At 46.5% G+C, this 139,261-nt stretch overlaps 1 protein-coding gene across 1 annotated transcript; it reads left to right on the top strand.

The window, feature by feature from the left end:
• The first annotated feature begins 65,312 nt into the window (after positions 1 to 65,312).
• On the top strand, positions 65,313 to 122,723 carry LOC143767140 (uncharacterized). The gene is made up of 10 exons (XM_077255169.1): positions 65,313 to 65,500; positions 68,432 to 68,564; positions 68,860 to 69,015; positions 75,676 to 75,799; positions 75,901 to 76,010; positions 80,143 to 80,233; positions 103,314 to 103,438; positions 103,546 to 103,737; positions 104,088 to 104,211; positions 120,543 to 122,723. Exons 2-10 carry the CDS (start codon positions 68,487 to 68,489, stop codon positions 122,024 to 122,026), a joined length of 2,484 nt encoding a protein of 827 aa, XP_077111284.1. The 5' UTR covers positions 65,313 to 65,500; positions 68,432 to 68,486; the 3' UTR covers positions 122,027 to 122,723.
• Positions 122,724 to 139,261: the final 16,538 nt, after the last annotated feature.

Raw genomic sequence — 139,261 nt, 5'->3', positions numbered from 1 at the left:
GCAGAATGCTGGAGACATAGGGGGCATAATGGAGATACGGGGTATGATTGGATCATGGGGCAGGATGGATATGATGGAGACACTGGGGCAGAATGCTGGACACACTGGGGGCAGAATGCTGGATACATTGGGAGCACAATGCTGGACACACTGGGGGCAGAATTCTGGACACACTGGGGGCAGAATTCTGGAGACACTGGGGCAGAATGCTGGAGACACTGGGGGCACAATGCTGGACACACTGGGGGCACAATGCTGGACACACTGTGGGTACAATGCTGTACACACTGGGGGTACAATGCTGGACAGACTGGGGGCACAATACTGGAGACACAGGCAGAATGCTGGACACACTAGGGGCACAATGCTGGAGACACTGGGGGCAGAATGCTGGAGACCCTGGGGGCAGAATGCTGGAGACACTGGGGCACAATACTGGAGACACTGGGGTAGAATGCTGGAGACACTGGGGGCACAATGCTGGACACACTGGGGTCACAATGCTGGAGACACTGGGGCAGAATGCTGGACACACTGGGGGCACAATGCTGGAGACACTGGGGGCAGAATGCTGGAGACACTGGGGCACAATGCTGGAGACACTGGGGCAGAATGCTGGAGACACTGGGGGCAGAATGCTGGACAGACTGGGGCACAATGCTGGAGACACTAGGGGCAGAATGCTGGAGACACTGGGGGCAGAATGCTGGACACACTGAGGGCAGAATGCTGGACACACTGGGGGCAGAATGCTGGAGACACAGGGGGAACAATGCTGGACACATTGGGGGCAGAATGCTGGACACACTAGAGGCACAATGCTGGAGACACTGGGGCAGAATGCTAGACACACTGGGGGCAGAATGCTAGACACACTTGGGGCAGAATGCTGGACACACTGGGGCAGAATGCTGAACACACTGGGGGCAGAATGCTGGATACTTTGGGAGCACAATGCTGGACACACTGGGGGCAGAATTCTGGAGACACTGGGGCAGAATGCTGGACACACTGGGGGCAGAATGCTGGACACACTGGGGCAGAATGCTGGACACACTGGGGGCAGAATGCTGGATACATTGGGAGCACAATGCTGGACACACTGGGGGCAGAATTCTGGACACACTGGGGGCAGAATGCTGGAGACACTGGGGCAGAATGCTGGAGACACTGGGGGCACAATGCTGGACACACTGGGGGCATAATGCTGGACACACTGTGGGTACAATGCTGTACACACTGGGGGCACAATGCTGGACAGACTGGGGGCACAATGCTGGAGACACGGGCAGAATGCTGGACACACTGGGGGGCAGAATGCTGGACACACGGGGGGCACAATGCTGGAGACACTGGGGGCAGAATGCTGGAGACACTGGGGCACAATACTGGAGACACTGGGGGCAGAATGCTGGACAGACTGGGGCACAATGCTGGAGACACTAGGGGCAGAATGCTGGAGACACTTGGGGCAGAATGCTGGACACACTGGGGCAGAATGCTGGACACACTGAGGGCAGAATGCTGGACACACTGGGGGCAGAATGCTGGAGACACTGGGGGAACAATGCTGGACACACTGGGGGTACAATACTGGACACACTGGAGGCACAATGCTGGAGACACTGGGGCAGAATGCTGGACACACTGGGGGCAGAATGCTGAACACACTGGGGGCAGAATGCTGGACACACTGGGGCACTATACTGGAGACACTGGGGGCAGAATGCTGAAGACACTGGGGGCAGAATGCTGGAGACACTGCGGGCAGAATTCTGGACACACTGGGCACAATGCTGGGCACACTGGGGCAGAATGCTGGACACACTGAGGGCAGATTGCTGGACACACTGGGGGCAGAATGCTGGAGACACTGGGGCAGAATGCTGGACAAACTGGGAGCACAATGCTGGACACACTGGGGGTACAATGCTGTACACACCGGGCACAATGCTAGACACACTGGGGGCACAATGCTGGAGACACTGGGGCACAATGCTGGAGACACTGGGGGCAGAATGCTGGAGACACTGGGGGCAGAATGCTGGACACACTGGGGGCACAATGCTGGACACACTGGGGCAGAATGCTGGACACACTGAGGGCAGAATGCTGGACACACTGAGGGCAGAATGCTGGACACACTGGGGGCAGAATGCTGGAGACACTGGGGCAGAATGCTGGAGACACTGGGGGCACAATGCTGGACACACTGGGGGCACAATGCTGGACACACTGGGGGCACAATGCTGGACACACTGGGGGTACAATGCTTTACACACTGGGGGCACAATGCTGGACACACTGGGGTCACAATGCTGGAGACACGGGCAGAATGCTAGACACACTGGGGGCAGAATGCTGGACACACTGGGGGCACAATGCTGGAGACACTGGGGGCAGAATGCTTGAGACACTGGGGCACAATGCTGGAGACACTGGGGGCAGAATACTGGACAGACTGGGGCACAATGCTGGAGACACTAGGGGCAGAATGCTGGAGACACTGGGGGCAGAATGCTGGACACACTGAGGGCAGAATGCTGGACACACTGGGGGCAGAATGCTGGAGTCACTGGGGGAACAATGCTGGACACACTGGGGGCACAATGCTGGACACACTAGAGGCACAATGCTGGAGACACTGGGGCAGAATGCTGGACACAGTGGGGGCAGAATTCTAGACACACTGGGGGCAGAATGCTGGAGAAACTGGGGGCAGAATGCTGGAGACTCTGGGGCAGAATGCTGGACACACTGGGGCAGAATGCTGGACACACTGGGGGCAGAATGCTGGAGACACTGGGGCAGAATGCTGGAGACACATTGGAGACAGAATGCTGCAAACATTGGAGGCAGAATGCTCAACACATTGGGGGCAGAATGCTGGAGACATAGGGGGCATAATGGAGATACGGGGTATGATTGGATCATGGGGCAGGATGGATATGATGGAGACACTGGGGCAGAATGCTGGACACACTGGGGGCAGAATGCTGGATACACTGGGAGCACAATGCTGGACACACTGGGGGCAGAATGCTGAACACACTGGGGGCAGAATGCTGGACACACTGAGGGCAGAATGCTGGACACACTGGGGGCAGAATGCTGGAGACACTGGGGCAGAATGCTGGAGACACTGGGGGCACAATGCTGGACACACTAGAGGCACAATGCTGGAGACACTGGGGCAGAATGCTGGACACACTGGGGGCAGAATGCTAGACACACTGGGGGCAGAATGCTGGAGAAACTGGGGGCAGAATGCTGGAGACACTGGGGCAGAATGCTGGACACACTGGGGGCAGAATGCTGGACACACTGGGGGCAGAATACTGGACACACTGGGGGCAGAATGCTGGACACACTGGGGGCAGAATGCTGGACACACTGGGGGCAGAATGCTGGATACATTGGGAGCACAATGCTGGGCACACTGGGGGCAGAATTCTGGACACACTGGGGGCAGAATGCTGGAGACACTGGGGCAGAATGCTGGAGACACTGGGGGCACAATGCTGGACACACTGGGGGCACAATGCTGGACACTGTGGGTACAATGCTGTACACACTGGGGGCACAATGCTGGACAGACTGGGGGCACAATGCTGGAGACACGGGCAGAATGCTGGACACACTGGGGGCAGAATGCTGGACACACTGGGGGCACAATGCTGGAGACACTGGGTCCAGAATGCTGGAGACACTGGGGCACAATACTGGAGACACTGGGGTAGAATGCTGGAGACACTGGGGGCAGAATGCTGGACAGACTGGGGCACAATGCTGGAGACACTAGGGGCAGAATGCTGGAGACACTGGGGGCAGAATGCTGGAGACACTGGGGCAGAATGCTGGACACACTGAGGGCAGAATGCTGGACACACTGGGGGCAGAATGCTGGAGACACTGGGGGAACAATGCTGGACACACTGGGGGTACAATGCTGGACACACTGGAGGCACAATGCTGGAGACACTGGGGCAGAATGCTGGACACACTGGGGGCAGAATGCTGAACACACTGGGGGCAGAATGCTGGACACACTGGGGCACTATACTGGAGACACTGGGGGCAGAATGCTGAAGACACTGGGGACAGAATGCTGGAGACACTGCGGGCAGAATTCTGGACACACTGGGCACAATGCTGGGCACACTGGGGCAGAATGCTGGACACACTGAGGGCAGATTGCTGGACACACTGGGGGCAGAATGCTGGAGACACTGGGGCAGAATGCTGGACACACTGGGGGCACAATGCTGGACACACTGGGGGTACAATGCTGTACACACCGGGCACAATGCTGGACACACTGGGGGCACAATGCTGCAGACACTGCGTGCAGAATGCTGGACACACTGGGGGCACAATGCTGGACACACTGGGGCAGAAGGCTGGACACACTGAGGGCAGAATGCTGGACACACTGAGGGCAGAATGCTGGACACACTGGGGGCAGAATGCTGGAGACACTGGGGCAGAATGCTGGAGACACTGGTGGCACAATGCTGGACACACTGGGGGCACAATGCTGGACACACTGGGGGCACAATGCTGGACACACTGGGGGTGCAATGCTTTACACACTGGGGGCACAATGCTGGACACACTGGGGTCACAATGCTGGAGACACTGGGGCAGAATGCTGGACACACTGGGGGCAGAATGCTGGACACACTGGGGGCACAATGCTGGAGACACTGGGGGCAGAATGCTGGAGACACTGGGGGCAGAATGCTGGAGACACTGGGGCAGAATGCTGGAGACACTGGGGGCAGAATGCTGGACAGACTGGGGCACAATGCTGGAGACACTAGGGGCAGAATGCTGGAGACACTGGGGGCAGAATGCTGGACACACTGGGGGCAGAATGCTGGAGACACTGGGGGAACAATGCTGGACACACTGGGGGCACAATGCTGGAAACACTAGAGGCACAATGCTGGAGACACTGGGGCAGAATGCTAGACACACTGGGGGCAGAATGCTAGATACACTGGGGGCAGAATGCTTGAGACACTGGGGCACAATGCTGGAGACACTGGGGGCAGAATACTGGACAGACTGGGGCACAATGCTGGAGACACTAGGGGCAGAATGCTGGAGACACTGGGGGCAGAATGCTGGACACACTGAGGGCAGAATGCTGGACACACTGGGGGCAGAATGCTGGAGTCACTGGGGGAACAATGCTGGACACACTGGGGGCACAATGCTGGACACACTAGAGGCACAATGCTGGAGACACTGGGGCAGAATGCTGGACACAGTGGGGGCAGAATTCTAGACACACTGGGGGCAGAATGCTGGAGAAACTGGGGGCAGAATGCTGGAGACTCTGGGGCAGAATGCTGGACACACTGGGGCAGAATGCTGGACACACTGGGGGCAGAATGCTGGAGACACTGGGGCAGAATGCTGGAGACACATTGGAGACAGAATGCTGCAAACATTGGAGGCAGAATGCTCAACACATTGGGGGCAGAATGCTGGAGACATAGGGGGCATAATGGAGATACGGGGTATGATTGGATCATGGGGCAGGATGGATATGATGGAGACACTGGGGCAGAATGCTGGACACACTGGGGGCAGAATGCTGGATACACTGGGAGCACAATGCTGGACACACTGGGGGCAGAATGCTGAACACACTGGGGGCAGAATGCTGGACACACTGAGGGCAGAATGCTGGACACACTGGGGGCAGAATGCTGGAGACACTGGGGCAGAATGCTGGAGACACTGGGGGCACAATGCTGGACACACTAGAGGCACAATGCTGGAGACACTGGGGCAGAATGCTGGACACACTGGGGGCAGAATGCTAGACACACTGGGGGCAGAATGCTGGAGAAACTGGGGGCAGAATGCTGGAGACACTGGGGCAGAATGCTGGACACACTGGGGGCAGAATGCTGGACACACTGGGGGCAGAATACTGGACACATTGGGGGCAGAATGCTGGACACACTGGGGGCAGAATGCTGGACACACTGGGGGCAGAATGCTGGATACATTGGGAGCACAATGCTGGGCACACTGGGGGCAGAATTCTGGACACACTGGGGGCAGAATGCTGGAGACACTGGGGCAGAATGCTGGAGACACTGGGGGCACAATGCTGGACACACTGGGGGCACAATGCTGGACACTGTGGGTACAATGCTGTACACACTGGGGGCACAATGCTGGACAGACTGGGGGCACAATGCTGGAGACACGGGCAGAATGCTGGACACACTGGGGGCAGAATGCTGGACACACTGGGGGCACAATGCTGGAGACACTGGGTCCAGAATGCTGGAGACACTGGGGCACAATACTGGAGACACTGGGGTAGAATGCTGGAGACACTGGGGGCAGAATGCTGGACAGACTGGGGCACAATGCTGGAGACACTAGGGGCAGAATGCTGGAGACACTGGGGGCAGAATGCTGGAGACACTGGGGCAGAATGCTGGACACACTGAGGGCAGAATGCTGGACACACTGGGGGCAGAATGCTGGAGACACTGGGGGAACAATGCTGGACACACTGGGGGTACAATGCTGGACACACTGGAGGCACAATGCTGGAGACACTGGGGCAGAATGCTGGACACACTGGGGGCAGAATGCTGAACACACTGGGGGCAGAATGCTGGACACACTGGGGCACTATACTGGAGACACTGGGGGCAGAATGCTGAAGACACTGGGGACAGAATGCTGGAGACACTGCGGGCAGAATTCTGGACACACTGGGCACAATGCTGGGCACACTGGGGCAGAATGCTGGACACACTGAGGGCAGATTGCTGGACACACTGGGGGCAGAATGCTGGAGACACTGGGGCAGAATGCTGGACACACTGGGGGCACAATGCTGGACACACTGGGGGTACAATGCTGTACACACCGGGCACAATGCTGGACACACTGGGGGCACAATGCTGCAGACACTGCGTGCAGAATGCTGGACACACTGGGGGCACAATGCTGGACACACTGGGGCAGAAGGCTGGACACACTGAGGGCAGAATGCTGGACACACTGAGGGCAGAATGCTGGACACACTGGGGGCAGAATGCTGGAGACACTGGGGCAGAATGCTGGAGACACTGGTGGCACAATGCTGGACACACTGGGGGCACAATGCTGGACACACTGGGGGCACAATGCTGGACACACTGGGGGTGCAATGCTTTACACACTGGGGGCACAATGCTGGACACACTGGGGTCACAATGCTGGAGACACTGGGGCAGAATGCTGGACACACTGGGGGCAGAATGCTGGACACACTGGGGGCACAATGCTGGAGACACTGGGGGCAGAATGCTGGAGACACTGGGGGCAGAATGCTGGAGACACTGGGGCAGAATGCTGGAGACACTGGGGGCAGAATGCTGGACAGACTGGGGCACAATGCTGGAGACACTAGGGGCAGAATGCTGGAGACACTGGGGGCAGAATGCTGGACACACTGGGGGCAGAATGCTGGAGACACTGGGGGAACAATGCTGGACACACTGGGGGCACAATGCTGGAAACACTAGAGGCACAATGCTGGAGACACTGGGGCAGAATGCTAGACACACTGGGGGCAGAATGCTAGATACACTGGGGGCAGAATGCTAGACACACTGGGGGCAGAATGCTAGACACACTGGGGGCAGAATGCTGGAGAAACTGGGGGCAGAATGCTGGAGACACTGGGGCAGAATGCTGGACACACTGGGGGCAGAATGCTGGACACACTGGGGCAGAATGCTGGACACACTGGGGGCAGAATGCTGGAGACACTGGGGCAGAATGCTGGAGACACATTGGAGGCAGAATGCTGCAAACATTGGAGGCAGAATGCTCAACACATTGGGGGCAGAATGCTGGAGACATAGGGGGCATAATGGAGATACGGGGTATGATTGGATCATGGGGCAGGATGGATATGATGGAGACACTGGGGCAGAATGCTGGACACACTGGGGGCAGAATGCTGGATACATTGGGAGCACAATGCTGGACACACTGGGGGCAGAATTCTGGACACACTGGGGGCAGAATGCTGAACACACTGGGGGCAGAATGCTGGACACACTGGGGGCAGAATGCTGGAGACACTGGGGGCAGAATGCTGGACACACTGGGGGCAGAATGCTGGACACACTGGGGGCAGAATGCTGGACACACTGGGGGCAGAATGCTGGAGACACATTGGAGGCAGAATGCTGCACACATTGGAGGCAGAATGCTCGACACATTGGGGGCAGAATGCTGGAGACATAGGGGGCATAATGGAGATACGGTGCATGATTGGATCATGGGGCAGGATGGATACGATGGAGACAGATGGGGCAGGATGGGGAGATCATATGGGGCAGAATGGATACTCATGAGGGCAGGATGGGAGAACATATGGCTGACTGTTGTGAACTATATTTCTTGGCTCCCTCTTGTGGCCACTAGTGGTATTACACTTGGATCATCTTTCTCCAGGTTGGTACCCACCTGGTTCGTTAGGCCTTGGGTGTTCCTATTTAGACTTCCTGGAAACTCAGTCTAGTGCCTGGAATCGATGTAGTCAGTCTATGTCTGTTTGCTCCTGACTCCTGGTCTCCTGTTCTTTGCAAGATAAGCTAAGTCCTGCTTTCTTATTTTTGTTTATTCGTATTGCTTCTATTTTGTTCCAGCTTGTTCATAATGTGATTCCTGATTTTAGCTGGAAGCTCTAGGGGGCTGATATTCTCCCCCCACACCGTTAGTCGGTGCGGGGGTTCTTGGATATTCAGCGTGGATATTTTTGTAGGGTTTTTGCAGACCGTATAAGTCTCCTTCCTATTTTCTGCTATTAATTAGTGGGCCTCTCTTTGCTAAATCTAGTTCATTCTTACGTTTGTCTTTTCTTCTTACCTCACCGTTATTATTTGTTGGGGGCTTGTATTATAACTTTGGGGTCCTTTCTCTTGAGGTAAGTGAGGTCTTATTTTCTCTGAAAGGGTTAGTTAGTTCTCCGGCTGGTGCGAGACGTCTAGAATTAACGTAGGTACGTTCCCCGGCTATTTCTAGTTGTTGTGCTAGGATTAGATATACGGTCAGCCAAGTTACCACCTCCCTATGAGCTGGTTTTTGTGTTTGCGGACTTAGCTGAACTTCTGAGATCCTCTACCACTAGGATCATAACAGCTGACGCCAGGAATGAGACACACGGGGCCAGGATGGCAAATATTATTACCATAGGGGCTAATTAAGGGATATTATTACTGCAGTGATGTATCCTGCAGAGATGAGCCCTGGCTGGAAGAAATGATGGCGATCTGTGCTGGATGAAAAACAAAGATGAAGGACTTCACCTAGAGACGTCACTGGTGAGTCAGTGTGTTACCTATACACTGACACTATACAGGTCCTTCTCAAAAAATTAGCATATAGTGTTAAATTTCATTATTTACCATAATGTAATGATTACAATTAAACTTTCATATATTATAGATTCATTATCCACCAATTGAAATTTGTCAGGTCTTTTATTGTTTTAATACTGATGATTTTGGCATACAACTCCTGATAACCCAAAAAACCTGTCTCAATAAATTAGCATATTTCACCCGACCAATCAAATAAAAGTGTTTTTTAATACCAAACAAAAAAACCATCAAATAATAATGTTCAGTTATGCACTCAATACTTGGTCGGAAATCCTTTGGCAGAAATGACTGCTTCAATGCGGCGTGGCATGGAGGCAATCAGCTTGTGACACTGCTGAGATGTTATGGAGGCCCAGGATGCTTCAATAGCGGCCTTAAGCTCATCCAGAGTGTTGGGTCTTGCGTCTCTCAACTTTCTCTTCACAATATCCCACAGATTCTCTATGGGGTTCAGGTCAGGAGAGTTGGCAGGCCAATTGAGCACAGTAATACCATGGTCAGTAAACCATTTACCAGTGGTTTTGGCACTGTGAGCAGGTGCCAGGTCGTGCTGAAAAATGAAATCTTCATCTCCATAAAGCATTTCAGCCGATGGAAGCATGAAGTGCTCCAAAATCTCCTGATAGCTAGCTGCATTGACCCTGCCCTTGATGAAACACAGTGGACCAACACCAGCAGCTGACATGGCACCCCACACCATCACTGACTGTGGGTACTTGACACTGGACTTCAGGCATTTTGGCATTTCCTTCTCCCCAGTCTTCCTCCAGACTCTGGCACCTTGATTTCCGAATGACATGCAAAATTTGCTTTCATCAGAAAAAAGTACTTGGGACCACTTAGCAACAGTCCAGTGCTGCTTCTCTGTAGCCCAGGTCAGGCGCTTCTGCCGCTGTTTATGGTTCAAAAGTGGCTTTACCTGGGGAATGCGGCACCTGTAGCCCATTTCCTGCACACGCCAGACTCAGTCCACTGCTTCCTCAGGTTCCCCAAGGTCTGGAATCGGTCCTTCTCCACAATCTTCCTCAGGGTCCGGTCACCTCTTCTCGTTGTACAGCGTTTTCTGCCACATTGTTTCCTTCCAACAGACTTACCATTGAGGTGCCATGATACAGCACTCTGGGAACAGCCTATTTGTTGAGAAATTTCTTTCTGGGTCTTACCCTCTTGCTTGAGGGTGTCAATGATGGCCTTCTTGACATCTGTCAGGTCGCTAGTCTTACCCATGATGGGGGTTTTGAGTAATGAACCAGGCAGGGAGTTTTTAAAAGCCTCGGGTATCTTTTGCATGTGTTTAGAGTTAATTAGTTGATTCAGAAGATTAGGGTAATAGGTCATTTAGAGAACCTTTTCTTGATATGCTAATTTATTGAGACAGGTTTTTTGGGTTATCAGGAGTTGTATGCCAAAATCATCAGTATTAAAACAATAAAAGACCTGACAAATTTCAGTTGGTGGATAATGAATCTATAATATATGAAAGTTTAATTGTAATCATTACATTATGGTAAATAATGAAATTTAACACTATATGCTAATTTTTTGAGAAGGACCTGTACACTGTATACTATATACAGAGGTCCTTTGTATAATGTCACCAGTGATCACTGTATTACCTATACATTATATACAGAGCTCCTGTGTATAATACCACCAGTGATCACTATTACCTGTACACAGACACTGCATATTAAGTACAGATCTCCTGTGTATAATGGTACTGATGGTGATAGTATTGTGTTGTTTTTTTTTTTTTACTGATCAGTATTGTAGTATTCAGTCACTATGTGGTGGTAATATGTGGTCTGGACATGGTGTTGCGGTATTTGTCCCTTGTATGTGCTATTTGGTCACTATGTGGTGGTAATATGGTGTCTGGTCATGGTGCGGTGGTATTTGTTCCTTGTATGTGATATTATTCGGCCATTGGTGGTAATATGTGGTCTGGTCATGGTGTTGTGGTATTTGTTCCCTGTATTTGATATTATTCGATCACTGTGGTGGTAATATGTGGTCTGGACATGGTGTAGCGGTATTTGTTCTTTGAATGTGATATTATTGGTTATTTTAAAAATTGAAAAATAAATAAAAATATACCTAAATTGTATTGCATATTTTAACAAATATTTAATAGGTTACAGTAGAGTAGGGCCCGGTCAAAAGTGTCTACCGTGTTATGATGGCGGCTTAAAAAATCTTTTGGCCAAAACAAAAGCTGCCGGCTGTATGTGTGATCTGGTGATGGGAACTGCTATTGTGTGATAGGTGAGAAGTGGAGTTTTTCCAAGAGAGAGCGGTGGGACTGTCGACAGTTTGAGGGGTGTAGCGTGGAGGCGGGGCTGGGGTGGAGCCTGGGCGGAGTCTCAAGGGGGCCACGAAAATTTTGCCAGTATGGGGCCCCAAAATTTCTAGTTGCAGCCCTTCTCATATGTGGTGGAAAACTACTGTTTAGGTACACAGCAGGGCTCTAAAGGGCAGGAGTACCCTTCAACTTTTGGACTACAAATTTGTCTGGAATAGATAATGGATGCCATGTCGCGTTTGCAAGAGCACCTGATATGCCTAAACAATGGAAATCCCCCACAAATGACCCCGTTTTGGAAACTACACCCTCAAAGACCTTATCTACCTTAGGTATGGTGAGCACCTTGAACCTGCAAGGTCTACACAGAATTTTATAATATTGAGCCGTGAAAATAAAAAAAATTCACATTATTCCCACAAAAATGTTGCTTTAGCCCCAAATTATTCACTTTCACAAGAGTAACAGAAGACAATGGACCATACAATTTGTTGAGCAGTTTCTCCTGGTTACACCAATACCCCATATGTGGTGGTAAATTATTGTTTGATCGCTTGACAGGGCTTGGAAGGGAAGGAGCACCATTTGACTTTTGGAGCGCAAAATTGGCTGGAATCAATAGTGGACGTCATGTCGCATTTGCAGAGCCCCAATGTGCGGAAACAATGGAAATCCCACACAAGTGACCTCATTTTGAAAATTACACGCTTCAAGGCACTTATCTATAGGTGTTGTGAGCACCTTGAACCCACAGTTTTTCAATGAATTTTATAACACTGAACCATGAAAATGAAAAATGTTTCACTCAAAAATGTTGCTCCAGCCCCAAATTTTTCATTTTCACAAAAGTAATAGGAGAAAATGACATTTTATTGTGCAATTTCTCCTGAGTACACAGATACCCCATATGTGGTGGAAAAGTACTGTTTGGCTGCAGGGTATGGAATGAAAGGACCACCAATTGACTTTTGGAACACAAAATCGGCTGGAATAGATAGAATGGATGGAATAGATAGCGAACGGCATGTCGCGTTTGCAGAGCCCCTGATATGCCTAAACAGTCGAATCCCCCCACAAATTACCCTATTTTGGAAACTACACCTCTCTGAGCACATTGAACCTGCAAATGCTTCACAGAATTTTAGAATGTTGAGCAGTGAAAATAAAAAAAGGAGTGCCCATACATTGTGCCCAGCTTGTGCTTCTGCAGACATTAAGGGTACGTTCACACAGGACTTTTTTGCTGCGTATTTTTGCTGCATTTTTTTATGCTAATTTTCAGCTGCTTTTTACAGTACCAGCAAAGCCTATGAGATTTCAGAAATCTCATGCACACACATTGGGTTTTTGTTTGATCAGTATTTTCTGCTTTGCTGCGTTTTTTGGACATAGGGCATATCACTTCTTTCAGCGTTTTTGCAGCGTTTTTTCACCCATTGACTTGAATGGGTGATGGAAAAACGCTGCAAAAACGCTTGTAGCATTATTTGCTGCGTTTTTTGTGCAGAAAAATCATGGCCAGCAGGAAGTGATCTCACAGAGAAGAGCTTAGGGGTGTGGTTAGTGAGGTGTGAAGAGCCATTGTGAGCCATTGTGAGGTGTGAAGAGCCATTGTGAGGTGTCCTGATTGTGATCTATTGTGAGGGAGTTCCTGGTAGTGAGGTGTGAAGAGCCATTCTGAGGTGTGAAGAGCCATTGTGAGGTGTCCTGATTGTGATCTACTGTGAGGGAGTTCCTGGTAGTGAGGTGTGAAGAGCCATTGTGAGCCATTGTGAGGTGTGAAGAGCCATTGTGAGGTGTCCTGATTGTGATCTATTGTGAGGGAGTTCCTGGTAGTGAGGTGTGAAGAGCCATTCTGAGGTGTGAAGAGCCATTGTGAGGTGTCCTGATTGTGATCTGTGAGGGAGTTCCTGGTAGTGAGGTGTGAAGAGCCATTGTGAGCCATTGTGAGGTGTGAAGAGCCATTGCGAGGTGTCCTGATTGTGATCTATTGTGAGGGAGTTTCTGGTAGTGAGGTGTTAGCCATGTCTTGGTATACAGGAGGATGAGCATTAATGTTTCCCAACTAATCATGGAGGTAATATTTTTTTTAATTTGTGATACATCTATCTATCCGATTGTTCGCAATGGTACACTTTGCGATGCTCATGTGCTGTTATGTACATGTTCATGTGTTCTGCATGTGTATGTTTGTATCTTCCTTGTCATGAATGTTGGCTTCATTTCATCTTGCATTTGGTAATTACTTTTTCATTTATTTTTCCAAGGTGGAAGCAATGCCTGTAATTTGGAATGTAGCTTGCCCAAACTACAGTGATCGTCAAAAAAAGGCCGATGCATGGCATGTAATTCACCGTAAATTGTTCCCCCGCTGGGATGAAGGCGATGCTAAGCTCCACTGGGGTCACTCAACTTTATTATCATGCACAAATAGACAAAAAAACGCACCAAAACCGCACAAAAAAACGCATCTATAAGCAGCTGAAAATTGGCATAAAAAATGCAGCAAAAATACGCAGCAAAAAAGTCCTGTGTGAACTTACCCAAAAAACGCACCAAATACGCACCAAAAAAACGTACCTAAATTAGCATTAAAAAACGCAGCAAAAATACGCAGCAAAAAAGTCCTGTGTGAACTTACCCAAAAAACGCACCAAATACGCACCAAAAAAACGCACCTAAATTAGCATAAAAAAACGCAGCAAAAATACGCAGCAAAAAAGTCCTGTGTGAACTTACCCTAACTCTGTAAATTAGGCGGGCTCTCACCGCTATAGAAATGCCAAACATGTGAACCCTAAATATGGTTTAGGCACACTGGGGCTCAGTAGAGAGAGGGGCACTTGGATTTGGGAATGCAACATTCACAGGATTTCATATGGGGGGTGCCATAGCACTTTTCCAGAGCCTTTGAACCATGGAAGCCCCTTATATTTAACAGATGATGGACCTGAGTGAGGACTTGCCCTTTTTGTGGACTGAGTTGAAGCTTTTGTTGGGAACATTTTACATAACATTTTGGATCACATATATCCTGCGCTCTACACTAGGCACTTACATCTGGGTTTCCATCAAAAACTCAGAGTGACATGATTCAGATGAAACCTCAAAGGGATCCATTCACTATAATGAGGCAGCAGTTACTCTGGACACCATCTGACTTCTGTTCAGCGGTGTCCTTCTTTCCAGCAGTACTCAAAATTGTGGTTGACCGCATGTTTATGCATGCTGTAGCGGGGTTGGTGCAGTGTGACAAGCAGGGACAACAGGAAAATTCACAGCAAACATGTTTAATGTCCAAACAACTCACACAGTGAACAGCACACGGTATCCTCCAGATCACAGCCAGTGTGTCACAACAGTTCGTATACGAGATTGGCTTCTGAGGGCGACTGCACTTCCATATCACGCTGCGGGGTGCCAGGCGTTCTTGGCTCTGTGTTACCTTACACAGGCTGCAGAGCCATCTACTCTGCCAATTGCAAACAAACAATGACCCACACAAACCCTTTACTGCAGGGTTTTTAACTGGAATCTGTGGCCACAGGCCACTTGTAAGACCTGGCTTGGAGGGAGTGAACTGCCCCACTACCAAACTGTAGTTCACTCCAAAAATAAATCCCTTAATGGATTTTCCTGAACATTGCCTTGGTCAAATAACTTGACCAGGTCACACTTACTTTTATTTTTCACTGCATTGCACTCCAGCAGGTTTAATACTCTTCTATGCGCATCCTGGGAGATACATAGCGACCCTCACATATAATATTTGTCACTGCCTCACAATGCTTAAAATGACAGACACTGCTGGATCATAGGCTAGGTGGCATCCACAGTGTCTCCATCTGCTTCATTATAGGCGATTTTCCGCTGGGGGTTCCATCTGAGTTGCGTATTTCAGAGATTTACAGGGAAACGCCAATGTAGCGCTCAGGATAAATGCACTCCATCTTGACTGAAAAAAAACAGAAATGTAGTAATTTTTGCAAATTTATTAAAAAAGAAAAACTAAAAGGGAATCTGTCACCCCAAAAATCATATATGAGATAAGGCCACCGGCATCAGGGGCTTATGTACAGCATTCTGTAATGCTGTGGATAAGCCCCCGATGTAACCTGAAAGGTAAAAAAAACAGGTTATATTATACCCAACCAGGGGCTGTCCCGCTGCTGTCCAAGTCAGATGGGCGTCGCGGTCCGGCGCCTCCTCTCTTCATACAATGACGTCCTCTTCTTGTCTTCCTGCCGCGGCTCCGGCGCAGGCGTACTTTGTCTGCCCTGTTGAGGGTAGAGCAAAGTACTGCAGTGCGCAGGCGCCGGACCTCTTTGACCTTTCCCGGCGCCTGAACACTGCAGTACTTTGCTATGTTCAGCAACTTGTATCATCTACATCAGCATAGCTCAGTGATTGGCTGCAGTGGTGATGTGCATTGTAGTTGTGATGTCTACGCTGCAGGCAGTAAACAAAGATCAATGCAACACTGGAGAGCCAACACTGGACCAGGGAAGGGCGAGTGACGGTTTGTTATTTTATAACCAGTGTCTTCCCCCTCCCATCAATCCCGTAATGAAACACACACAGTCCTAGGTGTGTTGAACAGGTCGGTCACAGTTTATTAATTACATAAGCAGAGAAAGGCAATTACATTTCGTAACGGGCGGCTCGCACCGAGCTCCTGTCCATGATCGACAGGTGAATTGGCCCAACTAGCGGTTATGACCTATACCCTCCTCCGCTTCTTCCGCTGTGACTTAACCCCTTAACGACCGGCGATACGCCTTTTAATGGCGGCAGTTAAGGGTACTTAAACCACAGCGCCGTTAATTAACGGTGCTGTGGAAAAGTGAATAGCGCCCCCCAGAGTCAGATTTTCTCTGGGGTCTAGGTTGCCGGGGGTAGCCAAACCCCAGAGAACATGATTCGGGTTTTTTTTACTGACCCCTGGGTTGCGATCGCTAGTAATTAACCGTTTACCGGTGGTCGCAAAAAACAAACAAACTGCGATTTCCCATTTAATTTCTCTGCCCTCCGATGTGATAGCACATCAGAGGACAGAGAAATGGGGTACCCGATCGCCCCCGATACTCACCTGTCTCCCCTGCTGCTCCTCGTGGCTCCCGATGGGCGCCGCCATCTTGTTCTGGCCAAAAAATGGCGGGCGCATGTGCAGTGCGCCCGCCGACTGGCACCCGGAAGATCTTTGGGGTCTCGGCTGCCTGGGGTAGCCGAGACCCCAAAGAACATGATCAGGGTCGGTTTTTACCGACCCCTGTTTTGCGATCGCCGGTAATTAACTGTTTACCGGCGGCCGCAAAAAAAAAAAAAAAAAAAAAGATGTGTGATTCCCTGTCCTCTGATCGCACATCAGAGGACAGAGAAATAGGGATATTCAGGGACCCTGTTATACTTACCGGTGTCCCTGGGTCCTCCTGCATCCCCTCCTGCCCACCGGCTTCTTCATCCAGTAAGAAAATGGCGGGCGTCATGATCTGCCGGCCGGCAGCTAGAGGAGTTGGGGCTAAATTTAGGGTTAGGGTTAGGGTTGGGGCTAAATTTAGGGTTAGGGTTAGGCTTCTTTCACACTTGCGTCTGTACGGGGCCAACGCAATGCGTCGGCCCGACGTACCGACGCATGCAGTTTTTCAACGCATCCGCTGCCCACTCTATGTCCTGGGGGGAGGGGGCGGAGTTACGACCATGCATGCGCGGTCGGAAATGGTGGGCGCGACGTACAAAAAACGTTACATTTAACTTTTTTTGTGACGATGGTCCGCCAAAACACAATGGATCCAGTGCACGACGGACGCGACATGTGGCCATCCGTCGCAATCCGTCGGCAATACAAATCTATGGCCAAAAAACGCATCCTGCGGGCACATTTGCAGGATCCGTTTTTTGTCCAAAACGAAAGTAGCCTTAGGGCTAAGGTTAGGTCTAGGGTTAGGGTTGGGGCTAAAGTTAGGGCTAGGGTTAGGGTTGGGCTAGGGTTAGGGTTGGGGCTAAAGTTAGGGCTAGGGTTAGGGCTAGGGTTGGGGCTAAATTTAGGGTTAGGGTTAGGGTTGGGGCTAAAGTTAGGGCTAGGGTTAGGGTTAGGGTTGGGGCTTAATTTAGTGTTAGGGCTAGGGTTAGGGCTAGGGTTAGAGTTGGGGCTAAAGTTAGGGTTAGGGTTGGTATTAGGGTTGGCATTAGGGTTACGTTTGGGATTAGGGTTAGGTTTGGGATTAGGGTTAAGGTTGGGATTAGGGTTAGGGGTGCATTGGGATTAGGGTTAGGTTTGAGGTTAGGGTTGAGATTAAGATTAGGGGTGTGTTGGATTTAGGGTTTTGATTAGGGTTATGGTTAGGGTTGAGATTAGGGTTGTTTTGGGGTTAGGGTTGTGATTATCGTTAGGATTGTGATTAGGATTATGGATAGGGTTGGGATTAGGGTTAGGGGTGTGTTGGGGTTAGGGTTGGAGTTAGAATTGGGGGGTTTCCACTGTTTAGCTACATCAGGGAGTCTCCAAACACGAAAGCCAATTTTGCACTCAAAAAGTCAAATGGTGCTCCCTCCCTTCTGAGATCTGCCGTGCGCCCAAACAGTGGTTTACCCCCACATATGGGGCATCAGCGTACTCAGGATAAATTGGACAACAACTTTTGGTGTCCAATTTCTCCTGTTACCTTTGTGAAAATAAAAACTTGGGGGCTAAAAAATCTTTTTGTGGAAAAAAAATATATTTTTTTATTTTCACGACTCTGCATTATAAACTTCTGTAAAGCACTTGGGCATTCAAAGTTCTCACCACACATCTAGATAAGTTCCATGGGGGGTCTAGTTTCCAAAATGGGGTCACTTGTGGGGGGTTTCTACTGTTTAGGTACATCAGGGGCTCTGCAAACGCAACATAACGCCCGCAGACCATTCTATCAAAGTCTGCATTCCAAAACGGCGCTCCTTCCCTTCCGAGCTCTGCCATGCGCCCAAACAGTGGTCCCCCCCCACATATGGGGTATCAACCAACTCAGCATAAATTGCACAATACATTTTTGGGTCCAATTTCTCCTGTTACCCTTGTGAAAGTAAAAATTTTGGGGTGAAAACATCATTTTTGTGGAAAAAATATGATTTTTATATTTTCATGGCTCTACATTATAAACTTCTGTGAAGCAGTTGGGGGTTCATAGTGCTCACCACACATCTAGATAAGCTCTTTGGGGGGGTCTAGTTTCCAAAATGGGGTCACTTGTGGGGGGTTTCTACTGTTTAGGTACATCAGGAGCTCTGCAAATGCAACATGACGCACGCAGACCATCCCATCAAAGTCTGCATTCCAAGCGGCGCTCCTTCCCTTCCGAGCCCCGATGGGTGCCCAAACAGTGCCCCCCCACATATGGGGTATCAGCATACTCAGAACAAACTGGTCAACAGATTTTGGGGTCCAATGTCTCCTGTTACCCTTGAGAAAATAAAAAATTGCAGGCTAAAAAATCATTTTTGAGGAAAAAAAAAGGATTTTTTATTTTCACGGCTCTACTTTATAAATTTCTGTGAAGCACTTGGGGGTTTAAAGTGCTCAACACACATCTAGATAAGTTCCTTAAGGGGTCTAGTTTCCAAAATGGGGTCACTTGTGGGGGGTTTCTACTGCTTAGGCACATCAGGGGCTCTCCAAACGCGACATGGCGTCCGATCTCAATTCCAGCCAATTGAAAAAGTAAAACGGCACTCCTTCTCTTCCAAGCTCTGCGGTGCGCCCAAACAGTGGTTTACCCCCACATATGGTGGTATCGACGTACTCAAGAGAAATTGCACAACAATTTTGTGGTCTAATTTCTCCTGTTACCCTTGTGAAAATAAAAATTGGGGGGCAAAAAGATCATTTTTGTAGAAAAAATGCGATTTTGTATTTTCACGGCTCTACGTTATAAACGTCCGTGAAGCACCTGGGGATTTAAAGTGCTCACCACACATCTAGATAAGTTCCTTAAGGGGTCTAGTTTCCAAAATGGTGTCAATTGTGGGGGGTTTCCACTGTTTAGGCACATCAGGGACTCTCCAAACGCGACATGGCGTCCGATCTCAATTCCAGCCAATTCTACATTGAAAAAGTAAAAGAGCACTCCTTCTCTTCCAAGCTCTGCGGTGCGCCCAAACAGTGGTTTACCCCCACATATGGGGTATCGACATACTCAGGAGATATTTCACAACAACTTTTGTAGTCTAATTTCTCCTGTTACCCTTGTGAAAATAAGAATTTGAGGGCGAAAAGATCATTTTTGTGTAAACAAATGCGATTTTTTATTTTCACGGCTCTACGTTATAAACTTCTGTGAAGCACTTGGGGGTTCAAAGTGCTCTCCACACATCTAGATAAGTTCCTTAAGGGGTCTAGTTTCCAAAATGGTGTCACTTGTGGAGTGTTTCCACTGTTTAGGCAGATTAGGGGCTCTCTAAACATGACATGGCATCGATCTCAATTCCAGCCAATTCTGCATTGAAAAAGTCAAACGGCGCTCCTTCTCTTCCAAGCTCTGCGGTGCGCCCAAACAGTGGTTTACCCCCACATATGGGGTATCGGCGTATTCAGGAGAATTTGCACAACAAAATGTATGGTTAAATTTCTGTTTTTACACTTGTGAAAATAAAAAAAATGGTTCTGAATTAAAATGTTTGCAAAAAAAAGTTAAATGTTCATTTTTTCCTTCCACATTGTTTCAGTTCCTGTGAAGCACGTAAAGGGTTAATAAACTTCTTGAATGTGGTTTTGAGCACCTTGAGGGGTGCAGTTTTTAGAATGGTGTCACACTTGGTTATTTTCTATCATATAGACCCCTCAAAATGACTTCAAATGTGATGTGGTCCCTAAAAAAAAGTTGTAAAAATTAGAAATTGCTGGTCAACTTTTAACCCTTATAACTCCCTAACAAAAAAAAAAATTGTTTCCAAAATTGTGCTGATGTAAAGTAGACATGTGGGAAATGTTATTTATTAACTATTGTTTGTGACATATCTCTCTGATTTAAGGGCATAAAAATACAAAGGTTGAAAATTGTAAAATTTTAAAAATTTTCGCCATATTTCCATTTTTTTCATAAATAATCGCAAGTAATATCGAAGAAATGTTACCACTAACATGAAGTACAATATGTCACGAAAAACAGTATTTGAATCAGCTAGATCTGTTAAAGCGTTCCAGAGTTATAACCCCATAAAGTGACAGTGGTCAGAATTGTAATAATTGGCTCGGTCATTAAGTACCAAATTGGCTCTGTCACTAAAGGATTAATATAGTTAACTATGGTTAGTTATATTTACACATATACATTAAATATATATACGTTATATATACACATATATACACTCACTGGCCACTTTATTAGGTACACCTGTCCAACTTCTTGTTAACACTTAATTTCTAATCAGCCAATCACATGGCGGCAACTCAGTGCATTTAGGCATGTAGACATGGTCAAGACAATCTCCTGCAGTTCAAACCGAGCATCAGTATGGGGAAGAAAGGTGATTTGAGTGCCTTTGAACGTGGCATGGTTGTTGGTGCCAGAAGGGCTGGTCTGAGTATTTCAGAAACTGCTGATCTACTGGGATTTTCACGCACAACCATCTCTAGGGTTTACAGAGAATGGTCCGAAAAAGAAAAAAAATCCAGTGAGCGGCAGTTCTGTGGGCGGAAATGCCTTGTTGATGCCAGAGGTCAGAGGAGAATGGGCAGACTGGTTCGAGCTGATAGAAAGGCAACAGTGACTCAAATCGCCACCCGTTACAACCAAGGTAGGCCTAAGAGCATCTCTGAATGCACAGTGCGTCGAACTTTGAGGCAGATGGGCTACAGCAGCAGAAGACCACACCGGGTACCACTCCTTTCAGCTAAGAACAGGAAACTGAGGCTACAATTTGTACAAGCTCATCGAAATTGGACAGTAGAAGATTGGAAAAACGTTGCTTGGTCTGATGAGTCTCGATTTCTGCTGCGATATTCGGATGGTAGGGTCAGAATTTGGCGTAAACAACATGAAAGCATGGATCCATCCTGCCTTGTATGGAGCATCTTTGGGATGTGCAGCCGACAAATCTGCAGCAACTGTGTGATGCCATCATGTCAATATGGACCAAAATCTCTGAGGAATGCTCCAGCACCTTGTTGAATCTATGCCACGAAGAATTGAGGCAGTTCTGAAGGCAAAAGGGGGTCCAACCCGTTACTAGCATGGTGTACCTAATAAAGTGGCCGGTGAGTGTATATTTTTAATATTTTTTTTTTTTTTAAGTAATAATACCATATAATTTATAAATTTATATTTTTCGGACGGTTAGTCTGGCCATTAGCCACTATAAGGGAGGGAGGGTGGGACAAAAGCTTTCAGGTGTCCGCCGGGAAAAAGAGGAAGTTACTGGTACGGACACCTGGATTTAACCCCTGTAGGAGTGGCCACAGGACCCTTCCCCTTTAGAGACCATTGGCCGGCTGGGGCATCCTAATTAGTGCATCACCATTGGGAGTGGTGCGAGGGGGGAACTGGGCACTGACCGCATTTTATTGTTGCTTGCTCTGTGTGCTCCCCAGTCAGAGACGCGCACCTTATACAGTACCGTGCCTGCCAGACTGTGGAGACCTGCATGTCGTAACCAGTGCCTTCCCCCTCCCATCAATCCTGTAATGAAACACACACAGTCCTAGGTGGGTTGAACAGGTCGTCACAGTTTATTAATTACATAAGCAGAGAAAGGCAATTACATTTCGTAACAGGCGGCTCACGCCGAGCTCCTGTCCATGATCGACAGGTGAATTGGCCCAACTAGCGGTTATGACCTATACCCTCCTCCGCTTCTTCCGCTGTGACTTAACCCCTTAACGACCGCCGATACGCCTTTTAATGGCGGCAGTTAAGGGTACTTAAACCACAGCGCCGTTAATTAACGGTGCTGTGGAAAAAGTGAATAGCGCCCCCCAGAGTCAGATTTTCTCCGGGGTCTAGGTTGCCGGGGGTAGCCAAACCCCAGAGAACATGATTCGGGTTTTTTTTACTGACCCCTGGGTTGCGATCGCTGGTAATTAACCGTTTACCGGTGGTCGCAAAAAACAAACAAACTGCGATTTCCCATTTAATTTCTCTGCCCTCCGATGTGATAGCGCTTCTTTCACCACGGAGGATCCCGTGCATTACCTACGCGGGACTCCGACCCCCCCCCCCCCCATTAACTTCACGGCCTGTTCAACCCCATCCTGTAATCCAGACAGAAAACTATCGAGGCCAATGTCCGTCAGGTGAACTCCGTCCGGTCTTAGTAGTGCTGTTATCCCCTTGCAGCTGGTGGTGACGAATTACGATACCGCCCTTTCCTCTCACAAATTTTCCTATCTGAGCACTGAATTTCCTCCTTGTGCGCTCGATGGCTCTTTTATCTCTTGCGCCATGCTAGACAGCCCATGGTATCATCTCCGACCACACCAGTATCATTCGTAAATAAACAACCAAACCGTTCCATATCCATTGCCATCCATTTGTACAGATCGGCCACCTTTTGCTTGCCTAGATCATTGCCACCCGCGTGCAGCACCATTATCACAGGGTGTTTAACCCTTTTTGCTATGTCAACCATCTCTCTGAACACCTCATTCCATTGAAGGCCTCTGATACCCCTCCAGTTAACTTCTAGGCCCGGGAGGCCAAGACTTGTTCCTCCCGGCCTCAGTCTGGCCCTTTTTTCGGCCCAGTAGACATAGGAATGTCCTACAACCCAAACTTCTACTCTTGTAAGAGATAACATATGTTAGTTCAGCAAATCAGGTCTTATGTATCTGGCGAAGCATGCGGACTTCCAACGCCCCATTCTCTGCACCTCAGCCTCTGACACTCCTGCCCAAGCTGCTTCTGTGGCTGCCCCGATCCGGAACGAGTGTGTTCCGTACTCCTTAGGATTTGCGCCGTTTTTTTGCAAGCATAGCTTGAACATTGCCTGGAATTTGTACTTGGTCAGAGGGGCCCCGTCTGTATGAGTGAAGAAAAATCTACTTGCATGTCTTATTACGGCGTATCTTTTAACGACTTTTAGCAGGCAAACTGGGCCATCTGTAGAGTTAACCAGGACCCTTGTGCCCCTACCGGTGGGATCGCACTTGGATTTTCTCACCTGAATGCGTAGAGCATCACTGCATATAATTATGCCCTCATTAATTAGGCCTCCTCCTACGCGTTTTTTGACCGTGGTAGTAATTCGCTAATGCGCAGTGCTCCGAAAAAGGCGATCACCAAAGCTGCCAATATGAGGACTGCCTCATATTACAATGTGCAGACTCATGGGGATATCAAAATCATGTCATGCAATAGCCTCAGTGAAATGGGGCGGTGACATTCTAGGCTTGGCTGAAGCCTTTTCCATCCTTTAATGGCTTGCTTAATGAAGAAAAACTTAGTTATGTCTGCCCATACCAGTAGTTGAAAGAAAAAGGCTAACCCCGATAATTTCCGTTGCGCCGACGCCCCCGACGCCCCGCTTTCCCTCAGCCGTACAGAAAGTCGTCCGTCACCGCGCTTCGTGTTCGGTCGCATTTATCAACTGGCCTACCCTGAATTAATGAGCACCACTCCTCCCAAGCCTTACCATAGACCTGCCAGGTAGCCGGCAAAACGGAGGCCCTAATTAAGGGGATCAGTGATTGGCCACTGTGTCCCACAGGGACAGTGGACACTGAATACCCCGCGGTTGAGCGTTGGGATGCTGGATTCTGAAAGCCTGCCAATTGGAAAATAACAGTGAGTTAATGGTATTGTCGTCTACTTCCGCCGACATGGTGGCTCTACACCAAATATTGTTTTCTAGACATGGCAGCGCAAGCCGGCGTAAGAGAGCAAGTATGGGCAAGGATGAGGATGACATGTGGTTCAGACTCCTTGCTGTTTTTGCATTTTTTGTTTGAAAACGAATGTTCATGTTTCTCAACTGATCGGCCCATATCTCGATGGCTGCCACCATTGCAAACATTTCCCATAGTGTTGGGTCTCGCCCCCATTGTGAAGTTGTCCATAACTCCAGCCTATCGGATTTGCACCATTGGCTCTTATAAATTGCTGCAAAACCCTCTTTTTTTCTCCACCCTATTGCCAGCCCTAACTCCTTGCTTGCAGTCTCTCTAGCCATGACACTTGTGTGACCGTTGTACGATTGCAGGAACGTTTGCCATACTAGTAGATCTGCTTTTAAAGCGCGAGTGAGCCTAATTCTATGGCTGGGCTGAGAAGCACCTTTTGTTGCCAAAGATAGTCTGCGTGAGAATGCTCTGCCGACCAGCATTACGTGGCAGGCGAATGTCAGTAGATCCAATAATGCCTGCATTTGCTGGAGGGTTACTTTTTTAACTTCGCGGAAGCCTTCCAACATTTGCAGTGTTTTTTGTATTTTGTCCGTCGGTAATTGGAAAACCATCGAATTGGTGTCTATTTCAATGCCTTAGAAAGGCAATACATTGCATGGACCCTCCGTTTTTTTCAGGTGATAATGGTACACCGAATTGCCGAGAGATAGCTTTGAATTTTTCTAGTAGGACGGAGCAGAGTTTAGAATTTCATGGGCCGACGAACAAAAAATCATCGAGGTAGTGAGTTAGGGATTTGCTGCCTGTTTCGTACCGAACTACCCAATCCAAGAAGGTACAGAATAATTCAAAATAGTGACATGAGATGGAACATCCCATTGGTAAGCACATATCAAAATAATAGTGCTTGTCCACTTTGCAGCCCAGCAGGTGGAAACATTCAGGGTGCACCGGAAGTAAACGGAATGCCGATTCTATGTCGGATTTGGCTAGTAGGGCGCCGGGTCTGGCTGCCTGGACTAGTTCCACTGCCTTATCGAAATACGCATATGTGACAGAAGCTTCTTCTGGGGAGATAGCGTCGTTAACCAATTCGCCCTTTGGGTGTGACAAATGATGGATTAGACGATATTTACCGGGTTCCTTTTTTGGTATAATACCTAATGGCGATATTTTGATGTTTTTGAAGGGGCCTGCTATTCTACCTAGTTCCTCCTCCTTTTGTATTTTCTGTCTAAGTATTTCAGGAAATTCACGAGCATATTTTAGGTTATCAGATAGGGTTGGCGTTCTTGTTAACTTGAAGGGGATAAAAAACCCGTCCGTGATGCCAGCTTGTAGTTGCTGTGCCGCTTTCTTATTGGGGTAGAGATTTAGCAAGGGGGCCATCGCGGTTACGCTCACTGAGGTTCTGCCTTATGGGTGCTTTGTAAGGCTGACGAGTGCACCTTGAAGCTGGGTGCCCCCCCGCACACTGAGCAATCATGTCTGAATATGCATAACGCGTGGAAACATCAGTTTCCCTCGTTGAATAGCCAGCAGGCCCCAGGTTTTCGAACGACCACTGAGTTTTGACCTGCGGCTGCGAAGTAATTAGTGGTCGTAGCCGAAAAGGGGGGCTGCTTCTGCGACAGCATCAGTCGCAACCACACGTCTGTCGCTTTAACTCCCCAGCCTAGATCGGGCTGTAGGGCCAGATGCCTGCGGAACTCCTCGTCATACCTCTTCCAGGCTGAACCGCCATGCGATTTGTATGAACTATATATCATGTCCTGATATATAAATAATTCAGGGCAGCGTTCCGAAAGCTTCTGGCCCATAATACAGCCCAATACTGCGAAGGCCTGGAGCTAATTATTCATAGTTAATGCTATTTTTGATCTGTTCCGATCATATCCCCGTTCGTTAGCTTTATCCACCGTTTGTTGGTCGGCTGATAACAGCGACCATATGACAATATAATCATTGTTCCAGACTTTTTGTCTGGTTTCCTGGTCTATATGAGTGCCTAGCGGGCTGATCCCGCTGAAGAAGGCGTCTTTGTGTAGATTAGCTGACTGTGGTGTTTTATTGTTCACCACTGTACCGTTCGGATGAGATAGGTGTAGAATTAGATCCTTTATCGCTGAGGTTAACTCCATTTCCTTTAAGTTACCCCGTAGCATAATAGTTCCTCGTTACTTTTGGAACACTCACCGCTGTGTGACTCTGGAAGAGTGTACTCCGATCCTGGAGGAGCCCCGGCTCCCCTTGATGCTGACGGGGCGATGTCACAGGATGGGGAAACTCTGGCTCCCGCTACAGCGATGGACTGGCTGATGCATTGACTGGAAACCAGGAAAGGTTGAGAGGTGTATTCCCGGCTGTTAGCCAACGTTGGAGCGCATGTTTGACTGTCGTACACTCGAGCCTGATTACAACCATGTGATGGCGGATTTACGGCTCTGTCTTGTGCGACTGCATGGCAGTTGTCGTGGCTTTAAGCCGTGGGGGATGGTTCTCCCCGGCTGATAGCCCTAGAGGGTGCGTGTGATTTAGGGGGTTTGTCGTGTGCCTGATATCGCCTATCCGGGCTCTGCGACGTTTCGGACCCTTCTGATGTAGCTGATGAAAGCCATCCTTAGTCCCGCGATCTGCGGCAGCTCCTATGCGAGTTGCGTCTGCGTCGATGACGGGAGGGACGTTTGGAGGGGTAACGCAAATGGTGACGGGAGTGACCAGAGGAAGATTGGGAGGACGTGTGGCGTCTATGCCTTCGTCCGCCGCTACTATGCGGTGTAATGGGGGGATTATATCGGTCGCCAGTGGGGGGTTAGTGGCCGCAGTCGGCACCGTCGTGCTGCTTAGAACGGGGGGGTGTTAGGAGGTAACTGTACTCAATCCCATTGCTGGGATATGAGGGGGCAGGGGTTAATTGAAAATCTTTATTAGGTATTTGGGCTGTGGGGAAACGCGTAAATGTGTCCGTGTTTGGTGCCATTACCGATATTTCACAGTGATCCGTATTGTGCAGCTGTGGAGCGCTCTGATCCGTCCGGTTGGACAGAACAGCGCGCTCTTCAGCTGACATGTTGTCTCTACAGCCTGTCCTGCCGGGGGTATCCTGGAGGTCAGGCCTGTACTGGGTTGCAAATCTGTCCGGTTTGACCGATCAGCGCGCTCTGGTGTTTGGACATCGCTCCTGCCAGCCTCCAGGTTACCACAGGCGGCATAGATGTGCCCGCAGGGAAGGTGATGGAGGACAGGCCAGTACATCTGCGGGGACCGGAAGTAAGTGAACGGGGACCGGAAGTGGGTGGGCAGAGCTTGCCTCGAGCGCCGAGAAGAGCTACAGGGAGCAGGAAGCCCCCGGAAGCTGCGAGACCGTCGAGGTGGCGCCGCCGCCCCATCCCCGACCTGGAGCCTCTCTGGGGCACAGGGTAACCGGGCGGACCGCCTACCCCCTTGCACCGCTGGAAAAGTATGCGGGCGCCATGCGTTGCCCACCACCGCTTGCCTCTGCGAGAGGGGAGACTCCGCCATTACTCTGGCGGGTGCGGCGCTCGGCCCTCCCACACCGCCTCCGGGAGATCGCCGCCTGAGGGGGACCTTTCGACCTGCAGCGCCACAGAGAGGGGAATCTGCCCCGAGTTCTGGACGGCGCCGACCTCCGGACCTCTGGGACGCCACGCTGAATGCCCCCCAGCTGGCGTGCTGGTCAGCAGCGGAGGTGAGCTAGCCACAGGGGGACCCGGAAGCGCAGGGGGTAGGACAGCGAACCCGTACTAGCTGGGCCTAATCCAGATGAGGGGAGTGTAGGCAGGGGATCGGGAGAGGGCCCAGGGAGGTGAGCCCTGATGCTAGTAATAAGGGCTTGAAGCCAGTGCTCACCTTCCTGTGACGCTCTTTGCCGCAGGGCCTCAACCAGGGGATCGGACATCACTGCAGGGACAAAAGCTTCCAGGTGTCTGCCGGGGAAAGTGTCGGAAAAGAGGAAGTTACTGGATTAGACACCTGGATTTAACCCCTGTAGGAGTGGCCGCAGGACCCTTGCCCTTTAGGGACCATTGGCTTGCTGGGGCATCCTAATTAGTGCATCACCAAGGGGAGTGGTGCGAGGGGGGAACTGGGCACTGACTGCATTTTATTGTTGCTTGCTCTGTGTGCTCCCCAGTCAAAGGCACGCACCTTATACAGTACCGCGCCTGCCATATACAAGCCTTTGTGGAGATAAGTTTATCCTGGAAAACCTATTTAACATGAATATTGCTAATGCAAATCCATCAGTGCCTGTGCTACCCAGAGTACATCCTTCCTTTGCCATCAGGGGTGGATTAAGGGTAGCCAGGGCCCCGGGCTGTTCAGACACTGTGGGCCCCCCGGTCATGTGACGGGGGTCATGTGACGGGGGTCATGTGACGGGGGGGTCATGTGACCGGGGGGTCATGTGACGGGGGGGGTCATGTAACGGGGGGTCATGTGACGGGGGGTCATGTGACGGTGGTCATGTTATACCCGAATCAGATTATTCCAGAAAAATGGCCGGGCCCTACTCTACTGTAACCTATTAAATATTTGTTAAAATCTGCAATACAATTTAGGTATATTTTGACCAATAATATCACATACAAGGAACAAATACCACCGCGCCATGACCAGACCACAAATTACAACCACAGTGATCGAATAATATCACATACAAGGAACGAATACCACTGCACCATGTCAAGACCACATATTACTACCACTTGGTGACCAAATAGCACATTCAAGGGACAAATACCACAACACCATTTCCAGACCACATATTACCACCACATAGTGACTGAATACTACAATACTGATCAGTAATTAAAAAAAACCAAAACACAATACTATCACCATAAGTGCCAGTATTCACAGGAGATCTGTACTTAGTATGCAGTGTCTGTGTAGAGGTAATACAGAGATCACTGGTGACATTATACACAGGAGCTCTGTATATAATGTATAGGTAATACAGTGATCACTGGTGACATTGTACACAGGACCTCTGTATATGGTATACAGTGTATAGTGGTAGTGTATAGGTAACACTGACTCACCAGTGACGTCTCTAGGTGAAGTCCTTCATCTTTCATCCAGCACAGACCGCCATCATTTCTTCCAGCCAGGACTTATTTCTGCAGGAAATAACACAGTTATCTCGAGCTCTGCTTGCAGAACACATTACTTAATTTTTCACAACTTCTACATTACACCACATGGAGAAAAAAAGGCGATATAGTGTCACTCTGCAGAGTAACAGGACCGCCCCCCCCATTTAACCCCTTCATGACCGTGGGATTTTTCGTTTTTCAGTTTTCGTTTTTCACTCCCCTCCTTCCCAGAGCCATAACTTTTTTATTTTTCCGTCAATTTGGCCATGTGAGGGCTTATTTTTTGCGGGACGAGTTGTACTTTTGAATGACACCATTGGTTTTACCATGGCATGTACTAGAAAACGGGAAAAAAATTCCAAGTGCGGTGAAATTGCAAAAAAAGTGCAATCCCACACTTGTTTTTTGTTTGTTTTTTTTGCTAGGTTCACTAAATGCTAAAACTGACCTGCCATTATGATTCTCCAGGTCAGTACGAGTTCATAGACACCTAACATGACTAGGTTATTTTTCACCTAAGTGGTGAAAAAAAAATCCAAACTTTGCAAAAAAATAAATAAATAAAATTGCGCCATTTTCCGATACTCGTAGCGTCTCCATTTTTCATGATCTGGGGTCGGTTGAGGGCTTATTTTTTGCGTGCCGAGACGGCGTTTTTAATTATACCAATTCGGTGCAGATGCGTTCTTTTGATCGCCCGTTATTGCATTTTAATGCAAATCGTGGCGACCAAAAAAACGTAATTCTGGCGTTTCGATTTTTTTTCTCGTTACGCCGTTTTGCGATCAGGTTAATGCTTTTTTTTATTGATAGATTGGGCGATTCTGGACTCGGCGATACCAAATATGTGTAGGTTTGATTATTTTTTTATTGATTTATTTTGATTGGGGCGAAAGGGGGGTGATTTAAACTTTTATATTTTTTTTATTTTTTTTTTTACTTTTACCATGCTTCTATAGCCTCCATGGGAGGCTAGAAGCAGGCACAGCCCGATCGGCTCTGCTACATAACAGCGATCATCAGATCGCTGTTATGTAGCTAAAATGCAGGTGTGCTGTGAGCGCCGACCACAGGGTGGCGCTCACAGCCACCGGCGATCAGTAACCATAGAGGTCTCAAGGACCTCTATGGTTACAATATACAAGCATCGCCGACCCCCGATCATGTGACGGGGGTCGGCGATGCGCTCATTTCCGGCCGCCCGGCCGGATGCGGTAGTTAAATGCCGCTGTCTGCGTTTGACAGCGGCATTTAACTAGTTAATAGCGGCGGGTGTTCGCGATTTCACCCGCCGCTATTGCGCGCACATGTCAGCTGTAAAAAACAGCTGACATGTCGCGACTTTGATGTGCGCTCACCGCCGGAGCGCACATCAAAGCAGGGGACCCGACATCGGACGGTATAGTACGTCCGATGTCGGGAAGGGGTTAAAACAGTATACTCAAAAAATAAAATAAATACATCACTGCAGTAATAATATCCCTTAATTAGCCCCTATGGTAATAATATTCCCCACCCTGGCCCCGTGTGTCTCATTCCTGGCTCCAGCCATATGTTCTCCCATCCTGCACTCATGAGAATCCATTCTACACCATATGATCTCCCCATCCTGCCCCATCTGTCTCTATCGTATCCATCCTGCCCCATGATCCAATCCTGCCCCATGTCTTTCATTCTGCCCCGTGTCTCCAATCATGCCCCGTGTCTACATTCAGCCCATGCCTCCAGTCCTGCCCCCAGTGTGTCCAGCATATTACCCCCAGTGTGTCCAGCATATTACCCCCAGAGTGTCCAGCATATTACCCCCAGTATGTCCAGCATATTGCCCCAGTGTCCAGCAATCTGCCCCAGTGTGTCCAGCATTGCCCCAGACAGTATCTCCAGCAATCTGCCCCAGTGTCTGACTCCAGCATATTGCCCCCAGTATGTCCAGCATTGCCCCCAGACAGTGTGTCCAGCAATCTGCCCCAGTGTGTCCAGCAATCTGCCCCAGTGTGTCCAGCATATTACCACCAGTGTGTCCAGCAATCTGCCCCAGTGTCTCCAGCATTGCCCCAGTGTGTCCAGCAATCTGCCCCAGTGTCTCCAGCATTGCCCCAGTGTCTCCAGCAATCTGCCCCATTGTGTCCTCCAGCATTGCCCCAGTGTGTCCAGCAATCTGCCCCAGTGTCTCCAGCAATCTGCCCCAGTGTCTCCAGCATTGCCCCAGTGTCACCAGCAATCTACCCCAGTGTCTCCAGCATTGCCCCAGTGTCTCCAGCAATCTGCCCCAGTGTGTCCTCCAGCATTGCCCCAGTGTGTCCAGCAATCTGCCCCAGTGTCTCCAGCATTGCCCCAGTGTCTCCAGCAATCTGCCCCAGGGTCTCCAGCATTGCCCCAGTGTCTCCAGCAATCTGCCCCAGTGTCTCCAGCATTGCCCCAGTGTCTCCAGCAATCTGCCCCAGGGTCTCCAGCAATCTGCCCCAGTGTCTCCAGCATTGCCCCCAGTGTGTCCAGCAATCTGCCCCAGTGTCTCCAGCATTGCCCCAGTGTGTCCTCCAGCATTGCCCCCAGTGTGTCCACCGTTAGCTTATCAAAAAACAAAACAACAAAAAACAAACAGAGTCTCCTCACCTGACCAGCGCTCCAGGCGGCGAGCTCCCTCCAGCAACGCACACTCACCGGTGACTGACAATGACGTCAGATGCCGGCGACGTGTGCGCTGCGGCCGACTTCAGCCGCCAGCCTCCAATTGGCTGGCGGCTGTTGTTAACTATTGACGTGCGGGCGCGCACCTGCACGTCAATAGGAAACCGCCGCAGCGCCGGAAGGGGCCCGGTGAGCAGATGAGAAGGGGCCCGATGCGGGCCCCCTCTCTCTGCCCACCGGGTCCGGTGGCACATAAATGCCGGCGGGCATTCACAGTCACACTCGGGCGGATTATCAGAGGGTCAATCTGTGCGGTAGCCCAGGGCCCCCCCACACCACTGGGCCCTGGGCTACCGCCCACATTGACCCTCTGATAATCCGCCCCTGTTTGCCATGAACAGTGCACTTGAAAGTTTTTGAACCCTTCAGAATTTTCCATATTTCTGCAAAAATTTGCCCTAAAACTGCATCATATTTTCACACAAGTCCTAAAAGTAGATTGAAAAAAAATCAACTTAAACAAGTTACGTCAAAAATGTTAATCTTTGTCATTTATTTTGTAGAGGAAAATAATCCAATATCATGTAATTGACTGTAAAATCTAAATCAACCTTTCATTTTAGTGTCTGTTTTGACTGCCTTGTGCATCTAAACGTTTCTAGTAATTGTGTATTAGTCCTGCAAATTAGTTTTGAGGATTTCTATAGGATTATTGTCATGAGTTTACCACAACAGAGAGGAGCCAGAAGACAGCGCTGTCTGATTTCTCCTTCTCCTGCACTGAGTAACCCCTTTCTACCATCGGACGGAATAGTACGTCCGATGGCAGAACCCCCGCTTTGATGTGGGCTCCGGCGGTGAGCCCACATCAATGTCGGGACATGTCAGCTGTTTGAACAAAAAAAGTAACCATTACTGACTACCACATTTTTAAAAAATATTTAGAATTGAGAGTCCTCAGTGGTTGATACCTTTTAATGGCTAACTGAAAAGATGGTAACAAATTGCAAGCTTTCGAGACTACACAGGTCTCTTCATCAGGCAAAGACTCTCAAAAGCTTGCAATTTGTTACCATCTTTTCAGTTAGCCATTAAAAGGTATCAACCACTGAGGACTCTCAATTCTAAATATTTTTCTATCTACTGGCTAACACGGTACCTAGATATATATCTTTCCTGTACCACATTTTTCTTTTTTGATTTCTTTTAGTGTTTCTTAAAGCCAGAAAGTTGCCATTTGAAATTACTTTAGTTTTGTACCATGTCTGTGATCTGCTTTTTTTCTTCAAAATTAAACAACTGAATGAACATCCTCCAAGGCCGGTGATTCCATAATTTTTGCAGGGGTTGTACACTATATACAGTATATGTACTATATAGTATATAGAGCCATTACAAACAGACTGATCTATTTCAAGTGTTTATTTCTGTTAATGTAGATGATTATGGCTTACAGCCAATGAAAACCCAAAAGTCATTATCTCAGTCAATTAGAATAATTAACAAAAAACACCTGCAAAGACTTTTTAAGTGTTAAAAAGGTCCCTTAGTTTGTTTCAGTAGGCTCCAAAATCATGGGGAAGACTGCTGACTTGACAGATGTCCAGAAGGCAGTCATTGACACACTCCACAAGAAGGGTAAGCAACAAAAGGTCATTGTGAAAGAAGCTGGCTGTTCACAGAGTCCTGTACCCAAGCATATTAAAGAAAAGTTGAGTGGAAGGAAAAAGTGTAGAAAAAGGTGCACAAGCAACCTGGATAACCCCAGCCTTGAAAGGATTGTTAAGAAAAAGCCATTCAACGTTTTGAGGGAGATTCACAAGGAGTGGACTGCTGCTGGAATCATTGCTTCAAGAGCCACTTCACACAGACATATCCAGGACATGGGCTACAAGTGTCGCATTCCTTGTGTGAAGCCACTCATGACCAATAGACAACGCCAGAAGCGTCTTACCTGGGCCAAGGAGAAAAAGAACTGTTCTGCTGCTCAGTGTTCAAGGTGCAGTTTTCAGATGAAAATAAATTTTAAATTTCATTTGGAAATCAAGGTCCCAGAAGTCTGGAGGAAGAGTGGAGAGGCACAAAATCCAATCTGCTTGAGGTCTAGTGTGAAGTTTCCACAATCATTGATGGTTTGGGGAGCCATGTCATCTGCTGGTGTAGGTCCACTGTTTTTTATCAAGACCAAAGTCAGCACAGCCATCTACAAGGAAATTTTAGAGCACTTCATGCTTCCCTCTGCCAACGAGCTTATTGGAGATGGAAATTTCATTCTCCAGCAGGACTTGACACCTGTCCACACTGCCAAAAGTACCAATACCTGGTTTACAAACAGTATAACTATGCTTAATTGGCCAGCAAACAAGCCTGACCTTAGCCCCATAGATTCTTTATGGGGTATTGTCAAGAGGAAGATGAGAGACACCAGACCCAAACAATGCAGACAAGCTGAAGGCTGCTATAAAAGCAACCTGGGCTTCCATAACACCTCAGCAGTGCCACAGGCTGATCGCCTCCACGCCACGCCGCATTGATGCAGTAATTAATGCAAAAGAAGCCTCGACCAAGTATCGAGTGCGTTTACTGGGGACTTGCTTTTTTTTGGATTGAGTTGAAGCTTTTGAGAAAATTTTGCATAGCATTTTGGATCACATTTATCTGGCACTCTACACTGAGCACATATGTTGGGGTTTTCTTTTAAATCTCCAAGTGACACAATTCCGATGAAATCTCCTGAGGGATCCATTCACTACAATGAGGCAGCAGAGTTACTCTGAACTTCATCTGGTCTCTGTTCAGCGGTGTCCTTTTCTTTCAGTGCTGCACAAAACTGTGGCAGACCAAGCTTTTATGCAATCTTTTTTTTTTTATATAAATTATTATTGAAAATTTGCATTAACAACCAATAAAACAACAAACTGTTAGCATCAATCATGGAATGTAGATATTACAGTTGTGGCAGTTACAGTTAAACATAAAACAAAATTATTTATTGAGAATGTCTCCTTTCAAAGGTAACGAAGATAATCTTAGCCATGTTGAATACTTTATATGAGAAAACCAAAACAATTATCAATAATATAAAAAAACGGACAGGAAACAAGAAGAGAAGGGAAGGGGGCTAGGAAGGGGAAAGAAGAAAAAAGGGGGAGCCTTTACCAAGTAGCCTCACATGTTCAAACCAGTGGTTTAGCCTGTCTCCCCTCCAGATAATAAAACACTCGACCCCAATCATATCAAGAGCAATCCTCCGGTAATTGAAGTGGGCCCAAATTTTTCTTCAGTTTTTCCATAAGGTACCATCTAGTGGAGGAGAAGGGAGTTATCATCCTCCATCTTTCATCAGCATAACTAAGTTTTCCAATAAACTGCCTCCATTTTTTGAAAAATTTGCCAGCTTGTGCCTCCTTATTTGTCATGTAACGGTGTAATTGGGCTATCAAATCTGACAACTGTGGGGTAGATGAGTCGAGCCAATGCTTGAGAATTAGCCTTTTACCCAAGATAAGTATAGTGTGTACTAGTATTGGAGGGCCCCGCTCTCCGCAACCCTCACCTCTCAAATTCTCCCAACAATGTGAGATCACCATTGGCATGGAAAGCGAGGTCATATTGCTCCATAAGTTGCCTTGCAATACAGCAACTAAGTGTTAGGGTTTGCGGAACGCACCGAATATATTTATTGATGTGATTGGTGCGTTCGCAACCCGGGATCCACTGTGCAGGAAATATCCTGCCGCTAAGTAAATGGCGGCACAATATGGCGGTATTAACCAGCTCTGTTAGCTTCACAGAGTGGTCGAGAAAGCAAAGCTCTGTGCCCTGTTAACTCTCACAGAGACACAGGCTAACTACCCAGAACAGAGCAGTCAGTGGTCATGCATGCACACAACACTCCTCGCCGGAGGTGCCAGCATTCTAGGGGCTTATTTCAGCCGGGTCCCAGAATACTCTCATACACAATCTCATCGCCCGAGGTGCCAGCATTCTAGGGGCTTATTTCAGCCGGGTCCCTGAACACATTCACGCATATGACCACAGTGGCGCAAAGCATGTAACTTTAGAAGATACTAGCGCATGGCCAATGCGGCCATGCGAGCCTTAAATAGCTGCAGCACGTACAAGACCTTCCTAAAGAGGACCAATGAGAGACTGCTACAGAGCCTGCGTACCTACAGGACCTTCCTAGAAAGACCAATAGATTTGGCTGCAGTACCTGAACATGTGACCCTTGATCTCCACTGAGAGATCTTACCCTGGGCATGCTCAGTGTGTGCAAAGCAGGACTTAGTCCCAGAAAAGCCTGTTCGCCGTAGATCAGTGCAGAGTACAATAGCAGAGGCAGCAATAACCCTTTGCACAGAATCAGACTCAGTGAGACGCTGGGACCGACGTCTCCGCTGAGCAGGCTCCACTGCGGCCGATGGAGAATGGGAGACCACAGCAGACACGGATCGAGATTCCCCCTGTGCAGCAGAGGAAACTCGACTCCTAACACTAAGTCCCAAAATGGCACTATGTTAACGCAGGACCATAGGCCGTGCAACAAGTCAGATCTAGGTTGCTGACATCTAGGGCAGGCCGTAAGTCTGTCAGGTCTAGTATTTGGCTTACGTACGTTAAAAGCGTAGATTGCTCCGTGCATGATTTTAATTTGAGTTTCCCTCCAATTCTCATTAATTATGTGTTTCCGGAAAAGAGACCTACCTTTTCTAATCAAGGAGGAAGTTTCAACATTTTCAAGTTGTTGTCTCCAATACTTATAAAAAGTATCTGGATGAGGGTCTAATAAAAGCGGTTTCATTATGGAGTATATTACAGATATAGAGGCATTCCCAGCTGGGTATTGAAGCAAATCGTCTAACCTATTATGACTCGATTCGAATGTAACATCCTGAAGATTAGACATAACTGAGCGTTTGATCTGCTCGTACTGAAGGGAGTGGGAGGGTGGGAGATGATATTTCTCAAGTACTTCGGGACCTGTTAACCATCTAGCCTCCATCAGATGGAGAAGATGAGAGACATTAATAATCTCTTTTTGTCGCCAGGCAATAAATAGTTTATTTTCTATACCCTGAGGGAATTCAGGATTTGCCCACTTAAGTAAATACTTGGATATTCTGAAGGAGAGACTATATTTTTTCCTCACCGCTTTCCAAGTTGAGATAGTACCTCTAAATAGGGTCGATTGTTTTAAATGTTGGGGCAGAGAGGAAAGGCGTGCATGTAGAATGGCCAATAAATTTAGGGGGTGAGCAAAGTCTGCATCCAGTGAGGTATCTGTACAAGAATGTCTGTTATGCAGCCAATCAATAATGTAATGCATATTACAAGCTAGGTTATAATTTCTGACACTAGGAAAGTTTATTCCTCCATCATCCTTAGAAGCCATCAATTTCGAGATACTAATTCTATGACATTTTTGGTTCCATATAAATTAATTGAATTGGCTATTTAGAAAATTAACGTCAGAATGTTTGAGCAAGAGGGGCAAGGTTTGGAGAGGATATATCAGCTTGGTCATACTAATCATCTTAATGAGATGAGCCCTTCCCATAAACGAAATTGGCAGATTTTGCCTCGCTTTCAGTTGGTTCGATATTTTAGCTAGTAGAGGGGGATAGTTCAGGTCGTATAGAGATGAGGGAGTTCTACCAATTTTAATACCTAAATAGGTAACACAAGAAGAGGTAACATAAATGCCCCCCCAAGGAATTTTCCGTAGCAGGGTTTCTCCCTCCTTAGTCAGCGGCAGGAGTTCGCATTTATCTATATTGACTCTAAAACCCGAATATGCACCGAATTCTTCCAGCAAGGTCAAAACTTTTGGTAAATGAGCTTTGGGATTAGCCATAAACAGGATGATATCATCTGCAAAGAAGGCTGATTGCAGCACCTCTCTATTAATTCATATTCCCTCGAAAATAGGCGGTTTAGATAAAGTACGGACCAGAGGCCCAAGTGCTATATAGAACAAGAGTGGGCAAAGCGGGCATCCTTGTCTGGTGCCCTTTTTTAGAGAAAAGGCACCTGAGAGAAAGCCTGGGGTATAAACCTGTGCAGTAGGGGAGTGATATAAAGCACATATGGAGCGCCCCCACGCAAGGGCAATGGGGTACTCGGTACTGGGTCCTTCGGTTCAGGGGATGTCACGGTGGCCCGACCCGGTCCGTGGCCCTTTGAGGGATGTCCAATAAAAGGGAAAGTTTGTTTAGTGTTCGTGACCCCACCTGTGGTATTCGGTCAGGGTGACCGACGCTGCTTAGGGGTCCGCTGGGGTGATGTTATGGCAGCAAGATGGTATACCTTCCCACAGGTGAAGTGTGTCCCCAGGGCTTCCCAGAGTGTAGGTGGTGATGGTGGTTGATGTAAGGCGCAGTGAATAACGAGGACACAAAAGGTTGCAGTCTCTTTACCTTTACTGAAGGCTTCAGCATCCGCAGTCCAGGGCACCAGACCACAGGGCAGGCAGAGTCCGGCCGGTCCGAAGGCAAATCCAGAGTCTCCTTATCCAGGTGGAAATCAGTAGCCTTCCTCTAGTGCCTGTGTGTTGTAGTACCTCCCTACTGAGCTTCTCGGTAAGGTCCTCACAACTGTTGTAGATGTTCTAGATGTTATGTCTTCCTCTCTGTCCCCCAGATGGTATGGATAGGACAAACCCATATGACTGGTGGCCTGAGGCTTTTTACAGGGACCCTAGAGACGCCCCGACCCCCACAAGTTGCCACCGTGCTTCCTGGGTATATGGTTGGGCAGCCAACGTGGAATTGACTGTCCTGCCAGTCTCTGAAGTAAAGCGTAGAGACTATTACTCCCTCGGTGTTCTGGCTACCGGCTTCTGCACCTCAGAAGGAGGCAGCCTTTTACAGGGCAGAACTCCTTCTGGTTTTATCTCCTTGTGCTATGACTTAGTTTCTCACCCACTACAATACAATTCTCTTTGTGTCCTTTCTTTGGATGCTGCCACACATGGGGCAGGCGCAGCTCCGTGGCCTTCTGTCTAGGCCTCTGACAGGATCCCACCCCTGTCAGGGACCTCTCTGTCTGCAGCTCTGTGATGTTCCTCCTTCCCCTCTGTCTGCCTGACAGGGACTGCCTGGGTGAAGCCCAGTCAGCGTCTGACCCTTTCTCCCTCCAGTCAGCTTCTGTCTAACTCTCTATCCAGCCCACCAGTTTTACGTTCGTTCGTCCGTGAATAATGGCATATTTATGTCATCAAGTAAGGTCTGATGAATCACATTCGGTTTGCGGGTTCACTATAGAGTTCCCCATAGTATGTTCCCAAGATTTTGTTTAGTATGAGGGGATCAGATTGAATTAAGCCTGAGGGGTCCCTGAGTTGTTAAATTCCCTGTAGGGATTGCCAGATTAGCCAGGATTCTGCCAGCCTTATTCCCATATCTATAGAAACAGATTTCCTTCTGCGTCAAAAACAGCTTCTCCCTTCTTTCCGCTTGAAGGTTAAAGTCTGCCTGGTTTCGTAATCAGCAAGCTTTGTTAGTAGGGGAGGAATTTGAAAGGAAGGCAGTGTAGGCTTCTCTAAGTTCCTCTGTTAACCCCCCATATCTCTGTAATGTGCGCTTTTTCAGGGAGAACACATAAGCCAGAATTTTCCCTCTGAGTACAGCTTTCGCTGTCTCCCACATGAGCGAGGGGTCGCTTTGGTGTATTGCGTTATCAGTTAGGAACTCCTGCCACCATAATTTAAGGGAAAAGGCGAAGGAATCGTCTGAAAATAAGAAATTAGGGAATCTCCAAAGGAAGTCAGTGCCTTTCTGATAAGTTTCTCTCAGATCTAGCAGGACAGGAGAATGGTCTGAAATAATCAAGTCCCCAGTTGCGCCTATCAGTTTGGGAATCAGGGGGAGAGAAATTAACATGTAATCGATCCGGGACCATGAATTTTTAGCGTGAGAAAAGAAGGTGTATTCTCTGTCATTCGGATGTAGAAATCTCCAAGCATCCTTTAGGGAACATTGTGTCAAAAGAGGGGCCATAACTCTGTCTCTAGATGGCTCTGAGCTACTAGTTGGAGTCATTTGTTTTCTGTCTCCTAAATTAGATAACACCGAATTAAAGTCGCCCCCGATTATTTTGTTAAGATTCTGGTCATCATTAACTGTAGACTAAGTAGTGTGATGCAGCGATGTCCTTGCTGTGCAGTGAGAAGGCAATGAACCATATAAAGTTCAGAAAAACAAAGTCTTGTTTATTTTGATAGCATACTCACAAACCGGAAAAATAAGCAAACAAGTCCTTCGGTATGCAGCCGGGAAAAATAAACAGTCTATAATCCGTTGCCGTGAACGTAAACACCACCGTGTAAGCTGGGGTGTCTGGCTTTTTAGGCTCTGCCTGGCCCGTGTTGCTCCACACGGAAAGAGCTCTTCATAAGCCTCCTGCTAGATCTGCTTCCCAGACCAATACTGACACACCCAAACTCTCTTGCAGTTTTTTTTTTTCTTTCCTCCAGATTCTATGGCCATGGGCCACTATAAGATCTGGGCTGGAGGAAACGGACCGGCCCCACTACCTTCCTGCAGTCCGTTTCAAAAATAAAAGCCCATACCGGGTTTTCCTGAATAATTTCTGGGTCAAAAAACTTAACCAAGTTCACACTCACTTTTATTTTTCCCTGTGTCTCACAGGCAACCTGCTGTGAGCACCGGGCACTCCAGCGGATCTAATATGCTTCTAAGCACATCCTGGGGGATACATAGCGACCCTCGCATATGACACCGGTCACTGCCTCACAGTAGGTAAAAAAAGACTTGTTGCTATCATTCGGGCCATATACATTATATATCGAGACGTCGCCCATTTGCGTCGACAGAGTCAGTTGTGATAGTCTTCCCTCCTCATCGGACTGGTGGGAGATCAGAAGATGGATAAAGTGTTTATTGATAAGAGTCACCACTCCCGCCTTTTTTGCTCACCGATGGGGACCCATATATAATTCCCACCCATAGCTTACGCATTCTAATGAAGTCAGATTCAGGCAAGTGAGTTTCTTGCAAAAGAGCGATATCAGGTTTAAGCCGCTTCAGATGTCTCAGAACCATCATCCGTTTTTGTGGGGAGAGCAGGCCTTTAACATTCCAACAAATAACTCTCATGAGTCAGGTGGGATATAGAAAGGATCAGAATTGTTGTGGATTCTGTTGGTGGGCTCCCTCTGGTGGTTACTGCTGGTACTGGGTGACTTTGGTGGGTTGCGGCCTTTGGTTTCCACCTGTCCATCAGAGGCTGGGTGTTTCCTATTTTACCTGGCCTTTCTGTCATTTCCCTTGCCGGCTATCAATGTGTTCAGATGTGCTCTGTTTGGTTCCTGCCTACCTGCTCCCAGATCTTTCAGGATAAGCTAAGTGCTGATTTTCAGTTGTTTGGTTTTTGGTCCAGCTTGCTTAGAATGTCTCTATGCTAGCTGGTTGCTATAGTGGACTGAGGTTCTCCCCATGTGCCATGAGTTGGCACATGGGTTCTTGTAATCTCAGGATGGTTTTTTTGATTAGGGTTTTTTGCTGACCGCTCAGTCCCCTTTTGTATCATTCTGCTTTCTAGTTTTCAGCGGGCCTCTATTTGCTAAAGCTATATACATCATCTCTATGTGTGTGCCTTCCTCTCATTTCACCGTCAATACATGTGGGGGGCAACTATACCTTTGGGGTTAATTCCTCTGGAGGCAAGTGAGGTCTTGTTTTCTCTGCAGTACTAGTTAGCTCTTAGGCTGGTGCGTGGCGTCTAGAACCAACGTAGGCACGCTCCCTGGCTATCTCTAGTTGCGTTTGTCAGGCGTAGGGCAGCGGTCAGCCCAGGTTCCATCACCCTAGAGCTCGTCCGATATTTGTTATATTTTGCTTGTCCTGTGCTATCCCTAGCCATTGGGGATTCATGACAGTATAGCCGGCCCACAAAGTGTTAATTGTTTGGGCTGAAGCAGGAGGAAAAGAAGTGTTCAAGGAAAATTTTTTTTTTTTTTTTTTCCTTCAGAGTTTTGCTGCCTAGCCCTTAATTGCTGTCTAGCTGCTTCTTACCTCCTCTTAACCCTTGAATGGCTCTGATCTTAGCTGTTTATCATGGATGTCCAGAGTTTGGCTTCTAGCCTGAGTAATCTCGCGGCAAAGGTTCAAAACATACGGGATTTCGTTGTTCACACTCCCATGTCTGAACCTAGAATTCCTATTCCAGAGTTTTTTTCTGGAGATAGATCTACCTTCCTGAATTTCAGGAACAATTGTAAATTGTTTCTCTCTTTGAAATCTCGCTCCTCTGGAGACCCTGCTCAGCAGGTCAAGATTGTTATATCGTTCCTACGGGGCGACCCTCAGAATTGGGCATTTGCATTGGCACCAGGGGATCCTGCGTTGCTCAGTGTGGATGCGTTTTTTCTGGCATTGGGATTGCTCTATGAGGAACCTAACCTAGAGATTCAGGCTGAAAAGGCTTTATTAGCCCTCTCTCAGGGGCATGATGAAGCGGAAATATATTGTCAGAAATTTCGGAAATGGTCGGTGCTTACTCAGTGGAATGAGTGCGCCCTGGCTGCAAACTTCAGAAATGGTCTTTCTGAGGCCATTAAGGATATTATGGTGGGGTTCCCTGCGCCTACAGGTCTGAATGAGTCTATGGCTATGGCCATTCAGATTGATCGGCGTTTACGGGAGCGCAAACCCGTGCACCAGTTGGCGGTGTCTTCTGAACAGGCACCTGAGACTATGCAATGTGATAGAATTCAGTCCAGAAGTGAACGGCAAAATTATAGGCGGAAAAATGGTTTGTGTTTTTATTGTGGTGATTCAGCTCATGTTATATCAGCATGCTCTAAACGCACAAAAAGGGTTGATAAATCCTTTGCCATTGATACTCTGCAGTCTAAGTTCATTTTGTCTGTGACTCTGATTTTTTCACTGTCTTCCATTTCCGTCGATGCCTATGTGGATTCAGGCGCTGCCCTGAGTCTTATGGATTGGTCATTTGCTAAACGCTGCGGTTTTAGTCTAGAGCCTCTGGAAGTTCCTATTCCTCTGAAGGGAATTGATTCTACACCATTGGCTATGAATAAACCGCAGTATTGGACACAAGTGACCATGCGCATGACTCCCGTTCATCAGGAGGTGATTCGCTTCCTTGTACTGTATAATTTACATGATGTACTAGTGCTTGGTCTGCCATGGTTACAGACTCATAATCCTGTCCTGGACTGGAAAACAATGTCTGTGCTAAGCTGGGGATGTCAGGGGGTTCATGATGATGCACCTCCGATTTCTATCGCTTCATCGACTCCTTCGGAGATCCCTGCGTTTTTGTCAGACTATAAGGATGTTTTTGAGGAGCCTAAGCTCAATTCGCTCCCTCCTCATAGAGAGTGTGACTGTGCTATAGAATTGATTCCTGGCAGTAAGTTCCCTAAGGGTCATTTATTTAATCTGTCACTGCCAGAGCATACTGCTATGCGGAATTATATTAAGGAGTCCTTGGAAAAGGGACATATTCGTCCATCTTCGTCCCCTCTGGGAGCAGGTTTTTTTTTTGTGGCAAAAAAAGATGGTTCCCTGAGGCCTTGTATAGATTATCGCCTTCTGAATAAGATTACAGTCAAATACCAGTATCCATTGCCATTATTTACTGATTTGTTTGCTCGCATTAAGGGGGCTAGGTGGTTCACTAAAATAGATCTTCGTGGTGCGTATAATCTGGTGCGGATAAAACAGGGTGATGAGTGGAAAACCGCATTTAATACGCCTGAGGGCCATTTTGAGTATTTGGTAATGCCTTTTGGACTCTCCAATGCTCCGTCAGTCTTTCAGTCCTTTATGCACAATATTTTCCGTGAATATCTGGATAAGTTTATGATTGTGTATTTGGATGATATTTTGGTGTTTTCTGATGACTGGGAGTCTCATGTTCTACAGGTCAGGAAGGTGTTTCAGGTTTTGCGGGCCAATTCTCTGTTTGTGAAGGGCTCAAAGTGTCTCTTCGGAGTCCAGAAGATTTCTTTTTTGGGGTACATGTTTTCTCCTTCTACTATTGAGATGGATCCCGTTAAGGTTCAGGCTATTTGTGACTGGACACAACCTACATCTGTTAAGAGCCTTCAGAAGTTCTTGGGGTTTGCTAATTTTTATCGTCGGTTCATTGCTAATTTTTCCAGTATTGTTAAACCTTTGACTGATTTGACTAAAAAGGGTGCTGATGTTACTGATTGGTCTCCTGCGGCCGTGGAGGCCTTTCGGGAACTTAAGCGCCGGTTTTCTTCTGCTCCTGTGTTGTGTCAACCAGATGTTTCACTTCCTTTTCAGGTGGAGGTTGATGCTTCCGAGATTGGAGCGGGGGCGGTTTTGTCACAGAGAAGTTCTAATGGCTCGGTGACGAAGCCATGTGCTTTCTTCTCTAGAAAATTCTCGCCCGCCGAGCGCAATTATGATGTGGGTAATCGGGAGCTTTTGGCCATGAAGTGGGCATTTGAGGAGTGGCGTCATTGGCTTGAGGGTGCTAAACATCGCGTGGTGGTCTTGACTGATCACAAGAATCTCATTTACCTTGAGTCTGCCAGGCGTTTGAATCCTAGACAGGCTCGTTGGTCATTATTTTTTTCTCGTTTCAATTTCGTGGTTTCATACCTGCCAGGTTCAAAGAATGTGAAGGCAGATGCTCTTTCCAGGAGTTTTGTGCCTGACTCTCCTGGAGACACTGGGCCTGCTGGTATCCTTAGGGATGGGGTAATATTGTCCGCCGTATCCCCAGACTTGCGACGCGCATTGCAGGAGTTTCAGGTGGATAAACCGGATCGATGTCCACCAGAAAGACTGTTTGTTCCGGATGATTGGACCAGTAGAGTCATCTCCGAGGTCCATTCTTCTGTGTTGGCTGGTCATCCTGGAATATTTGGTACAAGAGATTTGGTGGCCAGGTCTTTTTGGTGGCCTTCCTTGTCTAGGGATGTGCGTACCTTTGTGCAGTCTTGTGAAGTGTGTGCTCGAGCTAAGCCTTGCTGTTCACGGGCTAGTGGGTTGTTGTTATCTTTGCCCATCCCGAAGAGGCCTTGGATGCACATTTCCATGGATTTTATTTCTGATCTCCCGGTATCACAGAAAATGTCCGTTATCTGGGTTGTGTGTGACCGCTTTTCTAAGATGGTTCATTTGGTGCCCTTGCCTAAGTTACCCTCCTCCTCTGAGTTGGTTCCTTTGTTTTTTCAGAACGTGGTTCGTTTGCATGGGATTCCGGAGAATATCGTTTCTGACAGGGGATCCCAGTTTGTGTCTAGATTTTGGCGGACGTTTTGTGCCAAGATGGGCATTGATTTGTCTTTCTCGTCTGCATTCCATCCTCAGACGAATGGCCAGACGGAGCGAACTAATCAGACCTTGGAAACTTATTTGAGGTGTTTTGTTTCTGCTGATCAGGATGACTGGGTTGCTTTTTTGCCACTGGCCGAATTTGCTCTTAATAATCGGGCTAGTTCTGCCACGTTGGTCTCTCCTTTTTTTTGTAATTCGGGGTTTCATCCTCGTTTTCCCTCTGGTCAGGGGGAATCTTCGGATTGTCCTGGAGTGGACGTGGTGGTGGACAGGCTACATCAGATTTGGAATCAGGTGGTGGACAATTTGAAGTTATCTCAGGAGAAGACTCAGCAGTTTGCTAATCGCCGTCGCCGCGTGGGTCCCCGACTTCTTGTTGGGGACTTGGTGTGGTTGTCTTCTCGTTTTGTCCCTATGAAGGTCTCTTCTCCTAAGTTCAAGCCTCGGTTCATCGGTCCTTATAGGATCTCGGAGATTCTTAACCCTGTATCTTTTCGTTTGGATCTTCCAGCATCGTTTGCTATTCATAATGTGTTCCATCGGTCGTTGTTGCGGAGGTATGAGGTGCCCGTTGTTCCTTCGGTCGAGCCTCCTGCTCCGGTGCTGGTGGAGGGAGAATTGGAGTATGTTGTTGAAAAGATCTTGGATTCTCGTGTTTCCAGACGCAAACTCCAGTATTTGGTTAAGTGGAAGGGTTATGGTCAGGAGGATAATTCCTGGGTGGTCGCCTCCGATGTTCACGCGACTGATTTGGTCCGCGCCTTCCATAGAGCTCACCCTGATCGCCCTGGGGGTTCTCGTGAGGGTTCGGTGACCCCTCCTCAAGGGGGGGGTACTGTTGTGGATTCTGTTGGTGGGCTCCCTCTGGTGGTTACTGCTGGTACTGGGTGACTTTGGTGGGTTGCGGCCTTTGGTTTCCACCTGTCCATCAGAGGCTGGGTGTTTCCTATTTTACCTGGCCTTTCTGTCATTTCCCTTGCCGGCTATCAATGTGTTCAGATGTGCTCTGTTTGGTTCCTGCCTACCTGCTCCCAGATCTTTCAGGATAAGCTAAGTGCTGATTTTCAGTTGTTTGGTTTTTGGTCCAGCTTGCTTAGAATGTCTCTATGCTAGCTGGTTGCTCTAGTGGACTGAGGTTCTCCCCATGTGCCATGAGTTGGCACATGGGTTCTTGTAATCTCAGGATGGTTTTTTTGATTAGGGTTTTTTGCTGACCGCTCAGTCCCCTTTTGTATCATTCTGCTTTCTAGTTTTCAGCGGGCCTCTATTTGCTAAAGCTATATACATCATCTCTATGTGTGTGCCTTCCTCTCATTTCACCGTCAATACATGTGGGGGGGCAACTATACCTTTGGGGTTAATTCCTCTGGAGGCAAGTGAGGTCTTGTTTTCTCTGCAGTACTAGTTAGCTCTTAGGCTGGTGCGTGGCGTCTAGAACCAACGTAGGCACGCTCCCTGGCTATCTCTAGTTGCGTTTGTCAGGCGTAGGGCAGCGGTCAGCCCAGGTTCCATCACCCTAGAGCTCGTCCGATATTTGTTATATTTTGCTTGTCCTGTGCTATCCCTAGCCATTGGGGATTCATGACACAGAATGTAAAATAAGTTTGTTACTTAGACAATTTGAGGCTGGTAAAAGTAGAGGCAAGGGAGGGGGGACAAATGGGAAACAAATGAACCACAAAATAAACTTCAATAAACAATAATACCTGAAGCGGTAAAGACTTTGAATAAAGCTTATAACAAACTGACTCTTGAGAAAAGAACATAGTCTCACCACAAGCACTTCATCCAAGTGGCGGGGAAAAAGGTGGCCCTCACCACCTGGAGAAATGAAAAACATTTACCAAATGGACAACACTTCTATCCAACCCTGTGAGACTAGGGTCCCTCAAACCCTCCGCTATATCAAAATAAGCTTATAAGCTTAGATAGTATCAAGAGAACTACACCAATCAAAAATGAGAATTTCATATTCATGGTGCTTCATTCGCTCTATTATCTCCTGAAGATTGTGGTGACTGTTGAGCCTCAGGACCATTTGAGAGATGATTGCTCTCTGGGACATTTTTCGATTTGAGAAGTCCTTTGATAAAAGCTTCTACTTCGGTGGGGGAAGAAAAGGTACGAGATGCTCTTGAGCCCTCTCTGATCAGCAAAATTGCCGGGTACTGAAGTTGAAAGCGGATGCCTTCCTGGAACATTTTTGTACAAATAGGGCTAAAAGCCTTGCGCTTCCTTGTGACTTCAGCTGAAAAGTAATCAAAAATGAGAATCTTGTGACCATGGATCAGGCTAGTTGTGTCTCCGGTATGCTTGTAGAATATCAATCTTCTCTTTATAATCCAAGAAGCGCATAATCGTTTGGCGTGGACCTCTCTGGGCCTCTCCCCCAGATGTAGTTGAGGGTGTCATAGGGCCTACTCTGTGAGCTCTCTCAACCCTTCGACCCATGGAGAGATGGAGGGCCTTGGGAAGATCAAGTTCACAAATTAACTTTAGATCTTTAGCTAAGAAAGATTCAGGAAGGCCCACCAGGCGAAGATTATTATGTCTGGAATGATTTTCAAGGTCATCAATCCTGTCCCAAAGCAGGGAATTTTCCTTAGTGAGTTCCAGAAGCTTATTATGGTCTCTGTAGGAATCATCTTCGAGACTCGACAATCTGTTCTCCATTTCTGTTATACTTTCAGCCTGTTCGTCCTGCCTATCTTGCAATCCCTTTAAGGCTAAATGCAGGGAATTTTCAATAGTAGATTTGATTTCTGGCAAGATTTTCGCCATAATGTTGTCAACTATAGAAGGAATTTTTAATTGTAAGTTAGAGTTATCAGGTAAAACCAGTGGGGTGGAAGCAGACATCGTGACTAGTGTTGAGCATTCCGATGCTGCAAGTATCGGGTATCGGCCGATACTTGCTGTATCGGAATTCCGATACCGGGATTCCGATACTCTTGTGGTATCGGGTATCGGGTATCGCAACAACATTAATGTTAAAATGTGTAAAAGAGAGAATTAAAATAAAAAATATCGCTATACTCACCTGTCCGACGCAGCCGGGACTTCAGCGAGGGAACCGGCAGCGTTGTTTGTTTAAAATTCGCGCTATTACTTGGTTACGTGAATTCCCGGCTTGTGATTGGTCAGGTCGGCCACGTTGCCGGGACGCGGACCAATCACAGCAAGCCGTGACGAAATTACGTCACGGCTTGCTGTGATTGGTCCGCGTCCCGGCAATATGGCCGCCCTGACCAATCACAAGCCGTGACGTCACGGGAGGCTGGACACGCGCCCATTTTAAAATGAGCGCGTCCAGCCTCCCGGCTTGTGATTGGTTGACCGCGGCGCAACCAATCACAAGCCGTGACGTCACGGGAGGCTGGACACGCGCCCATTTTAAAATGAGCGCGTCCAGCCTCCCGGCTTGTGATTGGTTGACCGCGGCGCAACCAATCACAAGCCGTGACGTCACGGGAGGCTGGACACGCGCCCATTTTAAAATGAGCGCGTCCAGCCTCCCGGCTTGTGATTGGTTGACCGCGGCGCAACCAATCACAAGCCGTGACGTCACGGGAGGCTGGACACGCGCCCATTTTAAAATGAGCGCGTCCAGCCTCCTGGCTTGTGATTGGTTGACCGCGGCGCAACCAATCACAAGCCGTGACGTCACGGGAGGCTGGACACGCGCCCATTTTAAAATGAGCGCGTGTCCAGCCTCCCGTGACGTCACGGCTTGTGATTGGTCAGGGCGGCCATATTGCCGGGACGCGGACCAATCACAGCAAGCCGTGACGTAATTTCGTCACGGCTTGCTGTGATTGGTCCGCGTCCCGGCAACATGGCCGTCCTGACCAATCACAAGCCGGGAATTCACGTAACCAAGTAATAGCGCGAATTTTAAACAAACAACGCTGCCGGTTCCCTCGCTGAAGTCCCGGCTGCGTCGGAGAGGTGAGTATAGCGATATTTTTTATTTTAATTCTTTCTTTTACACATTTATATGGTTCCCAGGGCCTGAAGGAGAGTTTCCTCTCCTTCAGACCCTGGGAACCATCAGGAATACCGTCCGATACATGAGTCCCATTGACTTGTATTGGTATCGGGTATCGGTATCGGATTGGATCCGATATTTTGCCGGTATCGGCCGATACTTTCCGATACCGATACTTTCAAGTATCGGACGGTATCGCTCAACACTAATCGTGACGTCTTCAGCTGAGGTCATTTCAGAAGAGAATTTACTGGAGGATTTTCCTGAGGGCTGGCGTTGTTTTACCCACTGCGTAAAAGATAGCGGTCCATATAAAATGTTTTGTAAATGCCAGATATTATACGATTTGCGTTTTAAGCAGGCTACAAGATCGCGCTTTTCAAGTTTGAGCGGGAAGCATATGGATATACGATGTTAGCCATGTTCACTTGGTCGGCGCACGATCCGGAAGCCACATAGTCAGAAAGGTCTGTGTCTGGGTTTATCTGGCAGATACAGAATTTGTGGGGTTGTAGTTGTATTAAATCCTGTTGGCCACTAGAGGGGGCATTTAGCCATAGTAAAGCATCGAGCCATATCGGCTACGTTCACATTTGCGTTGTTGGGCGCAGCGTCGTCGACGGATACCGACGCATGCGTCATGCGCCCCTATCTTTAACATGGGGGGCGCATGGACATGCGCCGGTATGCGTTGTAATGCGTTTTACGACGCCTGCGTCATATTGACGCACAAGACAGGGCACAGAGGACGCTACTTGTAGCATTTTCCCTGTGCCGAAATTCCTGATGTTTACTATCTTATGACAACGTATGCGTCGCAAAACGCTGCGTTGCGTACATGCGTTGTTGGTTGCGTCGCCGACGCTGCGCCCGACAACGCAAATGTGAACGTAGCCATACAATGTTGTGGCAGCAGGGAGACAAGTTTTTTGTTGTAGTGTGCTTGTCTCTATTTCGTGCTGTTATCAATAACCATTTGACCACAGTACTGCCAGGAAGTTAATGTATATAATTGTCTGTCCAGAACCCTGCTGGATCAGTGCTGTCTCGATCCTCTCAGGTCTCACGCCACTTCCCCCACACTTCCAGCTTCACCGAGCTCCTTGGTGACTGGTCGCAACCCGTGGGCCACCGTCTCCTGGTCACTATATGTAAGCTGCTTCGGCGGGACAACCCGCCCTGTCGGGCCTTTCCTCCCACCGTCTGTGGCCCCAGAAACAGCTCACCGTCTCCTGCGCGCCTTCCGTCTGTGGTGGTGATGGATCAGATCTGTTACCGCGGCTGCCACTGCATGAGACTCCTGCTTGGTTGCCGCTTGGAGGGGGGGAGGGTGCTATGCCGCTCACCGGCGAAGATCTTCGCCGCCGTCTCCAGGCCCGGTCCTCATTCGCCTCCACCAATAGCTCCCGACCTGATCTCCATCCCGCTGTAGGTACGGGGGTTACGTGGCAAATCTGAGATGTAGGCCCCATCAGGCTTCTGAACTCGCCGCTAGGCCGCACTCCACGAGGTCCTACGGTCCTCTAAACAAGCCGCCGAGTGTCGATATATATCACCGGCTATGCCTGTCACAGGGTCGGCTGATAAGAACGGTCTCCGGGGTCTTCTTTCCTGACTTGAGGGGCCTGGATGGCTCAAGATCTGCAGAAATTAGCAGGAGCTCCCTGCAATGCATCCTGGTCTGCCGGCGGCCATCTTGGATCTCTCCTCGCTTTTCTGCAATCTTAATAAAAAGATGGACACTGCCGGATTACAGGTCCTATGGCTTCTACAGTGCCTCCATCTGCCTCATTATAGGCAATTTTTCTTTTGGGGTTTGTCTGAATCACATATTTCAGAGATTTACACTCAATCCCAGTGTAAGCGCTCAGTGCAGAGTGCAGGATAAAGGTGCACTGAGCCTTGGTGCGATCTTTGAGAGGCATAGTGAAAAAAAATCCGTTCCTTGTGCAGCATAGTGATTAGTCAACTGTATTCTTCAGGTCGGTGCGATTACAGCAATACCAGATTTATATTGTTTTTTATGTTTGGCAGCTGTCACACACTAAAAGATGCTTTTTTTCCCCAAAACCTAATTTTTGCATCCTCATATTTGAGAGCTATAATTTTTCCATATTTTGTCCGAGTCATGTGAGGGCTTGTTTTTTGTGGGATGAGTTGATGTTTCTATTCTCACCATTCTTGGGCGCATGACTTTTTTTTAGCGCTTTCTACTTGGATTTTTGGGAGGCAAAATAAACAAAAACCAACAATTCGGGAATTATTTTTTTTTATGCTGTTCTATATGTGGTAAAATTGATAAAGCAGCTTTATTCTTAGGGTCAGTACGATTACCGCGATACCCCATTTATATTTATTTATTTATTTATTTTATGTGTACAATATTTTAAAAAATATATTTTTGCCATTTTTTTTTTTTTTTACTTAGTCCCACTATGGGACTTTCACTTTCTGCAGTCTGATCACAGCTATAGGATATAGCAATGCAGGAACATTGCTATACTTTATACCTGTCAGCAATGCAGTTAGATAGGGGGGGGGGGTCTCGGCTCCAAGGCAGAAGGTCTTTCTTCCCTCTGCCTGCTAGCTAAATGCGGCAAGCGCAGCATTTAGGGGGTTAAAGTGCCAGGAGCAGTTACAGCCAGGTGGCAGCTGTCAGAATCATCTGAAACCCTTGGTGATCGCGCAGCCTCTGTGTATGCAAAATTGCCTAGCTGTATGCATACGTCTAAGGTTGGCAAGTTCCAGGCGACCTGGACATATGGATGCGTCTAAGGTCATAAAGGGGTTAAGCCACAATGATGGCGATGAAGCCAGAGCACCACATATATCACCTCCACGCCACAGGCTGCTCCGAAACACTTCTAACACTGATTACACAAGAACCACAAGACGGATTTCTTCACCCAAGGAATAATTTTAACAGTATAACAGCGGCAACCTGACAGTATCTGTAATTTACTGAGCAAAATCCTGATGACAGGTTCCCTTTAAACAACATTTTCACTGACAGAGATTGACTAATTAGTCAATAAAATTATTAAATAGATTAAAATGTCAATGTCTTTCCACCATGCTTTATACAGTCTACATGTAAGGAGGAAGACTGGACCGTGGGTACCTGTACTAAACCCGGTCTAGAACTGTCGAGGCTGCGTCCCATGTTGTCCAGGGAAAGCAAAAAGGCTCTGACAGGTGCCCTGACCCAGAAGCCAGAGGCGCGGTTAAAGTGAAAGCGCGCGGTGTCAGCCAGTTTCCCACCGCAGTAACAGAAAGAGAGCCAAGAGCCCTGTACAGCTGATTGCGACGTGTAAGCCTAAGGGCCAGAGATGGGTGCAGGACTGTACACCGCTGGTCTCGTTGCCGGACATTGCCACATCGCTCGATCGGGACCCTGACAGTACTGCAGCCTTGTTTGCGTTGGCCACATTCAATTATGGACTACGGGCTCAGTAGAAGGTGCCACCAGAAGATGGACTACCGTTGCCTGCAGGACCACATTGGACAATCACCGCGCTGGCCGTTGATGGCGCTACTGACTCCCAAGCATCATCTGCAGCCTGAAGAACATTAGACGCGATAAGTGTTTGAAAGAACTGCCGTTACCACATCCATTGTTCATTAACTCTGCATATCCATTACAATTTAACTGTTTATTTCCTCATTTAACTGTTTGCCTTACCTGCGTGGAGATGTAAGGGTGGGCCAGGGTGATAGTCGTGGCTGAGGTAAAAGTCTATACAATTAGCTATAGTGTGAAATAATCAGATGTGTATCTAGCCTTTCCTGCTCCCGGGGCAAAGGATCAGTTTGGCGCCACCCCCCCAACCTCCCCCATTTGAACCTTAACTCTATTGAAACTGTATGACCAAGCCAAGGTACATTCCTGAATCCCCATAATGTTAAAATAGATACCAATAAAAGTAAAATTAATTGAGACAGCGGTAGGTTAAGAGTTTTTGAATATCCATATTGAATAAGGAGCCCCATATAATGCTGCATAACGGTTAATAATGGCCCGATAAGATGCTTCATAGACACATTTGCCCAATATAATGCTCCACAAACGTTGATTATGGCCCCATAAGATACTCCATAAAGATATTTGCGCCATATAATGTTGCACAAACGTTAATTATGGCCCCATAAGATGCTCCATAGAGATATTTGCACCATATAATGCTGCAGAAATGTTGATTATGGCCCCATAAGAAGCTCCATAGATATATTTGCCCCATATTGTGCTGCAGAAACGTCAGAAACAGTCCTAGGATTGTTACCATGAACACAGACGGCTGTATGGGTACCTAGCCACTGCGGGTCCCTGCATTTAAAAGGACTTATATTGGACCTCTATTGGACTATTGGCCAGATCTTACTGGCATGTCTGCTCCCCTGATGAGTCTCCGCTATTGGATATGAAACGCGTTGGGAGAATTTGCTATTGTCCATGTTTTGGTGGAGTCCATAGTTAGGGATCACTTCGGGCCCGTCCTTGTTAGGACAGGAGTTCAAACGGGTACAACAGGGAAGAAAGATATCACCCCACACCCGGCCCCTATCCCTATACGTGGACTATGGACCTCCAGTTAAGGACACTGGGAGGTATTCTATGGTGACCATACATCTGCTATTATCGGAGAGGCATACCGCTCTGCAATTATTGGTGAGATCCAACCAATTTTTATCCTATCGTTTGAGCACTGGTTCACATGAGCACTTGTTTGGTTTTTGTTAGTTGAGTTGTTTAGATATTATGTGTTCTATTAAAAGTTAAGTTTTATTATAGGGGTATCCTCCAAGCTAGTTTATATGAGTTAAAAGTCTCTTGTACACCCTGACCTCCACGACTCTCAGTCAGCATACCTGCAGCTCCTTTTCTCTCGGGGCTTCCTATAAAGATCTGCTTGTTTTCCTCAGCCGAATAAACAGAGTCACAGTCCCGTTGAACACTTGAACAATGAACTTTACTAGAAACAGGCACATAATGGTTCTCTTCAGCATTAACAGCAGGCTTTACAATACACAATTCCTTCTCTGTTCCAGTCTCCTCTCTGATCTTGTCAGCATTTACCTCAGGCTTTGCATTACACAGCTTCTCCTCTTTCTCTATCTTTCCTTCATCTTTACTGAGCTCGCTTCCGGAACGGACCGTGCCTATTGGTCCTCCAGCGTCCTCTGTGCCTAGTCTTACTTTAAGTAGGAATTCCTCTAAACCATTTCACCCTGGTCCCGAGTACATCCATCCACTTAGCAAGCCGCCACATTCTGAGTTACCTGTCCGTAGTGCTTAGTTCTTTCCTCCCTGTCAGCCACAGACCCACTTATACTGCGCTGTCAGCAACTCTTTCAAATGCCCTTCTCTCTCGGCTGGCCTTCCTGACCCGGATGCTGCCTGACTGGACCTTGGAGTTCTTCAGAGCTGACTGCCCTGACAGGGCGCTCCCGCCCAACTGATTCAAATTTCCAGATGTTTCCCAGATTAACTGCCATTAGATCCTCCAACCCTCTGCCTTCAAACATGCCACCATCACACCCATCCTCAAAAAAACTAACCTTGACCCAACTGCTATGCCCAGCTACCGCCCCATATCACTGCTCCCGTTTGCTTCAAAACTCCTTGAGCAGCATGTCCATGCTCAAATTTCCTCCCACCTCTCATCTAACTCTCTCCTTGACAACCTCCAATCTGGCTTCCGCCCCCACCACTCCACCGAAACTGCCCTGACAAAAATTACTAATGACTTACTCACAGCCAAAGCTAACAGACAGTTCTCCATCCTCCTCCTTCTTGACCGGTCCTCTGCTTTCGACACAGTCGATCACTGCCTACTGCTACAGATTCTTTCTTCACCTTGACCTGTCCTGGATTGCCTCATACCTTTCCGACCGCACATTTAGCGGTTCCCACTCCCACACTACCTCCTCATCCCGCCCTCTCTCTGTTGGGAGTCCCTCAAGGCTCTGTCCTAGGGCCCCTACTTTTTTCCATCTATACCCTTGGTCTAGGGTAACTCAAAGTCCTATGGCTTCCAGTACCACCTGTATGCGGACGACACTCAGATCTACCTCTCTGGCTCAGATGTCGCCTCTCTTCTGTCCAGAATCCCGGAGTGTCTGTCAGCCATATCCTCCTTCACCTCTCGCTTCCTAAAACTCAATGTAGACAAAACCGAACTCATAATCTTTCCCCTATCTCACGTATCCCCCCTACCTGATCTATCTATTATGGTAAACGGCATCACGTTCTCTCCCGCACCTGAAATCCGCTGCCTCGGGGTAACTCTCGACTCTGCCTTGTCCTTCAAACCACACGTTCAAACTCTTGCCACCTCCTGTCGCCTCCAACTCAAAAATATTGCCAGAATCCGTCCCTTCCTCACCCCACAATCTACTAAGACTCTTGTGCATGCCCTTATCATCTCCCGCCTCGACTACTGCAACACCCTCCTCTGTGGCCTCCCCGCTAACTCTCTTGCACCACTCCAGTCTGTCCTCAACTCTGCTGCCCGACTAATCCACCTCTCTCCTCTCTACTCACCTGCTTCTCCCCTTTGCAAATCCCTCCACTGGCTCCCAATTACCCAACGAATCCAGTTCAAACTACTAACACTGATCTACAAAGCCATCCACAACCTATCCCCTCCCTATATCTCTGAACTAATCTCCCAATACCTTCCCTCACGTAATCTCCGATCCTCCCAAGACCTACTCTCCTCCACACTTATTCGTTCCTCACACAACCGCCTCCAAGATTTCTCCCGAATATCCCCCATCCTCTGGAATTCCATGCCTCAACACGTCCGACTATCCACCACCCTCGGATCCTTCAGACGGAACCTGAAAACCCATCTCTTCAAGAAAGCCTACAGCCTGCAATAACCATTCTGCCGCCTCGCCATCGCCAGAGCAGCCGCCTCACCACCGCCAGAGCTGCTGCACCTCTGACCTTCTGTCTCTTCCCCACTATCCCATAGAATCTAAGTCCGCAAGGACAGGGTCCTCTCCCCTCTGTACCAGTCTGTCACTGTAAACTTGATTACTGTAAACGGTATTTATAACCCTGTATGTAACCCCTTTCTCATGTACAGCACCATGGAATTAATGGTGCTATATAAATAAATAATAATAATAAATATTTACAAGCTGAATAACTCTGCACTCCCATCTAGTGGCCAAACTAGGGTACTATGCTTTCCCTACAACTATAACAGTAATTATACATAGCAGGGAAATGCACAACATGGACACTTACAACAACATTACAAGTAATGTTTACGGACAGCTCCTTGTGTCCCTTACAGAGTATCCCACTGTTAAATTGTTAACCCTTATTCTGCCTCTCATGCATCACTGCATCCCGCTCACATATGCACCACAGCCCTTGCTGTATACTTGGGTTATACTGTGGATATTAATAAGACATAAAAATAAACTAGTGACCAAGTTTTCCGTAATTTAGTTTATATAGTGGGTATGGAAAGTATTCAGACACCTTTACATTTTCACTCTTTGTTTCATTGCAGCCATTTGGTAAATTCAAAAAAGTTCATTTTTTTTCTCATTAATGTATACACTGCACCCCATCTTGACTGAAAAAAAAAATAGTAATTTTTGCAAATTTATTAATAAAGAAAAACTGAAATATCACATAGTCATAAGTATTCAGACCCTTTGCTCAGTATTGAGTAGAAGCATCCTTTGAGCTAGTACAGCCATGAGTCTTCTTGGGAATGATGCTACATGTTTTTCACACACAGATCATAATAGCCTCCTGATATGCTCACCAGCAATAAGGAAGGATGAGATACATTGAGGCAAAGAATATGTTATATTAGAGCATAAAGTGGTATAAAATAAATGGGCAAAGTGTCATATCTATTTAATAGCAAATAAGAGGGATCCACCAATATAAGTGAACTGAGCCTTTTGAATAGGGACTAACACACAGCACAACCAACAAATAAAGTTGCACTCTGTAGCGCTATAGCATGAAAACATAAAATATATGAACTATGAACTGATTAACTGCTATAGAAAATAGGAAAAATTGAGAATACTTAGCACATAAATTAGCCAATTCATGTGTACCCAGCAGCCGTGATAAGGCGATTCTCATTGCTAAAAACCTGTCTAATGTGAATCCTGAAGTTATATGGGAAGATAAGATCCTGCTGTAATTAAAAATGCCTGAGGCTGAGAGCCGGAGTGCGCAGTCATCTCAGGCACCTTCCCATATAAATGTAGACATCAGCCTAGGAAAGGATTCACATTAGTTTCCCAGCAACAAGAATTGTCTCATTGCGGCTTTCAGGTACACATGAATTGGCCACTTTATGCGCTAACTATTCTCAATTCTTCCTATTTTCAAGAGCAATGATGTACTTCATATAATTTAAGTTTACATGCTATAGCGCTACAGAGTGCAACTTTATTTTGTTGGTTATATATGGAGACAGTTAGTCTTAGTAAGCACCCGTACACACCTGATTTTTGTTTGGTGTGTGATACTTTTAACACACAGCTCTGGCACTGACACACACGCCTCTGCCATACACAGCATCAGGCACATCACTGACACACACGGCACCCGGCCCGTCACTGCCACACATGCCTCTGCCATACACAGCAGCAGGGTTGTCACTGCAATACACGGCTCTGCCACACACGGCACCAGGCCCGTCACTGCCACACACGTTTCTGCCATCCACAACACCAGGCCCGTCACTACCACACACAGCACCAGGCCCGTCACTGCCACACATGGCTCTGACACTGCCACACACGTTTCTGCCATCCACAACACCAGGCCCGTCACTACCACACACAGCACCAGGCCCGTCACTGCCACACACGGCTCTGCCACATACGGCACCAGGCCCGTCACTGCCACACACGTTTCTGCCATCCACAACACCAGGCCCGTCACTACCACACACAGCACCAGGCCCGTCACTGCCACACACGGCTCTGACACTGCCACACAGCACCAGGCACGTCACTAACATACAGCTCTGCCACACAGCACCAGGCCCGTCACTGACTCACACAGTTCTGCCACACACAGTACGAGGCCTGTCACTGCCACACAGCTCAGCCACACAGGGCACCAGGCCCGTCACTGCCACACAGCTCAGCCACACAGGGCACCAGGCCCGTCACTGCCACACAGCTCAGCCACAAAGGGCACCAGGCCCGTCACTGCCACACACGGCACCAGGCCCGTCACTGCCACACACGGCTCTGACATACAAGGCTGTGCCACACACAGCACCAGGCCCATCACTGCCACATAGCACCAGGCCCGTCACTGCCACACAGCTCAGCCACACACGGCATCAGGCCTGTCGCTGCCACACACATCCTGCCACACAGCACCAGGCCCGTCACTGCCACACACAGCTCTGCCGCACACGGCACCAGCCCGTCACTGCCACACAGCTCAGCCACACACTGCTCTGACACACACAGCACCAGGCCCGTCACTGCCACGCAGCTCTGTCGCACATGGCACCAGGCCCGTCACTGCCACACACACCACCAGGCCCGTCACTGCCACACACACCACCAGGCCCGTCACTGCCACACAGCTCAGCCACACACAGCACCAGGCCCATCACTGCCACACAGGGCTCTGCCACACAGGGCACCAGGCCTGTCACTGCCACACACAGCTCTGCCACACACAGCACCAGGCCCGTCACACAGCACCAGGACCGTCACTGACACACACACACCTCTGCCACACACAGCACCAGGCCCGTCACCGACACACGCAGTTCTGCCACACACAGCACCAGGCCCGTCACTGCCACACAGGGCTCACACACACACACAGCTCTGCCACACACAGTACCAGGTCTGTCACTGCCACACAGCTCTGCCGCACATGGCACCAGGCTCGTCATTGCCACACACACACCACCAGGCCCGTCATTGCCACACACACCACCAGGCCCGTCACTGACACACACAGCTCTGCCACACACACCACCAGGCCCGTCACTGACACACACAGCTCTGCCACACACAGCACCAGGCCCGTCACTGACACACACAGCTCTGCCACACACAGCACCAGGCCCGTCACTGACACACACAGCTCTGCCACACACAGCACCAGGCCCGTCACACACAGCACCAGGACCGTCACTGACACACACACACCTCTGCCACACACAGCACCAGGCCCATCACTGCCACACACGGCTCTGCCACACACAGCACCAGGCCCGTCACTGCCACACAGGGCTCACACACAGCACCAGGCCCGTCACTGCCACACAGGGCTCTCTCACACACACACACACACACACACACACACACACACACACACACACACACACACACACACACAGCACCAGGCCGGTCACTGACACACAGCTCTGCCACACACAGTACCAGGTCTGTCACTGCCACACATGGCTCTGACACTGCCACACACGTTTCTGCCATCCACAACACCAGGCCCGTCACTACCACACACAGCACCAGGCCCGTCACTGCCACACACTGCTCTGACACTGCCACACAGCACCAGGCACGTCACTAACATACAGCTCTGCCACACAGCACCAGGCCCGTCACTGACTCACACAGATCTGCCACACACAGTACGAGGCCTGTCACTGCCACACATGGCTCTGACACTGCCACACACGTTTCTGCCATCCACAACACCAGGCCCGTCACTACCACACACAGCACCAGGCCCGTCACTGCCACACACTGCTCTGACACTGCCACACAGCACCAGGCACGTCACTAACATACAGCTCTGCCACACAGCACCAGGCCCGTCACTGACTCACACAGTTCTGCCACACACAGTACGAGGCCTGTCACTGCCACACAGCTCTGCCGCACATGGCACCAGATCCGTCACTGCCACACACGGCAGCAGGCCTGTCACTGCCACACAGCTCAGCCACACAGGGCACCAGGCCCGTCACTGCCACACAGCTCAGCCACACAGGGCACCAGGCCCGTCACTGCCACACAGCTCAGCCACAAAGGGCACCAGGCCCGTCACTGCCACACACGGCACCAGGCCCGTCACTGCCACACACGGCACCAGGCCCGTCACTGCCACACAGGGCTCTGACACACAAGGCTGTGCCACGCACAGCACCAGGCCCATCAGTGCCACATAGCACCAGGCCCGTCACTGCCACACAGCTCAGCCACACACGGCATCAGGCCTGTCGCTGCCACACACAGTCCTGCCACACAGCACCAGGCCCGTCACTGCCACACACAGCTCTGCCGCACACGGCACCAGCCCGTCACTGCCACACAGCTCAGCCACACACGGCTCTGACACACACAGCACCAGGCCCGTCACTGCCACACAGCTCTGTCGCACATGGCACCAGGCCCGTCACTGCCACACACACCACCAGGCCCGTCACTGCCACACAGCTCAGCCACACACACCACCAGGCCCATCACTGCCACACAGGGCTCTGCCACACACAGCACCAAGCCTGTCACACACAGCACCAGGACCGTCACTGACACACACACACACACCTCTGCCACACACAGCACCAGGCCCATCACTGCCACACACAGCACCAGGCCCGTCACCGACACACGCAGTTCTGCCACACACAGCACCAGGCCCGTCACTGCCACACAGGGCTCACACACACACAGCTCTGCCACACACAGTACCAGGTCTGTCACTGCCACACAGCTCTGCCGCACATGGCACCAGGCTCGTCATTGCCACACACACCACCAGGCCCGTCATTGCCACACACAGCACCAGGCCCGTCACTGACACACACACACACACCACCAGGCGCGTCACTGACACACACAGCTCTGCCACACACAGCACCAGGCCCGTCACTGACACACACACCACCAGGCCCGTCACTGACACACACAGCTCTGCCACACACACCACCAGGCCCGTCATTGCCACACACAGCACCAGGCCCGTCACTGACACACACACCACCAGGCCCGTCACTGACACACACAGCTCTGCCACACACAGCACCAGGCCCATCACACACAGCACCAGGCCCATCACACACAGCACCAGGATCGTCACTGACACACACACACACCTCTGCCACACACAGCACCAGGCCCATCACTGCCACACACGGCTCTGCCACACACAGCACCAGGCCCGTCACTGCCACACAGGGCTCACACACAGCACCAGGCCCGTCACTGCCACACAGGGCTCACACACACACACACACACACCTCTGCCACACAGGGCTCACACACACACACCTCTGCCACACAGGGCTCACACACACACACACACACACACACACACACACACAGCACCAGGCCGGTCACTGACACACACAGTACCAGGTCTGTCACTGCCACACAGCTCTGCCGCACATGGCACCAGGCTCGTCATTGCCACACACACCACCAGGCCCATCACTGCCACACAGGGCTCTGCCACACACAGCACCAGGCCCCTCACTGACACACCTCTGCCACACACAGCGCCAGGCCCGTCAATGCCACACACAGCACCAGGCCCGTCACTGACACACACAGCTCTGCCACACACAGCACCAGGCCCGTCACTGACACACACACAGCACCAGGCCCGTCACTGACAAACACAGCTCTGCCACACACAGCACCAGGCCCGTCACTGCCACACACAGCTCTGCCACACACAGCACCAGGCCCGTCACTGCCACACACAGCACCAGGCCCGTCACTGACAAACACAGCTCTGCCACACACAGCACCAGGCCCGTCACTGACAAACACAGATCTGCCACACACACCACCAGGCCCGTCACTGACACACACAGCTCTGCCACACACACCACCAGGCCCGTCACTGACACACACAGCTCTGCCACACACAGCACCAGGCCCGTCACTGACACACACAGCTCTGCCACACACAGCACCAGGCCCGTCACTGACACACACAGCTCTGCCACACACAGCACCAGGCCCGTCACACACAGCACCAGGACCGTCACTGACACACACACACCTCTGACACACACAGCACCAGGCCCATCACTGCCACACACGGCTCTGCCACACACAGCACCAGGCACGTCACTGCCACACAGGGCTCACACACAGCACCAGGCCCGTCACTGCCACACAGGGCTCACACACACACACACACACACACACACACACACAGCACCAGGCCGGTCACTGACACACACAGCTCTGCCACACACAGTACCAGGTCTGTCACTGCCACACATGGCTCTGACACTGCCACACACGTTTCTGCCATCCACAACACCAGGCCCGTCACTACCACACACAGCACCAGGCCCGTCACTGCCACACACTGCTCTGACACTGCCACACAGCACCAGGCACGTCACTAAAATACAGCTCTGCCACACAGCACCAGGCCCGTCACTGACTCACACAGTTCTGCCACACACAGTACGAGGCCTGTCACTGCCACACAGCTCTGCCGCACATGGCACCAGATCCGTCACTGCCACACACGGCAGCAGGCCTGTCACTGCCACACAGCTCAGCCACACAGGGCACCAGGCCCGTCACTGCCACACAGCTCAGCCACACAGGGCACCAGGCCCGTCACTGCCACACAGCTCAGCCACAAAGGGCACCAGGCCCGTCACTGCCACACACGGCACCAGGCCCGTCACTGCCACACAGGGCTCTGACACACAAGGCTGTGCCACGCACAGCACCAGGCCCATCAGTGCCACATAGCACCAGGCCCGTCACTGCCACACAGCTCAGCCACACACGGCATCAGGCCTGTCGCTGCCACATACAGTCCTGCCACACAGCACCAGGCCCGTCACTGCCACACACAGCTCTGCCGCACACGGCACCAGCCCGTCACTGCCACACAGCTCAGCCACACACGGCTCTGACACACACAGCACCAGGCCCGTCACTGCCACACAGCTCTGTCGCACATGGCACCAGGCCCGTCACTGCCACACACACCACCAGGCCCGTCACTGCCACACAGCTCAGCCACACACACCACCAGGCCCATCACTGCCACACAGGGCTCTGCCACACACAGCACCAAGCCTGTCACACACAGCACCAGGACCGTCACTGACACACACACACACCTCTGCCACACACAGCACCAGGCCCGTCACCGACACACGCAGTTCTGCCACACACAGCACCAGGCCCGTCACTGCCACACAGGGCTCACACACACACAGCTCTGCCACACACAGTACCAGGTCTGTCACTGCCACACAGCTCTGCCGCACATGGCACCAGGCTCGTCATTGCCACACACACCACCAGGCCCGTCATTGCCACACACAGCACCAGGCCCGTCACTGACACACACACACACCACCAGGCGCGTCACTGACACACACAGCTCTGCCACACACAGCACCAGGCCCGTCATTGCCACACACAGCACCAGGCCCGTCACTGACACACACACCACCAGGCCCGTCACTGACACACACAGCTCTGCCACACACAGCACCAGGCCCGTCACTGACACACACAGCTCTGCCACACACAGCACCAGGCCCGTCACTGACACACACACCACCAGGCCCGTCACTGACACACACAGCTCTGCCACACACACCACCAGGCCCGTCATTGCCACACACAGCACCAGGCCCGTCACTGACACACACACCACCAGGCCCGTCACTGACACAAACAGCTCTGCCACACACAGCACCAGGCCCGTCACTGACACACACAGCTCTGCCACACACAGCACCAGGCCCGTCACTGACACACAGCTCTGCCACACACAGCACCAGGCCCATCACACACAGCACCAGGATCGTCACTGACACACACACACCTCTGCCACACACAGCACCAGGCCCATCACTGCCACACACGGCTCTGCCACACACAGCACCAGGCCCGTCACTGCCACACAGGGCTCACACACAGCACCAGGCCCGTCACTGCCACACAGGGCTCACACACACACACACACACACACACACCTCTGCCACACAGGGCTCACACACACACACCTCTGCCACACAGGGCTCACACACACACACCTCTGCCACACAGGGCTCACACACACACACCTCTGCCACACAGGGCTCACACACACACACCTCTGCCACACAGGGCTCACACACACACACACACACACACACACACACACACACACACACAGCACCAGGCCGGTCACTGACACACACAGTACCAGGTCTGTCACTGCCACACAGCTCTGCCGCACATGGCACCAGGCTCGTCATTGCCACACACACCACCAGGCCCATCACTGCCACACAGGGCTCTGCCACACACAGCACCAGGCCCCTCACTGACACACACAGCACCAGGCCCGTCACTGACACACACAGCTCTGCCACACACAGCACCAGGCCCGTCACTGACACACACAGCACTACCACACACAGCACCAGGCGCGTCACTGACACACACAGCACCAGGCGCGTCACTGACACACACAGCACCAGGCCCGTCACTGACAAACACAGCTCTGCCACACACAGCACCAGGCCCGTCACTGACACACACAGCTCTACCACACACAGCACAAGGCCCGTCACTGACACACACAGCTCTACCACACACAGCACCAGGCCCGTCACTGACACACACAGCTCTACCACACACAGCACAAGGCCCGTCACTGACACACACAGCTCTACCACACACAGCACCAGGCCCGTCACTGACACACACAGCTCTGCCACACACAGCACCAGGCCCGTCACTGACACACACGGCACTAAGGCCGGCCCACTGCACACACAGCCACTAGTGCATTACAGTCACAGAATCATCTGACTCCGCCCATGACGATCACATGACCTTGCATCCTCAAAGGCCCTACACTGACAAGGATGGAAAATCTGTTCTGCTTTCTATGGGTACGTGATTGATCACATGACTGTGACATCATCAAAGGTCCTGAAGCAGCTGGGATCCAACGTCTGTAAATGCGGTAAGTTAGTGGAGCGGTATGTGCTGCAGCTGTGTATCATGTACCGGGGTCTGTATACTGCTTGTTCTCTAGAAGAGCCTGTACATAGGTGCACTGATAGGACAGTACGTGTATAATGTGGGGTTCTGTACATATGCTCCATGTTTGTATGCAATGCTGGCAAACTATAATGTGTTCTCTATCTGCAGGTGACTGTGCACTATGTGTGTCCACAGATATGTAATAATAATAGAAGTCTGTGCATCATATCAAGTGTGTAGCATGAGTACATGTCGGCATATGACCTATATTTACTATCAGCCTGTTATATGTACCAGACAGTTTGCTGAAATATGATTTTTTTAATATTATATGTAATTTGTCTCCAGGTTTTGCTTCTTCATCTGAGAGCAGCATAACGTAGGGGCAGAGACACCAATTCTAGTAATGTGTCACTTTCTGAGCTGCTTGCTGTAGTTTTGATACAATTCCTGTTTTAGCTAGCAGTTCTCTGAATGCTGAGCTCTGTATAACCCCACCTACAACACTGACAGCTTCCAGTGTACACTGTGCATAGGCAGAAAGCTGCCAATCAGTGGTGGGGTTATACAAAGCAGAAGGACTGCATCACACTCGACAACTTGTCCTCTGGTGATAATCTCATGCTGATAAAACACTGATTTTATCAGAACTGTAGTAAGTATACAAGTAAATGACACATCGCTGTAATTAGGGCCGCTGTCTCTACATAATGCTGCTCTTTGATTAGGTGACAAAAACCTGGTGACAGAAAAGGAAATTGCAGTTACAGTGCACACAATAAGTAAAGCCTGGTAAGGAATTAAGATTTGTGAGCTCCTATAAGTAGAGTGACAATGTCTGTAAAGCGCTGTGGTATACAATGGCACCATGTAGGCAAGTATAATAATGCAGAGGAATATGACAGACATCTTGTTTTGAAGTTGCCTTTGTATAATCATGAAAACAAAACAATGAAAAACTGTATTTTTCCAAACGATGGAAAAAATAAAAAATGGAGCAATCATGGCCTAAATGAAAAATCTCTGTGTTAAGATACATACGGTGAGACAGAGTAGCCTTCACATAAACTAGTTGAGGCTGCTGTTCCAGCCTGTCGACACGTGGACTCAAACTGTTCCTGGTTTGGACATCTGTAGATAGAGTACAGTCCCAAGTAGACTACATTACTCCAAGTGCTACCATGTGGTCGGTCCAGGGCTACTATATTTTTAGCAGTAACTGTTATGCCTCCATCCTATTCTCCATACTGTATTAGCTGCTGTTACCACTGGGAAAGCTTGCCTTGCTCTAGCTTATACGAGTAAGAATTTACACTGCTCAAAAAAATAAAGGGAACACTTAAACAACAGAATATAACTCCAAGTAAATCAAACTTCTGTGAAATCAAACTGTCCACTTAGGAAGCAACACTGTTTGACAATCAATTTCACATGCTGTTGTGCAAATGGAATAGACAACAGATGGAAATTATTGGCAATTATCAAGACACACTCAATAAAGTAGTGGTTCTGCAGGTGGGGACCACAGACCACATCTCATTACCAATGCTTTCTGGCTGATGTTTTGGTCACTTTTGAATGTTGGTTGTGCTTTCACCCTTGTGGTAGCATGAGACAGACTCTACAACCCACACAAGTGGCTCAGGTAGTGCAGCTCATCCAGGATGGCACATCAATGCAAGCTGTGGCAAGAAGGTTTGCTGTGTCTGTCAGCGTAGTGTTATGTATCCGCTTTTTGGGCTCCCCTGGTGGTTGCTGGTGGTATTGGTGACTTGTTTGCACTTTGCTGCTTCTGTTCACCTGCTTCCATCAGCGTTTGGGAGTTTCCTATTTAGCCTTGCTCTCCAGTCATTTCCTTGCCGGTCATCATTGTAACCAGAGCCTTCGGTTGCATGTTCCTGCTACTAGTCTGCTGATCAGCTAAGTGGACTTTGTCCTTTTGTTTTGGTATCTTTTGTCCAGTTTGCAGTTTTTGTAATTCTCTGTAGCTGGAAGCTCTTGCGGGCTGAAATTGCCACTCCTGTGTCATGAGTTGACACAGGAGTCTTAAAGTAATTTCAGGATGGTTTTTGAAAGGGTTTTCAGTTGACCGTGAAGTCCTCTTTTGTATCCTTCTGCTATCTAGTAAGTGGACCTCTCTTTGCTAAATCTACTTTCATACTGTGTATGTCTTTTCCTCTTAATTCACCGTTATTACATGTGGGGGGCTGCTATCATCTTTTGGGGTATTTCCCTAGAGGTAAGCCAGGTCTGTTTCTTCCTCTGCCAGGCGTAGTTAGTCCTCCGGCTGGCGCGTGGCATTTAGGAAGCCGTAGGTATGCTCCCTGGCTACTATTAGTTGTGTGGTAGATTTAGCTCACGGTCAACTCGAGTTTCCATCACCCGAGAGCTCGTTCGTTATTTATATGTTTCTTACGTTCCCTTGCCATTGGGAACCATGACAGCGTAGTGTCCAGAGGCTGGAGGCGCTACCAGGAGACAGGCCAGTACACCAGGAGACATGGAGGGGGCCGTAGCAGAGCAACAATCCAGCAGCAGTACTGCTACCTCAGCCTTTGTGCAAGGAGGAACAGGAGGAGCACTGCCAGAGCCCTGCAAAATGACCTCCAGCAGGCCACAAATTTTTGTGTTCTGTTCTGCGTATGGGAAAGGCCTGCAGCAACAGATCGGCCTATCAGTGTATTTTTGGATAAGTCATGGCTTCACTTCCATGTTCTCCACACTAATATATTATACCCTCATGTAGCACCCAATAACATGGCTACTGAATCCTAGCCTGACAGCGAGCTTTAGTCTGCGCTTCGCCCCATCTGTCTGCAATGTGTATGTCTTTGTAGTGGCCAATCTGGGACATCCTACGTTGTCTGATCCATGCATTATTTTAGACTCCCTCCTTATTTTTCCCTTGCAGTCTAAAGAAGTTCAAGTCTCCTTTAAAAACATGAGCCGTGCCTGACCCACTGAAGATGGAGAGAAACAGTAATCCCTTGATTGAGAGGGTATTAAACATCACTTTAGAAATAATCTACCTGCTGACTGGAGAGGTGAGGGGTTCTGAGAGTTATGTCACGTCACGTGTCATCACTTGTTTCCGCCATTAAAAATCAAAGTTACTGGAAGATAAGGGTTTTGTTTTTTTCATTGGGGTCATTTTGTTTTAAAGTAAGTGGGGCTGTGGCAAGGTTATAGAATGTTCGGGATGGGGAGATATGCTCACAATCAGATCATCATGATCAGAAAATGATGGTATGTACCAGTGATGTGTCATCGTCTTCTAAAATGGGAAAAGAGGAGGTGAAGGGAACATATTAAGTGAAATTCTTGTCTTTCTGTTCACAGGATTACATAGTAGTCAAGAAGGTATCAGAAGAGGATGAAGGATGTGGCAGGACCCAGATCACGGAGCCTTCACCTTACTCACTAGGGAATGAGAGAAGTGAGGAGCAGAAGGTTCTAGAAGTCACCAACACGATTAGTCACCTGCTAACTGGAGAGGTGCGTGCTGCAGGGACACAATCCAGTAGCATTGTCTGTGGAGGGAAGAATTGAAGGGTTATTTGTGAATTCAACGTCATTCTTTCTGGACCGAAATGCGGCGAAATCCATGCTGGAACATGGAGTGTTGATGTCTAGCTAATGGCGAGGTCAGAAGAGGGATAGATCAAATAGACAAGGTTGAACATGCCGAGCTAACATTAAAAGGGCAGATAAATCCGTTAGGCTAGGTTCCCATTGCGTTAATGGGATAGCGCTAACGGACAGCGTTGCACGGCGAAATTAACGCCGTGCACCGCGTCCGTTAGCGCTCCCATTGCCGGCAATGTTAGAGCGCATTGCTAGCGCGTGTCATTTTCGGCACGCGCTAGCGATGTGCCGGTCTTTTGTAGCGCACCTCGGATGCTGCTTGCAGCGTCCGCGGTGCGCCAGAGGTCCGTTCCCCACTCTCGCAGATCGGGGATCTGCGAGAGCGGGGACGTTAACGCGACCCTTGAACGCGGCCCCGAAAAAGACATTGCGTTAGCGCAATCCGCTAGCGCTCGCCCTAAACGGATTGCACTAACGCAATCTGAACCTAGCCTTATAACACAGGAACGATGTAATCAGCATTAATGTCAGAATTACCAGCACTCAGGTGCCCGATTCTGCTCAAAAGCTTGAATTTTATTTAATTCCAGCAGGTTATATAGGCTTTTCTGCACAAGGTTCTTTTTCTAAGCCTGATTTTCTGGTCACAATGTGCATCTTGCAACCCACCCAGTTAATTTGTGTGCACACAGTTTTTATATAAAAAACAAACATGCTTATCTAAAAGATAGTAAAAAAAAAAAAGAAAGGAGCAAAAGGTATAGAGTGAAATACTCTCATTCAGACGTTATAATTAAAGTTGAGTGAATATGTTCAGGTTCCCTCTTAGGCCTGTTTCACACGTCAGTGGCTCCGGTACGTGTGGTGACAGTTTCCTCACGTACCGGAGACGCTGACTCACGTAGACACATTAAAATCAATGTGTCTCTGCACATGTCAGCGTGTTTTCACGGACTGTGTGTCCGTTTGAAAAACACGGAGACATGTCAGTGTTCGTGGGAGCGCACGGATCACATGGACCCATTAAAGTCAATGGGTCCGTGTAAAACACGTACCGCACACGGATGCTGTCCGTGTGCCGTGCAGGAGACAGTGCTACAGTAAGCGCTGTCCCCCCAGCTTGTGGTGCTGAAGCCGCCATTCATTTCTTCCCTCCAGCAGCGTTTGCTGGAGAGAAGGAATGAAAAATCATTGTTTTTTTATTTTTTTTTGCGGTTGAAATAAAGTTCCCGGTAAAAAAAAACCTCCCACCCCCTCAAACCCCCTCCCACCCCCTGTGCGCCCGCCTGCTGGAAATAAAATACTCACCCAGCTCCCTCGATGCTTCCTCTCAGGGTCGCAACTTGTCCTGTATGAGCGGTCACGTGGTGCCGCTCATTACAGTGATGAATATGCGGCTCCACCTCCCATAGGGGTGGAGGGGGTTGGTTACCGGGAACTTTATTTCAACCGCAAAAAAAATAAAAAAACAATGATTTTTCATTCCTTCTCTCCAGCGAACGCTGCTGGAGAGAAGGGATGAATGGAGGCTTCAGCACCCAAAGCAGGGGACAGCGCTTACTGTAGCGCTGTCTCCTGCACGGTCCGTGTGGTACCCAGTCGGCACACGGGTGGCACACGGCTGCCGCACGTGTGCCACACTGATGTGCCACGTGAGCACACGGACACGTATAACTCCGGTACCGATTTTTCCGGTACCGGAATTATCTGGACGTGTGAGACTGGCATTAGTCGGTAAGCTATAGCGCTTACCGAATAAGCTGTAGAGGGAACCCGGCTTCCTGGATCGCTCCGGCTGATTGGCTGTTTGGCTCCGCAGCTGCATGTGTCCTGGTTGTGTGACAGCCTGTGTGTTGGGTTCTCCATGCATGTGTTGTAACTGTCACACAGCCGTGACACATGCAGCTGCAGAGCTGATCAGCGGGAGCGATCCGGGAAGCCGGGTTCCCTCTGCAGCTTATTCGGTAAGCGCTATAGCTTGCAGAATAAGGGGGAACCCGAACATATTCACTCAACTCTAGTTATAAGATACATCATGTTGTATGTTTAAGCTCATTAATGCGCAAGAGGAAAAGATGCTAATTGAAATTTGAGAGACCGTTGCCCAAATTGAGAAAACAATTGCAAGTCAAGCCAATGCGCAGGAGATGATTTGCAAAGATAAGGAAATAGAAAATTAATTATGAATGAACATGGCGGCCATACTGGATTTCTATAGATGAATGTAACGCTCGCGCCCTGACTGGGAGGGGCGAGCGAGGGGATTGGGGCCCCACTGTGCCACAAACCAGAGTACCCTGGAGGGGTGTGACTAAGCAACTACCTTGGTTTTCACTGGAGCCTCTAGTGGTGAGGTCTGGCTTGTGCGGCAGGTAGCTGCCAGGTACCACCCTGGTGCAGTGTCTGGCTGTAGCAGCTGATCCCATTGGGGAACGGAAGTCTATTGACGGGTGTGGGCAAGTACAGACGAGCACCACTGGTACTCACGCGGGTACGGCTGGCAGGCAGGCGGGCAGGTACGAGTAAGGAACAGATGTCCCTCCAGTCTGAACTGGTTCCTAAGGACACAGGACGTGGAGCGGAAGCAGAGCAAAGACGCAGGAGGCAAGATGGGAGCAGAACAGAACCGCAGGTTGCGGGGAGCAGAATCGCAGGTTGCGGGGAGCGGATCGGAACCGCAGGTTGCGGCGAGCAGAACAGAGAGGCGCAGAGCCATAGGTGGCGACGAGCAGAGTAGAACTGAGCAGAGCCGCAGGTTGCGACAAGCAGAGCGGCGCAGAATAGGGCAGAGCCGCAGGTTGCGGCAAGCAGAGCGGTGCAGAGCCGCAGGTCGCAGCGAGCAGAACAGGGCAGAGCCGCAGGTTGCGGCGAGCAGAGCAAAGTGGACACAAGGGTACACTCAGCTGAGTGGGAAAGGCAAACAGACAAGGATACATACAGGTATAGACCAGAGTTCAGACAGGGACAGACACGGGAACAAGTACAGGACAAGAATTCCGGCCTGGGTATGCAGCCCCCAGGATAGCAGAGACAGGACCTGGCAGCTCAGTAGCAACACACTAACTGAGGGTGAAAGTTACTCAGGCATTCCCCTATGGGTGGGGATGCCTTAAGTACCTGAGGCTTCTTGGCAATTGGTAGGGAACACCTTAGGAAGGTGCACACAGTCTCTATAAGAAACAGGAAGTGCTGGGGCCGCCGCCCTAAATATACAGCCAGGAAGTATGCAGCAAACAAAGACATGAGGCCCAGAGCATGGAGCCGGCAGAGGACAGAACTCACAGCATGGCCCGGAGTGGTGAGTAAGGCCAGCGTCACACTGGCATATTGCGTCCGATGCGAGAGCATCGGATGCGATATGCTAATGACACTCGGTTCCTGTTCACAGTAGAGCAGGAGCCGAGTGTCATGCGTCTGTGCTCCAATTCTCTCGCACAGGGAGGATCGGAGCACAGCTGCGGAGGAGGCGGAGAAATGAATTTCTCCATCTCCTCCATTGCTGGGGTCTGCTTATAACGCACAGCACTCGGATGATATCCGCGTGGTGTGCGATGACTCACTCGCACCCATAGGCTTATATGGGTGCGAGTGAGCTGAGAGTTTTCCTCGGTCCGAGACAATTGCAGCATTCTGCGATTGTCTCAGACCGAGGAAAACGGCCGACAAAAAGTCGGCTGGTGGGAGCTGCCCCATAGCTGAACATTGGTCCGAGTGCAATGCGATTTTTTTTATCGCATTGCACTCGGCCGTTTAAAACGCCAGTGTGACGCCGGCCTAAGAGTGGAGATGGGAAACCATGCAGTGATGCCGGCAGGGATGTTTCAATGAATCTTTTAAATTCCAGGTTTATCTCTGATATATGTAAAGTGAGAGTAAAATTTGTGGATTTGCGAATTTCCAGGGATGATGGAATGGGCAATATATCTACTATTACATCTCACAAATGGGTCCCATAAATAGTTTTTTTTGTGTGTCAAATGGAGAGATCGTCGACTTATGATAAGACTAAATCCGACAGATTTTTCCGAATTTGGCAGAGTTGGCTTATGTTTCTGGACTCTGAGTATATGTCCATACTTCTGAGATAAGGGACTGCAGTAGAGACTTTTCTTAAGGTACCGTCACACTAAACGATATCACTAGCGATCCGTGACGTTGCAGCGTCCTGGCTAGCGATATCGTTGTGTTTGACACGCAGCAGCGATCAGGATCCCGCTGTGAGATCGCTGGTCGTTGATTAAAGTTCAGAACTTTATTTGGTCGTCAGATCAGCGTGTATCGTTGTGTTTGACAGCAAAAGCAACGATACCAGCGATGTTTTACAATGGTAACCAGGGTAAATATCGGGTTACTAAGCGCAGGGCCGCGCTTAGTAACCCGATGTTTACCCTGGTTACCAGTGTAAAATGTAAAAAAAACAAACACTACATACTTACATTCCAGTGTCTGTCCCCCGGCGTTCTGCTTCTGCACTGTGTCAGTGCCAGCCGGAAAGCAGGGCACAGCGGTGACGTCACCGCTCTGCTTTCCGGCCGCTGTGCTTACACAGTGCAGAGAAGCAGAACGCCGGGGGACAGACACCGGAATGTGAGTATGTACTGTTTTTTTTTTTTTACTTTTACGCTGGTAACCAGGGTAAACATCGGGTTACTAAGCGTGGCCCTGCGCTTAGTAACCCGATGTTTACCCTGGTTACCCAGGGACCTCGGCATCGTTGGTCGCTGGAGAGCGGTCTGTGTGACAGCTCTCCAGCGACCAAACAGCGACGCTGCAGCGATCGGGATCGTTGTCTGGATCGCTGCAGCGTCGCTAAATGTGACGGTACCTTAAGTCTTGTGTTTTTCCCATCCTTTCTCTTCTCTTACAGCCTCATGTCTCTTAACATTACACATTCACTATTGAAAGTCCCCGCACCAGTGAAAATTCAATAAGGAATGTGTGATAAGAGACAGATTAAAATGAGGCTAAGGAGATAAGATTATTGATAAAGCATATAAAAAGGAGAGATCTGTTCTTTAAAAACCGGCTAAGTACAATACATAATAATAAAGGAATAAACAATTGTCTGGTAATCGGATGATAACATCCAGTACCCCATATAGTCAGTAGTTTAATCAAAATTTACATTAAAAGTGACATTACAAAACATCCTTGTCCTTTTATCAAGATGAGTCTTTAAACAGATTCATTGCTTGCGTTGAGAAACACGTGATGGTGTCTCCGCGGTGTTGGATGTTTTGATCTCCCCGAGGTCATTCATCCTTATGTTTAGAGTCTTTAAACAGAGTCCCGAATAATGGGTATAGATTTGTTGCAAGAAGAGGCATATCGATTGGCTAGATAATATCACCGCATCTATAGAAAAGAAATGTTAGAAAATCCACATGGTTTATTTATAAAAATGTTTTTGTAAAAAGTGCAATTTGTACTATAAATCATTTTATGAATACCTTGTATACTGCCCCTATTGGACAAACAATCAGTAGATTTGGTTTCCAGTACCATCTCTATGCTGATGACACCCAATTATACACATCTATTCCTGATATCACGCCTGCATTATTACCAAACACCAAGGATTGTCTTACCGGTGTCTCCAACATCATGTCCTCCCTCTATGTGAAACGGAACCTGTCAAAAACTGAACTCCTTGTGTTCTCTCCCTCTACTAATGTACCTATGCCTGACATTGCCATCTCTGTGTCTGGTTCCACCATTACTCCACAGCAATAGCCCGCTGTCTTGGAGTCATACTTGATACAGAGCTTTCCTTTACTCCCCACAACCGATCACTGGCTCGCTCATGTCATCTACACCTCAATACATTTCTAGAATTCAACTTTTTCTTACCATTTGACTCTGCAAAAATTCTTCCTGTTGCTCTTATTCATTCTCACCTGGACTATTGTAACTCTCTACTAATCGGTCTCCCTCTTACTAAACTCTCCCCTCTCCAATCCGTCCTGAATGCAGCAGCCAGGATCATATTCCTTTACAACCGCTACCCTGATGCCTCTACCTTGTGCCAGCCTTCTCCTGCTTTGTAGGCATCCACCATTTTCATTTTCAGAGTGCTAGGCAGCAGCTTAGAAGACCCCATGGCTGTTGTTTTTTAGCAAGAGGTTTTGATGTAGCTGGTAAATTTGCATCACCTGTCCTTTCCTAACAATGATGGTGAACAAGCCATAACCCTAACAGGCTAATGTCTGAAACATTTGTCAAACTTTAGGCCTTTTAGAGATCATTTCATCTTCAACTTGCTTAACTGTTCACAGTAATTTTGACCAGGGGTGCACAAACTTTTACAAGCCACTGTACACTAGGGCTGGTACTACTTACCGTACTTATTTTTCCTGTTACTATGTATACACCTTTGCCAATGCTAGGTATAAACCTCTGCTGTTACTATGTATTTACTACAAGGTGATCCATTCTAAAAAGAGGACCATTCCTTCTGAGCAGACAATGACTATACAGCCTAAACTCAATCTGCTCCTCCTACAGAAAATGTTGGCGTGTTCTAAATAATAAAAACAATGTGCTGAATCTGTATCTTAATGTGTATGTCAGGTTCCTATAAGGTGTCAGGATGTCGCTGTAAATTTCTCTATGGAGGAGTGGGACTACATAGAAGGACACAAGGATCAGTACAAGGACGTCATGATGGAGAGCCACCATCTCCACACATCACTGAGTAAGTGGAGACTTTCATTGACTTTGATGGTCACAAAAATTGCTTATCACAATGCTGAGAATTACAAACAATTTCAAATCAACCTGTGTGTATTCTTACAGAAGGATCCATTACGGGAAAAGTAACATGTACATCGCCCTGTCCTGATCATTCCCAGAATTGTCCAGAGAGACGTCAAAATATCCCGCAGGATCATCAGGGAGGTCATCAGGTAGATGTAGTTAGTATTTCGCCATCTTTTAAAAATGTCAAGAAAAAGCAGGGAATATGATCATACCAAAATAACTTATTTATGCTTCTTTCACACATCAGGTATTTTGTTTCAGGCACAATCCGGCAAGTTTTGAAAAAAACGTATCCTTTTTTTTTGCGCCGGATCCGTTTTTTTCTTATAGAGTTGTATTAGCGCCGGATTGTGCCTGATGACCAGATGTTTCATCCGTTTTTTTTCCCGGAGCCGTCCAAATAGTTGTTTCCGGTGGACGGAGAAAATGTTCAGATGAACGTTTTTTTGTCCAGCGAAAAAATCTCTCTCTCGATCCATTTTTTGGAACATTAGCCGGATTCTGCCTGAAACAAAAAACCTGATGTGTGAAAGTAGCCTTACCTGTACGCTTCAGCCATTCTGCTTTGGTGATCCAGCTGGTCATGTTACGTTGTTCTACAGTGATGACGTTCCCGCTGCAGCCAATCACAGGACTCAGTGGGGGTTTCATAGGTGACCGCTAAATCCAGTAATTTCAACGACGCTGGAGTAACAGGGAATTTACCAGGAGAGTATAAGTAATTTTGGTATTTTATTACATTCCATGTTATTAGACCATTTTTAACCCCTTTATCCCCAAGGGTGGTTTGCATGTTAATGACCGGGCCAATTTTTACAATTCTGACCACTGTCCTTTTTTTGAGGTTATAACTCTGGAATGCTTCTCCTGGTGATTCTGACATCGTTTTCTCATAACATATTGTACTTCATGATAGTGGTAAAATTTCTTTGACATGACTTGCGTTTATTTGTGAAAAAAATAGAAATTTGGCAAAAATGTCGCAATTTTCCAACTTTGAATTTTCTTGCCCTTAAATCACAGACATATGTCACACAAAATACTTAATAAGTAACATTTCCCACATGTCTACTTTACATCAGCACAATTTTGAAACCAAAATCTTTTTTTGTTAGGGAGTTATAAGGGTTAAAAGTTGACCAGCGATTTTCTCATTTTTACAACACCATTTTTTTTTTTTAGGGACCACATCACATTTGAAGTCACTTTGAGGGGTCTATATGATAGAAAATACCCAAGTGTGACACCATTCTAAAAACTGCACCCCTCAAGGTGCTCAAAACCACATTCAAGAAGTTTATTAACCCTTCAGGTGCTTCACAGGATTTTTGTAATGTTTAAAAAAAAAATGAACATTTAACTTTTTTTTCCACAAAAATTTAGTTCAGATCCAAATGGGGAAATTGGACCCCAAAAGTTGTTGTGAAATTTGTCCTGATCTGGTACACAGATACCCCATATGTTGGGGTAAACCACTGTTTGGGCACATGGCAGAACTCAGAAGGGAGGGAGCACCGTTTGACTTTTCAATGCAAAGTCCAAGTGACACCATTTTGGAAAATAGACCCCCTAAGGAACTTATCTAGATGTGTGGTGATCACTTTGAACCCCCAAGTGCTTCACAGAAGTATATAATGTATATAATGTAGAGCTGTAAAAATAAAAAAATCATATTTTTTTCACAAAAATGATATTTTCGCCCCCAATTTTTAATTTTACCAAGGGTAACAAGGAGAAATTGGACCCCAAAAGTTGACTTTTTCAACGCAGAATTGGTTGGAATTAAAATTGGACGCCATGTCGCGTTTGGAGAGTCCCTGATGTGCATAAACAGTGGAAACCCCCCACAAGTGACATCATTTTGGAAACTAGACCCCCCAAGGAACTTATCTAGATGTGTTGTGAGAACTTGAAACCCCCAAGTGTTTCACTAAAGTTTATAATGCAGAGCTGTGAAAATAAAAAATATATTTTTTCCAACAAAAATGATTTTTTAGCCCCCAAATTATTATTTTCACAAGGGTAACAGGAGAAATTGGACCACAAAAGTTGTTGTCCACTTTGTCCAGAGTACGCTGATACCCCATATGTGGGGGTAAACCATTGTTTGGGCGCACGGGAGAGCTCGTAAGGGAAGGAGCACCATTTGACTTTTTCAACGCAGAATTGGCTGCAATTGAGATCGGACACCATGTCGCATTTGGAGAGCCCCTGATGTGCCTAAACAGTGGAAACCGCCAATTCTAACTCCAACCCTAACCCGAACACACCCCTAACCCTAATCACAACCCTAACCACAACCCTAACCCTGACACACCCCTAACCCTAATTCCAAATGTAAACGTAATCCCAACCCTAATCCAAACCCTAACTTTAGCCCCAACCATAACCCTAACTTTAGCCCTAACCCTAACGGGAAAATGAAAATAAATACATTTTTTTATTTTAGTATTTTCCCCTAACTAAGGGGGTGATAAAGGGGGGTTTGATTAACTTTTATAGAGGGTTTTTATTGCGGGTTTTTATGTTTGGCAGCTGTCACACACTAAAATACGCTTTTTATTGCAAAAAATAGTTTTGCATCACCACATTTTGAGAGCTATAATTTTTCCATATTTTGGCCCACAGAGTCATGTGAGGTCTTGTTTTTTGCGGGACGAGTTGACGTTTTTATTGGTACCATTTTCAGGCACATGACATTTTTTTATTTCTTTTTATTACGATTTTTGGGAGGCAGAATGAACAAAAACCTGCAATTCATGAATTTCTTTTAGGGGGCGTTTATACCGTTCAGCGTGTGGTAAAATTGATAAGGCAGTTTTATTCTTTGGGTCAGTACCATGACAGCGATACCTCAGTTATATCATTTTTTAAATGTTTTGCTGATGATGCTGTATGGTGGCTTGTTTTCAGCGGTACCATTTTTTTTATATCAGTCTTTTTGATCGCGTGTTATTCCACTTTTTGTTCGGCGGTATGATGATAAAGCATTGTTTTTTGCCTTGGGTTTTTATTTTTTTACGATTTTAGCTGAAGGGGTTAAGTAGTGAAACAGTTTTATAGAATGGGTCGTTTTGGATGCGGCGATACTAAATATGTGTACTTTTATGTACTTTTCTTGTGTTTTTTTTATTTACATAAAGAAATGTATTTATTGGAACGATATTTATTTATTTTCTTTATTTAGGAATTTAAAAAAATATATTTTTATACAGTGTATTTTTTTGTTACTTTTTTACATTGTCCCAGTGTGGGACATCACTGTATAAAGCCAGATCACTGATCTGACACTTTGCACAGCACTGTATCAGATCAGTGATCTGACAGGCAGTGAAGGAGGCTTGCTGGTGCCTGCTCTCAGCAGGCACTGAGAGGCCACCTCCCTGCAGGACCTGGAAGGACCCCGTGGCCATCTTGGATCCAGGGGTCTCCATGGAGACCCTCAGGAAAAGGCAGTAATCGCAGTGTTTCGGGGGTTAAACCGCCAGGGGATTTAGTGCCGAGTGTCAGCTGTGAGAATCAGCTGACACTCGCCCCGATCGGCCGCACACCACCCGTTTGCGCAGCCGATTGGCTTCGATGTACTATCCAGTCCATGGTCATACGGGCCCAGCCCACATGGACGGGATAGTACAGTACAACGGATGTCAGAAAGGGGTTAAAGAAAATATGTAAGAAGAAAATATGTAAATCAAGTTTATATTTTAAGCACATTTTTTTTAAGAATCTCCTAAAATTTAGCATTGAGCCTCAAAATGGACCCTTTTGTCACGGAGAGATCATTTTTTATCATTAGCTTCTCTATCATAATTACAATTAAAGGTTACACCTATACATAAATAATCATGTACAGAAAATGGAACTAAAAATAATCGGAAAATAAAAACTGAAGAGAAAAAAATAAGTATCCTGATCTAGGTCTACTTAAAATTTAACCAGCTTTGTGCCACCTAATCTGAGAGCAGCATAATGTAGGTGCAGTTGTATAATCCCACCCCCAGCACCGATTGGCAGCTTTCTGCCTATGCACGGTGTGCACAGGAAGCTGCCAGAGATGTGGGCGGAGTTATATAGAGTTCAGCATTAAGAGAACTGGTAGATCTACAGCAGACAAAACTGTCATTTTATCAAAAGGGCATCAAACAGCCAAACTAGTGAGACATCGCTGGAATCAGGTTCTCTTCTTTTACATCATGCTGCTGTCAGATGGGGTAGCAAAATCCAGGTGACTGATTCCCTTTAAGCATTTGTTTTTGTGTTTTGTATGTGGTGACTTAGGCTGAAAGTCAGATTGGCATTAAAGTTGAAGTTACCCTAGAAGAAGAAGAGATATTTGGGAGAGTGGACACCCCTACAAATACCAGCACAAGTGAGTAGTAATAAAATACTACTTTTGGTGGGGCTTTCATTTAAGAACACTTTTACTGGGTACAAACAAATGGTTTTTTTTGTATGACCATTTGACATATCAGCAATTCTTTTTTTTTGTATCATTGTGTTCTGAGAGCTAGAACTTTCAGAATACTCTTTGTTGCCTTATGCATGCTTTTATTTTAATGGCACAAATTATTTTTATATTTTATGAACTGAAAAAAATCTGACTTTTGTGGGGAGTGAAAAAAAAACAAAGCAATTCTCACTTATTTTGGGGGTTCAGTTTTAAGAATTAAGTTTGTGATATTTTATTCTTTAGGTTGATACCATATTTGTATAGTTTGTTGTATGTTCAATTTGCATACCAAAATACCCTTTAAAAAATAGCATTTGTTGGGGTGTATTGTATTTTATATGGTTTTCTTGATTAGGCATTGTTGTATTTAGATAAAAAGGTTTAGAGTTCCTCCCGCACTCCAAAGACATACTGTTAGGGAATTTACATTGTAAGCCCCAGTGGGGACAGTGATGATAGTGCCTGTGAAGCAATAGTGGAATATGATTGCTCTATATAAGTAAGCACAATTAATCACAAGTTTTTTTTAGGGGGGTTTAGAAAATGTTATGCATCAGTTCGATCCATGGTTGCTATAGCAAAGTATTTTGGTGCATTGTGTCAGATAGGCCCCTGCCATGAAAATCCATTGTCATCCTGGTCTCTCATTCTGTCTGACAGCTTAAACGCTGCAGTTACTTTTCACCAGAGCCTCTAAGGAGTTAGACTTGTAGAATTAGAGTCAGGTCACGTTCACACGTTCAGTATTTGGTCAGTATTTTACATCAGTATTTGTAAGCCAAAACCAGGAGTGGAACAATCAGAAGAAAAGTATAATAGAAACACGTCACCACTTCTGTATTTTTCACCCACTTTTGATTTTGACTTACAAATACTGATGTAAAATACTGACCAAACACTGAATGTGGGCTATAAGCTGTGCCCCTTCTATTCCTGTGCTGTATGTGTATGCCAGATTTGCTATATCTACAGTGGGGAAAATAAGTATTTTATACACCTCTGATTTTGCAAGTTTTTCCACCTACAAAGAATGGAGAAGTCTGTAATTTTTATCGTAGGTACACTTCAACTCTGAGAGACAGAATCTAAAAATAAAATCCATAAAATCACATTGTATGATTTTTAAACAGTGATGGGTGAACCCGAACAGTGAAGTTTGGAGTTTGTACCTAACAGCAACTGTTCATGCACGAACCCCGAGCACTGACTTTTCCAGGAAGTCCGTGTTACTGTTCGGGTTCAGCACCCCGAACATCAGGTGTTTCCCACGCTGTTATGTGCATGACATCGCAAGAAACACCGGCGGCTCTGATCTTCGGTGAGATTACCACCAGTCAGAACGCCTGCAGCTGTGACCGGGGTTAGTAGTACTGATGAGACAGTACAACTATTACTACTATACCTATTTTTGATAACCAGCATGGCAAAACCCTCAGTTGTCAGCTTTATCATGGCTGCTTATCAAGAATAGAGGGGCCCCCATACCATTTTTTAATTATTTAAATAAATTAAAAAAGCGGTGCGGGGTTCCCCCATTTTTGACAACCAGCCAAGCTAAAGCAAAAAGATGGTGGCTGGGATTCTCAGGCTTGAAAGAGGCCATGGATATTGCAGCCCGTAGACACTTCAGAAATGGCACATCTATTAGATGCGCCAATTCTGGCGTTTTGCCCGGCTCTTGCCCTGTGGCGGTGGTAAGTGGGGCTCATATTTGTGGGGTTGATGTGACCATTGTATAGTCTGGTGACAACAAGCCCAGCAGTTAACAACAGAGTGGCGTCTATAAGACGTCTGTCCATTAGTAATACCATAGTCATATGGTCAGTAAAAAACACCCAGAATACAGTCCTGTATTTGAAATAAAAATACACACAGTTTTACAAATTTATTTAAAAATAACAATCACAGTTATACTCGCCTTTCACCAATTCCATTGAAGCAAGCCCTGGTTTCCTTTTTAGGTGGTTTGCTTTAGCTTTGCTGGTTGTCCAAAATGGGGGGGGACTAACACTTTAATTATTTATTTAAATATTTAAAGAAAAAAAAAAGTGGTGTGGAGTGGTGACCCGTCTATTCTTGATAACCAGCCATGATAAAGCTGACAGCTGAGGGTTGCAGCCCACAGCTATCAGTTTTTCCATGCTGTTTATCAAAAATAGAAAGACCCTTTCAGGGATCTCATATTTGTCAGGACTTTCCTTATCCCACAAATTCATAATATCACAGGCCGGGAAAGTCACGAGTAACACTTACTGTGATCTTTGGAGCGAACAGCTCTTTGCTGCCACCTATCGTCCGGACAATTACACGACTGGCCGACGATCAACGGAGAAGGCTGAGCCTGTTCGCACCACTAGGCTGGCTATCAGAAAATTAACAGTGAGCTTATGGCATATACACCTCCGGATTCCCACACAGGGAATATGTGTACACACCCCAGTACGGTCACAGCTAATCCTCCGATGGCCCCAGACTACTCGCCTCCCCCACTAACCTGTTTCGCTTGATTAGACACCATTAAGGGTAGCTATCACTTCGAGGCATAGTTTACAGTACAGAAGGAACAGAACTATTACATTTTATATTTAATCCAAAGGGAGGCAGTGTTTGAGAAAAATCTACAAAAGATTTTACAAGGGGGACAAAACAATACAACATAAACAGTTACATGAAATAAAAGGGATTAGCAGTAGAACTTACTACACCGATCGCAGAGACAATTCAGTTTAGCCGAAGGAGAGCGCTTCGATTTGGCCGTCAATAACGGGGTCCCTACATAGATGACATGTAACTCTCTTGTACGCACAGTGATGATAATTGGGATTGATCTTTTATCAGACCCCGAGTCCCATCCACACACCCCTCTAAGATGACCTCACAAGGTCCTGGTTGTGGGCTGGACTCAGCCCTTCATAATTTTAGGAAATCCCAGTTTATATAATAACTGCTCATAGAGTGATCACAGAAGGTCGAGACTGATGTCATCTTTCTATTGGGATTGTAGCTACACTTAGAGACAAAACATGGCCTAGCTACTGGTTATATGGCCCCTATGGATTTTGGGCTTTTTGGTGGGGGTTATAATTATGAGAAAATATGTGTATTTTTGGCCTAGTTATCCCGATGCCAACAAGGTATGTCTCATTAATATTGGATGTATAGTAAATCCAATATTCCATATTTTCTTCCGGAGCCATACTCTCTAGTGATGAGCGAATATACTCGTTACTCGAGATTTCCCGAGCACGCTCGAGTGTCCTCCGAGTATTTTTTAGTGCTCGGAGATTTAGTTTTCTTCGCAGCAGCTGAATGATTTACATCTGTTAGCCAGCATAAGTACATGTGGGGGTTGCCTGGTTTCTAGGGAATCCCCACATGTTATCAAGCTGGCTAAGGCTACTTTCACACATCAGGTTTTCGCTGTCAGGCTAAATCTGGCTAAATTTAAAAAAAAAACGGATCCGGCGAATGTTGCCGCTGGATCCAGTTTTTTTCCCATAGACTTGCATTAGTGCCGGATGATATTGCGTTTCGTCCGTTTTTCGCCGGATCCGGCAAATCTGCCGTTTCCGGTTTCTGGAAAAAAACATCCATAGCAATGTTTTTTGTCTCTGGAGAAAAAGCCGGAAGCGCCGGATCCGGTGCTTCCGGCTGTTTGCTAGAATGGAAGCCTATGGGAGCCGGAAGGTACCGGATCCGGCGCCGGATTCTGTTTTTTTAAACTGAGCATGCTCCAATTTTTTTTTATCCAATAATCTAGATACGCTAGCTGGATCCGTCGAAAAAATGGATCCGTCGCATCAGTTTTTCACAATCTGCGCCAGATCCGGTTTTTCTAACATTCGCCGGATTGTGCCTGATGCAAAAAAACTGATGTGTGAAAGTAGCCTAACAGATGTAAATCATTCAGCTGCGGCGAAGAAAACTAAATCTCCGAGCACTAAAAAATACTCGGAGGACACCCGAGCGTGCTAATACTGTTTGATCTCTGAGTACTCTCACCATGGCTATTTGTAAAGGGTGTCATATTTTCTTTGATCCACTTCAGACCCTAATAAGACCCTTTTCCTGTGTCTCTGTGGGGACAATAGACATCCTCTGCAGTCACCTGGACATAGAGAGGAATCCTCGCATTTTAATTATTCTACTTCACATAGCTGTGTCACTGCCATTTTACATAAAGACAGGGTTGATTGCTATCTCCCAGATCCTCAGGACAAATGGTTGATGAAAGTAAAAAGGGAGGGGGGACATGAGGAACCTCAAGGATTTTTAATATTTTCTATGACAGACCCCACATAATTTTTTTTAATTTATTTATAGCGTAGGCACCGACTTATGAATACTCCCATCAGCTGTGCCTGCTTTCGCTGTTCAGCAACAGAAGGTGAAGGCTGATGGGAGTAATACTCTCTCATCAGCTGACTCCTCTGTGACCGGAGGTAAACTTTTTATTGCCGGTCACAGTTTTCACACAAAACCCCAAAATGTGGTGGTCATATTTAGTGGCACATTTACAAATGGGTAAACAAATTTGTTTCAAGCTTGTGATGCTCGTTCAATCTCACCTGTGGCCAATAACAGGTGTGGGCAATATGAAACTCTCACTTAAAACCAGATAGAAAGGGGAGAAGTTGACGCAATTTTCTCTGATCGCCCATGACGGCACCACGGAGAGAGGGGATCCGCCCACCAAGGACAGGAAACCTACGGATAAAAAGGCGGTACCACTCTCCTGCATCAGTTGGTTTCCTGTCCTTGATGGGAGACCTACGGACTTACCAGTTCGACGTTGGAATTCCGGGGCCAACCAGTCCGATTCAGGCAGCTGGGGTCCCTCTGCCTCGGCTAGGGTGGTGACCCGAAGCGCCACCGCTGGGAGCCAGGGGCGACAGGGTGTGCGGGGGAGGTGACAAGGAGTTCGCGGTCACCTCCCCAGGTAAGATGCAGCAGCGGCAACATCCAGGGGGGTCCCTCTGTGGTTGCGGGAGGTGCAGCGCGACCCTCCCTAAAACAAGCTTCAGTCTGCACGCTGCACCGCCATCGGGCGTGCAGAGTAACGCGCTATAGGGGCTGCATAGGACCGGGGGCGCCGGTCAGCAGTGCCATACCTGCTTCCTGGGCGCCATCTTGAAAGTTCGGCGCATGCCCGGGATCTAAACTGGTCTCGCGAGTTGGGAGCTTCCGCGCAGGCGCCGGTAGATTACCGCTCGAGCGCTGGGCACGATCTGCGCAGGCGCTGACGGAGCGCCGCTCGGGCGCTGGGCGCGGTCTGCGCAGGCGCCGGCGGGGCTTCCGCTTGGGCGCCTAACGCGTCTGCGCAGGCGCCGGCGGCGCTAAACGCTCGGCGCGGTATGTGGGCGCCGGGCTAATGCACAGGCGCCGGCGTTCGGCGCTCCTCTCCGTGGACTGCGCAAGTGCAGAGGGCAAGCGGCGGGAGGGTTTAAATAGAGTAATCCACATCCTCCCAGTGGCTCTGCAGTGATAAGCAAGAGCCTCATGAGTAATAGTGCCGCAGCGCCAGCTCAGCCAAGTGTCAAAGCAGCATCCGCAGACCAGCAGCAGTATGAGCGACCCGACATCACCTCAGCCCGAGTCACCTCCACCTGTAGCATCGCCGCAGCAGAAGCAGCAAAAAAGGCGACTGCAGAAAGGGCACCAGGACACCAGCAAAGAACGCCAAAGGTCCCAGCACAGTAAGGAGTCCAGTACGGCGTCAGGGAAAAAGCCAGAGGCAGAGAATCCCCAACCGGTATTTATGGGTCCTGGAGGTGGTAAGTGGATCTTCGTGATTGTCAGAGACAGTAAGATTGTTATTTGTCTCTTGTAGGGGAGGAAAAGCGTATGTAAAACTAAGCACAAAAGTTGCGCCATCTGTAGAGAGGATCTTCCACCTACATGGGATAAGAGACTATGCAATACTTGCATTCAGCAGACTGTATCTGAAAACCTTCCTGGGTTTGCAACAGATCTTAAAAGCCTGATTAAGGAGCAAGTAGAGGACACCGTCAGATCACTAAAAAGTGGGAAAAAAAAGGAGAAAAACCAGACTCAGGTCCCCATCTCCCGTCTCAAAATCAGAAAGCGATAGTGAGAGTTCAGTGTCCTTCAACTCCTCCACCTCATCTTCATCATCTACTTCTTCCTCGGGGGGACATAACTGTTTCCCTCTAGAGGATACTGATGGCCTCTTAAAAGCCGTGAGAAGTACCATGGGTCTGGTAGACTCCCACCCTAAAAAATCGGTACAAGACATCATGTTTGGGGGCCTGGAACAGAAAAAGAGAAGAGCTTTCCCTCTTAACGAAGCAATAGCAGCCTTAATTAAGAAAGAATGGAAGAAGCCCATGAGAAAGGCTCTTTTAACGCCAAAAAGAAAATACCCCTTCGAGGAGGAATCCTGCTCCTTTTGGGAGAAGGCCCCCAAATTAGATGTAGCGATCGCTAAAGCCTCAAAAAAATTTGCCCTCCCGTTCGAGGACATGGGGGTCCTAAAAGACCCTATGGATAAGAAGGCAGATGCCTTTCTCAAAGGTGCCTGGGAGGCAGCGGGAGGAGGCCTGAAGCCGGCAGTAGCGGCAGCATGTACTTCACGCTCCCTGATGATTTGGCTGAACCAACTGGAGGGTCAATTAAAGGGGAAAACTTCCTGGGACTCAATGCTGGACACATTAACAGTAATGAGAGGGGCCGCGGCTTTCCTAGCTGATGCCTCGGCCGACTCCATCAGGCTATCCGCCAGAGCAGCAGGGTTTGCTAATGCGGCCAGGCGCGCCCTCTGGCTTAAGAATTGGCCAGGCGACCTACAAACGAAAACAAAACTGTGTACCATCACCTGCGAAGGAGAATTTCTGTTTGGTTCCACCCTAGATGACATCTTGGAAAAAGCGGGGGACAAGAAATAGTCCTTCCCCCCTCTGGGTCTCCCCTCTTATAGGAAGCCCTTTCGGAACAAGAGGTTTTTCCGTAGGAACCCGGGGAGAAGCCAGGGGAAATGGGAAGATAAAAAGAACAAAAATAAGGGGTTTATCTTTAATAAAAACCTCAATGACAACAAAAAACCTTCACAATGAAGGTTCGCCCCAGGTGGGGGGGAGATTATCTCTCTTTCTCCCAGCCTGGGAAAAGATTACCTCAAGTCGATGGATACTAAACATCATAGAGTCGGGACTGAGGTTAACATTCAAGAGGTACCCTCGTCCCTCTTTCAAGATAACACCCACAAGATCCTCGGCAGAAGAGCAGTTGACGCTAGAAAACGAGGTTGTTGGGTTAGTAAAAAAAGGAGTACTCCTGGAAGTTCCCCCTCAGGAAAGAGGGCAAGGTTACTATTCCCCTCTATTCCTGAGGAAGAAGCCAGATGGTTCCTTCAGGACCATTATCAATTTGAAAAACCTAAACAACTACCTAGAGGTTCAAGCATTCAAGATGGAAACAGTAAAATCATCTATCAAAATGCTGTTTCCTCAATGCTTCATGGTGGTCCTGGACCTGAGGGACGCATATTATCACGTCCCAATACACAAGGATCACCAAAAATTCCTCAGACTGGCAGTCCACATCCAGGGAGTCCTAAGTCACTTCCAGTTCTCAGCTCTACCATTTGGCTTAGCAATAGCCCCGAGGGTTTTTACAAAGTTGGTCGCGGAGGTAATGGCTCACCTCAGGGAAGAAAACACCCTGATCATACCATATCTGGACGATTTCCTGGTGATAGGCTCCTCCCCGCAACATTGCAAGAGTCAACTAGATCTAGTGATTCATTCTCTAAAAGATCTGGGTTGGCTAATAAACCTAGAAAAATCCAGACTGGTGCCTTCTCAGGTTCAGGAGTACCTAGGTCTCACTCTAGACTCCAAACAAATGGAATGTCGGCTCCCAGAGAGCAAAATACAAAAGATAAAAAATTTAGCGTTAAGAGTACAATCTCTTCCCTCCATAACACTTTGTCAGGGCATGTCCCTATTAGGCTCTATGACGTCCTGCATCCCGGCGGTCCAGTGGGCCCAACTACATTAAATAGATCTCCAATGGCAGCTACTGTCAGAGCAAATCCTTCTAGGAGAGCATTTAGACGGGCGGTTAACATTGTCTCCTCGCACCAATCACTCTCTGACTTGGTGGACGTTGCAGGAAAATCTTTCCCAGGGAGTCCCATGGGTAATCCCGATCTCGAAGGTCCTAACTACGGACGCAAGCCCCTCAGGGTGGGGGGCTCATCTGGGCGATCTAGTAGCCCAAGGCATTTGGTCTCCGTCCCTTGCAAACAATTCCTCCAATATGAAGGAACTCCTGGCAGTAAAATTTGCCCTTCAGGAATTCTTGGGAGTCCTTCAATCTCACCATGTAAGGGTGATGTCGGACAATCAAGTAGTAGTATCTTACCTAAATCATCAGGGGGGTACCCGTTCCAAAAATCTAATGGAAGTGACCAGCTCAATCCTTCAAATAGCCGAGAGCAACCTTCTATCCCTGACAAGCCTACACATAAAGGGGGTAGACAATTACAAGGCAGACTTTCTAAGTCGATCCAGCCTAAAACAGGGGTAATGGGAACTAAATCCAGTGATATTTACTCAGATCACACAAAAATGGGGTGTTCCCAAAATAGATCTCTTCGCGAGCCATTTAAACAAAAAAGTAGCCTCCTTCTGCTCCCTATCTCCCTTGGGGAACCCAGTAGCTGTGGACGCTTTCCTGATCTCTTGGGGTCACCATCTGGTCTATGCCTTTCCTCCTCTCATTCTGATTCCAGCAGTGCTGAGGAAGATTCGGGAGGACGGGGCATTGGTCATCTTAATTGCCCCGTTCTGGCCGAAGAGACCTTGGTTCTCATGGATGAGGAAGATGTCAATATCCGACCCGTGGGTGTTACCAGACCTCCAGGATCTATTATCGCAGGGCCCAGTCTGTCATCCGCGAGTCAAGAACTTGCACTTGACAGCCTGGCTCTTGAGAGGAAAATATTAGAAAACAGAGGGTTCTCTTCGGGTTTAATCTCAACTCTGTTAAAAAGTAGGAAGCCGGTTACAACAAAACAATACGGCAAAATATGGAAAAAGTTATTGTCTTCTTCAGGTGCAAAGATAGGGAAGGAGATTCCCCTTAATTCCATATTAGAGTTCCTACAAAAAGGTTTGGAGATGGGTTTAGCCACCAGTACCCTAAAAGTTCACGTGGCGGCATTGGGGGCATTATTCAATTTTGACTTAGCTTCAAATAGGTGGGTCTCTAGATTCATCAGAGCAGCAGGAAGATCGAGGCCTCTGCCAGTGAAAGTGGTTCCACAATGGGACTTAAACTTGGTCCTTAAAACCCTGACTAGTCCACCATTTGAACCATTACATGAAACTTCAATAAAAAACCTATCTCTCAAAACCGCTCTGTTAGTCGCCCTCACTTCTGCCCGTAGGGTTAGCGACTTACAGGCTCTCTCAGTTAATCCTCCTTACACACAATTTTTAGAGGATAGGGTCATTTTAAAAACAGACCCAGCATATCTCCCGAAAGTGGCTTCGAAATTTCACAGGTCTCAAGAGATATCTCTCCCCTCCTTCTGTCCCAACCCTACAAATAAGGAGGAACAAACATTACATACACTGGATGTAAGAAGGTGTCTCTTACACTACCTAGAAGCCACTAGAGAGAGTAGGGAGGATTCCTCTCTGTTTGTGTGTTTCCAGGGTCCCCGGAAGGGGAAAAAAGCTTCTAAAGCCACCATAGCAAGATGGATCACGGACGCCATCAGTCTTTCATACTCGGCAAGTGGGATGTCCGTTCCCGGGGAGGTTAAGGCTCACTCATCAAGGGCAGTGGCAACTTCCTGGGCGGAGAAGGCCGGAGCTTCTATAGACCAGATATGTAAAGCTGCTACCTGGTCCTCACCATCCACATTCTATAGGCACTATAGATTGGACCTAATCTCTTCTTCAGATCTTACCTTCGGTAAAAGGGTTCTGGAATCGGTGGTCCCTCCCTGAATGTACTATCTATGCAATTCTCTCCGTGGTGCCGTCATGGGCGATCAGAGAAAAATATAGTTCTTACCGATAACGGTATTTCTCTGAGCCAATGACGGCACCCGTACATTCCCTCCCTTCACTTATGGGTGTGCACATTCAAATAGTGCCATAGTCTATTCATAATCTACTTTTAGTTAAAATCACGCGGTATCTTACTAGGCTAAACAGTTAAAATTTGCAAATGCCTTAGTAGTCTCCCATCATTCTCTATGTAAACAAACTGATGCAGGAGAGTGGTACCGCCTTTTTATCCGTAGGTTTCCTGTCCTTGGTGGGCGGATCCCCTCTCTCCGTGGTGCCGTCATGGGCTCAGAGAAATACCGTTATCGGTAAGAACTATATTTTTTTACATTGTGTGTCTGTGTGTACCAAACTAAGCATGGAGAACAGAAAGAGCAGAAGAGAACTGTCTGAGGAATTGAAAACCAAAATTGTTGAACAATATCAGCAATCTCAAGGTTACAAGTCCATCTCCAGAGATCTTGATGTTATTTTGTCAACTGTGCGCAACAAAATCAACCCATCGAACTGTTGCTAATCTCCCTGGCCGTAGATGACAGATAAATTGATGAAAGGTTGCAACACAGGATAGTCCATATGGTGAATAAACAGACCTACCGTATTTTCCGGCGTACAAGACGACTTTTTAACCCCTGAAAATCTTCTTAAAAGTCGGGGGTCGTCTTGTACGCCGGGAATCGCCTTGTACGCCGGGTGTATATGGTGGGTGGGGGGGGGAGTGATCCTGATGACGACGAGGGGGCGTCTCACAGAAAAGTGAGTATCCCCCATTACCTTATCATAGCGCTGCAGCGTGGGGTCTCTGTGCTGGGAGCGGCGGCGGCTGCTGTGCTGTGCTGTGGCGGCTCCTCTTCTGCAGTGTGGGGCCTCTGGTGCTGTGGGGCGGTGGCGGCGTATCTTCATGCAGTCGGGGCTCCTCCGGCATCTCAGCCTGGAAGCCCCGCCGGCAACTCCATCGGTACAATGCGCTGGCCTCCGGGAAAATGGCCGCTGCTTAGATTCAGATCTCGTTGAGATCTGAATCTGAGCATGCGCAGCCCCCAGCGGCCGGGCCACCGCATCGCACCTATTGAGCTGCCTCCGGGAAAATGGCCACTGCTCAGATTCAGATCTCGTCTCCCGAGATCTCGGGACGAGATCTGAATCTGAGCAGCGGCCATTTTCCCGGAGGCCACCTGACCGCATTGTACCCATGGAATTGCCGGCGGGGCTTCCAGTCTTTGAGATGCCGGAGGAGCCCCGACTGTATGAAGATACGCCGCCGCCACCGCCCCACAGCACCAGAGGCCCCACACTGCAGAAGAGGAGCCGCCACAGCACAGCACAGCACAGCAGCCGCCGCTCCCAGCACAGAGACCCCACGCTGCAGCGCTATGATAAGGTAATGGGGGATACTCACTTTCCTGTGAGACGCCCCCTCGTCCTCATCAGGATCACTCCCCCCCCCCCCCAAAAGGCACATATTCACCGGCCCTATAAGACGACATAGGGTGTATAAGAAGACCCCCGACTTTTAAGAAGATTTTATTTTTTAACTGGTAAAGTTGGGGGGTCGTCTTATACGCCCAGTCGTCTTATACGCCGGAAAATACGGTAATTAAATTCCAAAGAAATTCAATCTGACCTGCAGGCTCAGGGTGCATCTGTGTCAGCGCAAACTATCAGTTGACAGTAGAATGAAATGAAACACTATGGCAGGAGACCCAGGAGAACCCCACTGCTGATACAGACCTAAAAAAGCTAGAGTGCGATATGCCAAAATGTATATGTGTAGCCAAAATCCTTCTGGGAAAGCTTTTTGTGGACAAATGAGACCAAGATAGAGCTTTTTGTTAAAGTACATCATGAAATCTGAACATTGTCAAAGGATTTGGGGTTGCAGTGTAGTGCCCAGTGTCAGAAAGCTGAGTTTGTGTCCTAAGACATGGGTTTTCCAGCAGGACAATGACGTCAAACATACTTCAAGAAACATCCAGATATGGAAGGAAACAAAGGGGTGGAGAGTTCTGAAGTGGCCAGCAATGAGTCTGGATCTAAATCCCATTGAAAACCTGTAGAGGTATTAAAATGAGAGACCTGGAGCAGTTTGCAAAAGAAGAGTGTTCCAAAATTCCAGTTGAAAGGTTTAAGAAGCTGGTTATAAAAATCAATTGCAGTTATTTATTCCAAAGGTGCAACCAAATATTTAGTTGATGGTGCCAACAATTTTGTCCTGCCTATTTTTAGGAGTTTTGTGTGAAGTTACGGTATATCCATCTTGCCTTCTTTCTTTTATCATCAACAAATTAATTTATTTCAGTTCTTCAATACCAAAGGTGAAACTCATATATATATATATATAGAGAGAGAGAGAGAGAGAGAGAGAGAGACATTACAAACAGAGTGATCTGTTTCAAGTGTTTATTTCTGTTAATGTTGATAATTATGGCTTATAGCCAATGAAAACCCAAAAGTCATTATCTCAGTAAATTAGAATAATTAACAAAAGACACCAACAAAGGCTTCCTAAGTGTTTAAAAATGTCCCTTAGTCTGTTTCAGTAGGCTCCACAATCATGGGGAAGATTGCTGACTTGACAGATGACCAGAAGGCAGTCATTGACACACTCCACAAGGGGGGTAAGCCACAAAAGGTCATTGCTAAAGAAGCTGGCTGTTCACAGAGTGCTTTATCCTAGCATATTAATGGAAAGTTGAGTGGAAGGAAAAAGTGTGGTAGAAAAAGGTGCACAAGCAACCGGGATAACCGCAGCCTTGGAAGGATTGTTAAGAAAAGGCCATTCAAAAATTTTGTGGAGATTCACAAGGAGTGGACTGCTGCTGGAGTCATTGCTTCAAGAGTCACCACACACAGATGTATCCAGGCCATGGACTACCAGTGTCGCATTCTTTGTGTCAGCCACTCATGACCAATAGACAACGCCAGAATTGTCTTACCTGGGCCAAGGAGAAAAAGAACTGCACTGTTGCTCAGTGGTCCAAGGTGTTTTCAGATTAAAGTAAATTTTGTATTTCATTTGGAAATCAAGGTCCCAGAGTCTGGAGGAAGAGTGGAGAGACAGACAAGCTGCTTGAGGTGTAGTGTGAAGTTTCCACAATCCGTGTTGGTTTGGGGAGCCGTGTCATCTGCTAGTGTAGGTCCACTGTGTTTTATCAAGACCAAAGTCAGCGCAGCCGTCTACCAGAAAACTTTAGAGCACTTCATGCTTCCCTCTGCCGACAAGCTTTTTGGAGATGGAAATGTTATTCTCCAGTATGACTTGGCACCTGTCCACACTGCCAAAAGTACCAATACTTGGTTTAAAAACAACAGTATTACAGGGCTTGATTGGCCAGCAAACTCACTTGACCTTAACCCCATAGAGAATCTATGGGGTATTGTCATGAGGAAGATGAGAGACACCAGACCCAACAATGCAGATGAGCTGAAGGCTGCTATCAAAGCAACCTGGGCTTCCATAACACCTCAGCAGTGCCACAGGCTGATCGCCTCCATGCCACACTGCATTGATGCAGTAATTGATGCAAAACGAGCCCCGACCAAGTATTGAGTACATTTACTGAACATACATTTCAGTAGGCCAAAATTTCGGATTTTAAAATCCTTTTCAAGCTGGTGTTATCAAGTATTCTAATTTACTGAGATGATGACTTTTGGGTTTTCATTGGCTGTAAGCCATAATCGTCAACATTAACAGAAATAAAAACTTGAAATAAATCACTCTGTAATGACTCTATATAATATGAGTTTCACTTTTTGTATTGAAGAACTGAAATAAATTAACATTTTGATGATATCCTAATTTTGTGAGAAGCACTTTAGATGGATAGATAGATATTTGGCATAAAAAGAAATATGAGCCACAGATCTCTAAGGGGACAAATGTTCTCTCTGTCTCGGTTTGTCCTTTAAGAGATCAGAAAGGATCTCCGTGGAACATATATTTTTTTTTTATTTTTTGCTCATTTTCCCCACTGCAACTGGCTCATCCATAGGGGTCACAGTTACAAAGAAAAAACGCTCCCTACATTGACAGAAGTCACTGGCAGACCTGAATTATGTTGGCTACACTGGGTGTGACTAAAGGAGTAAACAGAACAGTCTATCTCCATTCAGTTCTAGCCATATAATATGTGTTGTTTTTCCCACTGATATTCTTTTGTGCACTAGGCAAAGATAAAATGATAGTTGCCGTTTCTTTTAGTACCATTATTTACTATAGGGGTTGTTAGCCTGGGGTTAATACATTCTGAGATTCTGTGAAATATATGTAGCATTGAACATACTTGATTTACTAATCCTGGTGGACCAGTTACAATTTCCACTGCATAATTAATTTCTTATATATTCACATAAACTTTCCTACACTGTGTTCCAAATTATTATGAAAATTGGATTTAAGTGTCATAAAGATTTAATTGTTTTGTTTTTGAAATAATCTCATGGATGTATTATGTCTCAGGGCTCAATAGATCACTGAAATCAATCTAAAACATATGTGATAATTAGTTTTCCAGGTGATTCTAATTAAAGGAAAACTACTTAAAAATGATGTTCCACATTATTAAGCAGGCCATAGTTTTCAAGTAACATGGGAAAGAAAAAGGATCTCTCTGCTGCCAAAAAGCATCAAATAGTGTAATGCCTTGGTCAAGGGATGAAAACATTAGATATTTCATGAAAACTTAAGAGTGATCATCATACTGTGAAGAGATTTGTGACTGAAACAGAGCACAGACAGAGTTTATGCAGAGAAAGGCATAATGAGGAAGATTTCTGCCAGACAAATTCATTGGATTAAGCGAGCAGCTGCCAAAATACCATTGCAAAGCAGGAAACAGATATTTGAAGCTGCTGGTGCCTCTGGAGTCCCTCGAACCTCAAGGTGTAGGATCCTTCAAAGGCTTGCTGTGGTGCATAAACCTACTATTCGGCCACCCCTAAACAGTGTTCACAAGCAGAAACGGTTGCAGTGCGCCCAGACATACATGAAGACTCATTTTCAAACAGTCTTGTTTACTGATGAGTGTCGAGCAACCCTGGATGGTCCAGATTGATGGAGTAGTGGATGGTTGGTGGATGGCCACCATGTCCCAACATGGCTGCGACGTCAGCAAGGAGGAGGAGGAGTCATGTTTTGGGCCGTAATCATGAGGAAGCAGCTGGTAGGGCCCTTTAAGGTTCCTGAAGGTGTGAAAATGACCTCAGCAAAGTATATAGAGTTTCTGACTGACAACTTTCTTCCATGGTATAAAAAGCCGAAACGTGCCTTCAGGAGCAAAATCATCTTCATGCATGACAATGCACCATCTCATGCTGCAAAGAATATCTGAGTCATTGTCTGCTATGGGCATAAAAGGAGATAAACTCATGGTGTGGCCACCGTCTTCCCCTGACCTCAACCCTATAGAGAACCTTTGGAGTATCATCAAGCAAAAGATCTATGAGGGTGGGAGGCAGTTCACATCAAAACAGCAGCTCTGGGAGGCTATTCTGACTTCATGCAAAGAAATACAAGCAGAAACTCTCCAAAATCTCACAAGTTCAATGGATGCAAGAATTGTGAAGGTGATGTCAAAGAAGGGTTCTATGTTAACATGTAACTTGGCCTGTTAGGATGTTTTGGAGTTAAATAGCTTTTTTAGTTCAGTGAATGTGACCTCCTAATGCTGCAAATTCCACAAATTAGCATTTTCAGTTCGTTAAAACATATTACATGTTTAGAAATTCTACTGTGCCTAATAATTTTGAACATTTTGAGTGCATTTTGAGTTTTTATTCATTTTGGAGATTATACTGTTATCATTGGGAGGTTTCTTCAATAAAATTTGATGTATACTCTAACGGGTGATGACTTTTATTAGACTGACTGTCATTTGCACCTACCATTTAGGAAAATCCAAGAAAAATATAATTTGCATAATAATTTGGAACATGGTGTATATTCCTCAATGGGAGGAGGACCTCAAAGAAACCTTATCTATTAGGGAATGGCAGAATCTGGCTGATGCCACTGATAAACACTATAATAATACAGCATTGGCCAAATCTGGCTGTTGGCTTCTGATGAGACCTGACAGTTCAGAGACTGAATCAGATTTTCGCTGGGGTCCTTCCTCCCCCACTGTTGCTTTAGAGGTTGGGGTAGTAAAGGAACATTATTTCATATGTGGTGGTCCTGTCCTAGGGTACAATGATTCTGGAACCATTATTATCACTTTATGCAATCAGTTACTAGATTTCCTTGATCCGGTCCTCCTGAGGGTCATTGTTAAATAGACCAATACCCCAAAGCTCATTCAGAAACTCATATCATTCCTATAATAATAATAATAATAATAATTTTATTTATATAGCGCCAACATATTCCGCAGCGCTTTACAACTTATAGAGGGGACTTATACAGACAACAGACATTACAGCATAACAGAAATCACAGTTCAAAACAGATACCAGGAGGAATGAGGGCCCTGCTCGCAAGCTTACAAACTATGAGGAAAAGGGGAGACACGAGAGGTGGATGGTAACAATTGCTTTAGTTATTTGGACCAGCCATAGTGTAAGGCTCGGGTGTTCATGTAAAGCTGCATGAACCAGTTAACTGCCTAAGTATGTAACAGTACAGACACAGAGGCTATTAACTGCATAAAGTGTATGAGAACATGATGGAGGAACGTGATTATGTTGTTGTTTTTTATTAATAGGCCACACAGGGATAATTAGGTTAATTCCTGTTTCTTGCAGCTTGGATAACCTCTGCAGGAGCCTGGAAATCTGCCTCAATTAGCCTTGATCAAGCGAAATTGAAATTCTCATGAATCATGGTTAACTGGAAACTTTCCAGTATCCTCCTCTTGCATCGAATCTCCATATTTCCCCTTGGAACTTATACTCAGAAGACATGAATATTCCCTGTGCCATAGTTGCCATTAGTCTTTTCATTGAATATCAGGTTTAAATACTTTTTCTTTTCTCCTATTTCTGGTTACTTTGACTTTTCTTCTCCTAATTTTACACTTTCCTCTGGCTCCGTTTTTGGGCTTAAAGGGCACCTGTCACCCCGTTTTTTCCGTATGAGATAAAAATACTGTTAAATAGGGCCTGAGCTGTGCATTACAACAGTGTATTTTGTGGACCCCGATTCCCCACCTATGCTGCCAAAATACGTTACCAAAGTAGCCGTTTTCGCCTGTCAATCAGGCTGGTCTGGTCAAAAGGGCGTGGTGTCTTCCCCCAGATCTTGCTTAGTTTTCCGTTGGTGGCGTAGTGGTTTGCGCATGCCCAAGGTCCCGAATCCACTGCACAGGGGAGTTAAAAGAGCGCGATGTGCACTATTTCATTGGTGATCGGTGGGGGCGGCCATCTTCCTTTGGCCGCGCGTGCGCAGAAGCGGCGCTCTGCTGGCCGCGGCTTCAGGAAAATGGCCGCGGGATGCCACGCGTGCGCAGATGGAGATCGCGGCGGCCATTTTCCTGAAGTAGAGTTCGCATCTCGGGGTCCACAAAATACACTGTTGTAATGCACAGCTCAGGCCCTATTTAACAGTATTTTTATCTCATACGGAAAAAACGGGGTGACAGGTGCCCTTTAATACTGGGAGCTTTGAGGACACCATTCAGTGAGCTAAATTACTTTTGACAGACGTGGGATTGTTCCTATTAAACTGATAGGATCATCCACTTATATTTTTTTTCTATCAGTTTGCTGTATTATCTTGAAACCATAGAATCTCTATTTTTTTTTTCCTCTTTCATGTTCCGGTGTTATAACTTTATTAATTAATGCCAATAATTGGACTGTACACATTATGTCTAATTTTCAATGTCATATTGAATTTTACAGCTATATTGTGATTGTCATAATAAAAATTTTGAAGTAGAAATACTTTAAATTAAGGATTCCCTATGCTTCCCGCACTGTATATACTTTTTTTTTTCTATTTCCTGTTTAATGCTTTATTTGAGAATACCTACTGCATGCTGGGATACTCAAACGAGACATCATGAGGGGACAGAGAACGCAGTTATTGTCGCCGCCTCTGTGCCCTCCCCTGAAACAAAGCATCATCAGGGATGTCCGTTTCAGGGCCTGTGCTATTCCCTCCTCTACTGAGCATATCTCAGTTGTCAATTCTGACGTATGCTCAGTATGAGCGCCCTTCTTACTATGCACTATTCTTCATAGTGACAGTGCACTCCCTCGCCAGCTCTGATGAGTAGTGATGAGTTGGCAAAAGAGCGCACTGTCAGTGCACAGTGTAAGGAGAAATCTCAGTGATTAGAGACCATAGCAAGGCTTATTCTCTCCTTACATTCTTCACTGACAGTGCACGCTTTCTTGCCAGCACGTCACTACTCGCCAGAGTCAGTGAGGATGCGCATTGTTACTGTGCATATTGCACAGTGACAAAGGTCCTACTTGAGCAGATGTCGGAATTGACAACTGACATGTGTAGTAAAGGATTAGCCCATGCCCTGAAACTGTCGTCACTGATGACCCTTTGCTTCAGGTTGGGGACAGAGGCTGCGACCGTGACCACGTGCAATCAAACAAAGCATCATCAAACAAGCAAGTAGAAAAAAAAAGCGTTTGGATAGAGTAGTGAGGGAGCGATAGAGAATTTTTAATTAAAGGGCTTGTCTGGGCTTTCTGTATAATGTGTGTGTACATAGGCTGCAGAATGCTGACAGTGTGTAATATACTCCCTGTCAGCATTTTGCATGGTGTCCTAGGTATCACACTTAGTCTGGTGAGCAGCTCTCTCCTGATTCTGGAGGAGGTGGTCACTCACCCTGGCATAGACTGGTCATAACCGCCCCCAATCTCTGCCAGGCCCCCCCCCCCCCCTCCTGCTCCAGCCTCCCTGTACAGTGCCAGGCAGCAGGGCAATGACTCAGCTGATTGGATGAACCATGAAGGAAAAGGATTCTACATAGGCGAGTATAATGTGCTGCGTGCATCCATCCCTCATCCATCCATCCATCTACACAGACACACACCCATCCATCCATACACACATCCATCCCTCCATCCATACACACACATCCATCCATACACACATTATTGTAGACTGAGGTTCTGCAGCAGCTGAGGTGTATTATGTGGTATACATGTAGATATACCCACAGACAGACATCACTACAGACTATTCACCTCGCCGTACTCGTGTGTCAGGGGTAATGTGGGGACATGTAATGCTCTATCACCACTGTGACTGTGATGTGGGGACATGTGACGCTCCATCACCACTGTGGATGTAATGTGGGGACATGTGACGCTCTATCACCACTGTGGATGTGATGTGGAGACATGTGAAGCTCTATCACCACTGTGGATGTGATATGGGGACATGTGATGCTCTATCACCACTGTGGATGTGATGTGGGAACATGTGAAGCTCTATCACTACTGTGGATGTGATGTGGGGACATGTGAAGCTCTTTCACCACTGTGGATGTGATGTGGAAACATGTGAAGCTCTATCACTACTGTGGATGTGATGTGGGGACATGTGAAGCTCTTTCACCACTGTGGATGTGATGTGGGAACATGTGACGCTCTATCACTACTGTGGATGTGTTGTGGGGACATGTGAATCTCTGTCACCACTGTGGATGTGATGTGGGGACATGTGAAGCTCTATCTCCACTATTGATGTTATGTGGGGACATGTGACGCTCTGTCACCACTGTGGATGTGATGTGGAGACCTGTGAAGCTCTATCACCACTGTCGATGTGTTTTGGGGACATGTGACGCTCTATCACTACTGTGGATGTGATGTGGGGACATGTGAGGCTCTATCACCACTGTGGATGTGATGTGGGAACATGTGAAGCTCTATCACCACTGTGGATGTGATGTGGAGACATGTGATGCTCTATCACCACTGTGAATGTGATGTGAGGATATGTGAAACTCTATCAACATTGTGGATGCGGTGTGGTGACGTGACGCTTTATCACCACTGTGGATGTGATATGGGGACATGTGACGCGCTATCAATACTGTGGATGTAATGTGAGGACATGTGAAGCTCTATCACCACTGTGGATGTGTTGTGGGGACATGTGACGCGCTATCAATACTGTGGATGTAATGTGAGGACATGTGAAGCTCTATCACCACTGTGGATGTGATGTGGGAACATGTGAAGCTCTATCACTACTGTGGATGTGATGTGGGGACATGTGACGCTCTATCACCACTGTGGATGTGATGTGGGGACATGTGAAGCTCTTTCACCACTGTGGATGTGATTTGGAGACCTGTGAAGCTCTATCACCACTGTGGATGTGTTTTGGGGACATGTGACGCTCTATCACCACTGTGGATGTGATGTGGGGACATGTGACGCTCTATCACCACTGTGGATGTGATGTGGGAACATGTGAAGCTTTATCACCACTATGGATGTGATGTGGGGACATGTGAAGCTCTATCACCACTGTGGATGTGATGTGGGAACATCTGAAGCTCTATCACCACTGTGGATGTGATGTGGGGACATGTGATGCTCTATCACCACTGTGGATGTGATGTGGGAACATGTGAAGCTCTATCACCACTGTGGATGTGATGCGGGGACATGTGATGTTCTATCACCACTGTGGATGTGATGTGGGAACATGTGAAGCTCTATCACTACTGTGGATGTGATGTGGGGACATGTGAAGCTCTGTCACCACTGTGGATGTGATGTGTAAACATGTGAAGCTCTATCACTACTGTGGATGTGATGTGGGGACATGTGAAGCTCTTTCACCACTGTGGATGTGATGTGGGAACATGTGATGCTCTATCACCACTGTGGATGTGATGTGGGAACATGTGACGCTCTATCACCACTGTGGATGTGATGTGGGAACATGTGAAGCTTTATCACCACTGTGGATGTGATGTGGGGACATGTGAAGCTCTATCACCACTGTGGATGTGATGTGGGAACATCTGAAGCTCTATCACCACTGTGGATGTGATGTGGGGACATGTGATGCTCTATCACCACTGTGGATGTGATGTGGGAACATGTGAAGCTCTATCACCACTGTGGATGTGATGTGGGGACATGTGATGCTCTATCACCACTGTAGATGTGATGTGAAGACCTGTGAAGCTCTATCACCACTGTGGATGTGTTTTGGGGACATGTGAAGCTCTATCACCACTGTGGATGTGATGTGGAGACATGTGACGCTCTATCACTACTGCGGATGTGATGTGGGGACATGTGAAGCTCTTTCACAACTGTGGATGTGATGTGGGAACATGTGACGCTCTGTCACTACTGTGGATGTGATGTGGGGACATGTGAAGCTCTTTCACTACTGTGGATGTGTTTTGGGGACATGTGAAGCTCTATCACCACTGTGGATGTGATGTGGAGACATGTGAAGCTCTATCACTACTGTGGATGTGATGTGGGAACATGTGAAGCTCTATCACCACTGTGGATGTGATGTGGGAACATGTGAAGCTCTATCACCACTGTGGATGTGATGTGGGGACATGTGATGCTCTATCACCACTGTGGATGTGATGTGGGAACATGTGAAGCTCTATCACCACTGTGGATGTGATGTGGGGACATGTGATGCTCTATGACCACTGTGGATGTGATGTGGGGACATGTGATGCTCTATCACCACTGTGGATGTGTTTTGGGGACATGTGAAGCTCTATCACCACTGTGGATGTGATGTGGAGACATGTGAAGCTCTATCACCACTGTGGATGTGATGTGGGAACATGTGAAGCTCTATCACTACTGTGGATGTGATGTGGGGACATGTGAAGCTCTTTCACCACTGTGGATGTGATGTGGGAACATGTGACGCTCTATCACTACTGTGGATGTGATGTGGGGACATGTGAAGCTCTATCACTACTGTGGATGTGTTTTGGGGACATGTGAAGCTCTATCACCACTGTGGATGTGATGTGGAGACATGTGAAGCTCTATCACCACTGTGGATGTGATGTGGGAACATGTGAAGCTCTATCACTACTGTGGATGTGATGTGGGGACATGTGAAGCTCTTTCACCACTGTGGATGTGATGTGGGAACATGTGAAGCTCTGTCACCACTGTGGATGTGATGTGGGGACATGTGATGCTCTACCACCACTGTGGATGTGATGTGGGAACATGTGAAGCTCTATCACTACTGTGGATGTGATGTGGGGACATGTGAAGCTCTTTCACCACTGTGGATGTGATGTGGGAACATGTGAAGCTCTATCACCACTGTGGATGTGATGTGGGAACATGTGAAGCTCTATCACTACTGTGGATGTGATGTGGGGACATGTGAAGCTCTTTCACCACTGTGGGTGTGATGTGGGAACATGTGAATCTCTTTCACCACTGTGGATGTGATGTGGGGACATGTGAAGCTCTTTCACCACTGTGGATGTGATGTGGGAACATGTGAAGCTCTGTCACCACTGTGGATGTGATGTGGGGACATGTGATGCTCTATCACCACTGTGGATGTGATGTGGGAACATGTGAAGCTCTATCACTACTGTGGATGTGATGTGGGGACATGTGAAGCTCTGTCACCACTGTGGATGTGATGTGTAAACATGTGAAGCTCTATCACTACTGTGGATGTGATGTGGGGACATGTGAAGCTCTTTCACCACTGTGGATGTGATGTGGGAACATGTGACGCTCTATCACTACTGTCGATGTGATGTGGAGACATGTGACACTGTATCACTACTGTCGATGTGATGTGGAGACATGTGACGGCTCTTTCACCACTGTGGATGTGATGTGAGGGAGAGGTGTTGTATATTACAATACAGCACAGATTAGGATTTCAGGGTTGGACAACCTGTTTAAGTATATTACGAAGGAGAATAGATTATGACATTAAATAGGATTAAAATAAATGTTGGTTTCGGACCACCTCTTTAAATGTATACTGTTTTCTATTTATATTATTACAGTAGAAAGCCGTCCAGCTCAGGCGACAGGATTTTCCATGACCAGTTCACCATATAGCTGCGAAAATAGGATGAATGAGAGTATATTAACCCTCTTCATTGAGATTATCTCTTTGCTGACTGGAGAGGTGAGAGTCTCTGCAAGATATTCAGCTTGCCATCATATCTACAGTATATCAATACAAATGCGGTACTTTATTACATATATGTCTACTATTTCTGTCTCCATACATAGGATTATGCAGTAGTGCAGAGGATAACTGGTGAATGTTTGACCACCACCAGTCGACTTCATGTGTTAGGAGGATCAAGCAAAACTCGGAGGATAATCAAGGAGTCTTCACCTCCTGTACTGACACATGAGAGAATCCATAAGCAAAGGATCCTAGAACTCACCAACCGGATCATTGAGCTGCTGACTGGAGAGGTGAGTGTTGCTGGGAATACTGGGATATTATACAGTAACACCAAGGAGAGAAGTGTCTGGTTGATGACCGGATCTTTGTTTAATCTGGAAAAATGTACAGTAGCTCACTAGCCTCAATGAGATTCCTTCATTGAAAACCGACACACCAACTCCTAGTAATGAGCCAAGCAGGAGTATTTCTCCGATACGTATTGCTAATGTACTGGTTTTTAACATAAGAATCCTTTTGATACTGGAAAGCTAAGGTGGTCTTGAAAAGATGGAAAACTTGTCTGGAAGCTGAACTTTATTCACACGGCAGAAGCTGTCCAGAATTTATCATTTGTTGTTTATTGTATCATGTATATCAGGTTCCCATAAAGTGTCAAGATGTCACCGTTTACTTCTCAATGGAGGAATGGGAGTATGTGGTAGAACACAAGGATCTGTACAAGGACATCATGACGGAAAATTACCATCTCTTCATGTCACTGGGTAAGCGATTGTCTGCACTTTATGTCAGCGGAGTCAAGTTTAAAAGGAATGGTTGAAGCACCCCAAAAGTTGTGACTCCATGACAGTACCCCATATCTGACCACAAAGTGCTGTTGGGGCACATAGCAAAGCTCAGAAGGCAAGCCATGCCATTTTGCTTTTTGGAGTGCAGATTTTGTGGGACTGGTTTCTTGGCTCCATGCCAAATTTGCAGAGCTCCTGAGGTGCTAGAACTGTAGAAACATTCAAAACATGATCCTATTTTAGAAAGTACATGCCTAAATGAATTCATCTAGGGGTGTAGTGAGTATTTTTAATCCACAGGTGTTTCACAAAATGTTATAACATTTGACTATGAAAATGAAAAAACATTTTTTTTATGTTTTTATCCCCAAATTTGCATTTTCACAAAGAGTAAAAGGATAAAAACCTCCCCACAATTTGTTTCTTGATAGAATACAGATTTTGGTCTGAAAAACTCCTGATCTGTCAAAATTGCAGAAACCCCCAAAAGTCACCCAATGTTTAAAACTACTCAGTCGTGTGATCCTTAAAATATTTCATAGAACTTATAACACTTGGCTATGAAAATTAGTATTGGTTGTTTTGTTACCAACTTTTTTTATTTTCACAAGGAGTAATAGGAGAAAATGAAGTACAGCAATACCCTACATGTGGTTATAAACTGCTGTTTAGACCATGCAGTATAAGGCCATGTTCACACTTTGCGGTTTTTACCGCGGATCCGTGGCGATTTTGATGCTGCGGGTCTGCAGCAGTTTCCATTGCGTTTACATTAACATGTAAACCCTATGGAAACCGCAAACCGCAGTGCACATGCTGCGGGAAAAAACGCGCAGAAACGCAGCGGTTTACAACCCGCAGCATGTCACTTCTTTGTGCAGAATCGCAGCGATTCTGCACCCATAGAAATGCATTGTTCCGCTTACTTCCCGCATGGGGCTGTGCCCACGATGCGGGAAGTAAGCGGATAATGTGCGGTTGCTACCCGGGGTGGAGGAGAGGAGACTCTCCTCCAGGCCCTGGGAAGCATAAATAGTGTTAAAAAAATACCGGTAATTAAAATAAAAAATGATGCTATACTCACCTCTCAGCGCTGCACGTGGCCGTCCGGTCTCAGTTGCTGTGCGAGCAGGGCCTGAGATGACGTCGCGGTCACATGACCGTGATGACGCCGCGGTCACATGACCGTGACGTCACGAAGGTCCTTCTCGGCACAGCATCTTTGGAACCGGACCGCCGCGTGCAGCGCCGAGGAGATCGGGACGTCAGAGGGTGAGTATAACCAATTTTTATTATTTTTAACATTACTATTGATGCTGCATATTGCTGCATATGCAGCATCAATAGTATAGGAGTAATCCCGCAGCGGAAATCGCAAAAAAAACCGCGATAAATCTGCAGGGATAACCGCAGCGGTTTTGCCCTGCAGATTTATCAATTCCGCTGCGGGAGAACCCGCAGAGCACGCCGCAAAGTGTGCACACAGCCTAACTGTGCTTTTGTTTAACCAAAAAAGTAAAAAAATAAGATGTTTTTAAAAACCCCACATACTTAGACAAATATTATACCCATAAATACATAATTTTTCATGTGAAAGCAAAAAAAGGACACATATTTGGTATTGCTGCCTCCGGATGTCACGAATCATTAAGGCTAGTCTCATACTAGCGTTTTGCTGAGCTGCGGAGGGCTGTCGACTTCCTCCGTGAAGCCCCGCCCATGGCTGCTCCTCCGCCGCTCAGCTCCGCCCAATTCCGCATGCGGCCTGCGTACCTATTTTTAACATTAGTTACGCAGGTCGTGCGCATGTATGCGGATGCCTCCGCATGTGTCGTTTTGACGCTGCAGAGGAAAGACCTGCGTACCTAATGTTAAAGATAGGGTATGCAGGCCGCATGCGGAAATGGGCGGAGCTGAGCGGCGGAGGTGCGGCTGTGGGTGGGGCTTCATGGAGGAAGTCCGCAGCCCTCCGCAGCTCAGCAAAATGCTAGTGTGAAACTAGCCTAAGGGATTCGTGGCAGCTCTGGGTCTGCTAGACTTTAAATGTAGGTTTTTTTCCTTTGGTCCAGGAAGAGTTAATGTCAGTCTCTTGCTGGCAGCTTCTTTTAGGCTGGTCAGCTCATGTTGATTGGTAATCACTCCCACCTCCCTTTAAATAGTCACATAACCCATCAGCTGATTACACTGTGTTACAAAGGTTTTGTCCCTCGGACAATTTTTGAGTGTTCCTGATTTTTTTCATGCAGATTTCAGAAATGACTTCCGATTTTTCCTATCACATAAGGTTTTTGAGAAATGATACAAAACATTATAATATTCTGTTATAATTCTAAAGACTCGTATATGAACTTTTTCTGAAACAATATATTCTGAATTTTCCACTGAAATAACATAAATCGCTGATCTACACATATGCTAGCACTTATTATGCGAATTCCGCGCAGGTGCAGTGAATCATTCAGCTAACGTGTACAGAGCATACCACATCTGCTGATCAGGGGAGGAATCAAAATACAATACTGACATTACAGCAGGGGATCACAGCAATATGTCACTAAAAATAAATTTTCTACATTCTCACTTGGACTTTTTTCCAGCCGATCTTGGTGATGTTAGCAATTAACACGATGAAAGATTTCACCAAGACATTGCGCTGATGGAGAAAAGGTACCAGGGAAAGTGGAGTACGTCAATGCTGTCTGACTATTGCTGGAATATTATTTGAGAAGCAACTGACACGGATTATAAACGAAAATCGTTTGCAAAACACTTTTGAACAATTGCTTTTGCTACTGACATGGATGCACATGTATGTAGTGTTTTGGACATCATAATGTAGACTATAAACTGTTGTTTCTTAACCCCTTACTGCCAGCTGACGGAATAGTACGTCAGCTGGCAGTATCCCCCGCTTTGAGGTGGGCTACGGCAGTGAGCCCACCTCAAAGCCGCAACATGTCAACTGTTTTTAACAGCTGACATGTGCCCGCAATAGACGCGAGTAGAATCGCGATCCGCCCACGCCTATTAGGTAGTTAAATGCATTTAAATGCATTTCCGGACGCCGGTCCGGAAATACGCGCAGCGACGACCCCCGTCACGTGATCGGGGGGTCATCGTTGCATTGCCATCACAACCAGAAGTCTCCTCGAGACTTCTATGGTTGTTGATGGCAGATTGCTATGAGCGCCATCCTGTGGTCGGCGCTCATTGCAAGCCTGTAATTCTGCTGCATAGAGGTGATCTGAGCATCACCTCTATGTAGCAGAGGTGATCGTGCTATGGCAGCTTCTAGCCTCCTATGGATGCTATTGAAGCATGCCAAAAGTAAAAAAAAAAAAAGTGTTTAAAAATATTAAAAAATAGAAAAACGTAAGTTCAAATCACCCCCCTTTTGCCCCAATCAAAATAAAACAATAAAAAAAAATCAAACCTACACATCTTTGGTTCAGAATCGCCCGATCTACCAATAAAAAAAAGATTTAACATGATCGCTAAACGGCGTAGCAATAAAAAAAAAATCAGAATTACCTTTTTTGGTCGCCACGACATTGCATTAAAATGCAATAACGGCCAATCAAAAGAACGTAGATCTTTAAAAACATCAGATTGTCCTGCAAAAAATAAGCCTTCACACGGCCATATTGACGGAAAAATAAAAAAGTTATGGCTCTGGAAAGAAGGAGAACGAAAAATGAAAAATCGAAAAAAACTCCGGTAATGAAGGTGTAAAAACCTTACGTGATGCAGACTTTTGGAGCACATATTCGTGTTCAGCATATCAAAATCTATAAGATACAATAGAATTTTCTCAGGAGACAAGAAATTCCCTGAAATTTGTTGCGCAGTGTTATCGGTTATAGAGATACTTTACACAGACCAGCTAGACGTGTGGAGCACTCCTATGGCTGTGCTATTGCCGCAATTGGAGTTCTTTTTTCCTGGTGCCATTTACTTTCCGCTGTGGTGCGTAGCAGCAAATTTTGAGTGGAGTTGTATCCTGTCTGTCCCTTGTTTGTCTCTTTCCCTGTGTTATATTACCTGCAGTGGCAAGGCTAGTGTCCTTGCCAGCCAGAGCACTAGCCAGGGTTAGCAGAGGTGACAGCCAGGGGCTAGGCATGTGACGGCAGCAGGGGAGAAGGACCCACATAGGGCATTAGGGGAGGGAGCTTAGGGACCGACACAGATTGGTGTCAGGTGTCATCCCATCCCTTGCTCCCTATCGTTGGGGCCTTCCTGTCCATTTATCATCCCGTTTTACCTATATATTGTGATGTACGCCGTGTGCGGACGTGACACTGGAACTACCTGATCGCTAAAACTGGTACACTAGCTTAACCACTTCAGTAAACACCGTAAAAAAAAACAGACAAAAAACTGCTCTTCATTATACCGCTGAAAAAAGTGGAATAAAGAGCAATCAAAAAGACAAATGTAAATAAAAATGGTATAGCTGAAAACGTCATCTCGTCCCACAAGAAAACAAGCCACCGTACAGCTCAATCAGCAGAAAAATGAAAAATCTATACCTCTCAGAATACAGCGATGCAAAAATTCATTTTTTTCTATAAAATAGTTTTTGTGTAAAAACACCAAAACATAAAACAATTACAGTGGGGCAAAAAAGTATTTAGTCATTCAGCAATAGTGCAAGTTCCACCACTTAAAAAGATGAGAGGCGTCTGTAATTTACATCATAGGTAGACCTCAACTATGGGAGACAAACTGAGAAAAAAAATTCCAGAAAATCACATTGTCTGTTTTTTTTATCATTTTATTTGCATATTATGGTGGAAAATAAGTATTTGGTCAGAAACAAAATTTCATCTCAATACTTTGTAATATATCCTTTGTTGGCAATGACAGAGGTCAAACGTTTTCTGTAAGTCTTCACAAGGTTGCCAGACACTGTTGTTGGTATGTTGGCCCATTCCTCCATGCAGATCTCCTCTAGAGCAGTGATGTTTTTGGCTTTTCGCTTGGCAACACGGACTTTCAACTCCCTCCCAAGGTTTTCTATAGGGTTGAGATCTGGAGACTGGCTAGGCCACTCCAGGATCTTGAAATGCTTCTTACGAAGCCACTCCTTCGTTGCCCTGGCGGTGTGCTTTGGATCATTGTCATGTTGAAAGACCCAGCCACGTTTCATCTTCAATGCCCTTGCTGATGGAAGGAGGTTTGCACTCAAAATCTCACGATACATGGCCCCATTCATTCTTTCATGTACCCGGATCAGTCGTCCTGGCCCCTTTGCAGAGAAACAGCCCCAAAGCATGATGTTTCCACCACCATGCTTTACAGTAGGTATGGTGTTTGATGGATGCAACTCAGTATTCTTTTTCCTCCAAACACGACAAGTTGTGTTTCTACCAAACAGTTCCAGTTTGGTTTCATCAGACCATAGGACATTCTCCCAAAACTCCTCTGGATCATCCAAATGCTCTCTAGCAAACTTCACACGGGCCCGGACATGTACTGGCTTAAGCAGTGGGACACGTCTGGCACTGCAGGATCTGAGTCCATGGTGGCGTAGTGTGTTACTTATGGTAGGCCTTGTTACATTGGTCCCAGCTCTCTGCAGTTCATTCACTAGGTCCCCCCGCGTGGTTCTGGGATTTTTGCTCACCGTTCTTGTGATCATTCTGACCCCACGGGGTGGGATTTTGCGTGGAGCCCCAGATCGAGGGAGATTATCAGTGGTCTTGAATGTCTTCCATTTTCTAATTATTGCTCCCACTGTTGATTTCTTCACTCCAAGCTGGTTGGCTATTGCAGATTCAGTCTTCCCAGCCTGGTGCAGGGCTACAATTTTGTTTCTGGTGTCCTTTGACAGCTCTTTGGTCTTCACCATAGTGGAGTTTGGAGTCAGACTGTTTGAGGGTGTGCACAGGTGTCTTTTTATACTGATAACAAGTTTAAACAGGTGCCATTACTACAGGTAATGAGTGGAGGAAAGAGGAGACTCTTAAAGAAGAAGTTACAGGTCTGTGAGAGCCAGAAATCTTGATTGTTTGTTTCTGACCAAATACTTATTTTCCACCATAATATGCAAATAAAATGATAAAAAAACAGACAATGTGATTTTCTGGAATTTTATTTCTCAGTTTGTCTCCCATAGTTGAGGTCTACCTATGATGTAAATTACAGACGCCTCTCATCTTTTTAAGTGGTGGAACTTGCACTATTGCTGAATGACTAAATACTTTTTTGCCCCACTGTATACAAATGTGGTATTGCTCTAATCATACTAATCTGAAGAAAAAAGCTGCCTTATCAATTTTACCACCTGGTGAACATCATAAAGAAAAATCCTCAAAAAAACTATTCCTGAATTGCTGTTTTTTGTTCATTATGTCTTCCAAAAATCGGAATAGAAAGTGATCAAAAATGGTCATGTGCCTGAAAATGGTACCAATAAAAACACCAACTCGTCCCACAAAAAACAAGCCCTCACATCACTTTGTCGGCAGAAATATAGAAAAATTATAGGTCTCAAAATATGGCAAGGCAAAAACTAGTTTTAGAAATTAAAAAGCATCTTTTAGTGTGTGACAGCAGCCAAACATAAAAACCCAATTTAAATCTGGTATCGCTGTAATCGCACCGATCTGAAGAATAAAGTCGCCTAATCACTTGTACTGCACGAGGAACGGTGTAAAAAAAAACAAACATTTCTTCACCTACTATTGATTTGTTCATTTTGCCTCACAAAAATCACAGTAAAGCCAGTCACACTATTATCCAGCTCTCTGCTCTGAGCCCTTACACAGAGGTTTCAGTGTAAATCTCTGAAAAAACGTGATTCAGATGGAATTTCCGGCAGAAGATTCCCTATATTATGGCATATGGAGACCTTGTGGACACCGTCTGGCCCCTATGATCTGGTGGTGTCCGTCTTGTTATGATTGCATAAGTGTGCGGTTGACCACAGTCCAGAGTAACTCTGCTGCCTCATTATAGTGAATGCATCCTTTGGGGGTTTGATCTGAATTACGTCACTCGGAGATGGAAACCCCAATGTAATTTTGTTTAGCATAGAGCACGGGATAAATCCACAAAAAAAAGCAATTCCTCACTCGGGTCCGTTATCTGTCAATGGAATTATAGGGGCTTCCATGTTACTGGTTGCACAAAGGCTCTGGAAAAGCGCTGGTTCCTCGCTTCCCCAAAAAGAAATCAAGCGACTTCTGCTCTCCCAAATCAAAATGCCCCCTCCCTTCTGAGCACTTTTTGGGCACCGGTGTGCCTAAACCGCAGATCGCATCCATGTTTAAAATTTCTGTAGCGTTGAGAGCCTGCTTGATTTACAGGGTCCATGTCTCCAAAAGCACAAGCTAGGCATAACGTATTGGGCACTACAACGTACTGGTCACTACAATGGCAGATTTGCAATTTTCACTCGACAGCATCCACTCCTGCTTGTTTATGGCAAACATCCATGGACTCAAAATGGTCACAGCACCTGTAGATAAATTCCCAGAGAGGTGTAATTTCCAAAGTGGGGTCACTTGAGGGAGGATTCTGCTCTTCTGGCACTTAGGGGTTCTGTATTTGGAGTCTGCAAACTATTGTAGAAAAATTTGTTCTCCCAAGAGGCAAATAGCACCAAGTCTCTCACGAGTGTCGCCGTGTAGCTTAGGCTACTTTCACACTAGCGTTAACTGCATTCCGTCACAATGCGTCGTTTTGCCGAAAAAACGCATCCTGCAAAAGTGTTTGCAGGATGCGTTTTTTCACCATTGATTAACATTAAGCGACGCATTGTGACGGATTGCCACACGTCGCACCCATCGTGCGACGGATGCGTCGTGCAGTGGCAGACCGTCGGGAGCAAAAAGCGCTACAGTGCAGTGCAGCTGGCTAGCCAAATCTCTCAGGCAGGAGATTACCTAATGCACACTTCTTTGGATGCGGCCAACTGTGTGGCCCTATTGGCGGCAAATGCCATCACGATCAGAAGATCTTTATGGCTCAGAGAATGGAAGTCGGATTCTGCTTCAAAAAGTCTCTGACATCTCTTCTTTACCAGAGTGGACGTTTGTTTGGAGAGAAGCTGGATCAGCTTATCTCGGATGCTACGGGAGGAAAGAGCAATTTTCTTCCCCAGCAGAGGCTTAGGCATCCTTTTTGGCATCAACAACAAATCCGTTTCCGATCCTTTCACGCCAATTCGGGTTGGTCCACTACCACTACCTCTTCAGGATCAGGGCGCTCTCCTCGCACGAACAGAGGACCCCAGGCATCTTTTAGGTCCAATCAGCAATGGAAGGGCCGGCCCAAGCAGTCTGGATATAAGGGAGCTAGGTCCCACAGATTTTCAGCCCAATGAATCATGGGGTGATCTGGTCGATACCAGTAGGGTAGGCGGTCGCCTACTTCAGTTTCACCAGGTCTGGCACTCAGTCGTTCATTACGATTGGATCAGATGCTTACCTACACATCCCGATTTCCCCACCCCCCCATCAAAAGTTCCTGCATTTCGCCATTCACAAGCGGCCTTTTCAATTCATGGTCTTGCCCTTTGGCCTCACTACCGCTCCCAGGGTTTTCACAAAGGTCATGGCGGCTGTCATGTCCATCCTGCACTCTTGGGGCTTGGTCGTCCTACCCTATCTGGACGACCTCCTGGTCAAGGGTCCGTCTTTCCACGACTGCGCAGAGTCTGATCGTATAACTTGCGATACTCTTTCTCATCTGGGTTGGCTGATAAACTTAGCCAAGTTTTCCCCCGTTTCAGCTCAGCAGATATCCTTTTTAGGCATAACCCTGGACACCTCGCGAGGTGATTCTCCCTCAAGACAAGGTCCTAGCCCTTCAAGAAGGAGCCCGCACACTTTCTCAGTTATCCCCTCATTCCATCCACTTTACGATGAGGTTACTGGGGAAAATGGTGGCAGCAATGGAAGTGGTTCCTTTCGCACAGATGCACCTCCGTCCCCTACAGCATGCTCTTCTAACGGCTTGGGACAGGAACCTTTTCTCCCTCAACTGCCGATTCCCATGGATCAGGCAAACTCTCAGATGGTGGACATTGAGTTCTGAGGACTTTTCTCCCAGTAGCTAGCGCTACTGCAGTTTCATTATCTCCTCGCGGGTCACCCCATCCGAATTCATTCGAACAACGCCACGGCTGTGGCATACAGCAACCATCAAGGGAGCACCCGCAGCAGGGCGGCCATGTTCGAAGTAACTCGCATTCTCCGATGTGCAGAGAGGAATCACTCGGTAATCTCAGCAGTGCACATACCAGTGCACATACCAGGCGTGGAAAACTGGGTGGCAGACTTCCTCAGCGTGCCAGGGTCTCACCTTGGGGGAGTAGGAACTTCATCCGGATGTTTTTCAACAGATGTCTTCGTTGGGGGACCCCGGATAGGGATCTGATGGCATCCAGATGGAACGCCAAAGTCTCCAGGTTCTTAACTCGGTCGCGAGATCCAAGAGCCATGGGAGCGGATACTCTAGTTCTTTCGTGGTGCCAGTACCGTCTTCCGTACATTTTTTTCCCGTTGTCGCTTCTTCCGAGAGTCATCAGGAAGATCAAGGTGGAAGGGGTTCCAGTGATCCTGGTTGCTCCGGATTGGCCACCCCGGGCGTGGTTCACAGAGTTGATGCGCCTTGTCACCGATGTACACTGGAGATTGCAGGATCGTCCAGATCTGCTCTCCTAGGGGCCGATTTACCACCAGAACTCAGCGACCCTGTGTTTAACGGCTTGTCTGTTGAATCCTGGATTCTGACCCAGGCTGGTTTTTCACAACAGATCGCGTCCACAATGATCAGTGCTCGTAAGCCTGCGTCAGTACGCATTTATCACCGTACCTGGAAGACGTTTTTTGCTTGGTGCAAGACTCGTGGACGTCTTCCCCTCGTCTTCTCTATTCCTACCATTTTAGAGTTCCTGCAGACTGGTATGGACTCAGGCCGGGCGCTCAGCTCGCTCAAGGGCCAGATATCCTCTTTATTGGTCTTATTCCAATGTAGGATTGCGACAAAACCTCAGGTGAAGACATTCATACTGGGGGTTACACTATCGCATGCCTTTAGACCCTTGGGACCTTAACTTGGTCCTGGGAGTCTTACAGGAAGCTCCTTTTGAACCGCTTCAGGGCATTTAACTCACCTTGCTGTCCTGGAAAGTTGTTTTTCTTGTTGCAATCACATCATTCAGGTGTGTTTCTGAGCTGGCTGCTCTGTCCTGTCGGGTGCCTTTCCTTATTTTCCATCAGGACAAGGTTGTCCTCAGGCCGTCCCCATCCTTGTTGTCCAAGGTTGTCTCATCCTTTCACCTTAATGAGGACATTGTTCTTCCTTCAGTTTTGTCTGACTCCAGTCCACAGGGTGGAAAGGCCTCTCCATACTCTGGATGTAGTCAGAGCTCTGAGAAGGTATGTCTCGAGGACGGCATCCTTCCGAAGGTCGGATTCTTTGTTCGTGCTTCCTGAGGGTCACAGGAAGGGTCTAGCCACTTCGAAGGCCACGATAGCTAGGTGGATTTGCTCCACCATTCAGGAGTCCTACCGCATCAGAGGTAAGTATATCCCAGCGGGGAGCGGGGATCAGACCACTCTCCACTCGGTCAGTGGGTGCTTCCTGGGCCTTTCAGCATCAGGCATCGGTGGAGCAGGTCTGTAAAGCCGCGACTTGATCCAGCCTACATACTTTCTCGAAGCACTATAATGTTCATACTCAAGCTTCGGCTGATGCGGGGTTGGGCAGAAAAATTCTGCAGGCTGCGGTGGCGCACATCTAGGCATTTGTTACGTGAATCCTGTTTTCGGTTGTTTTCCCACCCATGGATTGCTTTGGGACATCTCATGGTCCTGTGTCCCCCAATGAGGTGAAGGAGAAACAGCAATTTTTATGTAATCACCGTACAATCCTTTTCTCCAAGCCTCTCATTGGGGGACACAGCACCCACCCTGTTAACCTAATGGCTTGTGCTCTTATGGGTTGTTAATGTTCTCCTACTGCTTTTGCACTAAACTGGTTCTCTGGGAGCCAGCATGAGGGTGCATACTGCAGGGGAGGAGCTAACTTTCTTTGTATTAACTTAGTGTCAGCCTCCTAGTGGTAGCAGCATAACACCCATGGTTGTGTGTCCCCCAATGAGTGGCTCAGAGAAAAGGATTTTACGGTGAGTACACAAAAATCCCTGTTTTAGAGGAAAAAAATCGTAATTTTCCTTTGACTCAGCCCAATGTTATACAATTTTGTGAATCGCTTAAGGCTTGAAAATTCTCACTACACACCTGGATGAATTCCACAAGATGTGTAGTTTCCAAAATGGGGTCACTTGTGGGGGTTGCTGCTGTATTGACATGTCATGCATGGGCTCTTCAAAAGCGACATGGCATCCGCAATGAGTTCCAGCCAAAATTGCGCTCCAGTATTCAGTTGAAACTCTTTCCCTTCCAAGCCCTGCTGTGTGCCCTTACAGTAGTTTTCCTACACTTATTTCCTACACTTATTACTGTGTACTCAGTTGTACAATTGTACAGTTTGTTTTCTCTTTGTCATTGTAAAGATAAAAAATTTGGGGTAAAAGGAACACATTTTTGGGAAAAATTTAATTTTTAAATTTCACAGCTCAACTTTATAAGATTCTGTAAAGCACCTGTGGGTTCAAGCTACTCACTACATCTCTAAATATGTTCCTTGACTCGTGTAGTTTCCACTGTTTAGGCACGTTAGGTACTCAGCAAAAGTGACATGATGTCCGCTCTCTTTTTCAGCAAATTTTGCATTCCAGTAGTCAAATGGTGCCCCTTCCCTTCCGAACCCTGCCGTGCACCTAAACTGTAGTTTTCCACTACATATGGTGTATTGGTGTAATCATGCGAAATTGCAAAACAAATTGTACTATCTAATTTCTCGTAAAATTTGGGGATAAATCAGCGTTTTTGTGGGAAAAATAAAAATGTTAATTTTTTCCTTCCATATTCCATTAATTCCTATGAAGCATCTGAATGGTTAATAAACTTCTGTTTTCTTTCATAGAGGCCCTTCAAAGTCACTTCAAATGTAATGTGGTCTCAAAAAAAAAATAATAATAATTTTATACATTTTGTTAGAAAATTTGAAATTGCTGATCAACTTTTAACCCTTCTAACTTCCTAACAAAAATAAATGTTTAAAAAATTGGCTGATGTAAAGTACATATGGGAAATGGTATTTATAAATTATTTTGTACAATATGACTACCGTATTTTCCGGCGTATAAGACGACTTTTTAACCCCTGAAAATCTTCTTAAAAGTCGGGGGTCGTCTTATACGCCGGGAATCGTGGGGAGTGGTCCTGTTGACGACGAGGGGGCGTCTCACAGGAAAGTGAGTATCCCCCATTACCTTATCGTAGCGCTGCAGCGTGGGGTCTCTGTGCTGGGAGCTGCGGCTGCTGTGCTGTGGTGCGGCGGCTCCTCTTCTGCAGTGTGGGGCCTCTGGTGCTGTGGGGCGGTGGCGGCGGCGTATCTTCATGCAGTCGGGGCTCCTCCGGCATCTCAAAGCCTGGAAGCCCCGCCGGCAACTCCATCGGTGTAATGCGGTGGCCTCCGGGAAAATGGCCGCTGCTTAGATTCAGATCTCGTGTCCCGAGATTTCGGGACGAGATCTGAATCTGAGCATGCGCAACCCCCAGCGGCCATTTTCCCGGAGGCCACCGCATCGCACCTATTGAGCTGCCTCCGGGAAAATGGCCGCTGCTCAGATTCAGATCTCGTCTCCCGAGATCTCGGGACGAGATCTGAATCTGAGCAGCGGCCATTTTCCCGGAGGCCACCGCATTGTACCGATGGAGTTGCCGGCGGGGCCTCCAGGCTTTAATGAGATGCCGGAGGAGCCCCGACTGCATAAAGATACGCCGCCGCCGCACAGCACAGAGGCCCCACACTGCAGAAGAGGAGCCGCCGCACCACAGCACAGCAGCCGCCGCTCCCAGCACAGAGACCCCACGCTGCAGCGCTATGATAAGGTAATGGGGGATACTCACTTTCCTGTGAGACGCCCCCTCGTCGTCATCAGGATCACTCCCCCCCCCCCAAAAGGCACATATTCACCGGCCCTATAAGACGACATACGGTGTATAAGAAGACCCCCGACTTTTAAGAAGATTTTATATTTTAACTGGTAAAGTTGGGGGGTCGTCTTATACGCCCAGTCGTCTTATACGCCGGAAAATACGGTAACTGGTTTAAGAATATAAACATTGAAAGTTTGAACACTTCTAATTTTTCAAACTTTTTGCAAAAATTGCGATATTTTAACAAAGCAAAAATTTTCAACCTAAATTTACAACTAACATAAAGTACAATGTGTCATGAAAAAAAGGTCTCAATCAGTGGGATTAGTTGAAGCGTTCCAGAGTTATCACATAAAGTGACACTGGTCAGAATTGTAAAATTTGGTCTGGTCAGGAAGGTGAAGTATTAAGTCTGACTATTACAGTCCTTGGCTCTACCAAGCAGTTGTTTTGAATACATTTTTTGAGGTTTTCATGCAGATGCTGAGATCTCTGCCCCTAAACTGTGAAGCGTACAAGCCTAATATTCTTCTGGTCTTGTGAAATGGGAAAAAATACACAGTATATCCATTCTTGTTTGGGCTGTGTCTTTACAGCATTTCCTTATGTGGTGTAAATGATATGTTAACTTGCAAATTCTGCAGATCACCATGACTACAGTTATACCAAATCGATATGCTGTATTTATTGGACTATAAGACCCAATGGACTATAAGATGAACCCCATATTTAGAGTAGGAAAAAAGACAATTTGTAATATGAAAATGGGGGTTTATCTTATAATCTGAAATTAACTTACGGGGGTGGAGGTGAGAGATAGAAGTCATTATTCTGCCAGCGGTGGGTTTTAGGAAAATGGTGTCGGGGTAATGTCCGGTGGTAGGGTTTGATTCCACTCTATCAGCTCCTTGGAGACCGTGACGCACTGACATACCATTTGGTCTGGTCAGAGCATCCTCATCCCCGCCATTCCCCATTGTAACCAGGGGGGCTGAAATGACACTAACATCTTGTCTATAGGCGGAGTTCAACTCTCCCTCTGAGCCGGTAAAAGACTGTATGTCTTCGTGATAATCAGGAGACATTGGGCTTGGCGGCCAGAGGCAGGCATCTGGGTGATGAGGTGGTATGAAAATACCATACTTCTTGATTAATTCCTCTCCTATCATTTCACCTATATTGGACGCATCACTATACTAATGAGCTGAACCTCTAAGTACTATTGGTTGGAAATACCATGGTTAGAGCTTTGCTCAATGTTACTGCATAAATTAGAATACAGTGGTGATCACTTCAATAAATAGATAGCCAATATTATGTTTAACTGTCCCAAAATCTAAGAGTCACATCCTGGCCCAGAGGTCGTCCCCACGGTGGCCCATAACTATGTGAAAATGATTTAAAGGGAAAGTACGTTGTCAATAGCAACATTTATAAACTTAACTGCTGCTTAGTCGTAGAATATGTAAGACCAAATTTAAAGTGAACTCAATACTGTTTCTGACACCCAACAAAGAGGGAGGGAAAGGAGTGGGGCATAAGCGGAGTGGAGAAGTGGAGCATAGGTATTTGCACAATCAAATTTAAAGTGAACCCAATACTGTTTCTGACACCCAACAAAGAGGGAGGGAAAGGAGTGGGGCATGAGCACAGTGGAGAAGTGGAGCATAGGTATTTGCATGATCAAATTTAAAGTGAACCCAGTACTGTTTCTGACACCCAACAAAGAGGGAGGGAAAGGAGTGGGACATGAGCGGAGTGGAGAAGTGGAGCATAGGTATTTGCACCACCGGAACTTTGTGATCACGGTGTGAACGGGAGCGTTTTTAGATGAGGTGCCACAGTTAATGGGCAGATATATGGCGGACATGGCGTGGAGGGTAAAATGTTAGACTAGGGAGTATATGGATGACCATGGAGCGGATGTTTGTTTGTTGTCTTAAACACATGGGGATTTAACTCTGCCCTTGCAAGTGAGATAGGACACCCTGAATGGGAAGGGGCCATTGATTGAAGCTATATAAATAAGCCTGGTGGCATCATGGATATCTCCCAATTTTCTCCTTTGATGACATCTCCTTATTGAAATTCAAAAAACACATCAGGAGGGATTTTTTCTGGGGTTATCAGAGCCAGACTTGTTAGAGCGGGAGCAGACACATTGGGCACGAAAGGGCAGGCAAGGTTGAAAATTTGACCCGGCTACCCCTGGAATCTTACAGAACTGGAGGTCCCTATGGCTGAAATGAGAGAGAGCTATACAATTTATATGCACTGGCACGTTTTAATTTAGTTTGTATACTACCTGTAGTTTAAAGGCAAAATAAATTATGGGTCAAAATATGTAGGTTACACATGTGAACCTACCCTTGTTGGTTGTCAATTGTCCTGGGAATATTTTATCTTAGAATTATTAAAAGTTATGCTTTAAAAGTTTTTCAATGCTGTTAGAACAGTAATTCTGAAAAACCTGAACCTGTAATTAAAAGCAGGGATCAAAGCTGTTTATGAAACCTGTTTAACCCTTTGGATGCCATTTCAAAAATAGTCAAGGGGGTTAGCAGCCACAATCCGAGCTGCCACTGACCTGTAAGACAGGTTCTGGAGAGAGAGAAATGAAACCTAGTGTTTGTAAGTGAATATAGGATCCTCCTGTTTCTGTCCACATAGACATATGAGGTCTTGTTTTTTGAAGGGACAAGGTGTACTTTTGAGTGACACCATTCCTTTTAACTCATAATGGACTGAAATATGGGAAGAAAATTCCAAGTGCGGTGAAATTGTGAAAGAAAAACCCCCCTGAAATTCTGACATTATCCTTTAGGAATTTGCTTTTACGCTGTACATTTTGTGGTAAAAAGTAACTTGCAATATAATTCTCCTCATCAATACGATTATGACACTACCAACGTGTCCAGGTTTTTGTATTATTTTGCATTAAAAAATTGCAAAATTAGCTTTTTTTCTTTTCCCATATGGAGTTAATAAGCGGTAGGTATGTGTCCTAAAATTGTGGCACTGACAAGTACATCTCGTTCTACAAAAAAAAGTGTTCATGCAGCAACGTTAAAAAAATAAATAAATGCTGTGTTCTAAAGGACCAAAATAGGCCCAACTTGAAGAGTTTAAATCTAATTATTAAACTTAAGTACAGATCTCATTCCTTAAAATCGCTGTCTAATAACACATTGAAGTTAGATCCACTGTTATTCAAATGCTTTTTACATATGTTTTCATAGTTGAAAGTTTGTGTTCTTTTAATTAATTGATAACTTTATTTTGATCTAGGAGATGACTGCACCAGACTGTCATTGCGACATCCTTTATGTTCAGATTATGAAGAAGATATCTCTCACAATACTTCTGGGGAACACCACATTGCTCCAAATATATTCTTACTCCTCCCTAGCAGAGATGTGTCATCCCATGCTAATAACTACAGCGAACCTTCTTCTGATCAATCACAGACTGATAAACAAGATACTGGTGATAGAAGAGATAAAATATGTACTTGTTCTGAATGTGGAAGACATTATAAAAACATATTTAACCTTTCCATGCACATGAGAATGCACAGAAATGAGAGACCATTTGCATGTTCAGAATGTGGGAAATGTTTTACCAAGAAATCAATTCTTGTTGAACATCAAAGAGTTCACACAGGAGAGAAGCCGTATTCATGTTCAGAATGTGGGAAATGTTTTACCAAGAAATCGGCTGTTGTTGAACATCAAAAAACTCACACAGGAGAAAAGCCATTTTCGTGTTTGGAATGTGGAAAAAGTTTTACCAGGAAATTAATTCTAATTGAACACCGTAGAATTCACACAGGGGAGAAGCCATTTTCATGTCCAGAATGTGGAAAACGTTTTATGGTGAAGCATCATCTTTGGAGACATCAAATAACGCACACTGGAGATAAACCATTTTTATGTTCAGAATGTGGAAGAGGTTTCTACAGAAAGTCACACCTTGAGCGACATCAGAGAACTCACACAGGAGAAAAGCCATTTGCATGTGAGGAATGTGGGAAATGCTTTACCAAGAAATCAATTCTTGTTGAACATCAGAGAACACACTCAGGGGAAAAGCCATTTTCATGTTTAGAATGTGGAAAGTGCTTTGTGGTCAAACATCATCTTGAGAGACATCAAGTAACTCACACAGGAGATAAGCCTTTTTTATGTTTAGAATGTGGAAGAAGTTTCACCAGGAAATCACATCTTGAGAGACATCAGAGAACTCATACTGGGGAGAAGCCATTTTCATGTCCTGAATGTGGGAAATGCTTTTCCAAGAAATCAGTTCTTGTTGAACATCAGAAGACCCATTCAGGCGTTAAACCATTTTCATGTTCAGAATGTGGGAAATGTTTTATGGTAAAACATCATTTTGAGAGACATCAAATAACTCACACAGGGGATAAGCCATTTATATGTTCAGAATGTGGGAAATGTTTTTCAGGAAAACCATATCTTGAGAGACATCAGAGATCTCACACAACAGACAAACCATTTTCATGCACAGAATGTGGCAAATGTTTCACGAAGATATCAAATCTTGTTAAGCATCAGAAAACTCACACAGGGGAGAAACCATTTTCATGCGCACAGTGTGGAAAATGTTTTATGGTGAAACATCACCTTGAGAGACATCAAATTACTCACACAGGGGATAAGTCATTTATATGTTCAGAATGTGGAAGATATTTTGCCAGGAAAGCAAATCTTGAGAGACATCTGGCAACTCACACAGAGGAGAAGTTTTTCTGATGATCATAATGCAGGAAATGTTTATGCACAAATAAGGTCAAAAAGAAAACTTGTAACCTGCTCAAAAATGAGTTCCGTCACACTTTTTTTTTTCCTTTTTGTGCTGCATTGTTTCATTGTAGAGATATTCACATTTGTTGCTTTTATGTGATGTGAAATCTCTGTTTGCAGTCCAATTGCACTTTTCTTCAGAGTCTTCTCTGGGGGGTTATACTTTCACCCCTCCCTCCCAGATGCTGCCAACTGCAGCTTAGCAGTATCTGAGACTCGTGCCAGATCAGCTGACAAGCTATGATTTGCAAATCACAGCTCAGCAGCTGCCGCACATGGGTGGGGTGAAAGCACAAGCGCACAGTTGGACTCCAAGCAGAGATTTCACATACTACAATCCAAAAGTGAATGTCTCTGCAATGGGGAGACTGTGCCACTCTGTTCCATTTTGTGCTCTATCAGGGAAACGCAGGGATTTTTAGAAGGCATTTTAACTAATTCTTTTAAGTAATAGGTCCTCATATTCATACCATACACATTGAATTCTCACTGTAGTACCAGTTATTGGATATACTAATTAAGAATGCTACACAACTGAAATGTGTTATGAGCTTTACAGTAAATACTTTGCTCTTCTGACAGTTCGGTAAATCTATGCCTTGAGTTTTTCTTTTGGCAGATACAGCGAATAAAATGCATAAAACTGGTTGGTATTCTCATAGAAGTTAATGGCATGTAAAGTGCAGAAATATAATACATTTTCCATATAGATGTGACAAAATAATGAGTTGTATAGAAGATTCACTGAAGTCAATCGAATCTTTTCGGTTCCATCAATGACTATGAGAGTTTACCTATCAATAGAATGTAAAATATAGATCTATAGATTTAATCCATTGTTTTTTCATCAGGCCATAGGATTCAATGTGAACTTAGCATCAGTAGTAGAGAAACCTCTAGCACCTCAACTCCTAAGAATCCTGTTGAAATCAGGCAATGGATATTCAACAGCTCTATAATAACCACTATTTTAATACCGCTGTTGTAATGTTGCTGAGTTTCCAATAAAATTTTTAATCCCTTACCGACCTCCGCCGTACTATTACAGCGGAGGTCGGATCCCCTTCTTTGATGTGGGCTCCGGCGCTGAGCCCACCTCAAAGCCGGGACATGTCAGCTGTTTTGAACAGCTGACATGTGCCCGCAATACCGGCGGGTGAAATCGCGATTCACCCGTCGCTATTAACTAGTTAAATGCCGCTGTCAAATGCTGACAGCGGCATTTAACCGGCGCTTCCGGCCATCGGGCCGGAAATGAGTGCATCGCCGACCCCCGTCACATGATCGGGGGTCAGCGATGCGTCTGCATAATGACCATAGAGGTACTTGAGACCTCTATGGTTACTGATGTCGGCCTGCTGTGAGCGCCACCCTGTGGTCGGCGCTCATAGCAAGCCTGCAATTCAGCTACATAGCAGCGATCTGATGATCGCTGCTATGTAGCTGACCCGATCAAGTGTAAAAAAATATGAAAAAAATAAAAAAGTATAAAAGTTTAAATCAACCCCCTTTCGCCCCATTCAAAATAAAACAATAAAAAAAATCAAACCCGAGGTCAGAATCACCCGATCTATCAATAAAAAAAAGGATTAACCTGATCGCTAAACAGCGTAGTGAGAAAAAAATTAGAAACGCCAGAATTACGTTTTTTTGGTCTGCGCAACATTGCATTAAAATGCAATAACGGGCGATCAAAAGAACATATCTGCACCTGCACCAAAATGGTATCATTAAAAACGGCAGCTTGGCACGCAAAAAGTAAGCCCTCACCTGACCCCAGAGCATGAAAAATGGAGACGCTACGGGTATTGGGAAATTACGCTAATTTTTTTTTTTTTTTTTTAAGCAAAGTTTGGAATTTTTTTACCACTTAGATAAAACGTAACCTAGACATGTTTGGTGTCAATGAACTCGTAATGACCTGGAGAATCATAATGGCAGGTCAGTTTTAGCATTTAGTGAACCAGCAATAAAGCCAAACAAGTGTGGGATTGCACTTTTTTTGCAATTTCACCGCACTTTAAATTTTTTTCCCGTTTTCTAGTACAAGACATGCTAAAACCAATGATGTCGTTCAAAAGTGCAACTTGTCCCACAAAAAAGAAGCTCTTACATGGCCATGTTGACGGAAAAGTAAAAAAGTTATGGCTCTGGGAAGGAGGGGAGTGAAAAACGAGAACGCAAAAGCGGAAAAGGGCAAGGTTGTGAAGGGGTTAAAGAGATTGCCATTAAAGGTGCTGGAGGTTTTTCTTTATTCTGTTAACCCAATACTTTGGTAAATGGGCGTTGGTCATTCCAAGAGAATACCACTGGAAATTATTCCATTATGCTGGGGTGTCCTAATAGTACAGTGTTATAAGAGACTTTACTCTCTAAGGTCTAGTAATGCCGGGTACGTAATTCATGCATGCCCAGTATTAACTACATTGCCTTGCGAAAGTATTCGGCCCCCTGGAACTTTTCAACCTTTTTCCACATATCATGCTTCAAACGTAAAGATACCAAAGGTAAATTTTTGGTGAAGAATCAACAACAAGTGGAACACAATTGTGAAGTTGAACGAAATGTATTGGTTATTTTAAATTTTTGTGGAAATTAAAAAACTGAAAAGTGAGCGTGCAATATTATTCAGCCCCTTTACTTTCAGTGCAGCAAACTCACTCCAGAAGTTCATTGTGGATCTCTGAATGATCCAATGTGTCCTAAATGCCTAATGATGATAAATATAATCCACCTGTGTGTAATCAAGTCTCCGTACAAATGCACCTGCTCTGTGATAGTCTCAGGGTTCTGTTTGAAGCACAGAGAGCATCATGAAGACCAAGGAACACAACAGGCAGGTCCCTGATACTGTTGTGGAGAAGTTTAAAGCCGGATTTGGATACAAAATGATTTCCAAATCTTTAAACATCCCAAGGAGCACTGTGCAAGCGATCATATTGAAAAGGAAGGAGTATCATACCACTGCAAATCTACCAAGACCCGACCGTCCCTCTAAACTTTCATCTCAAACAAGGAGAAGACTGATCAGAGATGAAGCCAAGAGGCCCATGATCACTCTGGATGAACTGCAGAGATCTACAGCTGAGGTGGGACAGTCTGTCCATAGGACAACAATCAGTCGTACACTACACAAATCTGGCCTTTATGGAAGAGTGGCAAGAAGAAAGTCATTTCTCAAAGATATCCATAAAAAGTGTCATTTAAAGTTTGCAATAAGCCACCTGGGAGAAACACCAAACATGTGGAAGAAGGTGCTCTGGTCAGATGAAACCAAAATCTAACTTTTTGGCAACAAAGGCAAGCGTAAAGGCAAAACAGCTCATCACCCTGAACACACCATCCCCACTGTCAAACGTGGTGGTGGCAGCATCATGGTTTGGGCCTGCTTTTCTTCAGCAGGGACAGGGAAGACGGTTAAAATTGATGGGAACATGGATGGAGCCAAATACAGGACCATTCTTGAAGAAAACCTGTTGGAGTCTGCAAAAGACCTGACACTGGGACAGAGATTTGTCTTCCAACAAGACAATGATCCCAAACATAAAGCAAAATCTACAATGGAATGGTTCACAAATAAATGTATCCATGTGTTAGAATGGCCAAGTCAAAGTCCAGACCTCAATCCAATCGAGAATCTGTGGAAAGAGCTGAAAACTGCTGTTCATAAGCGATCTCCATCAAACCTCACTGAGCTCGAGCTGTTTGCCAAGGAAGAATGGGCAAGAATTTCAGTCTCTCGATGTACAAAACTGATAGAGACATACCCTAAGCAACTTGCAGGTGTAATCGCAGCAAAAGGTGGCGCATCAAAGTATTAAGTTAAAGGGGCCGAACAATATTGCACGCCCCACTTTTCAGTTTTTAAATTCCACAAAAATTTAAAATAACCAATAAATTTCTTTCAACTTCACAATTGTGTTCAACTTGTTGTTGACTCTTCACCAAAAATTTACATTTGGTATCTTTATGTTTGAAGCATGATATGTCGGAAAAGGTTAAAAAGTTCCAGGGGGCAGAATACTTTCGCAAGGCACTGTATTTAAAACAACTTTGAGTTGTCCAATATAGTATATATTTTTTAGGGGGGGAGTTTGATAATATTTTATTTTATTTTTTTAATTTATGTAAAAAAACAAAACTAGTCTATCATAAAAGCCAACAAGGTAAATATGCTGGTACAATGGGATATATTTATGAAAACTTTCTAAGTTTGCATTGTTTATAACCAGACATATTTATGATTTTGATCCAAAAGTAAAAATTAGTGTGTACCAAAACAGTTGAGCAAAAGTTTGTTTCCATCTGCAAAATTAATAATAGAAATGTAGCAAATATTGTGGACACAAAAAAGGCGAACAAGGTTCATAAAATAAACTTCTAACTTTATAAGTAACTATAGTATTTTACAGCTCTATCTATCTATCTATCTATCTATCTATCTATCTATCTATCTATCTATCTATCTATCTATCTATCCACACAGCGCCTTGTAAAAGTATTCATGCCCTGTTAACTTTTCCACATATTTTTTTCATGTTCCATTTCCAAACTTAAGTGTACTCTATTGGTATTGATCTACCAACACAAATAAGCAAGTATTTGTGAAGTATACAGGAAATGATACATGGTTTTCTAATTATTTAAAAAATATAAATCTGAAAAGAGTGACTTACATTTGTATTCAGCCCCCTAAGTCAATACTTTATAGGGCCATATTTAGCTTCAATTACTGTTGCAAGTTTTTGGGGTATGTCTTGCACGTCTAGATGCTGAATTTTATGCCCATTCTGCTTTGTACACTAGCTCTAGCTCAGTGAGATTGGATGGAGAGCATCTGTAAGCAGCAATTTACAAGTCTTTATCACAGATTCTCATTGGGATTTAGGTCTGGATTTTGGGCCATTCAGACAAATGAATAGGCTTTGTTGTAAACTATTCCATTGTAGCTTGGGCAGTATGTTTAGGGTCGTTGTCCTGCTAGAAATGAATCAACGCCCCAGTCTCAAGTGTTTTGCAGCCTCTAACAGGTTTTCCTCCACGATTGCCCTGTATTTAGCTCCATGCATTCTTCCCATCATCTCTGACCAGCTACCCTACCCATGCTGAAGAGAAGCATCCCACCACCATGTTTGATGGTAGAGTAATGTGCAGTGTTAGTTTTCTGCCACACATACTACTTTGCATTTTACTCCAAAAGCCCTACTTTGGTCTCATCTGATCAGAGCACCTTCTTCCACATGCTAGCTGTGTCCCCTACATGGTTATTTGCAAACTGCAAATGGGACTTTTTATGGCTTGCTTTTAAAAAATGTCTTTCTTCTTTCCACTCTTGCATACAGGCCAGATTTGAGGAGTGTACAACCAATAGTTGTCGTGTGGACAGATTCTCCTACCTGAGCTGTGAATCTCTGCCGCACCTCTAATGTGATCATGGGTCTCTTGGCTGCTTCTCTAATTATTGCTCTCCTTATTTGGAATGTCAGTTTAGGTGGACAGCCATAGCCATATCATGAAGTTGTGCCATACTCCTACCATTTGTTTTGTGTGATGGATTGAACAGTGCATCATGAGCTGTTCAGAGCTTGCAATACTTTTTTATAATCTAACCTTTCTTTTCTCTTTTCCACAACTTTATCCCTGACCTGTCTGGTGTGTTCCTTGGGTTTCATGGTCCTGTTTGATCCCTAATGTTCTCAAACAAACTTCTGAGGCCTTCACAGAACAGCTGTACTTATACTGAGAATAAATTGCATACAGCTGGACTCAATTTACTAATTATGTGATTTCTGGAAGCAATTGGTCACTCAGGACCTTATTTTATAGGTATCAAACTACAGGGGGCTGAATACAAATACACATTACAATTTAGAACACCATGTACCATTTCCTTTGCACTTCAGAAATACTTGTTACTTTGTGTTGGTATAATCACATAAAAACCCAATAAATTACATTTAAGTTTGTGGGTGTAAAGTGGAAAAAATGTGGAAAAGTTCACAGGGTATAATACCTTTTCAAGGCCCTGTACAAATTTATATACGTTTTTTTCACTTTACACCCACAAACTTACATTTATTTTATTGGGATTTTATGGGATTTATTGGGATTTTATGTGATATATACAGCTCTGGCCAAAATTAAGAGACCACTGCAAAATGTTCAGTTTGTCTGATTTTTCTCTTTATAGGTACATTTTTGAGTAAAATGTAAATTGTTCTTTTATTGTATAAACTTCTGACAACATGTCTCCGAATATCCAAGAAATAATTTTTGTATTTTTTTTTCTGACAAAGAAAAATGGTCAAATTTAAAAAAAACCAACAGTGCTTTCAGACCTCAAATAATGCAAAGAAAACAAGATCATAATAATTTAGAAAGAACAATACTAATCTTTTAACTCCGGAAGAGTTTGGAAATCAATATTTTGTGGAAAAACCATGATTTTTAATCACAGTTTTCATGCGTCGAGGCATGCTTTCCACCAGTCTTTCACACTGCTTCTAGCGCAAAAATGTAAGCAGTTCTTTGTGACTTTCCATCATCCTCTTGATTACATTCCAGAGGTTTTCAATGGTGTTCAGGTCTGGAGATTGGTCTGCCAGTATTTTGATGTGGTGGTCTCTTAATTTTTGCCAGAGCTGTATACTGTGTGTGTGATCTAAATGTTACTATGCAAAAACAAATGACAGGTGTGGAAAGTGAGAATGCTTTCAAAATGGAAGTATTACTAGCTTATTTTTAACAACTAATAAAATGCAAAGTGAATGAACACACCAAATATTGATCTGATTTAGATATTCGTTGTGACCACTCTTTGATTTCAAAAGGCATTGATTCTTCTAGGTAAAGTTGCACACAGTTTGTGAAGGAACTCAACAGGGAGGTTTATTCAAACATCTTGAAGAACTAACCACAGATCTTCCATGGAATCCAATCTTTGTGTCTCTTTCAATCCTCATTTTATTGGTTTTAATACAACAAGCAAAAGAAGACAAACAATGTAAATATACACAAGGTTACAAGATATGCACTTCCTTGGAACATTCTTCCATTGGTTACTATCACCACCTAAAGATCATATTTCAGTTTTTCAAATACGAATCAATGGAGTAGTCATATCAGTTGGGTCAAAATTAGTCCAAAAATCGAGAGTTCTTTTAACAAGTCCGGAAAGTATCCAGTGCGCTTGTTCATAATAAATCCAGTTGACAATCTCATTCCAACACTGACACAATGGATAGCCACTAAACTCTGTTGTCGTACATTCCTGTCTGGACTGGAAAACTTTACTTCTACAAATACACTCAAGAGCTGTAACCAAATGAACAATTCAAAGAATATCATAAGATTAGAAGGAGGAGAGGGACAGATTAGGGAAAATAGGGGAAAAGAAGAGAATGGCATGACTAAGAGAGCCCCTCAACTACCGGTGAAGAGTAAAGATGGCGTGTTGCAATATAACAGCAGAACCCAAGGGGGATTCAACACTATCCCATAAAAGGCAAAGATCTGAAAAGTTAATCGACTAACTCTAGTCTGGCAATCATCACAACTAGTCAGAGGCCCAGTTCTCCTTGAGACTTAAATATTCCTTTGATTTCCTCTATGTTATCCATGGTGTCCAGATTCTTCTGAATTTGTCTTGGGTAAAGTATGCATAAGCTGCTAACCCCTCTATATAACAAAGCTGGTCAACTTTATGAACCCATTCCGAGGTACTCGGACTATTTTGGGTGCACCATTTTATAGGTATTAGCAGTTTGGCCTTCTATTAAAAATAATAATGTCTTATGTTTGCACTGTGACAAACTGCTAGACCAGTTAAGGAAGACAAGACTCGGTTGTGTTGATTCAGGAAGCAAACATACCCTAGAAATCATTTTTAAGGTGCTCCTCCAGAACGATTTGATCCTCTCACATGACCACCAAACATGCAGAAAAGACCCTCTAGCTGTTTCGCATCTCCAGCATGTTGGGGAGGTATTATGAAATCACATATGTGTTTTTACAGGGGTGGTGTACCACCTTGTGACTATATTGAATGAATTATCCTGGACTCTTGCATGCTTGGATGGGTCAAATTAATTTTTGTATATGTGTTCTACTTCCCAGTCCTCTAATTTGAGGCCTAGCTCTTCCTCCCACCTTAGTATGTAGGTTCTTCTTACAGGGATTCAATCAGCCAAAAGAGATTGATATATTTTTGACAAGACCCCCCTAGGTTGTTTAAGTTGCTTTAATAGTGTTTCAAAAATAGTTAGTTCCCTAGTGGGGTGTCCTACCTGCATGTAAGAGTTTAACAAGAAGTGTACCATTAACAAGGAGTGACTCTATGTCAGTTCTCAACGTATGAAGGAAATCAGTTTGATTTTTGTTCTAGTTTGGTCTAGGTAGAGCCCTGGTAAATCCATAACTCTGACCAGAGGTGATGGGAGTGGCATTAACGCTTTAGAATGAGTAGCCCAAGTGTGTACTATATATCTGGAAATCGCATTTGGAATCTCTAATTTATGTATAAATTCTTTAGATGCATGGAGTACGATATTGATTGGTATTTGCATTGAGGTGTCTGCTATTTTTGTCAATAGCTTGTATTTGGGGTCTCTTGCCCAATCAATGATCATGGAGAGAATAGCTCCTATGTGATACTTTTGTGGATCAGGCACTCCCATACTCCCCTTTATTCTCGGTAGTGATAAAGTATTACAATTCAGTCTAGGCTTAGAACTTTTCCCAAAAATTGAACGTGCTTTATGGAAGAACGTCACAGGAAGCTTTTTAGGGAGCATTTACGACACATAGCTAAACCTAGGTAATATGAAACTTTTGAGCAAATTTTTGCGTCCCATCCAAGAAACAAAGGGTGCTTTCCAATAATTAATCAATTCCACTGTACAAAGTTTAATGTAAATAAAGATTGCCAATGGGGATTCAGTTTAATTCCCAAATACATAATGTATCATGAGCGCCATTTAATTGGGAATTTGGACGAACTTTGGACATTTAGGCTCATCACTTCCAATTTCTCTAAATTTATTTTAAAATTTGACAAATCTCCGAATTGTTTAAATACCCCAAGTGCTGCTTGGATTTCCTTATTAGGATTGGTCAGCAACAGCAGTAGATCATCTGCAAATATAGCTGTGATAAGTGACACGCCTGCCATCTGTACTCCCTCTATATCTAGATGTTTCATAATACTCTGAACTCAGTTTCCATTGCCAATATAAATAGGGATAGGGAGAGAGGACAACCCTGACGAGTCCCATTCCTGATCTTGAAGGGTGAGGAGAGGTCTCCATTCACCCTCACCCTCGCAGTTGGACATGTGTACATTTGAAAAATAGCTTTTATTAGCATCAGGGGAAAGCCAAATTCTTTCAGGGTTTTTTGCATCTAAGTCCAGTCCACCCTGTCGAACGCCTTCTCTGCATCTGTTCCCATCAATATCAAGGGTCTGTGATTAATGTGCGCATGTTGTAATAAATGGAAGATCCGTATTGAATTGTCCCTAACCAACAAACCCTGTTTGTTCTGGCGATACCAGTGTGTCTATGATCAAGCCCACTCTTTTAGCAATCATTTTTGCAAAAAATTTTAGATCATTATTTAACAATGATATTGGTCTATAGTTGCTGCATAGTTCTGGATCTTTACCTTCTTTATGAATTAATGAAATGTATGCCTCCAGAGCCTGTTTCGGGAAAGTCGCTCCCGCTAGTATCTCATTGCATAATTTTAATAGATGTGGGTATAAGATCTCTTGAAAAGTCTTATAGTAGGAGACAGAGAGGCTGTCTGGACCTGGACTTTTGCCCACTTGGCAGCTCGACAGGGTAGACCGGAGTTCTTGAACTGTAAAAGGGGCACTCAGCTTGAGTTGTTGTTCCTTTGAAAGTCTTGGAAGATTGACAGCTTTAAGGAATGTCCCTATGTTCACCCTCCTCCTCTCCAGCTGATCTGCATTTTCATGTGCACGTAAATTGTAAAGGGAGGAATTGTAATCCCGAAATGCCTTTGCAATACTATCTGGATCTCCGATTGTGGTGTTATTGGAGTTTTTTAAGGGAATAAATAAGTGTTTTTGCTTTCCACTTTTTAATTAAGAAGACCATAAACTTGACACTTTGTCCCCATTGTGGTGATACGCTACCTGAGTGTGTTGGGGGACACTCGCTTGGCATGGGATTTAAGCACTCAGGCACAATTTCTCCACTTAAACAGTCTATTCCGGTTTATTAAACGTCATAAACCATAACACAAACAGTTAATTATTTACATCAACGGAACACATTAACCATCGATAGTCTGTTCCAATGGCAGATCCGTGTCTGCCCGTAACCCCTTGTTACCTTACAGGAGCTCCCGCTTAATATACTGACTCCTGCCAGTGCTGGTTCACAGGGGAAAGCTGCCTCACTGGGATCACCGTCCTTGTGACCAGGGCACCTCGGATCGTCCAGACCCACAGTAGGAACTGTAGCTTCCCCAACACAGAAGCCCGTCACAGGCTCTGTAGTTGCAGCCTCTCCATGTGCTTTCAGGAAGTCCAGTCACAGGCACTTTCAACACACAGGCCATCAGTCCATGATCTTACCAGGTGCTTGCAGGACTCCAGTCCAACCCAGGACAATCCAACACCCTGACCATTCCAGGACTCCCACTCTTATCAGGTGCTTGCAGGACTCCAGTCCATCCCAGGACAATCCAACACCTCGTCCACTATGTCCACGGTCTCAGGTGCTTCCAGGAAGACTCCACTCACAGGAGCTTCCAACACCGACCGTCCAGGACCTTGCACAGGAACCAAACGGATCCATACACAGGAACCTCACAGGAACATGTGACCCACACCCTGGTCACACTACATACCTGTAACCACTCCCATGGGTGTGTGGCTAGTTTGACCCTCCCATCTCTCACAACTAGCCCCGCCAGTCTCCCATCAGAACTGTACAATTACTTGTGGGACTACAGGTCCCAGAACACAACATATCTTTAGACTGACAGCGCAGAGTGTTCTCTGTGACACACATACCGGCCATTTATAATCCTGCCGGACTTTCTCTCACAAACACAGTTCTACATCCAGGCGCATCCTGTAGTGCACACACAGCGCCTCCTGGCTGTAAGATTTGTCACTGCACCACACCATGTACAAAAAGACGATACCTCCAATTCATAAATATTTTGGCTGAGTCTTTAGCTTGTCTTTTTGATGTTAAAAGTGCTAGGATATCTGGCTTTTGAGTTTGTTTATGTTCATTTTCTAGATTTTGGATCTCTTTGAAAAGTGCGTCTATTGTTGTCTGCCTAGAATTTTTAATATATGAGGCTATCGAAATCATCTCACTTCTCACTACCGCCTTGTGCGCTTCCCAAATCATAGGGAACGGCGTTTTGTCTCGAGTATTAAGATAAAAGTATGCAATCAGTGTTTTAATTATCTTATCTTATCTTTGGAGGTCTGATTAGACAAAAGGGTTTCATTTAATCTCCAAGTATTATTTTTGGGTCTATGTCCTATAACTAATTGCATTGTGAGTATGGAGTGATTTGAGTGAATATTTGATACAATTTGCGCATCCTTCAGATTTGGAAGTATCTGAAATGGTATAAAGAGATAATCTATACGGCCGTATGACATTTGGGCTTGGGCAAAATGGGTGTAATACCTTGTAGTGGGATATATGTATCTCCAGGTGTCTATCAGTTGCATCGAGTTAATAAGAGAGGAAATATTGCTTAGCGCTTTTTTAGGTATATTAGACTTCCCTGTAGACGTGTCCAGGACTGGTTCAAGGGGTGTATTTAGATCCCCTCCTAATATTAGGTTTCCCTCTATAATTTGTTTGGCTTTTCGAAATACTTTTGAGAGCCATGAATCTTGATTTGTGTTGGGAGTGTAAATATTCCTTATAGTTATTAACTTATGTGCAAGTTTCCCCTTAATAAAAATGTATCGACCATCATTGTCTTTTAATTAGTGTTGAGCATTCCGATACTGCAAGTATCGGGTATCGGCCGATACTTGCTGTATCGGAATTCCGATACCGAGATCCGATATTTTTGTGGTATCGGGTATCGGTATCGAAACAACATTAATGTAAAAATGTGTAAAAGAAAGAATTAAAATAAAAAATATTGCTATACTCACCTCTCCGACGCAGCCTGCACCTTACCGAGGGAAGCGGCAGCGTTCTTTGTTTAAAATTCGCGCTTTTCTTTCCTTTACTGAAGTCCCGGCTTGTGATTGGTCGCGTGCCGACCATGTGGCCGGGACGCAACCAATCACAGCAAGCCGTGACGTAATTTCAGGTCCTTCAGGATTTTAAAATTACGTTCCGGCGTTGTGATTGGTTGCGTCGCAGTCACATGGGCAACGCAACCAATCACAGCAAGCCGTGACGTAATTTCAGGTCCTTAAGGATTTTAAAATTACGTCCCGGCTTTGTGATTGGTTGCGTCGCAGTCACATGGGAGACGCAACCAATCACAAGCCGTGACGTCACGGGAGGCTGGACACGCGCGCATTTTAAAATGGGCGCGTGTCCAGCCTCCCGTGACGTCCCGGCTTGTGATTGGTTGCGTCGCGATCAACCAATCACAAGCCGGGAGGCTGGACACGCGCGCATTTTAAAATGAGCGCGTGTCCAGCCTCCCGTGACGTCCCGGCTTGTGATTGGTTGCCTCGCGGTCAACCAATCACAAGCCGGGAGGCTGGACACGCGCGCATTTTAAAAAATTTAAAATGCGCGCGTGTCCAGCCTCCCGGCTTGTGATTGGTTGACCGCGACGCAACCAATCACAAGCCGGGACGTCACGGGAGGCCGTGTTTGGGGGCAGACAGCTGGAAGGACAGGACCCGGTATTATCAGCGGGGTAGAGCTGCCCCCACCGGTATACACAGCGACCGCCGCTACAGCAGAGGGGCCGGTAATAATCCGACGGAGAAAGAACAGCGATTGAGAGGGAAATTCGAAACCAGCAATTTAAAATGCGCGCGTGTCCAGCCTCCCGGCTTGTGATTGGTTGACCGCGAGGCAACCAATCACAAGCCGGGACGTCACGGGAGGCTGGACACGCGCTCATTTTAAAATGCGCGCGTGTCCAGCCTCCCGGCTTGTGATTGGTTGACCGCGAGGCAACCAATCACAAGCCGGGACGTCACGGGAGGCTGGACACGCGCTCATTTTAAAATGCGCGCGTGTCCAGCCTCCCGTGACGTCACGGCTTGTGATTGGTTGCGTCTCCCATGTGACTGCGACGCAACCAATCACAAAGCCGGGACGTAATTTTAAAATCCTTAAGGACCTGAAATTACGTCACGGCTTGCTGTGATTGGTTGCGTTGCCCATGTGACTGCGACGCAACCAATCACAACGCCGGAACGTAATTTTAAAATCCTGAAGGACCTGAAATTACGTCACGGGTTGCTGTGATTGGTTGCGTCCCGGCCACATGGTCGGCACGCGACCAATCACAAGCCGGGACTTCAGTAAAGGAAAGAAAAGCGCGAATTTTAAACAAAGAACGCTGCCGCTTCCCTCGGTAAGGTGCAGGCTGCGTCGGTGAGGTGAGTATAGCAATATTTTTTATTTTAATTCTTTCTTTTACACATTAATATGGTTCCCAGGGCCTGAAGGAGAGTTTCCTCTCCTTCAGACCCTGGGAACCATCAGGAATACCGTCCGATACATGAGTCCCATTGACTTGTATTGGTATCGGGTATCGGTATCGGATTGGATCCGATACTTTGCCGGTATCAGCCGATACTTTCCGATACCGATACTTTCAAGTATCGGACGGTATCGCTCAACACTACTTTTAATGCATCTACAAAGTGAAATGGTCTGTTTGGACATTGCAATCGCTACTCCTTTTGACTTCCTCGAGGATGAGTGTGAGTGGAACCAGGTATTATAGTAGTGTCTCTCTAGGTTCGGGGTCTTTTCTTGTATGAAGTGTGTCTCTTGTAAGAGAATAATGTCTATCCCCAGTTTCTTGATGTGTGCAAGTACCTGTGACCTTTTAACCGGAGAATTCAGTCCTCTCACGTTGTAAGATGTTATATTGCTTGTGTGTGTTTAGCCATATTGATTTTTTGCAGTCATAGGGTTTGCCCTTTGGACCCTGTAGTCTCGCCAGAAGATGTAAAACAAAGAAAAGGGGTTAAGTGGGAGAAAGAGAAAAAGAGTTTAGGGTAGAAAGAGAAAATATAACCATTCTAACGGAGGTTTGGGCTTGATATTGAAATTATCTCTAATAAGAGAACATACCCAACAAGGAAAAACCTATGGAGCTTAACAATATCATATTATACTACTCAACTTATGAGCTAAATGTCTATATATCTCAACCATCTCAAACATTTTCTGTGAATGAGAGAGAGAAGCAGAAAAAACTCATTGAACTCAAGTCACTGCAGGATTCAAGTATCATCTGAACTTTGAGATCCCGTTTGCTTTTTCTTGGGTCTCTGATTTTTAACCCCTTCCCGACCCATGACGCCACGTAGGTGTCATGAAAACCCGTGCCAGTCCGACCCATGACGCCTATGTGGCGTCATGGAATGATCGCGTCCCTGCAGAGCGGGTGAAAGGGTTAACTCCGATTTCACCCGATCTGCAGGGAGAGGGGGAGTGGTACTTCAGCCCAGGGGGGGTGGCTTCACCCCCCCCGTGGCTACGATCGCTCTGATTGGCTGTTGAAAGTGAAACTGCCAATCAGCGATTTGTAATATTTCACCTAAAAAACTGGTGAAATATTACAATCCAGCCATGGCCGATGCTGCAATATCATCGGCCATGGCTGGAAATACTGAAGTTACCCCCCCACCCCACCGATCGCCCCCCCAAGCCACCGATCGCCCCCCCAAGCCACCGATCTGTCCCATAGTCCTCTCCGTCCTGTGCTCCGCTCCCCCGTCCTCCTGTCCGCTCCCCCCGTGCTCCTATGTCACCCCCCCGTGCTCCGACGCCCCCCCGTGCCCCGATCTCCCCCCCTTATACTTACCGAGGCTCCCGATGCCCGTCCGCCTCCTCCATGGGCGCAGCCATCTTCCAAAATGGCGGGCGCATGCTTAGTGCGCCCGCCGAATCTGCCGGCCGGCAGATTCATTACAAAGTACATTTTGATCGCTGTGGTGGGTTCTATCACAGCGATCAAAATAAAAAAAATAATAAATAAACCCCCCCCTTTATCACCCCCATAGGTAGGGACAATAATAAAATAAAGAAAATATTTTTTTTTTCTTTTTCCACTAGGGTTAGGGTTAGAACTAGGGTTAGAACTAGGGGTAGGGTTAGGGTTAGGGTTACGGGTAGGGTTAGGGGTAGGGGTAGGGTTAGGCTTATGGCATGTGCACACAGTGCGGATTTGGCTGCGGATCTGCAGCGGATTGGCCGCGGATCCGCAGCGGATTGGCCGCGGATCTGCAGCGGATTGGCCGCGGATCCGCAGCGGATTGGCCGCGGATCCGCAGCGGATTGGCCGCTGCGAATTCGTAGCAGTTTTCCATCAGGTTTACAGTACCATGTACACCTATGGAAAACCAAATCCACTGTGCCCATGGTGCGGAAAATTCCGTGCAGAAACGCTGCGTTGTATTTTCCGCAGCATGTCAATTCTTTGTGCGGATTGCGCAGCGTTTTACACCTGTTCCTCAATAGGAATCCGCAGGTGAAATCCGCACCAAAAAACACTGGAAATCTGCTGTAAATCCGCAGGTAAAACGCAGTGCCTTTTACCTGCAGATTTTTCAAAAATGGTGCGGAAAAATCTCACACGAATCCGCAACGTGGGCACATAGCCTTAGGGTTAGGGTTGGAATTAGAGTTAGGGTTGGAATTAGGGCTAGGGTTGGAAATAGGGTTAAAATTAGGCTTGTGGTTAGGGTTACGGATAGGGTTAGGGGTGTGTTGGGGTTACAGTTGTGGTTAGGGTTGGGATTAGGGTTGGGATTAGGGTTAGGATTAGGGTTGGAATTAGGGTTACGGGTGTGTTGCGGTTAGGGTTGTGGTTAGGGGTGTGTTGGGGTTAGGGTTGTGATTAGGGTTATGGCTACAGTTGGGATTAGGATTAGGGGTGTGTTGGGGTTAGTGTTGAAGTTAGAATTGAGGGGTTTCCACTGTTTAGGCACATCAGGGGTCTCCAAACGCAACATGGCGCCACCATTGATTCCAGCCAATCTTGCGTTCAAAAAGTCAAATGGTGCTCCCTCCCTTCCAAGCCCCGACGTGCGCCCAAACAGTGGTTTACCCCCACATTTGGGGTACCAGCGTACTCAGGACAAACTGGGCAACAACTGTTGGGGTCCAATTTCTCCTGTTACCCTTGCAAAAATAAAAAATTACTTGCTAAAACATAATTTTTGAGGAAAGAACAATTATTTTTTATTTTCACGGCTCTGCGTTATAAACTTCTGTGAAGCACTTGGGGGTTGAAAGTGCTCACCACACATCTAGTTAAGTTCCTTCGGGGGTCTAGTTTCCAAAATGGGGTCACTTGTGGGGTGTTTCTACTGTTTAGGCACATCAGGGGCTCTGCAAATGCAACGTGATGCCCGCAGACCATTCCATCAAAGTCTGCATTTCAAATGTCACTACTTCCCTTCCGAGCCCTGACGTGTGCCCAAACAGTGGTTTACCCCCACATATGGGGTACCAGCACACTCACAACAAACTGGGCAACAAATATTGGGGCCCAATTTCTCCTGTTACCCTTGTGAAAATAAAAAATTGCTTGCTAAAACATCTTTTTTGAGGAAAGAAAAATGATTTTTTGTTTTCACGGCTCTGCGTTGTAAACTTCTGTGAAGCACTTGGGGGTTGAACGTGCTCATCACACATCTAGATAAGTTCCTTGGGGGGGTCTAGTTTCCAAAATGGGGTCACTTGTGGGGGGTTTCTACTGTTTAGGCATATCAGGGGCTCTGCAAACGTAACATGATGCCCGCAGACCATTCCATCAAAGTCTGCATTCCAAAACGTCACTACTTCCCTTCCGAGCCCCGGCATGTGCCCAAATAGTGGTTTACCCCCATATATGGGGTATCAGCGTACTCAGGAGAAACTGGACAACAACTTTTGGGGTCCAATTTCTCCTGTTACCCTTGGGAAAATAAAAAATTGTGGGCTAAAAAATCATTTTTGAGAAAAGAAAAATTATTTTTTATTTTCA

This window comes from Ranitomeya variabilis, chromosome 4 (genome assembly GCF_051348905.1).
Source record: "Ranitomeya variabilis isolate aRanVar5 chromosome 4, aRanVar5.hap1, whole genome shotgun sequence".
NCBI classification, from domain to species: domain Eukaryota; kingdom Metazoa; phylum Chordata; class Amphibia; order Anura; family Dendrobatidae; genus Ranitomeya; species Ranitomeya variabilis.
The sequence above is the reverse complement of the archived record's forward strand: the minus strand, read 5'-3'. Positions and strand labels throughout refer to the sequence as shown.

Coding starts and splice junctions, on each gene's coding strand:
- LOC143767140 (XM_077255169.1), top strand. CDS start 68,487: ATGGAGAGAAACAGTAATCCCTTGATTGAGAGGGTATTAAACATCACT. Junction 68,565..68,859: donor TCTACCTGCTGACTGGAGAG/GTGAGGGGTTCT, acceptor TTCTGTTCACAG/GATTACATAGTAGTCAAGAA. Junction 104,212..120,542: donor CCATCTCTTCATGTCACTGG/GTAAGCGATTGT, acceptor ATTTTGATCTAG/GAGATGACTGCACCAGACTG.